The 144,179-nt window shown below is 37.9% G+C and overlaps 2 long non-coding RNA genes across 2 annotated transcripts; one reads left to right on the forward strand and one right to left on the reverse strand.

Annotated features, from left to right (window-relative positions):
• Positions 1 to 40,028: 40,028 nt before the first annotated feature.
• LOC137044931 (uncharacterized) lies at positions 40,029 to 48,151 on the reverse strand. The gene is made up of 3 exons (XR_010898655.1): positions 48,090 to 48,151; positions 43,238 to 43,264; positions 40,029 to 40,636 (listed from the first exon to the last, which is right to left on the reverse strand). It is a non-coding gene; the product is annotated as an uncharacterized lncRNA (long non-coding RNA).
• A 29,368-nt stretch (positions 48,152 to 77,519) lies between these two features.
• Positions 77,520 to 117,357, forward strand: LOC137045633 (uncharacterized). Its single transcript, XR_010898819.1, has 4 exons — positions 77,520 to 77,572; positions 77,659 to 77,766; positions 82,635 to 82,765; positions 117,220 to 117,357. It is a non-coding gene; the product is annotated as an uncharacterized lncRNA (long non-coding RNA).
• Positions 117,358 to 144,179: the final 26,822 nt, after the last annotated feature.

Consider the following 144,179-nt stretch of genomic DNA (forward strand, 5'->3'; position numbering starts at 1 on the left):
GAGATCGGACTATAGGTGGCGCTATAACTGTTAAAAAGCTATAAAAACCATGCATTTTTTATGGTAATATGCCTATATTGGCTGTTTAAAATGTTTAAAATCTTGCTAAATAAAACTTAATGTCTTTAATTAGGGGTTCAAGCACGAAGTGCTTAAAAACCTATTGTTATTGTAAGGATTTTTATTATTATTATTTTTCTTCTCCCCTAAAACGCATCGTGCAGCCCAAACCGTAAGTGCTAGAGACTTGAAACTTTGCCAAAAGGTAGTCCAAAAATCGAGGAGAGGTTATCAAAGTATGAGCCCGTTTGGCCAATAGGTGGCGCTATAGCGCAAAAAACAAAAAAAAATTACTATTTTGCTTATATCTCAAAAACCCATTGTCGCACATTCAAGTGTCTTACATCATTGGAATCCTTGGCTCAAGCCGAACAAAACGTATATCTCCGATTTCATTTCCGTCATGAAAACTTTTCCGCCATTTTGAATTTTGTTGAAAACCTACTTTTGCAAACTAGTCCCTGGTTTTTTGACCGATTGGAACCAAACCAGTGCCAAAATGTTCACTGTAGTCTTAATATCAATAATTATCGAAAAAAAGTTGAAATTTCGATTCACAGACGATAAGGGGCGTGAAAATGTACATTGAAGGCGGAGCCTATTTTACTAAAGAGGCTATAACTCAAGAACGAAATGAGATATCTTCACCAAACTTGGTACACATATGTAGGGACTCAATTTGAGGTCACGATAAAAAAATCGCGACGATTGGCCACTGGGTGGCGCTATAATAGGAAAAAAACATGAAAATAGCTATAACCACAAGACCGCTAGTCCGATTGACCTGAAAATTGGTATGCAGTGTCTTCGCCCAAGGTACCATGTATGTCTATGAGGACATTGGCGTATCTCAAAAAACATGGCCGCCATCGGCCAATTACGTTTGAGCACCTATTAGATGGGGTTAACGAAGGCCGATCGGAACGAAACTTGATGGGCATGTTTGACTCACGGTCCTAGAGGTCTGTAAGAATTTTGAAAGAAATCGTCCACTAGTTGGCGCTAACGAGTTTTATGGCTCTGTATTCACGTGGTGTTGCACACATCCGCAAAATATGCATATCATATGATAGATCTCCTCATGTTGAACAACTATGCCTCTAGGGCCATTGCTGTCAATCAAATCGTTAATTAAATATTCATAATTATGTTAAAAACCTACTTTTGTGAACTTGACCCTGGTTTTTTGCCCGATCAGAACCAAACAAGTCTAGGACAGTTGTCTGGACTCTCTTAAACAATAACTATCAAAAAAAAGTTGAACTTTTGCATTTGGATGGCTATAACAGGGCCATTTTAAAAAGAGGCGTGGCAAAATACACTCAAATGCCTATAAATCCTAAGGGGAAACTCAAAACTTCACGAAAATCGTTGGGTACATGTGGCATAACATGCTGATGAAGCATGCAATGTTTTAAAGAGATCGGACTATAGGTGGCGCTATAACTGTGAAAAAGCTATAAAAACCATGCATTTCCTATGGTAAATTGCCTATATTGGCTGTAAATGGACTTTTCCATCTATTATTTTAGTGTTTAAAACCTTGCTAAATAAAACTTAGTGTCTTTAATGCCTATGTGCTTAAAAGGCCTTAAAGGCTTGAACCCCGCTAAATGCTGCTTGCAGCTTTAATTATTATTATTATTATTATTATTATTCTCCGCTAAAACGCATCGTGCAGACCAAACCGTAAGAGCTGGAAATTTGAAACTTTGTCAGATGGTAGTACTCATGTTGGGGAGACCCTGAGAAGCTATGACCCCAATTGGCCCATAGGTGGCGCTATAGCAATCAATTGCGAGAAAAGGCTCATAACTCCTAAACCGTTTGGTCCACACTCAAGTGTCATATATCATTGGAAAGCTGAGTCCTTGGCGAACAAAATGTATATCTCAGGTTTTATTTCCAGTATGCAAATTTTTCCGCCATTTTGAATTTTATTGAAAACCTACTTTTGCAAACTAGTCCCTGGTTTTTTGACCGATCGGAACCAAACCAGTGTCAAAATGTTCTCTGGTCTCTGTTTATCAATAGTTATCAAAAAAAAGTTGAAATTTCGATTCATTTATGCTAATTGGCTTCAAAATGGACGTTCAGGGCGGAGCCTATTTTACTAAAAAGGCTATAACTCAAGAAGGAAATGAGATATCGTCACCAAACTTGGTACACATGTATATCGGCTCAATTTGAGGTCACGATAAAAAAATCGCGATGATTGGCCACTTGGTGGCGCTATAATGCGAAAAAAACATGAAAAGGGCTGTAACCACGCGACCGCTAGTCCGATTGACCTGAAAATTGGTATGCAGTGTCTTGGTCCAAGGCCCCATGTACGTCTATGAGGACATTGGCGTATCTAAAAAAACATGGCCGCCATCGGCCAATGAAATTTGAGCACCTATTAGATGGGGTTAACAGAGGCCGATCGGAACGAAACTTGATGGGCATGTTTGACTCATGGTCCTAGAGGTCTGTAAGAATTTTGAAAGAAATCGGCCACTAGTTGGCGCTAACGAGTTTTATGGCTCTGAAATCACGTGTTTTTTCACGCATCCACAAAATATGCATATCATATGATAGATCTCCTCATGCTGAACAAATTTGCCTCTAAAACCATTGCTGTCAATCAAATCATTAATTAAATATTCACAATTATGTTAAAAACCTACTTTTGCAAACTAGTCCCTGGTTTTTTGACCGATCGGAACCAAACCAGTGTCAAAATGTTCTCTGGTCTCTGTTTATCAATAGTTATCGAAAAAAAGTTGAAATTTCAATTCATTTTTGCTAATTGGCTTCAAAATGGACATTCAGGGTGGAGCCTATTTTACTAAAAAGGCTATAACTCAAGAAGGAAATGAGATACCGTCACCAAACTTGGTACACATGTATATCGGCTCAATTTGAGGTCACGATAAAAATATTGCGACGATTGGCCACTTGGTGGCGCTATAATGTGAAAAAAAACATGAAAAGGGCTATAACCACGCGATCGCTAGTCCAATTAACCTGAAAATTGGTATGCAGACATTGGCGTATCTCAAAAAACATGGCCGCCATCGGCCAATGAAATTTGAGCACCTATTAGACAAGGTTAACAGAGGCCGATCGGAACGAAACTTGGTGGGCATGTTTGACTCATGGTCCTAGAGGTCTGTAAGATTTTTTAAAAGAAATCGGCCACTAGTTGGCGCTAACTCAAAAGGGAAGCTCAAAAATTCACGAAAATTGTTGGGTATATGTAGCATGACATGCTGATGAAGCATGAAAAGTTTTAAAGAGATCGGACTATAGGTGGCGCTATAACTGTTAAAAAGCTATAAAAACCATGCATTTTTTATGGTAATATGCCTATATTGGCTGTTTAAAATGTTTAAAATCTTGCTAAATAAAACTTAATGTCTTTAATGCCTATGTGCTTAAAAGGCCTTAAACGCTTGAACCCCGCTAAATGCTGCTTGTTATTATTATTATTAGGGGTTCAAGCACGAAGTGCTGAAACCCTATTGTAATTGTAAAGATTTTTATTATTATTATTATTATTTTTCTTCTCCCCTAAAACTGAACGTGCAGACAAAACCGTAAATGCTAGAGACTTCAAACTTGGCCAATAGGTAGTCCTCAATTTGGGGAGAACCTGAGAAGCTATGACCCCGATTGGCCTATAGGTGGCGCTACAGCGACCAAAAGCGCAAAAGGGCTCATAACTCCTAAACCGTGTACTCCACACTCAAGTGTCTTATATCATTGGAAAGCTGAGACCATGACGAACAAAACGTATATCTCCGATTTCATTTCCGTCATGAAAATTTTTCCGCCATTTTGAATTTTGTCGAAAACCTACTTTTGCGAACTAGTCCCTGGTTTTTTGACCGATCGGAACCAAACCAGTGCCAAAATGTTCTCTGTAGGCTGAATATCAATAATTATCGAAAAAATGTTGATATTTCGATTCACGGTTGCTAAGGGGATTCAAAATGGACGTTCAGGGCGGAGCCTATTTTACTAAAAAGGCTATAACTCCAGAAAGAAATGAGCTATCTTCACCAAACTTGGTACACATGTGTATGGGCTCATTTTTTGGTCACGATAAAAAAATCGCGACGATTGGCCACTTGGTGGCGCTATAACATGAAAAAAATACTAAAACGGCTATAACCACGCGACCGCTAGTCCGATTGACTTGAAAATTGGTATGCGGTGTCTTGGCCCAAGGCCCCATGTATGTCTATGAGGACATTGGCGTATCTAAAAAAACATGGCCGCCATCGGCCAATGAAATTTGAGCACCTATTAGACAGGGTTAACGGAGGCCGATCGGAACGAAACTTGGTGGGCCTGTTTGACTCATGGTCCTAGAGGACTGTAAGAATTTTGAAAGAAATCGGCCACTAGTTGGCGCTAACAAGCTTTATGGCTCTGCAATCACGTGGTGTTGCAAACATCCCCAAAATATGCATATCATATGATAGATCTCCTCCTGCTGAACAACTTTGCCTCTGGAACCATTGCTGTCAATCAAATCGTTAGTTAAATATTCGCAATTATGTTAAAAACCTACTTTTGCGAACTAGTCCCTGATTTTTTGCACGACCGAAACCAAACCAGTCTAGGACAATTCTCTGGACTCTCTAGATCAATAATTATTAAAAAAAAGTTGAACTTTTGCATTTGGATGGCTATAACAGGGCCAATTAGAAAAGAGGCGTGGCAAAATACTCTCAAAAGCCTATAAATCCTAAGCGAAAACTCAAAACTTCACGAAAATTGATGGGTATATGTGGCATAACAATGTGAAGAAGGATGCAACATTTCATGGAGATCGGAGTATAGGTGGCGCTATAAGTGTTAAAAAGCTTTGAAAACCATGTATTCCTATGGTGAATTGCCTGTATTGGCTGTAAATGGTATTTTCCATCGATTATTTCAGCATGCTAATTGTGTTACCAGTATGTTAAAAACATGCTAATCGTGTTAGCATTTTGCTAAAAACATGTCAGCAGTGTAGGGTAGCAACAGGGCCACAAGTTTTGCCATTGCAAGCACAACTCAAATTCAGTCTTTATAAAGTCACTATTTTAACATTTGCAATCGAATTTTGTCAATGTATCACTTCATTTCACCTGAGCTCCCAGATTTAATTATTTTACTGCTTTAGAGCCTTAAATGCAATACGCCTTAAATGCTTAAATGCCTTAAGTCGCTTGAACCCCGCTAATTGCTGCTCGCAGCTATATTTATTATTATTATTATTATTATTATTCTCCGCTAAAACGCATCGTGCAGACCAAACCGTAAGAGCTGGAAATTTGAAACTTTGTCAGATGGTAGTACTCATGTTGGGGAGACCCTGAGAAGCTATGACCCCAATTGGCCCATAGGTGGCGCTATAGCAATCAATTGCGAGAAAAGGCTCATAACTCCTAAACCGTTTGGTCCACACTCAAGTGTCATATATCATTGGAAAGCTGAGTCCTTGGCGAACAAAATGTATATCTCAGATTTTATTTCCAGTATGCAAATTTTTCCGCCATTTTGAATTTTATTGAAAACCTACTTTTGCAAACTAGTCCCTGGTTTTTTGACCGATCGGAACCAAACCAGTGTCAAAATGTTCTCTGGTCTCTGTTTATCAATAGTTATCAAAAAAAAGTTGAAATTTCGATTCATTTATGCTAATTGGCTTCAAAATGGACGTTCAGGGCGGAGCCTATTTTACTAAAAAGGCTATAACTCAAGAAGGAAATGAGATATCGTCACCAAACTTGGTACACATGTATATCGGCTTAATTTGAGGTCACGATAAAAAAATCGCGATGATTGGCCACTTGGTGGCGCTATAATACGAAAAAAACATGAAAAGGGCTGTAACCACGCGACCGCTAGTCCGATTGACCTGAAAATTGGTATGCAGTGTCTTGGTCCAAGGCCCCATGTACGTCTATGAGGACATTGGCGTATCTCAAAAAACATGGCCGCCATCGGCCAATGAAATTTGAGCACCTATTAGATGGGGTTAACAGAGGCCGATCGGAACGAAACTTGATGGGCATGTTTGACTCATGGTCCTAGAGGTCTGTAAGAATTTTGAAAGAAATCGGCCACTAGTTGGCGCTAACGAGTTTTATGGCTCTGAATTCACGTGTTTTTTCACGCATCCACAAAATATGCATATCATATGATAGATCTCCTCATTCTGAACAAATTTGCCTCTAGAACCATTGCTGTCAATCAAATCATTAATTAAATATTCACAATTATGTTAAAAACCTACTTTTGCAAACTAGTCCCTGGTTTTTTGACCGATCGGAACCAAACCAGTGTCAAAATGTTCTCTGGTCTCTGTTTATCAATAGTTATCGAAAAAAAGTTGAAATTTCAATTCATTTTTGCTAATTGGCTTCAAAATGGACGTTCAGGGCGGAGCCTATTTTACTAAAAAGGCTATAACTCAAGAAGGAAATGAGATATCGTCACCAAACTTGGTACACATGTATATCGGCTCAATTTGAGGTCACGATAAAAATATTGCGACGATTGGCCACTTGGTGGCGCTATAATGTGAAAAAAAACATGAAAAGGGCTATAACCACGCGATCGCTAGTCCAATTAACCTGAAAATTGGTATGCAGACATTGGCGTATCTCAAAAAACATGGCCGCCATCGGCCAATGAAATTTGAGCACCTATTAGACAAGGTTAACAGAGGCCGATCGGAACGAAACTTGGTGGGCATGTTTGACTCATGGTCCTAGAGGTCTGTAAGATTTTTGAAAGAAATCGGCCACTAGTTGGCGCTAACTCAAAAGGGAAGCTCAAAAATTCACGAAAATTGTTGGGTATATGTAGCATGACATGCTGATGAAGCATGAAAAGTTTTAAAGAGATCGGACTATAGGTGGCGCTATAACTGTTAAAAAGCTATAAAAACCATGCATTTTTTATGGTAATATGCCTATATTGGCTGTTTAAAATGTTTAAAATCTTGCTAAATAAAACTTAATGTCTTTAATGCCTATGTGCTTAAAAGGCCTTAAACGCTTGAACCCCGCTAAATGCTGCTTGTTATTATTATTAGGGGTTCAAGCACGAAGTGCTGAACACCTATTGTATTTGTGCTGATTTTTATTATTATTAGGGGTTCAAGCATGAAATGCTGAAACCCTATTGTAATTGTACTGATTTTTATTATTATTATTATTCTGCCGTAAAACTCATCGTGCAGACCAAACCGTAAATGCTAGAGACTTCAAACTTTGTCAATAGGTAGTCCAAAAATCGAGGAGAGGTTATCAAATTATGAGCCAGATTGGCCAATAGGTGGCGCTACAGCAACCAAAAACGCGAAATGGCTCATAACTCTTATACCGTTCGTCCTAAGGGTCAAGTGTCTTATATCATTGGAAAGCTGAGACCATGACGAACAAAACGTATATCTCCGATTTCATTTCCGGTATGCAAATTTTTCCGCCATTTTGAATTTTGTCAAAAACCTACTTTTGCAAACTAGTCCCTGGTTTTTTGACATATCAGAACCAAACCAGTGCCAAAATGTTCTCTCTAGTCTGAATATCAATAATTATCAAAAAAAAGTTGAAATTTTGACTCATGAACGAAAAGGGGCGTGGAAATGTACATTTAAGGCGGAGCCTATTTTACTAAAGAGGCTATAACTCCAGCAAGAAATGAGATATCTTCACCAAACTTGGTAAACTTGTGTATGGGCTCAGTCTTTGGTCACGATAAAAAAACCGCGACGATTGGCCACTTGGTGGCGCTATAACATGGAAAAAACACAAAAAGGGCTATAACCACGCGACCGCTAGTCCGATTGACTGGAAAATTGGTATGCAGTGTCTTGGCCCAAGGCCCCATGTCAGTCTATGAGAACATTGGCGTATCTCAAAAAACATGGCCGCCATCGGCCAATGAAATTTAAGCACCTTATAGACAGGGTTAACGGAGGTCGATCGGAACGAAACTCAGTGGGCATGTTTAACTCATGGTCCTAGAGGTCAGTAAGAATTTTGAAAGAAATCGGCCACTAGTTGGCGCTAACGAGTTTTATGGCTCTGCAATCACGTGGTGTTGCACACATCGGCAAAATATGCATATCATATGATAGATCTCCTCATGTTGAACAACTTTGCCTCTAGAACTATTGCTGTCAATCAAATCGTTAAATAAACATTTGCAATTATGTTAAAAACCTACTTTCGCGAACTAGTCCCTGTTTTTTTGCCCAATCAGAACCAAACCAGTCTAGGACAATTCTCTGGACTCTGTAGATCAATAATTATCAAAAAAAAGTTGAATTTTTGCATTTGGATGGCTATGACAGGGCCATTTAGAAAAGAGGCGTGGCAAAATACACTCAAAAGCCTATAAATCCTAAGGGGAAACTCAAAACTTCACGAAAATTGTTGGGTATATGTGGCATAAAATGTTGAAGACACATGCAAAGTTTTATGGAGATCGGAGTATAGGGGGCGCTATAAGTGTTAAAAAGCTTTGAAAACCATGTATTCCCTATGGTGAATCTCTGTAATCAGGTGGGGTTAAAACAGCCACATAATATGCATATATTATGATAGATCTTCTCATACTGAACAACTTTGCCTCTATAACCAATACTGTCAATCAAATCTTTATTTAAATATTCACAATTATGTTAAAAACCTCGTTTTGCAAACTAGTCCTAGGTTTTTTGCCTGATCGGAACCAAACCACAGCAGTATGATTCTCTGCACTCTCCTGATCAATTCATATTTAGACTTTATAAAGTCACTACTATAATATTTAAAATCACATTTTGTCAGTTAATCATTTCAGTTCACCTGATATCTCTCAAATTCATTCAGTGCTTAAAAGCCTTTCATGCAAAAGGTGTCAAATGCTTAAAAACCTTAAATGGCTTGAACCCCGCTAAATGCTGCTCGCAGCTTTAATTATTATTATTATTATTATTATTCTCCGCTAAAACGCATTGTGCAGACCAAACCGTAAGAGCTGGAAATTTGAAACTTTGTCAGATGGTAGTACTCATGTTGGGGAGACCCTGAGAAGCTATGACCCCAATTGGCCCATAGGTGGCGCTATAGCAATCAATTGCGAGAAAAGGCTCATAACTCCTAAACCGTTTGGTCCACACTCAAGTGTCATATATCATTGGAAAGCTGAGTCCTTGGCGAACAAAATGTATATCTCAGATTTTATTTCCAGTATGCAAATTTTTCCGCCATTTTGAATTTTATTGAAAACCTACTTTTGCAAACTAGTCCCTGGTTTTTTGACCGATCGGAACCAAACCAGTGTCAAAATGTTCTCTGGTCTCTGTTTATCAATAGTTATCAAAAAAAAGTTAAAATTTCGATTCATTTGTGCTAATTGGCTTCAAAATGGACGTTCAGGGCGGAGCCTATTTTACTAAAAAGGCTATAACTCAAGAAGGAAATGAGATATCGTCACCAAACTTGGTACACATGTATATCGGCTCAATTTGAGGTCACGATAAAAAAATCGCGATGATTGGCCACTTGGTGGCGCTATAATGCGAAAAAAACATGAAAAGGGCTGTAACCACGCGACCGCTAGTCCGATTGACCTGAAAATTGGTATGCAGTGTCTTGGTCCAAGGCCCCATGTACGTCTATGAGGACATTGGCGTATCTCAAAAAACATGGCTGCCATCGGCCAATGAAATTTGAGCACCTATTAGATGGGGTTAACAGAGGCCGATCGGAACGAAACTTGATGGGCATGTTTGACTCATGGTCCTAGAGGTCTGTAAGAATTTTGAAAGAAATCGGCCACTAGTTGGCGCTAACGAGTTTTATGGCTCTGAAATCACGTGTTTTTTCACGCATCCACAAAATATGCATATCATATGATAGATCTCCTCATGCTGAACAAATTTGCCTCTAGAACCATTGCTGTCAATCAAATCATTAATTAAATATTCACAATTATGTTAAAAACCTACTTTTGCAAACTAGTCCCTGGTTTTTTGACCGATCGGAACCAAACCAGTGTCAAAATGTTCTCTGGTCTCTGATTATCAATAGTTATCGAAAAAAAGTTGAAATTTCAATTCATTTTTGCTAATTGGCTTCAAAATGGACGTTCAGGGCGGAGCCTATTTTACTAAAAAGGCTATAACTCAAGAAGGAAATGAGATATCGTCACCAAACTTGGTACACATGTATATCGGCTCAATTTGAGGTCACGATAAAAATATTGTGACGATTGGCCACTTGGTGGCGCTATAATGTAAAAAAAAAACATGAAAAGGGCTATAACCACGCGATCGCTAGTCCAATTAACCTGAAAATTGGTATGCAGACATTGGCGTATCTCAAAAAACATGGCCGCCATCGGCCAATGAAATTTGAGCACCTATTAGACAAGGTTAACAGAGGCCGATCGGAACGAAACTTGGTGGGCATGTTTGACTCATGGTCCTAGAGGTCTGTAAGATTTTTGAAAGAAATCGGCCACTAGTTGGCGCTAACTCAAAAGGGAAGCTCAAAAATTCACGAAAATTGTTGGGTATATGTAGCATGACATGCTGATGAAGCATGAAAAGTTTTAAAGAGATCGGACTATAGGTGGCGCTATAACTGTTAAAAAGCTATAAAAACCATGCATTTTTTATGGTAAATTGCCTATATTGGCTGTAAATGGACTTTTCCATCTATTATTTTAGTGTTTAAAACCTTGCTAAATAAAACTTAGTGTCTTTAATGCCTATGTGCTTAAAAGGCCTTAAAGGCTTGAACCCCGCTAAATGCTGCTTGCAGCTTTAATTATTAGGGGTTCAAGCACGAAGTGCTGAAACCCTATTGTAATTGTACTGATTTTTATTATTATTATTATTATTATTATTATTATTATTATTATTCTCCGCTAAAACGCATCGTGCAGACCAAACCGTAAGAGCTGGAAATTTGAAACTTTGTCAGATGGTAGTACTCATGTTGGGGAGACCCTGAAAAGCTATGACCCCAATTGGCCCATAGGTGGCGCTATAGCAATCAATTGCGAGAAAAGGCTCATAACTCCTAAACCGTTTGGTCCACACTCAAGTGTCATATATCATTGGAAAGATGAGTCCTTGGCGAACAAAATGTATATCTCAGATTTTATTTCCAGTATGCAAATTTTTCCGCCATTTTGAATTTTATTGAAAACCTACTTTTGCAAACTAGTCCCTGGTTTTTTGACCGATCGGAACCAAACCAGTGTCAAAATGTTCTCTGGTCTCTGATTATCAATAGTTATCAAAAAAAAGTTGAAATTTTCTATTCATTTATGCTAATTGGCTTCAAAATGGACGTTCAGGGCGGAGCCTATTTTACTAAAAAGGCTATAACTCAAGAAGGAAATGAGATATCGTCACCAAACTTGGTACACATGTATATCGGCTCAATTTGAGGTCACGATAAAAAAATCGCGATGATTGGCCACTTGGTGGCGCTATAATGCGAAAAAAACATGAAAAGGGCTGTAACCACGCGACCGCTAGTCCAATTGACCTGAAAATTGGTATGCAGTGTCTTGGTCCAAGGCCCCATGTACTTCTATGAGGACATTGGCGTACCTCAAAAAACATGGCCGCCATCGGCCAATGAAATTTGAGCACCTATTAGATGGGGCTAACAGAGGCCGATCGGAACGAAACTTGATGGGCATGTTTGACTCATGGTCCTAGAGGTCTGTAAGAATTTTGAAAGAAATCGGCCACTAGTTGGCGCTAACGAGTTTTATGGCTCTGAAATCACGTGTTTTTTCACGCATCCACAAAATATGCATATCATATGATAGATCTCCTCATGCTGAACAAATTTGCCTCTAGAACCATTGCTGTCAATCAAATCATTAATTAAATATTCACAATTATGTTAAAAACCTACTTTTGCAAACTAGTCCCTGGTTTTTTGACCGATCGGAAACAAACCAGTGTCAAAATGTTCTCTGGTCTCTGTTTATCAATAGTTATCAAAAAAGTTGAAATTTCAATTCATTTTTGCTAATTGGCTTCAAAATGGACGTTCAGGGCGGAGCCTATTTTACTAAAAAGGCTATAACTCAAGAAGGAAATGAGATATCGTCACCAAACTTGGTACACATGTATATCGGCTCAATTTGAGGTCACGATAAAAATATTGCGACGATTGGCCACTTGGTGGCGCTATAATGTGAAAAAAAACATGAAAAGGGCTATAACCACGCGATCGCTAGTCCAATTAACCTGAAAATTGGTATGCAGACATTGGCGTATCTCAAAAAACATGGCCGCCATCGGCCAATGAAATTTGAGCACCTATTAGACAAGGTTAACAGAGGCCGATCGGAACGAAACTTGGTGGGCATGTTTGACTCATGGTCCTAGAGATCTGTAAGATTTTTGAAAGAAATCGGCCACTAGTTGGCGCTAACTCAAAAGGGAAGCTCAAAAATTCACGAAAATTGTTGGGTATATGTAGCATGACATGTTGATGAAGCATGAAAAGTTTTAAAGAGATCGGACTATAGGTGGCGCTATAACTGTTAAAAAGCTATAAAAACCATGTATTTTTTATGGTAAATTGCCTATATTGGCTGTAAATGGACTTTTCCATCTATTATTTCAGTGTTTATAATCTTGCTAAATAAAACTTAATGTCTTTAATGCCTATGTGCTTAAAAGGCCTTAAATGCTTGAACCCCGCTAAATGCTGCTTGCAGCTTTAATTATTATTATTATTATTATTATTCTCCGCTAAAACGCATCGTGCAGACCAAACCGTAAGAGCTGGAAATTTGAAACTTTGTCAGATGGTAGTACTCATGTTGGGGAGACTCTGAGAAGCTATGACCCCAATTGGCCCATAGGTGGCGCTATAGCAATCAATTGCGAGAAAAGGCTCATAACTCCTAAACCGTTTGGTCCACACTCAAGTGTCATATATCATTGGAAAGCTGAGTCCTTGGCGAACAAAATGTATATCTCAGATTTTATTTCCAGTATGCAAATTTTTCCGCCATTTTGAATTTTATTGAAAACCTACTTTTGCAAACTAGTCCCTGGTTTTTTGACCGATCGGAACCAAACCAGTGTCAAAATGTTCTCTGGTCTCTGTTTATCAATAGTTATCAAAAAAAAGTTGAAATTTCGATTCATTTATGCTAATTGGCTTCAAAATGGACGTTCAGGGCGGAGCCTATTTTACTAAAAAGGCTATAACTCAAGAAGGAAATGAGATATCGTCACCAAACTTGGTACACATGTATATCGGCTCAATTTCAGGTCACGATAAAAAAATCGCGATGATTGGCCACTTGGTGGCGCTATAATGCGAAAAAAACATGAAAAGGGCTGTAACCACGCGACCGCTAGTCCGATTGACCTGAAAATTGGTATGCAGTGTCTTGGTCCAAGGCCCCATGTACGTCTTTGAGGACATTGGCGTATCTCAAAAAACATGGCCGCCATCGGCCAATGAAATTTGAGCACCTATTAGATGGGGTTAACAGAGGCCGATCGGAACGAAACTTGATCGGCATGTTTGACTCATGGTCCTAGAGGTCTGTAAGAATTTTGAAAGAAATCGGCCACTAGTTGGCGCTAACGAGTTTTATGGCTCTGAATTCACGTGTTTTTTCACGCATCCACAAAATATGCATATCATATGATAGATCTCCTCATTCTGAACAAATTTGCCTCTAGAACTATTGCTGTCAATCAAATCATTAATTAAATATTCACAATTATGTTAAAAACCTACTTTTGCAAACTAGTCCCTGGTTTTTTGACCGATCGGAACCAAACCAGTGTCAAAATGTTCTCTGGTCTCTGTTTATCAATAGTTATCGAAAAAAAGTTGAAATTTCGATTCATTTTTGCAAATTGGCTTCAAAATGGACGTTCAGGGCGGAGCCTATTTTACTAAAAAGGCTATAACTCAAGAAGGAAATGAGATATCGTCACCAAACTTGGTACACATGTATATCGGCTCAATTTGAGGTCACGATAAAAATATTGCGACGATTGGCCACTTGGTGGCGCTATAATGTGAAAAAAAACATGAAAAGGGCTATAACCACGCGATCGCTAGTCCAATTAACCTGAAAATTGGTATGCAGACATTGGCGTATCTCAAAAAACATGGCCGCCATCGGCCAATGAAATTTGAGCACCTATTAGACAAGGTTAACAGAGGCCGATCGGAACGAAACTTGGTGGGCATGTTTGACTCATGGTCCTAGAGGTCTGTAAGATTTTTGAAAGAAATCGGCCACTAGTTGGCGCTAACTCAAAAGGGAAGCTCAAAAATTCACGAAAATTGTTGGGTATATGTAGCATGACATGCTGATGAAGCATGAAAAGTTTTAAAGAGATCGGACTATAGGTGGCGCTATAACTGTTAAAAAGCTATAAAAAACATGCATTTTTTATGGTAATATGCCTATATTGGCTGTTTAAAATGTTTAAAATCTTGCTAAATAAAACTTAATGTCTTTAATGCCTATGTGCTTAAAAGGCCTTAAACGCTTGAACCCCGCTAAATGCTGCTTGTTATTATTATTATTATTATTCTGCCGTAAAACTCATCGTGCAGACCAAACCGTAAATGCTAGAGACTTCAAACTTTGTCAATAGGTAGTCCAAAAATCGAGGAGAGGTTATCAAATTATGAGCCAGATTGGCCAATAGGTGGCGCTACAGCAACCAAAAACGCGAAATGGCTCATAACTCCTAAACCGTTGCTCCTAAGGGTCAAGTGTCTTATATCATTGGAAAGCTGAGACCTTGGCGAACAAAACGTATATCTCCGATTTCATTTCCGGTATGCAAATTTTCCCGCCATTTTGAATTTTGTCAAAAACCTACTTTTGCGAACTAGTCCCTGGTTTTTTGACATATCAGATTCAAACCAGTGCCAAAATGTTCTCTCTAGTCTGACTATCAATAATTATCAAAAAAAAGTTGAAATTTTGACTCATGAACGAAAAGGGGCGTGGAAATGTACATTTAAGGCGGAGCCTATTTTACTAAAGAGGCTATAACTCCAGCAAGAAATGAGATATCTTCACCAAACTTGGTACACATGTGTATGGGCTCAGTCTTTGGTCGCGATAAAAAAATCGCGACGATTGGCCACTTGGTGGCGCTATAACATGGAAAAAACACAAAAAGGGCTATAACCACGCGACCGCTAGTCCGATTGACTTGAAAATTGGTAAGCAGTGTCTTGGCCCAAGGCCCCATGTCTGTCTATTAGAACATTGGCGTATCTCAAAAAACATGGCCGCCATCGGCCAATGAAATTTGAGCACCTATTAGACAGGGTTAACGGAGGTCGATCGGAACGAAACTCAGTAGGCATGTTTGACTCATGGTCCTAGAGGTCTGTAAGAATTTTGAAAGAAATCGGCCACTAGTTGGCGCTAACGAGTTTTATGGCTCTGCAATCACGTGGTGTTGCACACATCGGCAAAATATGCATATCATATGATAGATCTCCTCATGTTGAACAACTGTGCCTCTAGAACTATTTCTGTCAATCAAATCGTTAAATAAATATTTGCAATAATGTTAAAAACCTACTTTTGCGAACTAGTCCCTGGTTTTTTGCCCAATCAGAACCAAACCAGTCTAGGACAATTCTCTGGACTCTCTAGATCAATAATTATCAAAAAAAAGTTGATTTCTTGCATTTGGATGGCTATAACAGGGCCATTTAGAAAAGAGGCGTGGCAAAATACACTCAAAAGCCTATAAATCCTAAGGGAAAACTCAAAACTTCACGAAAATTGTTGGGTATATGTGGCATAACATGTTGAAGACACATGCAAAGTTTTATGGAGATCGGAGTGTAGGGGGCGCTATAAGTGTTAAAAAGCTTTGAAAACCATGTATTCCCTATGGTGAATTGCCTGTAAATTGTATTTTCCATCTCTGTAATCAGGTGGGGTTAAAACAGCCACATAATATGCATATATTTTGATAGATCTTCTCATACTGAACAACTTTGCCTCTATAACCAATACTGTCAATCAAATCTTTATTTAAATATTCACAATTATGTTAAAAACCTCGTTTTGCAAACTAGTCCTAGGTTTTTTGCCTGATCGGAACCAAACCACAGCAGTATGATTCTCTGCACTCTCCTGATCAATTCATATTTAGACTTTATAAAGTCACTATTATAATATTTCAAATCACATTTTGTCAGTTTTTCACTTCATTTCACCTGATATCTCTCAAATTCATTCAGTGCTTAAAAACCTTTCATGCAAAAGGCGTCAAATGCTTAAAGACCTTAAATTGCTTGAACCCCGCTAAATGCTGCTCGCAGCTTTAATTAGGGGTTCAAGCACGAAGTGCTGAAACCCTATTGTAATTGTACTGATTTTTATTATTATTATTATTATTATTATTATTCTCCGCTAAAACGCATCGTGCAGACCAAACCGTAAGAGCTGGAAATTTGAAACTTTGTCAGATGGTAGTACCCATGTTGGGGAGACCCTGAGAAGCTATGACCCCAATTGGCCCATAGGTGGCGCTATAGCAATCAATTGCGAGAAAAGGCTCATAACTCCTAAACCATTTGGTCCACACTCAAGTGTCATATATCATTGGAAAGCTGAGTCCTTGGCGAAAAAAATGTATATCTCAGATTTTATTTCCAGTATGCAAATTTTTCCGCCATTTTGAATTTTATTGAAAACCTACTTTTGCAAACTAGTCCCTGGTTTTTTGACCGATCGGAACCAAACCAGTGTCAAAATGTTCTCTGGTCTCTGTTTATCAATAGTTATCAAAAAAAAGTTAAAATTTCGATTCATTTATGCTAATTGGCTTCAAAATGGACGTTCAGGGCGGAGCCTATTTTACTAAAAAGGCTATAACTCAAGAAGGAAATGAGATATCGTCACCAAACTTGGTACACATGTATATCGGCTCAATTTGAGGTCACGATAAAAAAATCGCGATGATTGGCCACTTGGTGGCGCTATAATGCGAAAAAAACATGAAAAGGGCTGTAACCACGCGACCGCTAGTCCGATTGACCTGAAAATTGGTATGCAGTGTCTTGGTCCAAGGCCCCATGTACGTCTATGAGGACATTGGCGTATCTCAAAAAACATGGCCGCCATCGGCCAATGAAATTTGAGCACCTATTAGATGGGGTTAACAGAGGCCGATCGGAACGAAACTTGATGGGCATGTTTGACTCATGGTCCTAGAGGTCTGTAAGAATTTTGAAAGAAATCGGCCACTAGTTGGCGCTAACGAGTTTTATGGCTCTGAAATCATGTGTTTTTTCACGCATCCACAAAATATGCATATCATATGATAGATCTCGTCATGCTGAACAAATTTGCCTCTAGAACCATTGCTGTCAATCAAATCATTAAATAAATATTCACAATTGTGTTAAAAACCTACTTTTGCAAACTAGTCCCTGTTTTTTTGACCGATCGGAACCAAACCAGTGTCAAAATGTTCTCTGGTCTCTGTTTATCAATAGTTATCGAAAAAAAGTTGAAATTTCAATTCATTTTTGCTAATTGCCTTCAAAATGGACGTTCAGGGCGGAGCCTATTTTACTAAAAAGGCTATAACTCAAGAAGGAAATGAGATATCGTCACCAAACTTGGTACACATGTATATCGGCTCAATTTGAGGTCACGATAAAAATATTGTGACGATTGGCCACTTGGTGGCGCTATAATGTGAAAAAAAACATGAAAAGGGCTATAACCACGCAATCGCTAGTCCAATTAACCTGAAAATTGGTATGCAGACATTGGCGTATCTCAAAAAACATGGCCGCCATCGGCCAATGAAATTTGAGCACCTATTAGACAAGGTTAACAGAGGCCGATCGGAACGAAACTTGGTGGGCATGTTTGACTCATGGTCCTAGAGGTCTGTAAGATTTTTGAAAGAAATCGGCCACTAGTTGGCGCTAACTCAAAAGGGAAGCTCAAAAATTCACGAAAATTGTTGGGTATATGTAGCATGACATGCTGATGAAGCATGAAAAGTTTTAAAGAGATCGGACTATAGGTGGCGCTATAACTGTTAAAAAGCTATAAAAACCATGCATTTTTTATGGTAAATTGCCTATATTGGCTGTAAATGGACTTTTCCATCTATTATTTCAGTGTTTAAAATCTTGCTAAATAAAACTTAATGTCTTTAATGCCTATGTGCTTAAAAGGCCTTAAACGCTTGAACCCCGCTAAATGCTGCTTGTTATTATTATTATTCTGCCGTAAAACTCATCGTGCAGACCAAACCGTAAGAGCTAGAGACTTCAAACTTTGTCAATAGGTAGTCCAAAAATCGAGGAGAGGTTATCAAATTATGAGCCAGATTGGCCAATAGGTGGCGCTACAGCAACCAAAACCGCAAAAGGGCTCATAACTCCTAAACCGTTTGGTCCACACTCAAGTGTCTTATATCATTGGAAAACTGAGACCTTGTCGAACAAAACGTATATCTCCGATTTCATTTCCGGTATGCAAATTTTTCCGCCATTTTGAATTTTGTCAAAAACCTACTTTTGCGAACTAGTCCCTGGTTTTTTGACATATCGGAACCAAACTAGTGCCAAAATGTTCTGTCTAGTCTGAATATCAATAATTATCAAAAAAAAGTTGAAATTTTGTCTCATGGACGAAAAGGGGCGTGGAAATGTACATTTAAGGCGGAGCCTTTTTTACTAAAGAGGCTATAACTCAAGAAGGAAATGAGATATCTTCACCAAACTTGGTACACATGTGTAGGGGCTCATTCTGAGGTCAGGATAAAAAAAATGTGAAGATTGACCACTTGGTGGCGCTAAAATGTGGAAAAAACATGAAAATAGCTATAACCACGCGACCGCTAGTCCGATTGACCTGAAAATTGGTATGCAGTGTCTTGGCCCAAGGTACCATGTATGTGTATGAGGACATTGGTGTATCTCAAAAAACATGGCCGCCATAGACCAATGAATTTTGAGCACCTTCTAGACAAGGTTAATGGAGGCTGATCGGAACGAAACTCAGTGGGCATGTTTGACACATGGTCTTAGAGGTTTGTAAGAATTTTGAAAGAAATCGGCCACTAGTTGGCGCTAACAAGTTTTATGGCTCTGCAATCACGTGGTGTTGCACACATCGGCAAAATATGCATATCATATGATAGATATCCTCATGTTGAACAACTTTGCCTCTGGAACCATTGCTGTCAATCAAATCATTAATTAAATTTTCGTAATTATGTTAAAAACCTACTTTTGCAAACTAGTCCCTGGTTTTTTACCCAATCAGAACCAAACCAGTCTAGGACAATTCTATAGACTCTCTAGGTCAATAATTATTGAAAAAAAGTTGAACTTTTGCATTTGGATGGCTATAACAGGGCCATTTAGAAAAGAGGCGTGGCAAAATACACTCAAAAGCCTATAAATCCTAAAGGGAAACTCAAAACTTCACGAAAATTGTTGGGTATATGTGGCATAACATGTTGAAGACACATGCAAAGTTTTATGGAGATCGGAATATAGGGGGCGCTATAAGTGTTAAAAAGCTTGGGAAAGCATGTATTCCCTAGTGTGAATTGCCTGTATTGGCTGTAAATGGTTTTCCATCTTGTTAATCAGGTGGCGTTAAAACAGCCACATAATATGCATATATTATGATAGATCTTCTCATAGTGAACAACTTTGCCTCTATAACCAATACTGTCAATCAAATCTTTATTTAAATATTCACAATTATGTTAAAAACCTCTAGTCCTAGGTTTTTTGCCTGATCGGACCCAAACCACAGCAGTATGATTCTCTGGACTCTCCTGATCAATAGTTATCAAAAACATGTTGAACTTTACACTTTGGGGAGCTATAACAGGGTCATTTGGAGAATAGATGTGGTAAAACATGCTCAAAAGCATATTAATACTGAACGAAAACTCAAAACTTCACAAAAATAGGTGGTGTGTGTGTGTGTGTGTGTGTGTGTGTGTGTGTGTGTGTGTGTGTGTGTGTGTGTGTGTGTGTGTGTGTGTGTGTGTCTCTGTCTGTCTGTCTGTCTGTCTGTCATGCTAGCAAACAGCACTTCCAACATGCTACACATGCTAGCAGTGATTAGCTAAGTGTTAAATCAGGCAAATAACATAGAACTCTATAAACATTATAGTAACCATCTGTGACAACTAACAACTGCCTAGCAACACCATAACAACCATCAAGAACAACCTAGCAACCACCTAGCAACATGTTTATCATGTTAGCAAAGTAAAATAGTAATATTGTCATACAATTGATTAATATTGTTCTATAATTCATATTTAGACTTTATAAAGTCACTACTATAATATTTATAATCATATTTTGTCAGTTAATCATTTCATTTCACCTGATATCTCACAAATTCATTCAATGGTTAAAAACCTTCCATGCAAAAGGCGTCAAATGCTTAAAGACCTTAAATTGCTTGAACCCCGCTAAATGCTGCTCGCAGCTTTAATTAGGGGTTCAAGCACGAAGTGCTGAAACCCTATTGTAATTGTACTGATTTTTATTATTATTATTATTATTATTATTATTCTCCGCTAAAACGCATCGTGCAGACCAAACCGTAAGAGCTGGAAATTTGAAACTTTGTCAGATGGTAGTACTCATGTTGGGGAGACCCTGAGAAGCTATGACCCCAATTGGCCCATAGGTGGCGCTATAGCAATCAATTGCGAGAAAAGGCTCATAACTCCTAAACCGTTTGGTCCACACTCAAGTGTCATATATCATTGGAAAGCTGAGTCCTTGGCGAACAAAATGTATATCTCAGATTTTATTTCCAGTATGCAAATTTTTCCGCCATTTTGAATTTTATTGAAAACCTACTTTTGCAAACTAGTCCCTGGTTTTTTGACCGATCGGAACCAAACCAGTGTCAAAATGTTCTCTGGTCTCTGTTTATCAATAGTTATCAAAAAAAAGTTGAAATTTCGATTCATTTATGCTAATTGGCTTCAAAATGGACGTTCAGGGCGGAGCCTATTTTACTAAAAAGGCTATAACTCAAGAAGGAAATGAGATATCGTCACCAAACTTGGTACACATGTATATCGGCTCAATTTGAGGTCACGATAAAAAAATCGCGATGATTGGCCACTTGGTGGCGCTATAATGCGAAAAAAACATGAAAAGGGCTATAACCACGCGACCGCTAGTCCGATTGACCTGAAAATTGGTATGCAGTGTCTTGGTCAAAGGCCCCATGTACGTCTACGAGGACATTGGCCTCTCTCAAAAAACATGGCCGCCATCGGCCAATGAAATTTGAGCACCTATTAGATGGGGTTAACAGAGGCCGATCGGAACGAAACTTGATGGGCATGTTTGACTCATGGTCCTAGAGGTCTGTAAGAATTTTGAAAGAAATCGGCCACTAGTTGGCGCTAACGAGTTTTATGGCTCTGAAATCACGTGTTTTTTCACGCATCCACAAAATATGCATATCATATGATAGATCTCCTCATGCTGAACAAATTTGCCTCTGGAACCATTGCTGTCAATCAAATCATTAATTAAATATTCACAATTATGTTAAAAACCTACTTTTGCAAACTAGTCCCTGGTTTTTTGACCGATCGGAACCAAACCAGTGTCAAAATGTTCTCTGGTCTCTGTTTATCAATAGTTATCGAAAAAAAGTTGAAATTTCAATTCATTTTTGCTAATTGGCTTCAAAATGGACGTTCAGGGCGGAGCCTATTTTACTAAAAAGGCTATAACTCAAGAAGGAAATGAGATATCGTCACCAAACTTGGTACACATGTATATCGGCTCAATTTGAGGTCAGGAAAAAAATATTGCGACGATTGGCCACTTGGTGGCGCTATAATGTGAAAAAAAAACATGAAAAGGGCTATAACCACGCGATCACTAGTCCAATTAACCTGAAAATTGGTATGCAGACATTGGCGTATCTCAAAAAACATGGCCGCCATCGGCCAATGAAATTTGAGCACCTATTAGACAAGGTTAACAGAGGCCGATCGGAACGAAACTTGGTGGGCATGTTTGACTCATGGTCCTAGAGGTCTGTAAGATTTTTGAAAGAAATCGGCCACTAGTTGGCGCTAACTCAAAAGGGAAGCTCAAAAATTCACGAAAATTGTTGGGTACATGTGGCATAACATGCTGATGAAGCATGCAAAGTTTTAAAGAGATTGGACTATAGGTGGCGCTATAACTGTTAAAAAGCTATAAGAACCATGCATTTCCTATGTTAAATTGCCTATATTGACTGTAAATGGACTTTTCCATCTATTATTTTAGTGTTTAAAATCTTGCTAAATAAAACTTAATGTCTTTAATGCCTATGTGCTTTAAAGGCCTTAAAGGCTTGAACCCCGCTAAATGCTGCTTGCAGCTTTAATTATTATTATTATTATTATTATTATTCTCCGATAAAACGCATCGTGCAGACCAAACCGTAAGGGCTAGAGACTTCAAACTTTACCCGAAGGTAGTCCAAAAATCGAGGAGAGGTTATCAAATTATGAGCCAGATTGGCCTATAGGTGGCGCTATAGCAATCAATTGCGAGAAAGGGCTCATAACTCCTAAACCGTTTGGTCCACACTCAAGTGTCTTATATCATTGGAAAGCTGAGTCCTTGGCGAACAAAACGTATATCTCCGATTTCATTTCCGTCATGAAAATTTTTCCGCCATTTTGAATTTTGTCAAAAACCTACTTTTGCAAACTAGTCCCTGGTTTTTTGACATACCGGAACCAAACCAGTGTCAAAATGTTCTGTCTAGTCTGAATATCAATAATTATCAAAAAAAAGTTGAAATTTTGATTCATTTTTGCTAAGGGGCTTCAAAATGGACGTTCAGGGCGGAGCCTATTTTACTAAAAAGGCTATAACTCAAGAAGGAAATTAGATATCTTCACCAAACCTGGTACACATGTGTATGGGCCCAATATTTGGTCACGATAAAAATATCGCGACAGTTGGCCACTTGGTGGCGCTATAACATGAAAAAAACACAAAAACGGCTATAACCACACGACCGCTAGTCCGATTGACTTGAAAATTGGTATGCGGTGTCGTGGCCCAAGGTACCATGTATGTCTTTGAGGACATTGGCGTATCTCAAAAAACATGGCCGCCATAGGCCAATGAAATTTGAGCACCTATTATGTTTATGGCTCTGTAATCACGTGGTGTTGCATACATCCGCAAAATATGCATATCATACGATAGATCTCCTCATGTTGAACAACTTTGCCTCTAGGGCCATTGCTGTCAATCAAATCGTTAATTAAATATTCGTAATTATGTTAAAAACCTACTTTTGTGAACTTGACCCTGGTTTTTTGCCCGATCAGAACCAAACAAGTCTAGGACAGTTGTCTGGACTCTTTAGATCAATACCTATCAAAAAAAAGTTGAACTTTTGCATTTGGATGGCTATAACAGGGCCAGTTAGAAAAGAGGCGTGGCAAAATACACTCAAAAGCCTATAAATCCTAAGGGAAAACTCAAAACTTCACGAAAATTGTTGGGTATATGTGGCATACCATGCTGATGAAGCATGCAAAGTTTTACAAAGATCGGACTATATGTGGCGCTATAACTGTTAAAAAGCTTTAAAAACCATGCATTTCCTATGGTAAATTGCCTATTTTGGCTGTAAATGGACTTTTCCATCTATTATTTTAGTGTTTAAAATCTTGCTAAATAAAACTTAATGTCTTTAATGCCTATGTGCTTAAAAGGCCTTAAAGGCTTGAACCCCGCTAAATGCTGCTTGCAGCTTTAATTATTATTATTATTATTATTCTGCCGTAAAACTCATCGTGCAGACCAAACCGTAAATGCTAGAGACTTAAAACTTTGTCAATAGGTAGTCCAAAAATCGAGGAAAGGTTATCAAATTATGAGCCAGATTGGCCAATAGGTGGCGCTATAGCAATCAATTGCGCAAAAGGGCTCATAACTCCTAAACCGTTTGGTCCACACTCAAGTGTCTTATATCATTGGAAAGCTGAGACCTTGGCGAACAAAACGTATATCTCCGATTTCATTTCCGTCATGAAAATTTTTCCGCCATTTTGAATTTGGTCAAAAACCTACTTTTGCGAACTAGTCCCTGGTTTTTTGACATATCGGAACCAAACCAGTGCCAAAATGTTCTGTCTAGTCTGAATATCAATAATTATCAAAAAAAAGTTGAAATTTTGACTCATGAACGAAAAGGGGCGTGGAAATGTACATTTAAGGCGGAGCCTATTTTACTAAAGAGGCTATAACTCCAGCAAGAAATTAGATATATTCACCAAACTTGGTACACATGTGTATGGGCTCAGTCTTTGGTCACGATAAAAAAATCACGACGATTGGCCACTTGGTGGCGCTATAACATGGAAAAAACACAAAAAGGGCTATAACCACGCGACCGCTAGTCCGATTGACTTGAAAATTGGTAAGCAGTGTCTTGGCCCAAGGCCCCATGTCTGTCTATGAGAACATTGGCGTATCTCAAAAAACATGGCCGCCATCGGCCAATGAAATTTGAGCACTTATTAGACAGGGTTAACGGAGGTCGATTGGAACGAAACTCAGTAGGCATGTTTGACTCATGGTCCTAGAGGTCTGTAAGAATTTTGAAAGAAATCGGCCACTAGTTGGCGCTAACGAGTTTTATGGCTCTGCAATCACGTGGTGTTGCACACATCGGCAAAATATGCATATCATATGATAGATCTCCTCATGTTGAACAACTTTGCCTCTAGAACTATTTCTGTCAATCAAATCGTTAAATAAATATTTGCAATAATGTTAAAAACCTACTTTTGCGAACTAGTCCCTGGTTTTTTGCCCAATCAGAACCAAACCAGTCTAGGACAATTCTCTGGACTCTCTAGATCAATAATTATCAAAAAAAAGTTGATTTCTTGCATTTGGATGGCTATAACAGGGCCATTTAGAAAAGAGGCGTGGCAAAATACACTCAAAAGCCTATAAATCCTAAGGGGAAACTCAAAACTTCACGAAAATTGTTGGGTATATGTGGCATAACATGTTGAAGACACATGCAAAGTTTTATGGAGATCGGAGTATAGGGGGCGCTATAAGTGTTAAAAAGCTTTGAAAACCATGTATTCCCTATGGTGAATTGCCTGTAAATTGTATTTTCCATCTCTGTAATCAGGTGGGGTTAAAACAGCCACATAATATGCATATATTATGATAGATCTTCTCATACTGAACAACTTTGCCTCTATAACCAATACTGTCAATCAAATCTTTATTTAAATATTCACAATTATGTTAAAAACCTCGTTTTGCAAACTAGTCCTAGGTTTTTTGCCTGATCGGAACCAAACCACAGCAGTATGATTCTCTGCACTCTCCTGATCAATTCATATTTAGACTATATAAAGTCACTATTATAATATTTAAAATCACATTTTGTCAGTTTATCACTTCATTTCACTTGATATCTCTCAAATTCATTCAGTGCTTAAAAGCCTTTCATGTAAAAGGTGTCAAATGCTTAAAGACCTTAAATGGCTTGAACCCCGCTAAATGCTGCTCGCAGCTTTAATTATTATTATTATTATTATTCTGCCGTAAAACTCATCGTGCAGACCAAACCGTAAATGCTAGAGACTTCAAACTTTGTCAATAGGTAGTCCAAAAATCGAGGAGAGGTTATCAAATTATGAGCCAGATTGGCCAATAGGTGGCGCTACAGCAACCAAAAACGTGAAATGGCTCATAACTCCTAAACCATTCATCCTAAGGGTCAAGTGTCTTATATCATTGGAAAGCTGAGACCATGACGAACAAAACGTATATCTCCGATTTCATTTCCGGTATGCAAATTTTTCCGCCATTTTGAATTTTGTCAAAAACCTACTTTTGCGAACTAGTCCCTGGTTTTTTGACATATCAGAACCAAACCAGTGCCAAAATGTTCTCTCTAGTCTGAATATCAATAATTATCAAAAAAAAGTTGAAATTTTGACTCATGAACGAAAAGGGGCGTGGAAATGTACATTTAAGGCGGAGCCTATTTTACTAAAGAGGCTATAACTACAGCAAGAAATGAGATATCTTCACCAAACTTGGTACACATGTGTATGGGCTCAGTCTTTGGTCACGAAAAAAAAATCGCGACGATTGGCCACTTGGTGGCGCTATAACATGGAAAAAACACAAAAAGGGCTATAACCACGCGACCGCTAGTCCGATTGACTGGAAAATTGGTATGCAATGTCTTGGCCCAAGGTACCATGTCTGTCTATGAGAACATTGGCGTATCTCAAAAAACATGGCCGCCATCGGCCAATGAAATTTGAGCACCTATTAGACAGGGTTAACGGAGGTCGATCGGAACAAAACTCAGTGGGCATGTTTAACTCATGGTCCTAGAGGTCTGTAAGAATTTTGAAAGAAATCGGCCACTAGCTGGCGCTAACGAGTTTTATGGCTCTGCAATCACGTCGCCTTGCACACATCGGCAAAATATGCATATCATATGATAGATCTCCTCATGTTGAACAACTTTGCCTCCAGAACCATTGCTGTCAATCAAATCATTAAATAAATATTTGCAATTATGTTAAAAACCTACTTTTGCGAACTAGTCCCTGGTTTTTTGCCCAATCAGAACCAAACCAGTCTAGGACAATTCTCTGGACTCTCTAGATCAATAATTATCAAAAAAAAGTAGATTTTTTGCATTTGGATGGCTATAACAGGGCCATTTAGAAAAGAGGCGTGGCAAAATACACTCAAAAGCCTATAAATCCTAAGGGAAAACTCAAAACTTCACGGAAATTGTTGGGTATATGTGGCATAACATGTTGAAGACACATGCAAAGTTTTATGGAGATCGGAGTATAGGGGGCGCTATAAGTGTTAAAAAGCTTTGAAAACCATGTATTCCCTATGGTGAATCTCTGTAATCAGGTGGGGTTAAAACAGCCACATAATATGCATATATTATGATAGATCTTCTCATACTGAACAACTTTGCCTCTATAACCAATACTGTCAATCAAATCTTTATTTAAATATTCACAATTATGTTAAAAACCTCGTTTTGCAAACTAGTCCTAGGTTTTTTGCCTGATCGGAACCAAACCACAGCAGTATGATTCTCTGCACTCTCCTGATCAATTCATATTTAGACTTTATAAAGTCATTATTATAATATTTAAAATCACATTTTGTCAGTTTATCACTTCATTTCACCTGATATCTCTCAAATTCATTCAGTGCTTAAAAGCCTTTCATGCAAAAGGTGTCAAATGCTTAAAAACCTTAAATGGCTTGAACCCCGCTAAATGCTGCTCGCAGCTTTAATTATTATTATTATTATTCAGCCGAAAAACGCATCGTGCAGACCAAACCGTAAGAGCTGGAAACTTGAAACTTTGTCAATAGGTAGTACAAAAATCGAGGAAAGGTTATCAAATTATGAGCCAGATTGGCCCATAGGTGGCGCTATAGCAATCAATTGCGCAAAAAGGCTCATAACTCCTAAACCGTTTGGTCCACACTCAAGTGTCTTATATCATTGGAAAGCTGAGACCTTGGCGAACAAAACGCAAATATCCGATTTCATTTCCGTCATTAAAAATTTTCTGCCATTTTGAATTTTGTTGAAAATCTTCTTTTACGAACTAGTCCCTGGTTTTTTGACCGATCGGAACCAAACCAGTGCCAAAATGTTGTCTGTAGTCTGAATATGAACATTCATTGAGAAAAAGTTGAAATTTCGATTCACGGAAGATAAGGGGATCAAAATGGACGCTCAGGGCGGAGCCTATTTTACTAAAAAGACTATAACTCCAAAATGAAATGAGATATCTTCACCAAACTTGGTAAATGTGTGTATGGGCTAATTCTCTGGTCTCGATAAAAAAATCGCGACGATTGACCACTTGGTGGCGCTATAATGGGAAAAAAACATGAAAATAGCTATAACCACACGACCGCTAGTCCGATTGACCTGAAAATTGGTATGCAGTGTCTTGGCCCAAGGTACTATATAGGTCTATGAGGACATTGGTGTATCTCAAAAAACATGGCCGCCATCGGCCAATGAATTCAAGCACCTATTAGACGGGGTTAACAGAGGCCAATCCGAATGAAACTCGGTGGGCATGTTTGACTCATGGTCCTAGAGGTCTGTATGAATTTTCAAAGAAATCGGCCACTAGTTGGCGCTAACGAGTTTTATGGCTCTGTAATCACGTGGTGTTTTACGCATCCACAAAATATGCATATCATATTATAGATCTCCTCATGTTAAACAACTTTGCCTCTAGAACTATTGCTGTCAATCAAATCAAATCATCACTAAACCAGGGCCATTTAAAAAAGAGGCTTGGCAAAATACACTCAAAAGCCTATAAAACTCAATACGTGGTCTTGTACTGCCCTCTGCTGGCCATTCTATTTAAGTCTTTCACGTGTGGTTTTGCATTCATATATTTAGACATTAAAAGATCGCTTATATAATAATTACTATTATAAGACAATCAAATTTTGTCAGAGTTTATCACTTCATTTGTACTGACACTTCATATGTTAGCAATGTGGTAAATCATGGTAAATCTTGCTAGAACATGGTAAATAATAATAATAGAACATGATGTATCTTGGTAAATCATGCTAGCAATTTCATAAACCATGCTAAATCATGCTAGAATTGGGGTAATTCATGCTAGCAATGTTGTAAACCAAGTTAAGTCATACTACCAATGTGGTAAACCATTGTAAATAATGCTAGAACAATGTAAATTATGCTAGATTGTGATAAATCATACAAGAAACATGGTATAACATAGTAGAATGTGGTATATCATAGTAAATCATACTAGACTATGGTAAATCATGTTATAATCGTCAGGGGCGTGGGACTGGGGGGATAAAGGGTACTGAGTAACCAGGGCCCGAGGCAGGGGGGGGGCCTTAGAAGTCAGTTTTCTATACATACACATACATGTTACGGGGGCCCAGCAAGATGGTTTGTACCCAGGGCCCAAAATTTGGTGCTACGCCCCTGATAATCGTGGTACATCATACTAAAATGTGGTATATCATGGTAAATAATGCTACAGGAAAAATCATGATATACTCTTGTAAATCATGCTATCACGGTAAATTATGGTAAATCATTCTACAATTTGGAACTTTTATGTTTAGTTCATGATGTCTTGCTCATGTACACCTCAACACTTGGTCAACACCTTAAACCTTCCCGTTTGTAGGCAACCTACATGAACCACTGAGCCACTGCCGCCCCGCTGTGTCCCACTAAAATTCTCACTAAAAGGCCGTAGAGGATCACTTATTTTTTAATTGCGCTCATTAATATTGTAACTAAATTTTTTCATTTCAAATAATATTTAAACTTTATAAAATCATTAAATAACATTAAAAAACAATTTTTTCAAGGCAATGGAAAAAAAAGTACTTTATTGTTCATTTGAGGCATGTTTTTCAATAATATTACATGATTACAATGAAAACTGAAGATTGTTTTAAACGGGAAACCTTTTTTATCGTTTATTTCAAATATCTATATGTACAACAAAATGTATGAAAGCACGTTTATTATGTTAATATTTTATGAGTTAATATGAAAAATGTGCCTTATAAAAACAAGTACATGGAGTCAAAGAAAACAAAAAATTATTTAAAATTTTGAAGACAGAATAACAAAATGCATAAGAAAATAAGAATATGAAATAGTAAGAAATAATTCATTCATTCATTTAATAATTTTTTTATTCATATTAAAGTAAGTTTGTGTTAATTTATTTTGTAATAATCACATATTAAATGAAAATCCATAATTGTGAAGTATTAAGATTTGAAACGAGAGCATCTAGAAATGAAATGTAGGATAGTACATATCAAAATTTTAAAAATGTCAAATAGTAACCAAAAAAAGCAAAGATTTATGAATAATATATTTTTAAACAAATGTAAGAAAATATTTGAAAAATATTCATTCATTCATTCATTCATTCATTCATTCATTTATTCATTCATTTCACTGCATTGAAAAAAAATCACATTTAAAAAGCAAAATTAACATTAAATTAAAAAGCATATTTGTTAAATAGTACAATAAAGAGGAAATAAAGAGTAAAAGAGATTGCCACATAAAATGTGCAATTACAAAATATACAAATTAATAAAAAATAAACCATTTATTCATTCCATTTATATGAATTGGGGGGGGGAATTACATTTTAAAAACAAAAATAACATATTCGATAAAGTATAGTTAAGTAGTACATTAAAGAAGCGATAAAGATTAAAAGAGAAGTCCACATTCTTCAAGAGAACCTTGAACACTCATGTCTGAACAGTTAATCAAGGTGTTTAGGCAAATACGCATTATACAGCACAGTTGGAAGTAAGGCAGTGTGGTATGGTAGGCCTACATTAAAACAAAAACAAAACAAAAATTACAAAATAAAATGAAAATGAAAAAAAAACCTAACAACTAACAAGAATTCGGGCAAGTGGTGACAGAGAAAGTGAGACTAAATATGATAATGAAAGTAAACAAAATGCTATTGTGATATAACCTTAAATCTCACACTACCAAAAATGTTGTGCTAATGCTGCAAAATTTTCAAAAGAAGTAACAGAGGTTCGCAATGAGGAGACAAAGAACAATGAGACCCAGGATCTGGCAAAATAAAACATCACAGTGGAGATGATGGAGGAAGAAGTCAGGCAGGATGCAATGGAGGGAGGAGACAAAGGGTGACTTAGAGGAGAAGATGGAGCACAACAGAACTGATGGATGTAAGAGGCAGGGGGAACCAGCAGCCATACTGACATAGGTGTAGTTGTGAACAGTGTAGATCCAGGCTGAGATGATGACAAAGGAGACTTGGAGCTGACTGTGATCCACTTCAGCAAAACACACTTGGAGCTGGGAAGGCCCAGTGGTGATGAAGATGACTTGGGAGTGGACTGAAGCAGTGGCAACAAAGACATCTGACTGGGCTGAACCAGCAGAGATGAAGATATGCTGTAACTTGGAGAGTGGAAGTTGGAACCAGTGGAAACTGAAGATCTTTTAATGTGGCGTAATCCAGCAGCTCATCCCACGGCAATAATTTAGTGACCGTTCAACTCATAGACAATTGTCAGTGATGACATGTGGTTGGGGCTTCAGTCCATGCAGGACAACACCACTAAAATACCCTCAATGACAGACAACACTGGCCTCTGTCAAACACAAAAACTCTGTCAGATACAACTGAGATAAACATTTCAGAATGGTCAGCATTTCAGAATGTTCAATACATGTTAATGTAAAATTATTAGACTGTGTTGATCATTTGTTGAGAGACAAGAACAGAAATTAATAATTTACCTTGAACTCTGATGAATCTGAATTGCTGCTGAACTGAGCCTTACAGATGTAGGGTCCATATTTGATACAGACAGCAGTAATCCATGACTTGCGTTGAGTAAACAGTCCACAGTGGTGGTGGTGGTGTAATGATCTGGACATTGTTGTCTGCTGTCAAACTGTTTCCTTGATTTGCATAAAATGCAATCTTCAGCTGGTTCTAGTGGAATAAAGCAAACATTTATTTAATAGAATATCCTTATAACACAAACATATAAACAGAGACATATTATGTTAATGTAATATAAGTTATAACCAATTTAAAAGATAAACACTGTCTTACCTGTTTATCAATATTTGAAGTATTGGAATATGTGGAGAATGAAACATCAAAGATAGTCTCTTCATCATTCGCCTCTTGTCCCATTTGGGACATAGGTTGTCAACAACAGCTCTCCAACAGTTCTGGTCCTGATCCAGTTTCTCCACTTGTCCCCATGACAGTCCCATTTCCTTGGACTTCAAGTCTTGTCGCCAGGTGTTTTAGGGACGGCCACTTTTTCTCTTGGCTTGAGGGTTCCAAAGAATGGCCAATCCAGCCCCATCTTCTTTGGAGGATTTATTTCTATACAGGCTGCTGTCTGGTTCTCTCCCACAATTCCCTGTTACTAATGTTTACTGGCCGGTAGTATTCGCCTGAGGTGGGTATTGATGAATGTCTAGATTTTCTTCATAGTTGAGGCTGATAGTCAAAGATAGTCTAACATTTCTTAAAGATCATCTTTCTTTTTTCTTTCTTTTTTATCTTCCCATTCATTGTTTTGCTGTAAAGAATTGGTAAAAAATTTTACACCACCTTTTAAAGTATTCTATTATAAATTTGATAAGTGCCAACTGTATGCTCCATACAAATTAAGGACATTATAAAGACATTTTGAATAATAAAACCCAAAAGAAATAAATAAAGAGGATTAATAAATGAATGAATGAATTAATCAATTAATGAAAAAGAAAACCAATAGAATGTGTCTGTGGGTGTTAAGGCCAATGAATAAATGCTATTTTTTGTATTATATATATGTATTAAGTTATATTTTTAAATAATAAAATATTAACAGTTCATTATGAAAATTCAACAGGAATATAGAAATGTACAGTACGTGGCCTTAACACCCACTAACAACCCCTACGACTAATGCTGCTTTCACGTGCTATCGGAAATGTCCTATTTCTGACTCCTTAATGTGTTTTGTTGTCTAGAAAAATAGGATTTTATATAGAAATCAGGGTGATTTTTGCCTATTTAGTTTGATTATCTTGTTGATCAACATTTTATTGTTGAAGATTTTTAGTATATTTTGTTCGTGTGAAATTTCCAACTAAGTAAATTGTTTTATACCAATCCCGATAGCACGTGAAAGCAGCATTAATTCCCACAGAGACCGTCCAATATTAAACATCCATCTCTGTATCCCCCCCCCCCCCCCCCCCCCCAATCTGGATGGACGTTTCATTATAATAGCCACTTCAGCACAACACACTCATGATAGCTGAAGTATGTGGGCATTATATCAATCTTTATTTTATTCAAGTCAATATCTTTAATATATACATGATCAATTAATGTGCCATTTTCAGTTGTTGCATTTTCAACTATTTGTGTGAAGCCAAAATGCTGCATAACATCATGAATTGTTGATTTATTGAAAATATTTTCATTGAAGTCTCCTAGAATTATTTTGCCGCCTGATAAGCAGTTTATTTCATTAATTAATTTAATTAAGTTCTTTCTAAATAATGATATGTTATATGATGATGGTCTGTACACGACTGCAACAGTTGTGTTTAAGTCTTGTATATTGCACATTAGACATTCAATGTTAATACATGGTAAATCAACTAAAGCAGCTTTTACGTTCTCTCTGTGATATATGCCAACACCACCATGATTTTCCTCTTTTAGTTTATCAAAAACATCTTCACTTGTGGCATATGCAACTCTTCGCGGTTTGTTATGGAAATGATATCCAGAAAGACTGATATCGTTCTCAAGATAGTTTGGTTTTAGCCACGTCTCTGTTACACAAATCATATCTGCTTTAAAATATCTATTGTCTTGCTGAATATCTAAAATATGTGGAATTAGCCCTTGGACATTGTGTAACATCATTTCAAATTTAACATTTTTTATGGTTTTACATGGATCAATGAATGGAGGCATTCTCTGTAGAACTTCCTCAATGTTCTCTTTTGCATAAATAGCTTTTTCTTTGAAATCTTCTATTATGAGTCCATCAAGAGAGGTAACTCGACTTAATGCTACATATGCTTGTCCTGGAGCAAATATCTTTTTCAATGAAACAACAGCTTTGTTCACTGTCAGACCTTGCACTTTGTGAACTGTGGAAGCCCATGCTAGCTTCAAAGGAAATTGTCTTCTGACACCACCACTGCTTGTCACTTTCTCTTCTTCAGGCTCAATTGGTGTGCTTTTCTCCAGTCCAGGTTTCAAACATGGATTTTTAACTCTAGCTTCTTTACCAGCTCGTTCATCATCAAATTCAATGTATATTTTTGATGGAAATATTTCATCATTTTCATAACAGAACTCTTTAAGTGTTCCAAAAATGCCATTCACCAAACCATCTGATACATTGATATTTTTCAGTAGCATTACTCGAGCATCGATTGCTAATTCAAGGGATTTTTCCAAAGAACTGTTGTGAACTCTGAGATGAAACCCATCCTTTTTTTCCATTCGGCCAGTTTTAGCATTTCTCTCAAAATCTTGGGCATTAACAGTAACCGTGTCAGAGCATATTTTGTGCACCATTTTTAGGTTATGTTCATCAACCTCACTATTAGTTGCATAAATATGGATATCTGTACTCTCATCACCATCACCTGTTTCACAATTTTTAAGCATAGCAACATCTTCTTCAAGCATTGCTTCATCTTTCTTACGTTGCCTTAAACGATTTAATAATTCAGCAAAATGTTTGTCCTTCTGGCGCATAATTTCTGTAAGTTCAATAAAACTGAAGTTAGTTTCCCAAAGATTCACACTGTTCACTGGTTCACTGTAAAGTGGTTTTCCTTTCACAGGAGACAGCTGATAAAAATCTCCAACTGCTATCACACAGACTTTTCCAAATGCAGAGTAATCACCTGTTTGTTTGATTTGTCTCAATCTTCCATGAATATATGCTAGAAGTTTGTGATCAACCATTGAAATTTCATCAATTATTAATATTTGTAGTTTTCCAAATTTGGCTCGCAAGGAATTTATTTTTTCATCTCCAAGTGGCTGATATGGCAGTGAAGCATTTATTCCGATGCAGAGACTGGAATGTACAGTAGACCCGTTAATCTGGTACGCGGACACACCGGTAGGAGCAGTTAGTAGCACATGTGTCTCATCTGGGTTGTCTGTTAACTTTGAAAGTAGGCGAGAGGTTTCATAATAGATGGCTTTAATCAGTACTGACTTTCCAACACCTCCTGGACCAGATATGAACACATGAAATGGATCTGGGTTTTCACCTTGTACTTTTGCTAAACACCATTGCCGCACTTTGTAAAAGATTTGTGATTGCTTCTCATTCAAAGAACGCAGTAAACCCATTGCATCTTGCTTTGTCATCGCTGATGGATTATTTTCTATCTTTGAAATACCTACATTTGGTAATAGATCAGGTATGATATCATCACCTTCTTCTGTTTCTATTTGCTCTTTTTTAGTCTCCAGACATTCTAGACGTTCAAGTTCTGCTTCTGGACAGATTTGGGCCCAAGCATCTTCCATTGGTCCATGTTGATCTAAATCTTCTTGAGCTCTTTGTATCGTGTCTGCTTCTTTTTCAAATTTTCCCATGTTAGTGTCCACTATAATTTTCACTGACTCAAGCTCATCATTTAAAATTGCTACAAACCCAGTCTCATAAAAATCCTTATGTGTTGGGAAATGTGTTGGTTTCAATTGATCTCGCACATAATGAGGCAAAAATAATTCTAAAATACTTTGGTGATAATTTTCTGAATTTTTAGTGGGTGAAAATCGAGCATATCGCACAATGGCAGAGTCTGTACGAGTTCTTTTTCTCACAAATCCCATGTCATTTTCGAGTCTTACTTTGTTTGAACATTTTTCAGAAGCAGTCAAAACTCTGTAGTCTGATGCAAAGGTTGCTAAACACATTCCACCAAATTCTTCTGTATGTGGACGAGCTCTGTATCTGTCTGAGATGCTTTTCATCCATATGCCATCACCGTCATCTTCTCCACATTCAGCCTTTTTATTTATGGTGTTTAAGGGTAAACTCATTCTTACTTGATTAGTACCAGTTGGAATAAACACCACTTTCCTTGATCCTTCTTTTAGATTCATGTTAGTCAGTCGATACACACTCTCTTGAGCTGAGACCTCTCGATTATGTAAAAACACACTTCCTAGTTTTCTTAAAGCCTGTTTTGCATCCATATTACCTTGATTGTGTGCTTCTTTTTGAGCATTAGCTAGCAGTAATCCCATCTCTCTCTCTGCTTTAGAAATATAGGAAATTATATAGACTATACAAGAGTAAGCATCAACAACAAATTGTATGTCCATGTTTGCATTCCAGCATCGTAAAAGATCTGGGTTATATTGATTCACCCATACATCATTTGGCTTTCTCTTCAACACAACACTTGTTTTCTTCGTCATTTTATTGTAAGCCATTTCAAATGTTTTTTGATTTATACCAATAGATGCAAACATAGCATCAACTGAGTCAAAGACAGCATCACTATTCAACAAACATTCTCTCACTCTTTTCATTATAGTTTCAGCTAACTCTTTTGATATTTCTTGGCAGTTGTTTGTCTTTTTGCATTTACTTTCATTTTTTTCATCATCTGTTTCTTTTTCATCTTTATCACTCTTGCTGCTTCTTGTAATGAAAGTATTTTTGCTTGGTGGACGTGGAAAGTTAAATCTACAGATAGTTCCTTTCTTTTTACATGTTTTTGAATGTCTTTTGCTGTGTTGTTGGACAGTGCTCACAATTTCATGCATTTCTTCCTCTTGTTCAGGTGGCATTTCACAAGTCACATACTGATCAACAAATGCTACAACTTCATCATCATCATCTCTGTCCACTTGAGGTGCATTTTCAACCCAAAAGAGACAATGTGTATGAGGTGATCCACGTTGCTGAAATTCAATGCGATAGAAATAATCTATTATTTTTCCGATTGGCTGAGCTGGTGACATGATCACATCTTTTAGAAAGCAATGAAATCGATGATCAAACATTCTTGCAGCAGTTACAGGATTGCGTTTAAGCATCCCACATCTATCAGACCAGTCCAATTCATCAATAGGAGTTTCACAGCCCTCTTGTTTAATAATAGATTGCATTAACTCTGTCCATCGCAAGTCTGCAGATGAAAATGAACAAAACCATGTTGGGATACCTAATTGTCTTACCATTGCAAACAAATCTTTTTGAACACTTTGCCAAAATACAGGACTTCCTCTCACTGGCTTCAAGAATTTATAACCCTGATCAAAATTTAAAATCCTTTGCAAAGACTCTTTATTTGTCAACATTTCTGCAGTAATTTTTGTTTTGTTGTTTGTGTTATGGCCTTTTCGCAAAGCAATAGATACATTTGAGATAACTTGATTAAGCTCAGACAAATATTGTCCATAAAAGATGTAATCTAGGTTTTGAGCAAACCGTCCATCTGCATTTAGGATTCTATTATTTAAGTATCTTGACAGTGTTAATTTTTCAGGTCGTTGATCATGAAATGTTCCTGTTCCATTTGGGAAGAGAGCTGGAAAACATTTTGCTTCATTGCTTTCATCCATTAAGATTCTCACTGGATTATTGCCCTCTGCAGGTGCAAGTGACATAATGCCATCAAAGTGTTGATCTAAAACCTCTTGTGCAATGTCCACTGGCTGTAAACATGAATCCATAAACAAACCATGTTGCTGTCGATCATGAAGTGTTTCATCAGTGATTTCTTCATCCTCATTCTCAATATTGTTTTCTTTATTGACACACATGTCCTGACATCCATCCAAATCAGGTTCACTTGTATCATTAACCTGTTCTTCAGTTTTACTCAGAGGATTAAACCATGTTTCATTAAACTCTACATCTCTGTACCATTTGTTATTTTCTTTTAAGTATTCCAAAGCAGTTTTGACATGATCAGTGTGCACAAATTTAAATTCATAATGTCCTTTATATGTTAATTTCCTCTTAAGTTTTACTCGTATCATCAAATCATAATTTTCTGATCTTGGTAACACATTTACCACATCTGTCACATTAGATGGAACACATGTTATGGGGCCATGTACGCCATTTTGTCCTCCCCGTGGCAATGCCAACATTTTCATGAATGGGATATGCTTCGCTATTAAATGTTGCTCAAGAGAGTTTAAACAGCTCAATTCAACAGGAATTGGATCCAGGGTAAGATTATTTGCTACACTTTCAGCAGGCATTTTACCTTCACTAATCTTTCTATCACATGTGTAACAAATCCACAGAGATTCAGCTGGGGTATTTTTATTAATACATACTTCACTGCAGCCTTTATTACAGTTATGCAAATAATTAAACGTTATACATTTTTTTGCAATATAGCCAGCATGGACCGATTTTTGTATATATTTATTTATTTTACAGTGTTTCACCTGCATTTTAAAGCAGCAACGATGACAAACTGAACACACATACTCAGGACCTGTAGATATTTTTCCTTTAAATTGTTCAATTACACAATCAATCTCTTTCCTTTTGATCTCTGCCTCAATCCGACTTTCAGCATTTCTCATTTTAATACTATTGGCAAATCTTATATCATGTTTATATTTCTGTTTATTGTAATCTATCAATGTATTTTTGTGTATTTCATTGTTGCTGTATTTGTCAACACTGTACTTTTTGACTGACTCCCTATGGGAGGTATTATCTCTGTATTTGTCAACACTGTACTTCTTGACTGACTCCCTATGGGAAGTATTGTCGCTGTATTTGTCAACACTGTACTTTTTGACTGACTCTCTGTGTGAGGCATTGTCTCTGTATTTTTCTGTGCTATATTTTTTAACTTTTTCTTGATGCTGTTCATTTTTATTGTACTTTTCAGTGCTGCATGTCATTAGTTTCTTTTTGTAAGTTTCATCGTCATGATATCTTTTGTTTACATTCATTTTTATTCTCTGTTTTAAGTCCTGATTATTGTTGTATTGGACTTTCCATCTATAAAGCTTACGTGGGTCTGAGTTACCATTTAATGATTCATGAAACATTGACGCTTCAAAAGATGATTTACAAACGGAAGCACAGCTACCATCTGTTTTTTTTACACATACAACAACTTCATAGTGACAGCTATTTACATGTTTCAAATAAATCCCCTTGTGTTGACACCTGTGCCTATTTAACACATTTGAGGCTGAATATTTAAGCCATTTCTCTGCACTGAATGTATATATGTCTACACCAATTAAATCACTGGCTGCTTGTATTTCCAGCTCTGTTGCCCAAGTTCCAATATATTTCATTCTTGAAGTGGTAATGTAGTTTGCAACAGAACTGTGTCCTTGTCTCAAATACTGACTGTACCTTCCTTCATTCTGTAGAATGTGTGTTACAACAGCACGTCTCAGCTTTCTGTGTTCTCGTTCACTTCCACTTACAGCACAAGCTACCGATCTGAAAAAGCAGTTACCATCACCCACAATAACTTTAGTTTCACAAGGTTCAGCCATTACAACAATCTCATTCGGATGATTTTGTTCTTTTACAACATGTACAATGTTCAGCTTCAAGCAAATACTTTTTTGTTGCTGTACTGTTAATGGATTAAATTCAAAAGAAACACTTCCAGTTTGAGAAATAAATTCAACCTCAACTGCATTTTCATTGCTTAAGCAGGTTGAAAACATTTCAAATTTCTTTATTTCATCTGTACTTTTGAAATCAGTCAAAGAAACACTGCCACTGTGAGAAATAAATTCATCAGCTGCATTTTCATTGATTGGACATTCAGAAGACTTTCCTGTGTTCTCTTTTGTTTCATTCGTAAGTATTTGATCTGTACTGATAAAATCAGTCAAAGAGTGACTGCAACTTGCCATTTCTGATTTTATACCTTTAATCGCTCCTTCTGCTTCAGTATTTTCCTCCACCACTGGATGGCACACCATTCGAACATGCTGACTGTGTTTCTCAATCACATTTGCCTCAACCCCAGTTACTTCAAATGGATGATTATGTGCGTTCAAGGATGCACCAAGTCTCATGAAATGAATGACCAAAGAGTCTATGGTGGGATGGAAAACCACTATACTCTTACCACGTGATGAAACTGTTCCATCACAGAGTCGTGAATGTGAATCAATCACTGCATACGATGAACCTTGTCTGACAGCTGCACATATGTTTTGCCTAATGTTTACCAAACATGCATCAAACCTCTGGAATGCTTGATTTAATGCTTCATCAAGAGACATGGCAACACCTTGCAGACCTTCTTCATATTGATTAATACCAAACAAGCCAGTATATGCAAAAGAAGAATAGTTTATTGAGAAACTACAATTATTCAGTGTGTGTGTGTCAGGCAGCTCAGAAACTGCGATAAAGCCGTTCACAGGATCTTTGATTTTGGCAGCGTCTCTCATGGCACTGTACAGGTCATCTCCAAGCATCAGAATATCATTCAGATCACTCGAGGTCCATCGCAAAACATTTTTCACCTTACACATCAAGATTGCAGTTAAACTGTTTGAAGCACATTGCTTGCCACTATTGTAGCCAAAACATTTAGCTGCCTGGTGGAAAGAGCCTCTGATATAAGATTTCTGTGGACACAAATCAGAAACAGCATTCATTGTCATATTACCATGTTGCTTATAGTTTGGTTCAGAGTTTGGTTCAGAGTTTGGTTCAGAGTTTGGTTCAGAGTTTGGATCAGAGTTTGGTTCAGAGTTTGGATCAGAGTTTGGATCAGAGTTTGGATCAGAGTTTGGCCCGTTGTGATGCACACAACGTTCAGTTATTTCTGCCATTTTTTTAAGAGGTGGCAGAGCCTCTTCAGGATCAGCAGCCAGCCGGTCCGCCATCCTCTTCCTCGCCAACTGGGAGCGCCGGGCTTGCTTTGTGCGAGGCATCTGTACACACACAAAAACACAATAATATCAATTAACTTACACATTTCTGCATTTTAGTTAATAAACAACATATTAAAAAAACATAAATTAGTGTTAAACCACATTAAAACAAAGTAATGATAATATACAGTCCACTCTGTTTACTTTGTTTTTTGCAGATACAATGATTAAATGCAAAGATTAAATAAATATACTAATTTGATTGTAAAATGTTTCAATGTTAAAACTATATGATAACTGTATAATTGTTAACTATTTAGGTTGACGAATCATTATACCAAACAGAACAGAATTACTTCTGTACTCAAAGACACTAACATTAAAATACATGGTATTTATGCTTTAAAATAAACATTGTATTATAGAGAACATAATGGAAGTGCACTTTAAAACCAAAGATAGACAGCAATGCATCCTGTTTCAAATAACCCAAAATAACTGTTTGCCTGTAAATACTTCTCAAACCAATTCAATTGCACAACCCTTTTTTATGTGGTTATACTGACATCTAGATATAAACTATGATATTTTCTTTTATAATATTATAAATATAAGTGCAAAATGGCATTGCAAACAAACGTGCCAATTGAATGCTAAGAAAACATAACTATAGTGAATATATCTATGATATATATTACAAAGTATAAGTTACAAAGCAAAAAGAGTTTTAATCTGATGTATATAAAGATAATAAAGAAAACCTAAAGTCTTGATAGATAAGAGGAAAAGTTCTGCAGGAACACATTCAGTTTTACTGTCATTTCTTTATCCTGTAAAAACATGTCTTACATTTATATGCAATTACACACTATTATTTTTTACTATTCTCATCATACAAGGATTACATGTTGACTGTTAAACCTATATTTAACTAGTGCCAGTTCAGTGATTATTTAAAGTTTAAAGCAGACAACCATTCATGCAAAATAAAAAAAAACGAGTGAATTTGTAACATTTACATCAGTGATATAACATATAAAATAAATATTTTGTGCTGAGGAACCCATATCACATTAAACAGAACACGGAAAACGCCTGTGCACTTACAAGGCAAGCCATGTAAAAGGTGTAGCAGATGCATTAGCAATAAGCTAGAAATAATTTTTCATGTTGAGAGCCAGTAGGAGTTTTAACATTAAATAACATAGTATCTTACGCACAGAAGCTAATGTCACGTCACTATGCTTATTGGCACATCTAGTCTTCATTGGCATGTGTCAAAGACATTATTATGAATCATTGACTACATCTGACTGACCCTGGGTCACAAAACATATCACTATATGTTGTGACACCTCCAATAGTGACTAACAGATGAATTGAGCAGCTATACCAATGTAAGTGTTACACACAATCCTAAATAGATTGCCTAATTATATGTAAATATAATAAAGTTTTGTAATAACATGCATTAAAATCAATATTTTTCAAACATGTTATTTATGTCCATGTATTTGATTGGCACTGGATCTTTCGTAAAATAAATGCTACTTTATGTTGTTCCTCACAAAGTCACAAACTGCCCATTTTAAGAAAAACAAAATAAATCTATAATGAGTCACTATGAATAACACATTAACAGTAAACACATCCATAACAATAAATCTTTATTTTGATGCTGACCGGACACATGCCAAAAGGTGCCAGTATAAATAACTTCTGGTATAAAACTGACCAGCACAAGACTAATATGTCAAAACATTTGATCAAATTCTATATAATAATATTATTGTACACATTAAATCAGTGTTCTAATAAATCATGAGCTTGACCACATAAAGCTAATTGTTATGCAAATAGTACATGACAATCCATTGGCACATCAAATTTTTTAATGACGCATAGCACTATCCACTGGGACATGCCAGATATCCTGTGTCACTAAAACTGACATGTCTCTATGTTGTGGCACCTCCAGTAGTAGCACCTGCAGTTCTCAGCCTGAGTATAATGTATATTAGGTAATATTTGCACATAGTTCATTTATTGAAAGGCATTAAACTATTAAAGCCAGAGATGAGAATATTGTGCTGGCCAGTTTTAAACTTACTCAAACCTACACCAATGACATGTGTCCATGCAGTATTATGCAAAAAAGGCTAAAGGTTTACAATTAACAGACGCAAATGTTAAAGCATTAGCCTATACCTAGCCTTTACCCAGCACCCTTGGTTCATACATGGAGCACTCAAAGAACAGCCATAACATGTGACACTCCAGGAAGTCCCTGACATAAACAATGCTAACAGAGATTGCTGTACTATGCAGATAAAGACGTTTTGGAGACAATAAACATGATTACAATGATATATCAATTACCTGATTTCTTCCAGCCATTTCAAGTATTTACATAATATTAGATTACATAATAACCTCCTACTATCATGCCTTCCATCTATCAGCCTATGATATTTTAATCTTTATCTATTGGCCCCACACAATGAGTAACATCTCAACACTAAATTAAATGCCTATCTCAAATACAAGCTGGTGCAGTTCAGCAATTTGGGAAAATAAAAGCTCAGGCTATTATTTGAAGTTTTACAATATACACAATTGACTATATTATCACTATATATGATGAAAAAAGTAACACTTTACCTCAAATCAGGTTTCAGTCTTCAAAATCTGTAAAATAACAATAACATTTCTTAAATATAAAACCTAAAAGCAATTACATTACAACAATATTAAGTAGGGCTCGACATTAACGCTTGTCCGGGACAAGTGGATTTTTTGAAGTGACAAGTGAAAGAGAATTTTACTTGCCCGACAGACAATGGACAAGAGCCTGACTAAAACAAAAATATAACTAGCGAATAACCAAAGTGCAAGAATGATTGTACATTAATTTAGTATAAGTGACGATCGATAGTGAATAATATAAAATGAACTGACGATAACAAGGTCACGCTGTGGACAAGCGTGCAGCCTCTCGAGGAGAAATCACAACACTTAAGCGTTTGAGCCATTTTCCTGAATACCATCACGACTGAAATTGATACTGATTTCATATGACAGTTCCATAAACAATTAACATTCACTTATATTGACATTCACTTACATTTTAGATGCAATTTGAGTGTTTTTGTTTTATTTCAGCAGCGAAAATTGTTCACAGCAGAACCGTCTCACAGCAAGAAGTGTGTTACTGAACGAATCGGCGTTTGAATGAATCGTTTGAATGAACGACTCATTGACTACTAGAGCTGCAACTAACGATTATTTTTTCTGTCGACTAATCTAACGATTATTTTTTCGATTAGTCGACTAATCTAACGATTAATTTTTTTAGCCTTTGAAATTTTTCAAAATTCTGTGGCACCCCCTCGCATAAGTTACGCTAGAGGTGTAACAGTACAGACTGCTCACAGTTCGCTTTGTATCACGGTTTTAGGTTCACGTTTCAGTACAGTTCGGTATTTGCTATGTTCAGGGGAAAAAGGACTACTGTCAAATGAAAATAAAGAAAATAAGAACAGATAACTTAAATAGAAGCAGCAGCACAAATAAATACTATTGAGCAAAGATGAGAACAAAATAAACAATGCTTTTCAGGATTTTCAGGTAGGTCTAACATTAGTTTTTAGGTAGAGAAATGGAATTAAGTAATCAAAAGTAAAATAACCACACATTTAACGGTTTAAAATTAAAAAATAATCCTTATTAAACTTACAAAAGCTATTCAGTCAGGAGCAGTGAGTGATGTCTTTATCTTTTGTTTGACATTAAACAGACAGCAGTGAAGGCTACTGCCCCTTTAAGACCCACGGATAGTCGTCGTATTTTCTGTATAAAGTTCACTTAAGGCATAGAGTAGGCTATGACATTTTGACATACTTCTTGTGAGTTTGTCCGTTTAAGCACAGGATTTGAAAGATAACTCAATATTTGCGCGCTTTGGGGCGAGTGCACAGAGACAGATCTTCTCATTCGAGTCTCCTGGCTACACGGGGGTGATGACGGTGAAAATGACTGCTCATATGCTGTACGTGTACAGCAGCACTCGCATGCGTTTTATAAAGTTTACAAAGAGAGACCGTTTTGCCCACGTTTTTCTTTTATTATCGCTGTTGTTGTAGTGTACCTGAGGAGTCAGCACGTGTATCCATCGACAGAAACATACATACAGCATTATTTTCAAGTTACAACCCATATTAAAGATGCGTCATCAGATGCGAGATGAACCGAAGTGTAAGTGCGTCCCCGCACCTTTTGCTCGGGATCCCGGTTGGGAAACACTGGTCTGTACTGATTGACACCGCGCTGGTTTGTTTAGAATTATATGAGCGCCGTGACCGCGCGCTGCCGCGTGATGAAGGCGTGTCGCAACTCTGTTATTCAACTGCTCTGGTTTTAAAGGCTATGTCATACTAAATGCGCTAAAATGCAATAAAACTTGTTTTACGGTCGAATGCAACGCGTGTGTGTGTGAGTGAGTAAGAGACGCGCAAAAGGGCGGAGAGAGAATTTAAGGAAATGCAGCTAAACGAATATGCGTGCGTCTTTTAAATAGCGTAAAAATGAATGAATGACGAATGTGGCGGCGGTTATTGATTATGTGGCAGTCCGCCACAAATTAGTCTATGTGTGGGAAACACTGTTTGGCCTCTGTTTAAAGTATTCCCATACTTTTGATATTCGCGGTCTAGGTTTTTGTGATAGAGCCAACATTACGCGAGATGAACGTCTGACACGACGCGTCGACGCATTTCACGAACGTCGACGTATTTCCGTAGTCGACGTCATCGATGACGTCGACGCGTCGTTGCAGCACTATTGACTACGTTTTGACTACATTGACTATTGTTGTTACATGGACAACAATACTCCGATATTAATCTGATTAAGACAATACTCTGATTAAGAGGCTACCATGTAGACAGCGATTTCTAATGACCTTAATCTGATTAAAGTCATAATCTAACTACACATAAATCGGATTAAGACCTGTGGAGTATGCCTATTTTAATCGCATTATCGGAGACACGTACACACCTTAATCTAATTATTAATGTTGTGTCGGAGATTTCGCCGCATTTTGTGACAGGGCACATAACGTTACACACACCAGGAAAGTGCAGAGGGGAGGCTTTGTGGGTTGGAGCATCTGCCTTTTTGAAAATTAATCAAAAGTGCCCCGCTCAACAATCATCGATAATATTGTGGCCAATAAAACAGAATTGGAATTATAATTAATATACAACGTGTACAAAACAGTAACAAATGGCGGAAAAGTCTCGTTTATCTTTTACGTATCTGTCAGTCTGAAAAGTCGTTGCCATAACGCGTTGCTATGGGCGGTGTGTGTTTTACTTGACTGTTCATTGTAAACACTGCGTCCTCTCTCTCTATTTTTATTTTTGTTGTAATTATTATGCTCATTGTAAAAGTAAAATACAATAAGTTTGAATCTGTAATCGCAAACCAGATGGGTCATTCAGTGAACGCCTGTGGCTCGACGGCAGGAAAAACAATCCAGAGTCATGATTTTTAAACCTTTTCCATCATTAATCAAAGCTATTATTCTAAATGTAGGCTGTCAATAAGGAGGAAAGAGGGGCAGTGTCTCTTCAAAAAAACAGAAAGAGGCAATACATAATATTACAAAAATAAATCAACGTAAATGTAGATATAAAACATTGTAAAAACGCATGTTTTTTTTACTTCTTAATGTAAAGTAACACTGTCCAATAGCGACACCCGCAGGTGAAGTTAGCGGGTTTCCTGAGCCCATAAAATTAACAGACCTGCCAAAGTCACGCTATGATTGGATGTTGGAGAACATAGCGTGGCATAGGGACGTAATGACGTGCCATAATCGATCTATGTTCTATCACATGTAAAACGGGAACATGAACGGAGTACTCTAAAAGCAACTCATGTAAACACCATAATCAGAATATTGTCTTATTTATAATAAGCTCAATAATTAGATTACTGCTGTCCATGTAAACGTAGTCATTGGCTCACTCATTAAGGCTACCACCTACTGGAGGTTTAGTTTCATGTTTAAACCGGTTTAAACATACTTTCCAACTCTCTCCAGCAGCTGAAATGTGTTACCTGTAGCCATAACAACTCTTAAAGGCCATCAGGACTAATACAGTATTATATAAGTTATTTATTTGTTGTAAAGTCTAATAATCATGTCAGAAAAAAATTATTCTTCTGCAGGCGCAGTTGAAGTAAAAACTGCATTGGACAATTATACGCTGTAAAGATGAGAGGGTGTAGTCAGGCTGTCATTACTCCAACATTATCTTCAAAACTTCTTACAAAATAAAAAGTTCACCCCTCAGAAAAATTAACTTTCCTCTCTTGTCAACATTAAGGTGAGCACGCCGCGCTGTCACATCATGCAAGGATGCACACTCAAAAGTAATTGGGTCAGGTCGTTTACATGGTGAAATTAATAACACGTATGGAAAAGATTCAAGCTGTGCTGCTTTTGCTGGTTATGTATTGCTTTACTAAAAAGGTAATTAAAATGGCTTAAAAACACTAGCATATTCTGAAAGCAATTACATTTAAAATGACAATGAATGTTATTATCAGCTATTACGGAAATTTACTGTGAGATAGCGGAGACAAACGCACACCATCAGACAGAAAGAGCAAGACTGATATTTAATGAACACAGAATAAACGTCGCAAAAGACTTAAAAATGCCGGTTGAAATAAAAGGCTGAGTGAGCTTGCAGCATGCTCAGCATGCACAAGTCCCGCCCTCGAAAGTTCCTGAAATCTCAAAAAGTACTACCTCGTGAGCAGGGCCATTTGGAGGGGTAAATATTCGGAACTTCATTTAGATCCTGGTTCTTGCGTTAGAAACACACCGAGAACCAGCCCAAAGTCCCTGGGTAAAGTTCCTGCGTGGAAACGCGGCTATTGAGACAGCCGCTCCTGTCACTTTAAGAGTTTACCATGCCTGCAGCACTGAACACAGCGCGCGAGCTGTCTGGCGCTTTAACGTGTTGAGATCACGTTACAAAAACATTTTCCGTGACCGCTCTTTAATCTGTAACATCATACAAGACAACACGATCTTCTCACAATTAAAAGGCTTAAAATAACTTATCTGAGCGCGGTTTGGATGTGTCCACAAAAACAGTTCGCGAGCAATCTAGTACTTGGATTGTTTAACTTACTCTGTCTCACATTTGGAATCGATTTTCGTCTCCCAACCCTACTATTAAACTAATAAGAACAACCACAACAACGTTCTACAATAGTAAATAATTTATTAATTGTTCTAATCAAAATGCTGGCCAGGTGAAAAAGATTAATTTAGCACTGTAACAAAACGGTGCCTTTAAACAATTCATAACAAAGTACAACCACAAAACAAACAAAAACGAACTTACACTAACCTTTTTCTTTTTTAACTTGATATAGATTAATACACAGATGATTAAGAGTAAACTCGCAGCAAACACACCGTATGTCTTACCTTTTCAAGATGCAGACTAAAAAGACTTCCTTTCCGGTCAAACCGGAAACACAATACAACACGCACCCTCTAGTGGATGTAATTATAAAAATAAAAAAACGTTATAAAACCTCAAATATTGGAATAAATTTTGTTGTCAGTAATTCATTTCAAACATGTCTATTAATTAATTAATATGACCAGTCTTTATCCTTTTCATAAGACCTTTTAATTTAAAATCCTTATTAATAATTAAAAAAAATTGCCATATAATTTAATATGACGACATGTGGCCAAAAAAAAGATATTATCTTAATATTACACTTATACAATTTCTTGTGTCCGTGCGTGTCTGCCTATGCAATATGAAACTAAAATTGCGTCAACAGATGCACCTGTGACTCGTTGTGGGAAAAGGAAGAATGCCATCACGCTATAAACACAATAAACTCCCAAAGTTATCCTTCCCAGCCAGATCCAATTATATCTTTAAATAAATTACTATTTATATTGGCTGTGCTTGTGACGACGGCAGTTTTTTTTTAACCATCACAGTGGTCGACTACCAGCTGTGGCGCGGTGAATGGAGTGTTTTTGGGAAAAAAAATAAATAATAAATGCCTCAGACATCAATTTCATAGCAAATAGGCCTATGCTATTTATTTGACAAATTTTAGGCAAAAATAATATCCGAAGATCACTGGGTAGCCCAGAAAAAAAAACACACAAACACAAACATTGTAAAGGAACTTTTACTAAAATTGTTATAAAATGCAGGACAAAACAACAAAGCCTACAATTTAATAATAAACACCTCGAAATAAAATGTTAAACTCTATGAGCTATAAATAATATATCTTCAAACGTTTGTCATACAAACTGTGCTTCTTAACACTTTTCCCCAAAAAAATATCTGGACACATTGGCCCTCATTTATCAAAAGTGCGTACACCAAATTTCCAGCGTACACCTTGCGTACACCCAAACCCATGGTGACTTTGAGATTTATCAATATGGACGTTGGCGTACGGCACGCTCAAATCCTACGGCAGCTCAGGAGGTGTATGAGGGGTGGTTTATATATTTACTTTGCTAACTAAGCAATCAATCGTGTCGATCGTCGCGTACCTTGACGTGAGCAAAGCCGTGAACAAAGACGTGTGATAAGAAGCGTTAGACTTTCGTCGCCCACATACTCGCCTGAGAAGCTACGTGACGTCTGCGCGTGTCGTCTGAAGTTTTGCCAGTTACCGGAAAAAACCTTTCACACTGTAAACTCTGTGCATTAACAATTCGTCCAGTGAGGAGGACCGATGGATAGCCTATGTGTTTTAATTAATCCCTGTACATTCTTAAAACTCAGAACATTCTAAAGCAAATCGCCTATATTACTTAATTCGCCAGTAAAAAAAAAAAAAAGGTAAATAAATGTATTAAATCGTGCATTTTACAGATTTTACATCAATGTGTTAAAACTATACAGTTAGTAGTTAAAATAAATGCCCATTTATAAAGCTGTGTTTAAAATAGGCCAGAAGCTAACCCAGTTAAACACGTATTTATTAGGAGAAAATACAAAATATACATTTATCCACATTAGATAATTTATATAGGGGAGAGCAGGGCACAACTTATAACGATTTTTACTGTCTCAGTTTGTGTAAATCCACTTGGGGTTCAGAGTATTTTTTGCCTACATTAATTTCACACGTCTAATACAATTATGTGGTTTTGTTTCAATAAGTGTAAGCTTTTTTCTTGATTTACCCTGAAACAATGGACGTGAAATGTGACAACATGCCCCATAGGTGGGGTAGTATGTCCAAATAACTGCTTAAAATGTTATCATTCAATCAAAAAATATACAAGACAAACAAAAATATTTTGTTAATAAAATACAATTATTAACTTTTAAAATAAAATAAAATAAAGGCATTTTTTCATCATTAAAAATATTTAAACAATTGAGTTTGACAACAAACGCATCGCTTAATACAGCACAGGATAGTTAAAAACATAATAATGAACATTGACTCCCAGTCTTTATTAACCCTTTTTTCATGGTTTTCTCAAACGAATTACAAAAAAAAGAAAAAAGAACTAAGATTATTATATCATATTTCTAATAGGGGCTCATTGTAATGCAGTGTTACAACCACGCACCCCACCTGCTCCACTGGGATTTAAACCACAATTTCTGTCTTCTGCTGTTTAGATCATCATTAAAGAACAATATAAACTGTTAAATAACAGATAGGCCTAGAAGATTATAATAATATTAGATTTGTCTTATTTTAAATGAACACTAAAAACAGATGAAAAATAAATGTAAGAGATATTTACTTTTGCTACACTCTAAAAGGAGATGTGTTAAAATTGACACAACATGTGTAACACAAGAGTGTGCTCAATAAATGTAGCATTTACACAGAAATTGTGTCATTGTGTCAGCGGTTCGTAGTCGAGTACAGAACGCATGTGCACAAAATACATTGTTTCAAACTCTATTACTTTATCCACTCAATTGTTCACAGTTTAACACCTCACCGATAATACTCCTTTTGAGAGAAGTTCATGAAGAGAAAACAGTTAACAGAGTTTGCATTTTAAATTAAAATGTAGCAACTGATAAAAAAAGTTTATATTAATAACTTTTATTTGTATAGGCCTGTTTGTTTGAAAACATAAACAATGCATACACTCCACAATGATGGTGTTTGTCGAGCACTTTATAACATGCTGTGTTGAAAACAACACAACGAAATGAGTTTAAAATTGACACACGTTGTGTAGATTTTAACACATGTAGTGTGTGTGCTCAGGGACGACACATTTAGTGTTGATTTTAACACATTTAATGTATGTGCTAGGACAACACGTTGTGTTTCTTTAACACATATTTGTGTTACCTGTAACTCAACTAATGTGTTATTCCTCCTACACAGAAGTGTGTTGCACAAATGTGTTATAATTACACCACGTGTGTCAGATGTGTTACATGTGACTGTATTTGCCATCTGAGTTATTTCCTGTAATTGGGTGAACATATATTGTTAATTTGTGTTTAGTCCAGTGACGTTTAATAAAGAGTTTAATAGAGTTTGTTTGTTTAAACATTTTATAACTTGGATGTTTTAGACATCATGAATCTACACACACACACAAGCTCTTTTTGAGATTATCAGAGGTTTAGATGCTGATGATTTATTGAATGTTGATTTGAAGTCTCCAGAATCACGATTAGTGGCTCCTTTATTTGATCTCTTGACCCTTTACTCTTTTAATTCTTCTCTGGTTGCTGTAACTGTATTGTACATTTGTTATGGCAAAAGAAAATATGATCAGATGTTTCTTGATGATGTCAAGATCTGGTCAAGTTTTTGAGAATATGGATGGTGTTTATTGATTTCATTTATATGCTGTTAGTTATAATGGTCTTGTCAAACTTCATCATGATATCCAAGATCCATCTTGATATATACAATGTTTTGCATAGACCAGGGTTTTCAAACTTTATGATGCCAAGGACCCCCAAATATGATGAACCTTTATGAGGGACCCCCTTAAATCCATCTATATATTCTTTATGTATGAAAAAACATTGAAACTGTTAGATAAATAGAAAGTGTGACATTTTAAATAGAACATTGTTTCCTAAATTAAATCGCCTATACTTTACGTTGGACGTATAAACCTGAAGAACATGTTCAATAAAAAATTATAGGCAACTTTCACAATAAGCAGCTATGTATCGCATTAAGAATACTGCTCTACAAACTCAGTGAGCGAGATAAAGGGGACTATAGTGAGAAAAACTCACTAGAAAAATACAAAGCAAACATATGCAATTCTGAAAAGTATGTATATGGCAAACAATGAAAGAAACGTTTAGAAATAAAACAGTTAGACTGTTCGGTAGACTTTATTCATTTTTGCTTTGTCTTTTAAATGGGGACCCCAGTTTGAAAACCCCTGCCATAGACTGTAACATCCTGTACACACATTTTGAATATCTGAAAACAAATGTGCAAATAATGACAACATTATTATAGAAATATTATATATGGTAACTTCTCAGATATCTAACAAATTCATGTGATGTGATGACAACATTATCATCTGATCAAAAAAGCTGGTGCTTTCGTCGGGCAGAGGGTTAAAGATAGCCTAGGCCTACATTTATAATGCAAAAGCTTTATACTTAAGATAAATAAAAATATAAGCTTTTGCAGCATTATAAATGTGTATACTTTAACTTCATCCATCCTTGCTGAATAAGCTTCCCCAAAAAAATTCTATTATTTTTTTTACTTTCTATTCATAATAATCCTGACAATAAATTATACACAACTGTTTTAATCATTGATAATAATAAATGTTTGAGCTCAAATCCTCACATGAGAATGATGAGTGAAGGATCATGTGACACTGAGACTGGAGTAACGGTGATACATTCAGCTTTGATCACAGAAATGGTTTAAAATGTATTCAAATAGAAAAAAAGGTTATTTTATAATATAAAAATATTCCAAAATATTGTTTTTGCTGTATTTTGGATCAAATAAATGCAGCGCCTTAGTAAGCAGAAGAGACTTCTCACAAAAACTATCAAAATAGTAGGATACAGTTTCCAAATTTTGATGAATATATCCAGGCGTTTATCCACGCGTACGTTATCCAGGCGTTTATCCACGCGTACGTTATCCAGGCGTTTATCCACGCGTACGTTATCCAGGCGTTTATCCACGCGTACGTTATTCAGACGCAAAGTAAAAAAATATAATTTCTCACATACGTCGCCGCCACGCCGCCGCGCACTTTGAGCGCAGCTCCGACACGTGACCGTGACGTCTAACGTCTCGAATCCTACGTCTGACGCCTGAATCCTATGGGATTTTGGCCAGACGGCTGGCGAGCGTATACACGTTAGTTCTCCTCTCAGTTTGCTTAGCAATCTACTTATTTTGTATAAACCACCCCTCATAGAGGTGGTGTATGCACACACACACACACACACACGCTCCAATCCTACGCCAGCTCAGGAGGTGGTGTACGCACGTTTGAGTTAGTGGGAAAATGCGCAGAAAAACAATTCCTAACACCACAAAACGCACTGACAAGATATGCTATATGACCCACTGTTAAAAACCACAACAACAACATTCAGTGTTTATTTTTGTGCAACATGAACGTCAATGTTTAATTTGTGTGACTTTACCAAAGCGTTTGATTTGTAGGCATATGTAATCCTCCAGTCGCGAGCCTGTGCGCTTTATCTGACGTTTCAGGCCCGTCTGGCCCGGCAGCTGCGCACGGACTGGGACTAAAATAATTCAGACTGACAAAATAATAAAAATGACCTTCTTCTTTTAAATAATAATAAAATCAATAAAAACGACATTCTTCTTCTGAATAACAAGCGTCATTAAGAATAATAATAATCATAATAATAATAAGAAGAAAAAGGATCTTACAAATCGTCATGTAATTATTAATGTGAATGAATCTTACTCCACATCACATCATCATCACTGTCGTACACCCCAATACATGCCGTGATACGAAATTAAATGCTAATTGTTTCAAAACGTGCTGTAAAATAATGCATTGTGATGGTAATTTATCATCCAAACAGCTTTAAACTGCTGGAGTGCGCTTCTCAACCTCCTAAGAGTACTCGTAATTTGGGTCCATATTTTGTTTTTGTAGGTGCATTTAATCCCACTCTTTAAACTCCCAAATAAAACAATTTCGGTTTTTTTTTTCCACTCCCTGGTGATGGTCTCGATGGGCGCGTCTCAATCATCTCACTAGTTTAGTAGTCAGAGCACTTATCAGGGAGTCAGCCCATTGATTTATGTCCTAATCAGTGCCCTGACTAGTGGACTAGTGAGATGATTGAGCGCGCCCGATCTCCACGTCGGAGAACTTTCGCTTCTTTGCCGTCTTCTGTGTGTCCATGGCGTAAAATGAGGGCGTGCGGGAGGCGGAGACTTGACTATATAGGGGCGTGTTATTCTAATGACGATCGTTTTCAGCCGCCGCATTTATCAAGGGCAGGTATTGCGTACACCTGGATTGCAGAGGTACGCACAGCTTCATAAATCAGGCGGTGAGAGGAGAGTAAGCATAATCTTACGCAGTGTTGTGCAAGTTACTTCCAAACTGTAATATATTATAGATTACTTATTACTGCTATTTAAAAGTAATTCATTACATTACAATATTACTGTCTCAGAATTGTAATGCGTTACATTACTCCTGTATTACTTTTGAGTTACTTTCACCAAAATAACTTCAGAAGTAGCTCTTAACATTCTCAAATGTAGGCAGAGAGCATTTTACATCCAGTAGAAGGCGGTATGATTAAGAATAATGACATGGGCCATCCAGGCTAACAATAGAGAATTGGCAAAAAAGTGAATGCTCAAGACAATGCAAGAAATCATGACGATCCAACTCTGTTATAAGTATTATTTTAGAGGTAAAGTGATTATCTGGCATATCTGGGAATAGCTTCTGTTCATAGACACAACAGAACTGTGTAAACTCTTAAGTTATGACAATATGCGCATTCGTTCTTTTCTTATTGTTGCAACATTTGCGAGATAGTTATTTCGGTTTTAGAAAAAGGTTGTATTTGACTGCATTTGCAACCCGTTCTCACTCCCAAGGCGTCAAAATCCGAAGCATGGTCAAGTGCCTTCCGCGTCACAATTAAGACGCTAAAGGTGCCCCTGGGCGTCATTTTGCGACGCGCTGGGTGCTCCATTCATTACAATGATAAACCTTTGGCGTCATAAACAGACGCATTTAATTATTTGCGTTTATAAAAGCAGACATGATTTTATTAATATTTAAAGGCTACTTTAATATTTTGGAGCAACTAACTCCACTCCTACCCTAAACCTACCCATATCTAAACAATATAAAACACATACCAGGCAAATAAATGTACAGTCACAGGTATTTATTGCAAAAACCAAAGCAGTATAAAAGTATTAACTCATGTTGCATTCCAAGTCTTCTGAAGTCATACGATGCCTTCATGTGAAGAACAGAGTCGATCTTGATGTTTTAATCGCTGAAATGGTGATCCCGCTGCCCCGTGAACGAACTCATTCATTTCTCATTCAAATAATTCAAAAGACTCCTGAGCATGACGCAATCATTCACAAGACACACGAGAGCCAATGACATTTTACAATCAATGCTGACGTAATGACGCAATTGGTCACAAGACATACGAGAGCCAATGCAATTTCACTATGAAATCTCACGTAACCGGCGCCAATATTTGAAATTTGATTGTGTTTGTTGATGATCTTCTGCGGATGGAGATGCTGATCGCTTTTGGGGATTTTCTTCATACAAATCAATCGTTTGGCCTCGGAAAACTTGGATTATTTAACTTTTTTGAATAACTTGTGTATGCAGTCGTATATGTCAGGCTATATCCTGTGTTTTATATCATGTTCAGACAAATGGGTAGGTTTAGGGGTGGGATGGTGTTGGGTTACATGTTAAGCATGTCTAAATAGCGTAAATAAAATAAATAAATAAAATTATGCTTGCTGATTAAATTGAAAAACACACTCCAACATGTCATAATGGCAAAATTATAAACTAATACAATTTCACCATGGCGATAACATTACTAATACCCAGCGCGTCTGTGTATGACGCCAAAGGGTTCTCACTGAAATAAATGGAACACCCAGCGCGTCGAAACATGACGCCTTGGGGCACCTTTAGCGTCTTTATTGTGACGCGGAAGGCACTTGACCATGCTTCGGTTTTTGACGCCTTGGGAGTGAGAATGGGTTGGCATTTGCATTTGACTAGACTACGTTCTTGTCCTTATCTCTGATAAACTAAGCAATGCGCATCCATCTCGCGAATGTACAGTAGGGATGAGACGGTGGGGACATTTTCCTACCGGTTAATCAAAGTGTGATGACATCACCGGTAGCCTATCTGAGCTTTTAAATCACTATTCTATTTAACCGAAAGGAACATGCGCACTGCCGCTTGGTCATTAATAACGGGAGCGGATGCAAAGCGAGTGCTTTCAAAGAATTCTTATAAAAGTTAAGCTTCCATATGAACTGAAAACGCGCCAGTGTGCGCACACCATGAATGACAGCTCGTTAGTAAACGCGCGCTCTGTGCGGCCAAGCAGTTTTTAGTTTCGGTTTAAAATTAGCCTATTATTCTTAATGAAATACACAACACAATGACAAGCCCCCTTTAATAGGCGCTTTTACATTTCACTTTGAAACCAAATCTTCCGCGATCATCTGTCAGCTAAAGATCACATGTTCGGCTCATGCTCTTCCGTTTTTATTTGAACGGCCTGTTCTCTAACTGAACTAAATTACTTTATTACTATAAAAAATCTAAACGACGGTGTCACGGTGTGCAGTAGTCTTATTCTGTCATCTTCACCCAAGTGTTGTTTATAGGCATTATATATAGTTTGTCTCTGCAGCGCGCGCCTTGTCTCTCGTCCGTTCTTCGACGCGCTTGTCGTTGTGCTATTCTTTAAAACGACAGAGCCTTTAAACCTTCTTTAGCCACTTTTCCACTGGCCAGCGCGAGCACAGAGGCTGAAATCATGCCTGCGGCACTTCTGTAAAATCCGCAATAAACACTTACGCCTTCACTGGACTATATCACACAATATCCAAATGTACACCAGCAAGAGGGAGATGAATTGAAGTACTGAATTTAAGGAAAATGAAGTAAATCGCTATACAAAAATATATCAGAAGCTGTCATTTAGTATTTAATTACTAACCTGGACACCACACGCGGCTATTGAATGACCACGAATAGGTAATAACTTGCATTTTTCATGCGTTAATGTATCGCGCCTTTTTTTCCTTTTCCTTTTTCGTTTTATTGTATTGGGGGGGGGGGGGGGGGTAAAGGGCTCATAACTCCTAAACCGTTGCTCCTAAGGGTCAAGTGTCTTATATCATTGGAAAGCTGAGACCATGACGAACAAAACTTATATCTCCGATTTCATTTCCGTCATGAAAATTTGTCCGCCATTTTGAATTTTGTCGAAAATCTACTTTTGCGAACTAGTCCCTGGTTTTTTGACCAATCGGAACCAAACCAGTGCAGAAATGTTCTCTGGAGACTGAATATCAATATTCATTGAAAAAAAGTTGAAATTGCGATTCATGTTTGCTAAAGGGCGTCAAAATGGACGTTCAGGGCGGAGCCTATTTTACTAATAAGGCTATAACTCAAGAAGGAAATGAGATATCGTCACCAAACTTGGTACACATATTTATGGGCTCAGTCCTTGGTCACGATAAAAAGATCGCGACGATTGGCCACATGGTGGCGCTATAACATGAAAAAAACATAAAAAGGGGTATAATCACCTGACCGTTAGTCTTATTGACTTGAAAATGGGAAAGCAGTGTCTTGGTCCAAGGCCCCATGTATGTCTATGAGAAATATCGGCGTATCTCAAAAAACATGGCCGCTATCGGCCAATGAAATTTGAGCACCTATTAGACAAGGTTAACGGAGGCTGATCGGAACAAAACTTGATGGGCATGTTTGACTCATGGCCCTAGAGGTCTGTAAGAATTTTTAAAGAAATCGGCCACTAGTTGGCGCTAAAGATTTGTATGGCTCCGTAATCACATGGTGTGGCACCCATCCACAAAATATGCATATCATGTGATAGATTTTTTCATACTGAACAACTTTGCCTCTAGAACCATTGCTGTCAGTCAAATTATTAATTCAATATTTGCAATTATGTTAAAAACCTACTTTCGCGAACTAGTCTCTGTTTTTTTGCCCAATGTGAACCAAACCAGTGCCAAAATGTTCTCTGTAGTCTGAATATCAATATTCATTGAGAAAAAGTTGAAATTTCGATTTAGGGTTGCTAAGAAGTGGAAAAAGAATGTTGTGGGCGGAGCCTATTTTACTAAAAAGCCTATAACTCAAGAAGGAAATGAGATATCTTCACCAAACTTGGAACACATGTGTATGGGCTCATTTTTTGGTCTCGATTAAAAAAATTGCGATGTTTGACAAGTTGGTGGCGCTATAATGTGAAAAAAACAACGACCGCTAGTCCGAAAATTGGTATGCAGTGTCTTGGCCCAAGGTACTTTATAAGTCTATGAGGACATTGGTGTATCTCAAAAAACATGGCCGCCATCAGCCAATGAATTTTGAGCACCTATTAGATGGGGTTAACGGAGGTCGATCGGAACGAAACTCAGTGGACATGTTTGACTCATGGTCCTAGAGGTCTGTAAGAATTTTGAAAGAAATCGGCCACTAGTTGGCGCTAACCCAAAAGGGAAGCTCAAAAATTCACGAAAATTGTTGGGTATATGTGGCATGACATGCTGATGAAGCATGCAAAGTTTTAAAGTGATCGGACTATAGGTGGCGCTATAACTGTTAAAAAGCTTTAAAAACCATGCATTTCATATGGTAAATTGCCTATATTGCTGTGAATGGACTTTTCCATCTATTATTTCAGTGTTTAAAATCTTGCTAAATAAAACTTAATGTCTTTAATGCCTCAGTGCTTAAACGCCCTTAAATGCTTGAACCCCGCTCAAATGCTGCTTGTTAGGGGTTCAAGCACGAAGTGCTGAACACCTATTGTATTTGTACTGATTTTTATTAGGGGTTCAAGCACGAAGTGCTGAAACCCTATTGTAATTGTACTGATTTTTATTATTATTAGGGGTTCAAGCACGAAGTGCTTGAAAACCTATTGTTATTGTAAGGATTTTTATTAGGGGTTCAAGCACGAAGTGCTGAACACCTATTGTATTTGTGCTGATTTTTATTATTAGGGGTTCAAGCACGAAGTGCTGAACACCTATTGTATTTGTGCTGATTTTTATTATTATTATTATTATTATTATTATTATTATTATTCTGCCGTAAAACTCATTGTGCAGACCAAACCGTAAGGGCTAGAGACTTGAAACTTTGTCAATAGGTAGTCCAAAAATCGAGGAAAGGTTATCAAATTATGAGCCAGATTGGCCAATAGGTGGCGCTATAGCAATCAATTGCGCAAAAGGGCTCATAACTCCTAAACCGTTTGGTCCACACTCAAGTGTCTTATATCATTGGAAAGCTGAGACATTGGCGAACAAAACGTATATCTCCGATTTCATTTCCGTCATGAAAATTTTTCCGCCATTTTGAATTTTGTCAAAAACCTACTTTTGCGAACTAGTCCCTGGTTTTTTGACATATCGGAACCAAACCAGTGCCAAAATGTTCTGTCTAGTCTGACTATCAATAATTATCAAAAAAAAGTTGAAATTTTGAATCATGAACGAAAAGGGGTGTGGAAATGTACATTTAAGGCGGAGCCTATTTTACTAAAGAGGCTATAACTCCAGCAAGAAATGAGATATATTCACCAAACTTGGTACACATGTTTATGGGCTCAGTCTTTGGTCACGATAAAAAAATCGCGACGATTGGCCACTTGGTGGCGCTATAACATGGAAAAAACACAAAAAGGGCTATAACCACGCGACCGCTAGTCCGATTGACTTGAAAATTGGTAAGCAGTGTCTTGGCCCAAGGTACCATGTCTGTCTATGAGAACATTGGCGTATCTCAAAAAACATGGCCGCCATCGGCCAATGAAATTTGAGCACCTATTAGACAGGGTTAACGGAGGTCGATCGGAACAAAACTCAGTGGGCATGTTTGACTCATGGTCCTAGAGGTCTGTAAGAATTTTGAAAGAAATCGGCCACTAGTTGGCGCTAACGAGTTTTATGGCTCTGCCATCACGTGGTGTTGCACACATCGGCAAAATATGCATATCATATGATAGATCTCCTCATGCTGAACAACTTTGCCTCTAGAACCATTTTTGGCAATTAAATCGTTAAATAAATATTTGCAATAATGTTAAAAACTTACTTTTGCGAACTAGTCCCTGGTTTTTTGCCCAATCAGAACCAAACCAGTCTAGGACAATTCTCTGGACTCTCTAGATCAATAATTATCAAAAAAAAGTTGATTTCTTGCATTTGGATGGCTATAACAGAGCCATTTAGAAAAGAGGTGTGGCAAAATACACTCAAAAGCCTATAAATCCTAAGGGGAAACTCAAAACTTCACGAAAATTGTTGGGTATATGTGGCATAACATGTTGAAGACACATGCAAAGTTTTATGGAGATCGGAGTATAGGGGGCGCTATAAGTGTTAAAAAGCTTTGAAAACCATGTATTCCCTCTGGTGAATTACTTGTAAATTGTATTTTCCATCTCTGTAATCGCATATATTATGATAGATCTTCTCATACTGAACAACTTTGCCTCTATAACCAATACTGTCAATCAAATCTTTATTTAAATATTCACAATTATGTTAAAAACCTCGTTTTGCAAACTAGTCCTAGGTTTTTTGCCTGATCGGAACCAAACCACAGCAGTATGATTCTCTGCACTCTCCTAATCAATTCATATTTAGACTTTATAAAGTCACTATTATAATATTTAAAATCACATTTTGTCAGTTTATCACTTCATTTCACCTGATATCTCTCAAATTCATTCAGTGTTTAAAAGCCTTTCATGCAAAAGGTGTCAAATGCTTAAAGACCTTAAATGGCTTGAACCCCGCTAAATGCTGCTCGCAGCTTTAATTATTATTATTATTATTATTATTATTATTATTCTGCCGTAAAACTCATCGTGCAGACCAAACCGTAAGGGCTAGAGACTTCAAACTTTGTCAATAGGTAGTCCAAAAATCGAGGAGAGGTTATCAAATTATGAGCCAGATTGGCCCATAGGTGGCGCTATAGCAATCAATTGCGCGAAAGGGCTCATAACTCCTAAACCGTTTGGTCCACACTCAAGTGTCTTATATCATTGGAAAGCTGAGACCTTGGCGAACAAAACGTATATCTCCGATTTCATTTCCGTCATGAAAATTTTTCCGCCATTTTGAATTTTGTCAAAAACCTACTTTTGCGAACTAGTCCCTGGTTTTTTGACATATCGGAACCAAACCAGTGCCAAAATGTTCTGTCTAGTCTGAATATCAATAATTATCAAAAAAAAGTTGAAATTTGGACTCATGGACGAAAAGGGGCGTGGAAATGTACATTTAAGGCGGAGCCTTTTTTACTAAAGAGGCTATAACTCAAGAAGGAAATGAGATATCTTCACCAAACTTGGTACACATGTGTATGGGCTTATTCTGAGGTCAGGATAAAAAAAATGTGAAGATTGACCACTTGGTGGCGCTATAATGTGGAAAAAACACAAAAAGGGCTATAACCACGCGACCGCTAGTCCGATTGACCTGAAAATTGGTATGCAGTGTCTTGGCCCAAGGTACCATGTCTGTCTATGAGAACATTGGCATATCTCAAAAAACATGGCCGCCATGGGCCAGTGAAATTTGAGCACCTATTAGACAGGGTTAACGGAGGTCGATCGGACGAAACTCAGTAGGCATGTTTGACTCATGGTCCTAGAGGTCTGTAAGAATTTAAAAAAAAATCGGCCGCTAGTTGGCGCTAACGAGTTTTATGGCTCTGCAATCACGTGGTGTTGCACACATCGGCAAAATATGCATATCATATGATAGATCTCCTCATGTTGAACAACTTTGCCTCTGGAACCATTTCTGTCAATTAAATCGTTAAATAAATATTTGCAATAATTTTAAAAACCTACTTTTGCGAACTAGTCCCTGGTTTTTTGCGCAATCAGAATCAAACCAGTCTAGGACAATTCTCTGGACTCTCTAGATCAATAATTATCAAAAAAAAGTTGATTTTTTGCATTTGGGTGGCTATAACAAGGCCATTTAGAAAAGAGGCGTGGCAAAATACACTCAAAAGCCTATAAATCCTAAGAGGAAACTCAAAACTTCACGAAAATTGTTGGGTATATGTGGCATAACATGTTGAAGACACACGCAAAGTTTTATGGAGATCAGAGTATAGGGGGCGCTATAAGTGTTAAAAAGCTTTGAAAACCATGTATTCCCTCTGGTGAATTGCTTGTAAATTGTATTTTCCATCTCTGTAATCGCATATATTGTGATAGATCTTCTCATACTGAACAACTTTGCCTCTATAACCAATACTGTCAATCAAATCTTTATTTAAATATTTACAATTATGTTAAAAACCTCGTTTTGCAAACTAGTCCTAGGTTTTTTGCCTGATCGGAACCAAACCACAGCAGTATGATTCTCTGCACTCTCCTAATCAATTCATATTTAGACTTTATAAAGTCACTATTATAATATTTAAAATCACATTTTGTCAGTTTATCACTTCATTTCACCTGATATCTCTCAAATTCATTCAGTGCTTAAAAGCCTTTCATGCAAAAGGTGTCAAATGCTTAAAAACCTTAAATGGCTTGTTAGGGGTTCAAGCACGAAGTGCTGAACACCTATTGTATTTGTACTGATTTTTAGGGGTTCAAGCACGAAGTGCTGAAACCCTATTGTAATTGTACTGATTAGGGGTTCAAGCACGAAGTGCTGAAACCCTATTGTAATTGTACTGATTTTTATTATTATTATTATTATTATTATTATTCTCCGCTAAAACGCATCGTGCAGACCAAACCGTAAGAGCTGGAAATTTGAAACTTTGTCAGATGGTAGTACTCATGTTGGGGAGACCCTGAGAAGCTATGACCCCAATTGGCCCATAGGTGGCGCTATAGCAATCAATTGCGAGAAAAGGCTCATAACTCCTAAACCGTTTGGTCCACACTCAAGTGTCATATATCATTGGAAAGCTGAGTCCTTGGCGAACAAAATGTATATCTCAGATTTTATTTCCAGTATGCAAATTTTTCCGCCATTTTGAATTTTATTGAAAACCTACTTTTGCAAACTAGTCCCTGGTTTTTTGACCGATCGGAACCAAACCAGTGTCAAAATGTTCTCTGGTCTCTGTTTATCAATAGTTATCAAAAAAAAGTTGAAATTTCGATTCATTTATGCTAATTGGCTTCAAAATGGACGTTCAGGGCGGAGCCTATTTTACTAAAAAGGCTATAACTCAAGAAGGAAATGAGATATCGTCACCAAACTTGGTACACATGTATATCGGCTCAATTTGAGGTCACGATAAAAAAATCGCGATGATTGGCCACTTGGTGGCGCTATAATTCGAAAAAAACATGAAAAGGGCTGTAACCACGCGACCGCTAGTCCGATTGACCTGAAAATTGGAATGCAGTGTCTTGGTCCAAGGCCCCATGTACGTCTATGAGGACATTGGCGTATCTCAAAAAACATGGCCGCCATCGGCCAATGAAATTTGAGCACCTATTAGATGGGGTTAACAGAGGCCGATCGGAACGAAACTTGATGGGCATGTTTGACTCATGGTCCTAGAGGTCTGTAAGAATTTTGAAAGAAATCGGCCACTAGTTGGCGCTAACGAGTTTTATGGCTCTGAATTCACGTGTTTTTTCACGCATCCACAAAATATGCATATCATATGATAGATCTCCTCATTCTGAACAAATTTGCCTCTAGAACCATTGCTGTCAATCAAATCATTAATTAAATATTCACAATTATGTTAAAAACCTACTTTTGCAAACTAGTCCCTGGTTTTTTGACCGATCGGAACCAAACCAGTGTCAAAATGTTCTCTGGTCTCTGTTTATCAATAGTTATCGAAAAAAGGTTGAAATTTCAATTCATTTTTGCTAATTGGCTTCAAAATGGACGTTCAGGGCGGAGCCTATTTTACTAAAAAGGCTATAACTCAAGAAGGAAATGAGATATCGTCACCAAACTTGGTACACATGTATATCGGCTCAATTTGAGGTCACGATAAAAATATTGCGACGATTGGCCACTTGGTGGCGCTATAATGTGAAAAAAAACATGAAAAGGGCTATAACCACGCGATCGCTAGTCCAATTAACCTGAAAATTGGTATGCAGACATTGGCGTATCTCAAAAAACATGGCCGCCATCGGCCAATGAAATTTGAGCACCTATTAGACAAGGTTAACAGAGGCCGATCGGAACGAAACTTGGTGGGCATGTTTGACTCATGGTCCTAGAGGTCTGTAAGATTTTTGAAAGAAATCGGCCACTAGTTGGCGCTAACTCAAAAGGGAAGCTCAAAAATTCACGAAAATTGTTGGGTATATGTAGCATGACATGCTGATGAAGCATGAAAAGTTTTAAAGAGATCGGACTATAGGTGGCGCTATAACTGTTAAAAAGCTATAAAAACCATGCATTTTTTATGGTAATATGCCTATATTGGCTGTTTAAAATGTTTAAAATCTTGCTAAATAAAACTTAATGTCTTTAATGCCTATGTGCTTAAAAGGCCTTAAACGCTTGAACCCCGCTAAATGCTGCTTGCAGCTTTAATTTTTATTATTATTATTATTCTCCGCTAAAACGCATTGTGCAGCCCAAACCGTAAAGCGTGGAACTTTGAAACTTTGTCAGATGGTAGTCCTCAATTTGGGGAGAACCTCAGAAAGTATGACCCCGATTGGCCAATAGGTGGCGCTACAGCAACCAAATGCGCAAAAAGGGTCATAACTCCTAAACCCTTTGGTCCACAATCAAGTGTCTTATATCATTGGAAAGCTGAGTCCTTGGCGAACAAAACGTATATCTCCGATTTCATTTCCGTCATGAAAATTTTTCCGCCATTTTGAATTTTGTCGAAAAACTACTTTTGCGAACTAGTCCCTGGTTTTTTGACCGATCGAAACCAAACCAGTTGCAAAATGTTCTCTGTAGTCTGAATATCAATATTCATTGAGAAAAAGTTGAAATTTCGATTCACGGTTGCTAAGGGGTGGAAAAAGAATGTTGTGGGCGGAGCCTATTTTACTAAAAAGGCTATAACTCAAGAAGGAAATGAGATATCTTCACCAAACTTGGTAGACATGTGTATGGGCTCATTCTTTGGTCTCGATAAAAAAAATCGCGACGATTGACCACTTGGTGGCGCTATAATGTTAAAAAAACATGAAAAGGGCTATAACCACGTGACCACTAGTCCGATTGACTTGAAAATTGGTAGGCAGTGTCTTGGTCCAAGGCACCATGTATGTCTATGAGGACATTGGTGTATCTAAAAAAACATGGCCGCCATCGGCCAATGAAGTTTGAGCACCTATTAGATGGGGTTAACAGAGGTCGATCGGAACGAAACTCGGTGGGCATGTTTGACTCATGGTCCTAGAGGTCTGTAAGAATTTTGAAAGAAATCGGCCACTAGTTGGCGCTAACTCAAAAGGGAAGCTCAAAAATTCACAAAAATTGTTAGGTATATGTAGCATGACATGCTGATGAAGCATGCAAAGTTTTAAAGAGATCGGACTATAGGTGGCGCTATAACTGTTAAAAAGCTATAAAAACCATGCATTTCCTATGGTAAATTGCCTATATTGGCTGTGAATGGACTTTTCCATCTATTATTTTAGTGTTTAAAATCTTGCTAAATAAAACTTAATGTCTTTAATGCCTATGTACTTTAAAGGCCTTAAAGGCTTGAACCCCGCTAAATGCTGCTTGCAGCTTTAATTATTATTATTTTTCTTCTCCCCTAAAACGCATCGTGCAGCCCAAACCGTAAGTGCTAGAGACTTGAAACTTTGCCAAAAGGTAGTCCAAAAATCGAGGAGAGGTTATCAAAGTATGAGCCCGATTGGCCAATAGGTGGCGCTATAGCGCAAAAAACAAAAAAAAAATACTATTTTGCTTATATCTCGAAAACCCATTGTCGCACATTCAAGTGTCTTACATCATTGGAATCCTTGGCTCAAGCCGAACAAAACGTTTATCTCTGATTTCATTTCCGTCATTAAAAATTTTCCGCCATTTTGAATTTTGTCGAAAACCTACTTTTGCGAACTAGTCCCTGGTTTTTTGACCGATCGGAACCAAACCAGTGCCAAAATGTTCACTGTAGTCTTACTATCAATAATTATCGAAAAAAAGTTGAAATTTCGATTCACAGACGATAAGGGGCGTGAAAATGTACATTGAAGGCGGAGCCTATTTTACTAAAGAGGCTATAACTCAAGAAAGAAATGAGATATCTTCACCAAACTTGGTACACATATATAGGGCCTCAATTTGAGGTCACGATAAAAAAATCGCGACGATTGGCCACTGGGTGGCGCTATAATGTGAAAAAAACATGAAAATAGCTATAACCACAAGACCGCTAGTCCGATTGACCTGAAAATTGGTATGCAGTGTCTTCACCCAAGGTACCATGTATGTCTATGAGGACATTGGCGTATCTCAAAAAACATGGCCGCCATCGGCCAATTACGTTTGAGCACCTATTAGATGGGGTTAACGAAGGCCGATCGGAACGAAACTTAATGGGCATGTTTGACTCATGGTCCTAGAGGACTGTAAGAATTTTGAAAGAAATCGGCCACTAGTTGGCGCTAACGAGTTTTATGGCTCTGTTATCACGTGGTGTTGCACACATCTGCAAAATATGCATATCATTTGATAGAACTCCTCATGCTGAACAACTTTGCCTCTAGAACCATTGCTGTCAATCAAATCGTTAATTAAATATTTGCAATTATGTTAAAAACCTACTTTTGCGAACTAGTCCCTGGTTTTTTGCCCGATCGGAACCAAACTAGTCTAGGATAATTCTCTGGACTCTCGAGATCAATAATTATTGAAAAAAAATTGAACTTTTACATTTGCATGGCTATACTAGGGCCGTTTTAAAAAGAGACGTGGCAAAATACACTCAAAAACCTATAAATCCTAAGGTAAAACTCAAAACATCACAAAAATTGTTGGGTACATGTGGCATAACATGCTGATGAAGCATGCAAAGTTTTAAAGAGATCGGACTATAGGTGGCGCTATAACTGTGAAAAAGCTTTAAAAACCATGCATTTCCTATGGTAAATTGCCTATATTGGCTGTAAATGGACTTTTCCATCTATTATTTCAGTGTTTAAAACCTTGCTAAATAAAACTTAATGTCTTTAATGCCTATGTGCTTAAAAGGCCTTAAAAGCTTGAACCCCGCTAAATGCTGCTTGCAGCTTTAATTAGGGGTTCAAGCACGAAGTGCTGAACACCTATTGTATTTGTGCTGATTTTTATTATTATTATTATTATTATTATTATTATTATTCTGCCGTAAAACTCATCGTGCAGACCAAACCGTAAGGGCTAGAGACTTGAAACTTTGTCAATAGGTAGTCCAAAAATCGAGGAAAGGTTATCAAATTATGAGCCAGATTGGCCAATAGGTGGCGCTATAGCAATCAATTGCGCAAAAGGGCTCATAACTCCTAAACCGTTTGGTCCACACTCAAGTGTCTTATATCATTGGAAAGCTGAGACCTTGGCGAACAAAACGTATATCTCCGATTTCATTTCCGTCATGAAAATTTTTCCGCCATTTTGAATTTTGTCAAAAACCTACTTTTGCGAACTAGTCCCTGGTTTTTTGACATATCGAAACCAAACCAGTGCCAAAATGTTCTGTCTAGTCTGAATATCAATAATTATCAAAAAAAAGTTGAAATTTTGAATCATGAACGAAAAGGGGCGTGGAAATGTACATTTAAGGCGGAGCCTATTTTACTAAAGAGGCTATAACTCCAGCAAGAAATGAGATATATTCACCAAACTTGGTACACATGTTTATGGGCTCAGTCTTTGGTCACGATAAAAAAATCGCGACGATTGGCCACTTGGTGGCGCTATAACATGGAAAAAACACAAAAAGGGCTATAACCACGCGACCGCTAGTCCGATTGACTTGAAAATTGGTAAGCAGTGTCTTGGCCCAAAGTACCATGTCTGTCTATGAGAACATTGGCGTATCTCAAAAAACATGGCCGCCATCGGCCAATGAAATTTGAGCACCTATTAGACAGGGTTAACGGAGGTCGATCGGAACAAAACTCAGTGGGCATGTTTGACTCATGGTCCTAGAGGTCTGTAAGAATTTTGAAAGAAATCGGCCACTAGTTGGCGCTAACGAGTTTTATGGCTCTGCAATCACGTGGTGTTGCACACATCGGCAAAATATGCATATCATATGATAGATCTCCTCATGTTGAACAACTTTGCCTCTAGAACCATTGCTGTCAATCAAATCATTAAATAAATATTTGCAATTATGTTAAAAATCTACTTTTGCGAACTAGTCCCTGGTTTTTTACCCAATTGGAACCAAACCAGTCTAGGACAATTCTATAGACTCTCTAGGTCAATAATTATTGAAAAAAAGTTGAACTTTTGCATTCAGATGGCTATCACAGGGCCATTTAGAAAAGAGGCGTGGCAAAATACACTCAAAAGCCTATAAATCCTAAGGGGAAACTCAAAACTTCACGAAAATTATTGGGTATATGTGGCATAACATTTTGAAGACACATGCAAAGTTTTATGGAGATCGGAGTATAGGGGGCGCTATAAGTGTTAAAAAGCTTGGGAAACCATGTATTCCCTATGGTGAATTGCCTGTATTGGCTGTAAATGGTTTTCCATCTTGTTAATCGGGTGGCATTAAAACAGCCACATAATATGCATATATTATGATAGATCTTCTCATACTGAACAACTTTGCCTCTATAACCAATACTGTCAATCAAATCTTTATTTAAATATTCACAATTATGTTAAAAACCTCGTTTTGCAAACTAGTCCTAGGTTTTTTGCCTGATCGGAACCAAACCACAGCAGTATGATTCTCTGCACTCTCCTGATCAATTCATATTTAGACTTTATAACGTCATTATTATAATATTTAAAATCACATTTTGTCAGTTTATCACTTCATTTCACCTGATATCTCTCAAATTCATTCAGTGCTTAAAAGCCTTTCATGCAAAAGGTGTCAAATGCTTAAAAACCTTAAATGGCTTGAACCCCGCTAAATGCTGCTCGCAGCTTTAATTATTATTATTATTATTCAGCCGAAAAACGCATCGTGCAGACCAAACCGTAAGGGCTGGAAACTTGAAACTTTGTCAATAGGTAGTACAAAAATCGAGGAAAGGTTATCAAATTATAAGCCAGATTGGCCCATAGGTGGCGCTATAGCAATCAATTGCGCAAAATGGCTCATAACTCCTAAACCGTTTGGTCCACACTCAAGTGTCTTATATCATTGGAAAGCTGAGACCTTGGCAAACAAAACGTATATCTCCGATTTCATTTCCGTCATTAAAAATTTTCCGCCATTTTGAATTTTGTTGAAAACCTACTTTTACAAACTAGTCCCTGGTTTTTTGACCGATCAGAACCAAACCAGTGCCAAAATGTTGTCTGTAGTCTGAATATGAACATTCATTGAGAAAAAGTTGAAATTTCGATTCACGGAAGATAAGGGGATCAAAATGGACGCTGAGGGCGGAGCCTATTTTACTAAAAAGACTATAACTCCAAAATGAAATGAGATATCTTCACCAAACTTGGTACACATGTGTATGGGCTCATTCTCTGGTCTCGATAAAAAAATCGCGACGATTGACCACTTGGTGGCGCTATAATGTGGAAAAAAACATGAAAATAGCTATAACCACACGACCACTAGTCCGATTGACCTGAAAATTGGTATGCAGTGTCTTGGCCCAAGGTACTATATAAGTCTATGAGGACATTGGTGTATCTCAAAAAACATGGCCGCCATCGGCCAATGAATTCGAGCACCTATTAGACGGGGTTAACGGAGGCCGATCGGAATGAAACTCAGTGGACATGTTTGACTCATGGTCCTAGAGGTCTGTAAGAATTTTGAAAGAAATCGGCCACTAGTTGGTGCTAACGAGTTTTATGGCTCTGTTATCACGTGGTGTGGCACCCATCCACAAAATATGCATATCATATGATAGATCTCCTCATACTGAACAACTTTGCCTCTAGAACTGTTGCTGTCAATCAAATCATTAATTAAATTTTTGTAATTATGTTAAAAACCTACTTTTGCGAACTAGTCCCTGGTTTTTTGCCCGATCGAAACCAAACTAGTCTAGGATAATTCTCTGGACTCTCTAGATCAATAATCATTGAAAACAAATTGAACTTTTACATTTGGATGGCTATACTAGGGCAGTTTAAAAAAGAGGCGTGGCAAAATACACTCGAAAACCTATAAATCCTAAGGGGAAACTCAAAACTTCACGAAAATTGTTGGGTACATGTGGCATACCATGCTGATAAAGCATGCAAAGTTTTAAAGAGATCGGACTATAGGTGGCGCTATAACTGTCAAAAAGCTTTAAAAACCATGCATTTCCTATGGTAAATTGCCTATATTGGCTGTAAATGGACTTTTCCATCTATTATTTCAGTGTTTAAAAACTTGCTAAATAAAACTTAATGTCTTTAATGCCTATGTGCTTAAAAGGCCTTAAAAGCTTGAACCCCGCTAAATGCTGCTTGCAGCTTTAATTATTATTATTATTATTCTGCCGTAAAACTCATCGTGCAGACCAAACCGTAAATGCTAGAGACTTCAAACTTTGTCAATAGGTAGTCCAAAAATCGAGGAGAGGTTATCAAATTATGAGCCAGATTGGCCAATAGGTGGCGCTACAGCAACCAAAAACGCGAAATGGCTCATAATTCCTAAACCGTTGCTTCTAAGGGTCAAGTGTCTTATATCATTGGAAAGCTGAGACCATGACGAACAAAACGTATATCTCCGATTTCATTTCCGGTATGCAAATTTTTCCGCCATTTTGAATTTTGTCAAAAACCTACTTTTGCGAACTAGTCCCTGGTTTTTTAACATATCGGAACCAAACCAGTGCCAAAATGTTCTCTCTAGTCTGAATATCAATAATTATCAAAAAAAAGTAGAAATTTTGACTCATGAACGAAAAGGGGCGTGGAAATGTACATTTAAGGCGGAGCCTATTTTACTAAAGAGGCTATAACTCCAGCAAGAAATGAGATATCTTCACCAAACTTGGTACACATGTGTATGGGCTCAGTCTTTGGTCACGATAAAAAAATCGCGACGATTGGCCACTTGGTGGCGCTATAACATGGAAAAAACACAAAAAGGGCTATAACCACGCGACCGCTAGTCCGATTGACTTGAAAATTGGTATGCAGTGTCTTGGCCCAAGGTACCATGTCTGTCTATGAGAACATTGGCGTATCTCAAAAAACATGGCCGTCATCGGCCAATGAAATTTGAGCACCTATTAGACAGGGTTAACGGAGGTCGATCAGAACGAAACTCAGTAGGCATGTTTGACTCATGGTCCTAGAGGTCTGTAAGAATTTTGAAAGAAATCGGCCACTAGTTGGCGCTAACGAGTTTTATGGCTCTGCAATCACGTGGTGTTGCACACATCGGCAAAATATGCATATCATATGATAGATCTCCTCATGTTGAACAACTTTGCCTCTAGAACCATTTCTGTCAATCAAATCGTTAAATAAATATTTGCAATAATGTTAAAAACCTACTTTTGCGAACTAGTCCCTGGTTTTTTGCCTAATCAGAACCAAACTAGTCTAGGACAATTTTCTGGACTCACTAGATCAATAATTATCAAAAAAAAGTTGATTTCTTGCATTTGGATGGCTATAACAGGGCCATTTAGAAAAGAGGTGTGGCAAAATACACTCAAAAGCCTATAAATCCTAAGCGGAAACTCAAAACTTCACGAAAATTGTTGGGTATATGTGGCATAACATGTTGAAGACACATGCAAAGTTTTATGGAGATCAGAGTATAGGGGGCGCTATAAGTGTTAAAAAGCTTGGAAAACCATGTATTCCTATGGTGAATTGCCTGTAAATGGTATTTTCCATCTCTGTAATCAGGTGGGGTTAAAACAGCCACATAATATGCATATATTATGATAGATCTTCTCATACTGAACAACTTTGCCTCTATAACCAATACTGTCAATCAAATCTTTATTTAAATATTCACAATTATGTTAAAAACCTCGTTTTGCAAACTAGTCCTTGGTTTTTTTGCCTGATCGGAACCAAACCACAGCAGTATGATTCTCTGGACTCTCCTGATCAATAGTTATCAAAAACATGTTGAACTTTACACTTTGGGGAGCTATAACAGGATCATTTGGAGAATAGGTGTGGTAAAACATGCTCAAAAGCCTATTAATCCTGAACAAAAACTCAAAACTTCACAAAAATAGGTGGTGTGTGTGTGTGTGTGTGTGTGTGTGTGTGTGTGTGTGTGTGTGTGTGTGTGTGTGTGTGTGTGTCTCTGTCTGTCTGTCTGTCTGTCTGTCATGCTAGCAAACAGCACTTCCAACATGCTACACATGCTAGCAGTGATTAGCTAAGTGTTAAATCAGGAAAAGAACATTGTAAGAACTCTATAAACATTATAGTAACCATCTGTGACAACTAACAACTGCCTAGCAACACCATAACAACCATCAAGAACAACCTAGCAACCACCTAGCAACATGTTTGTCATGTTAGCAAAGTAAAATAGTAATTTTGTCATACTATTGATTAATATTGTTCTATAATTCATATTTAGACTTTATAAAGTCACTAATATAATATTTAAAATCACATTTTGTCAGTTTTTCACTTCATTTCACCTGATATCTCTCAAATTCATTCAGTGCTTAAAAACCTTTCATGCAAAAGGCGTCAAATGCTTAAAGACCTTAAATGGCTTGAACCCCGCTAAATGCTGCTCGCAGCTTTAATTATTATTATTATTATTATTATTATTATTATTATTTTTTTTTATGAGGGCAGGTAATAAACTAAAAAAATATAAATGCACATCTGAATTAAAGGACAGCAAAAAAGAAAAAAGAAAAAAAGAATACAATAAGTAATGTAGAAAATATTCAAAGACTGGGAAAAATAGAGATAAACTCAAAAAATTCTGTCAATGACTTGCTAACGTGCACGAAAACCAGCCATGTATTGGACATTCCTCTGCAGTGCCCTCTTCCTTTTTGTCAGGCTTGCAAAATCCTGCCATGGTCAGTAAACCATTTACCAGTGGTTTTGGCACTGTGAGCAGGTGCCAGGTCGTGCTGAAAAACCAAATCTTCATCTCCATAAAGCTTTTTAGCAGATGGAAGCATGAAGTGCTCCAAAATCTCCTGATAGCTAGCTGCATTGACCCTGCCCTTGATAAAACACAGTGGACCAACACCAGCAGCTGACATGGCACCGCAGACCATCACTGACTGTGGGTACTTGACACTGGACTTCAGGCATTTTGGCATTTCCTTCTCCCCAGTCTCCAGACTCTGGCACCTTGATTTCCGAATGACATGCAAAATTTGCTTTCATCCGAAAAAAATACTTTGGACCACTGAGCAACAGTCCAGTGCTGCTTCTCTGTAGCCCAAAAGTGTACTGCACACGCCTGTGCACGGTGGCTCTGGATGTTTCTACTCCAGACTCAGTCCACTGCTTCCGCAGGTCCCCAAGGTCTGGAATCGGTCCTTCTCCACAATCTTCCTCAGAAGTGTCGTTTTTTGCCACACTTTTTCCTTCCCACAGACTTCCCACTGAGGTGCCTTGATACAGCACTCTGGGAACAGCCTATTCGTTCAGAAATGTCTTTCTGTGTCTTACCCTCGCTTGAGGGTGTCAATGATGGCCTTCTGGACAGCAGTCAGGTCGGCAGTCTTACCCATGATTGCGGTTTTGAGTAATGAACCCGGCTGGGAGTTTTTTAAAGCCTCAGGAATCTTTTGCAGGTGTTTAGAGTTAATTAGCTGATTCAGATGATTAGGTTAATAGCTCATTTAGAGAACCTTTTCATGATATGCTAATTTTTTTCATGAGCTGTATGCCAAAATGATCAGTATTAAAACAATAAAAGACCTGACATATTTCAGTTGGTGTGCAATGAATCTAAAAAATATGAAAGTTTATTTTTTATCATTACATTATAGAAAATAATAAACTTTATCACAATATGCTAATTTTTTGAGAAGGACCTGTAGACGTGTTTTGATTGCTAATCCACATCAGATGACAATTATTAGGTGAACCGTACAGAGGAAACGATTCCATATAAGGTTATATTTCAGCACTTCGCAAATGGAGAGCAACTCTTAAGTAGCACTTAGAACGCTTTCTCCTGCGTTCATTTTAAGTGCATTTTTGGGAAACGCAAATGGAATTGCTGCGAGGCATTTTGTACCCACCACTTTTTTTTTTAAACCTGGAGTTCAATTTAGCAGTCTACCCTACTAGGTCTAAATCTATTCACACTGGGAGTAGGAGCAGCGCGTGAGCGTCAAGCAGGAGAAAGAAAGAAAGAAAGAAATTTGAAGGATTTGTTGTGGAGTGAGGGGAACTAAAATAACCTATAGCTATGTTCGTTTATAATGTTTGTAGTGTAGCTACATTATTTCGCTTTATTCAGCCCACTGGTATTATTTCTGAATGCAATCAAATGCGACTTTACCGTTACCGTTACCGCTCTCTCTCTCTCTCTCTCTCTCTCTCTCTCTCTCTCTCTCTCTCTCTCTCTCTCTCTCTCTCTCTCTCTCTCTCTCTCTCTCTCTCTCTCCAGAAACTGAGACTGTTTTTCATTTATTTTCGGAGTGTAACAGAGCCGGATTTTTTCAAATGTCAAATGAATGGTGTGATATGTTGGGTCATGTTTTTAGTCAAGAACTTTTTATTTATGGTCCTAAGTATCGGTATAAAACAAGGAATGTTGATTTATTTTTTAATTATTTGTTTGGACAAGCAAAATTAAGTAGCCTATATGGTTGACACGAAAGGCCAAGATTTTGGAAAAAGGTTCCACTAATGTTGTTTTAACATGTAAAGGATTGATTTCTGCTCGTTTAATGGTTGAATTTGCCTATTATAAATTTGTTGGAGAATTTTGAGGAAGTTAAAGCGGGATTTTATGCAAAATAAGTGACAGAGTTTAGAAATTAAGCTGTAAATTACATTATTTATTTTATTTTTAATTGTGTGTGTGTGTGTGTGTGTGTGTGTGTGTGTGTGTGTGTGTGTGTGTGTGTGTGTGTGTGTGTGTAATGATGTAATTATGTTTTAAATTGTAATTAAAGGTTTTTTTTAAAAGTCAAAGTAAAAAGTCTCAAAAAAGTAAAAAGAAAATCAGAGTCGAACTGCATCATTACGCTGGCTCATCATTACGCTATCCCATAAGAGAAAGTGTCGGTGTAGGCTACAACAAAATATACAGCAACGATATACAATTTAAATCGTCTAGCAAACGTTCAAACTGACTCATTAAGCTAAACATTATCTTTCATTTTGGTTGTATTTTCTATTTGATGCATTAGAAAGGGTAATAAAAAAAATAAAAAAAACATGTTAAACATGAAAAACGACATGAGGTTATGTTTAGGACAATGGTAGGCTAAAATGAAAAAATAAAAATTAATGTCTTGTTCATTTTTCCTTTAACTCTCCGAAGGACCCAGTGGCCAATAAAAATAAACAGGATTAAACTACTTTTTTTAAGAATTAACAGAAAAGGAAAAATCAATCCATATAGGCTATCTTTTTATATATGTTTCATTAACTGAATACATCGATAAAGGATCCGTTTCTCTGCGTGACGGTCTTTCCTCCATTTTTGGTACTTCCTCCATTTTTGGAGAGGAATATTAAATCTCATTAATATTCATGAACTCATTACCATAGCTATTCTTACATGTTAAAATGGCATTTCTGGATATCTGTAATAGTATTTTTACTAGTTAAAATTAATTTTAAGATATCAGTAATTCTATTTCCACTAGTTGCAAGGGCAATTTCAGATATCAACTGCCTTTGTTGATATCAATAATTAAACTGTTACTAGTAAAAATGTGAATTTCTGATATCAAGAATTCAATTATCACTAGCTGAAATGTCTATTCTTGATATCAACAATTGAATTGTCACTAGTAAAAATGTTAATTTTTGATATCTGAAAATGTATTTGTGATATCAATATAATTTCAGATATCTATAATGGCTTTCTTACTAGTAACAATCACATTCATGATATCAGAAATTAAAATGGTTACTAGTGACAATCGAATTATTGATATAAAAAATAAACACTGTTACTAGTAGATATTCAATTGCTGATATCAAGAATAAATACTTGCACTAGTAGCAATATAATTATTGATATCAGAAATTCACATTTTTCTAGTAAGAATTGTATTTCTGATATCTGAAATTTGAATTTCAACTAGTAAGAAATCAATTCTTGATATCAACAATTGAATTTGAATGGCCGCCTATGGGGACATTTTACTAGTGAAAATACAATTACTGATATCAAGAATTAACGTTGTTACTAGTGGAAATTAAATTGTTGATATCAAAAATTAGCATTTTAACTAGTGAAAAATGAATTGTTGATATCAAGAATTAACGTTGTTACTAGTGGAAATGTAATTTCTGATATCAAAAATTGCCATTGTTACTAGTGGAAATCTAATTCCTGATATCAAGAATTAACATTTTAACTAGTGAAAATTTAATTGATGATATCAAGAATACATATCCTGCGAATGAATAAAAGTCAAAACGGCTTGCCTATTGCCATTCCCATAGTATTAATTGTTGATATCAAGAATAATATTTTTTACTAGTTGAAATTTAATTCTTGATATCAACAATTAGATTTCTCCGAGTGATGATGTCATTGTTGATATCAAGAATTAACATTTTTACTAGTGGAAATGTCATTTCTGATATCAAAAATTGCCATTGTTACTAGTCGAAATCTAATTTCTGATATCAAGAATTAACTTTGTTGATATCAAGAATACATATCCTGCGAATGAATAAAAGTCAAAACGGCTTGCCATAGAGCTCTCTAATTGAATTGTTACTAGTAATAATACAATTAGAGAGCTCTCTAATCGTAATTGTTACTAGTAACAATTCAATTAGAGAGCTCTACAATTGTAATTGTTACTAGTAACAATTGAATTACAGAGCTCTATAATTAAAAATGAATGGAAGTCAATGGAGACATATGACTAGTAATAAATGAATTGTAGAGCTCTCTAATTGGAATTGTTACCAGTAATAATACAATTAGAGAGCTCTACAATCATAATTGTTACTAGTAAAAATTGAATTATAGAGCTTTATAATTGTAATTGTTACTAGTACAAATTAAATTATAGAGCTCTTTAATTGAATTGTTACTAGTAAAAATATAATTACGACGAGTAACGCTGGAACGTTTTTATGCTGAAACGGCCTCCCATACTTCTCAAACTTGTTGTCTTCGTTCCAAAATAATATTACTTTTTAAACTCTAAATAATTTGTGATGGTCAATTATCCATTTATAATTACAGTAAAATGTTATAATTTGAAATGGTATTTAAAGATACATTATTATTATTATTATTATTATTATTATTTATTTTTTTATTTTTTTATTTATTTATTTTTTAAATACTTTAAGGAGAATTCCCTGTGGCCGGATTGGACTGAGAGGAAATCCCTTTTCATATTGTGATGTGATTCTAAAGCGCCTAATAGTCCCAAGGTAGCGGTCTGGTAATTGATAATCCCTGTAATGTTTTTTTCCAGTTGCAGCACTCAAGCTAAATGGATTATCTTTGTCTGTTGAAGTGTCTGTCATTGAGTTCAGTAGCTCTGGCCTATTTCTGCTGGACATTTTGAAGCGTTTGAGCTGTCTATTCAAGCTGCAGTCTCCTGGGCCTTGGCTTTATGATACAGGTACTCTATCAGGCTCTCTTTTCTGAAACACAAAGCATCCTATGCAGGTTTAAACACTGCTTCAGCAAAAATCCTTGTTCCATTCCAGCAGTAAAGTGTGTGTGACTGCAGAGGAGCTAAATCTAGTAGGCTATTTAATGTGGTCCTTTGTTTGAATGTAATATTTAAAATATGACATGTCTGAGCTGTGGTGCTGCAGAGGATGATCATGCTCTCAGTTTCTACATATAAAAGTGGTTGTGGGAAGCAGGATTGCATCTGTTCTTCATGTCCCAGTCACTTTCCCCTCTGCATTCCTGTAATTATAAACTCAAAAAATAAAACATTATAAAATAAAAATTATTATTATGTATGATAAAAAAGGTGTTTTATCGTAATACAAAATACAAAACTAGAACTTGATTTACTGCACTGCAAAAAAAAAAAAGCCTATTCTTAATGAGCATTTTGTCTGAGTTTATTTTATCTGACTGCAGAGGAAGATTTTTTAAAATAAAAAATATATTCAATATAAACAAGTTGAGACAAATCTGTCAGTGCAGTACAGGAAAATATTCTTATTCAAGATGCAAGCTGTCAAAACAAGTCTAAATATATTATGCTGTGTGTAAAGTTAAAGGCTCGGGGAAGGAGGAGGCAGGAACCGGCGAACGTTAAACTTTTAATGACAAAATAAACAAACAACAAAAACAAAGAAAAGTGCCAGCCCCTTATGGACACCTGGTCCTCTCTCGACTTCACTCCTCACTCCTCCTTTTATCCCGGAGCTCCTCCGTGGGACTCGAGACTGCTCCGTTCCCACAGCTCTTACCCCGCCCTGCTTGCCACACAGTGTTGCTTCTAAAGTAGGTTAACTTGTTTTTTTTATTTAGATTTGTTGTTGTAGATATTTTGCTACAAAACAAGTCATGAAAGACTAATTGAAAACTCATTAAGACATTAATGATTTGTATTAGATTTAGTTGCACTAGATTTGGAGTGAAATTTAGATTTACCAGTATCTGTATATTTAAACTAAATACACTTTATTGCCAAAAGGGATGTTTTGGGACGTCTCCCTTTAAATGCGCATGAACTTTAATGGCATCCCATTCTTAATCCGTACGGTTTAATATGGAGTTGACCCACCCTTTGCAGCTATAACAGCTTAAACTCTTCTGAGAAGGCTTTTCACAAGGTTTAGGAGTGTGTTTATTGGAATTGTTGACCATTCTTGTAGAAGCACATTTATGAGGTCGGGCACTTATGTTGGACAAGAAGCCCTGGCTCACAGTCTCTGCTCTAATTCATCCCAAAGGTGTTCTATCAGGATGAGGTCAGGACTGTGTTCTATCAGGACTGAGGTCAGGACAAGTCAAGTTCTTACACACCAAACTCATTCATTCATGTCTTTATGGACCTGTGGTCATGTTAGAATGGGAAGGGGTTATCCCCAAACTGTTCCCACAAAGTTGGGAGCATGACATTTTTGAAAAATATTTTGGTATGCTGAAGCATTAATAATTCCTTTCACTGGAACAAATGGGCCATGCCCAACCCCTGAAAAAAATACATACTATATCCCCCCCCATCCACCAAACTTTACACTTGGCACAATGCAGTCAGCCAAGTACCGTTCTGCTTGCAACTGCCAAACCCAGACTCATCCGTCGGCTTGCCAGACAGAGAATCGTGATTCACCACACCAGAAAACACCTCTCCACTGCTTCTAGAGTCCAGAGGTGGTGTGCCATTCACACCACTGCATCTGATGCTTTGCACTGCACTAGGTGAAGTAAGGCTTGGATGAAACTGCTTGGCAATGGAAACCCATTCCATAAAGCTCTGTATGCACTGTTCTTGAGATAATCTAAAGGTCAAATTAAGTTTGGAGGTCTGTAGCTAATCAAAATAGGCAACTTCTGCGCACTGTGCTCCTCAGCATGTGCTGACCCCGCTCTGTGATATTAATTGGCCTACCACTTCGTGGCTGAGTTGCTGTTGTTCCCAATTGCTTTCATTTTGTTATAATACCACTAACAGTTGACTGCGGCATATTTAGGAGTGAGGAAATTTCACAAATGGACTTATTGCACAGGTGGCAACCTATCACCCCACCACGCTTGAATTCACTGAGCTCCTGAGAACGACCCATTCTTTCAAAAATGTTTGTAGAAGCAGTCTGCATGCCTAGGGGCTTGTTTTTATATACCTGTGGCTTTGGATGTGATTGAAACTTCTGAATTCAATGATTTGAAGGGGTATCCCAATACTTTTGGCAATATATTGGATTTATTCTAAAGAAAATATGAGCAGTGGTTGCTCATGCAAAACCTGCTGCCACAATAGGGTGTTGTGGGTGGTTGCCAAGGCGTTTTTGATAGTTAATATAGGCATTTCTAGTTAAATTGTCTTTTTTTCACATTTATCAATCATATGTCCGATCACTTATAGTAATAGCACACTCTCATTAACATACCACATAATGTAAAGTATTATAGCTAGTGTTTGGTCGAGTTCATTCTGTCATATTTGTTGTCTTGAATATATATTTTGCATGTGTGTCTTTGAAAGTATTCACGCAAAGGCATGTATCTGTGAGTGTATGGGTTTGTAGTGTGGCAAGGATAATTGGATCGTTCAGGGGAAAGGACAAGTTGATGGACGGCAGTTTAACAAGACTAAGATTGCACAAAATAGGATTTCAAAGAGCAGAGAATCTATAGCCGCAGGAGTTAAGACAGAGCTGGTCACGGGCTGCCAGCAAGCGCTTGGCACTCAGCCCATCTCCTCTATTAGAGGAAGAGTGGCTTACAGCTACAAAACTAAGAATGTGCTATTTCTCACTTCAACAGAAAGAGCACACAGAGCGCTGAGATAAGCCACAATCAGATGCAGCACAGACAAGAGGAGACATTTCAAAGTGTCTTCCTAAGGAATTCATCAAGTTCTTCACGTTTATGTTCTTACCTGATGACCACCATTTAGGATAATTAGGAACGAGGATTTGTGATGCATTTTTTAAGCATCTTAGAAAGTGTTAACTAATGGACTGGAAGCAATTAGCAGAGCTTGTGTTGCTGTCAGAAGAGTATGCTGAATCATTTGCTGCTTATAGGAAGTTAAAAGTTATAGGAAGTTAGAAAGTAACAAGAAATAGCTGATAAAATAGTTATATGCACTGCTGCTTTTAAACCCCACACTGTTAACATTTGGATTAACATGACTAGATTACTATCTGAAATGTGAAATAATTCCAGAAAAAATCTATATTGTATTTTAATTTGATTGGTCATTCCTACTATGTAGTACATACTATTCTATGTAGTCATACTAGTCATTCTAGTAGTACGTACTAGTCGTAGTGGTTTTTCTTTTTTTCTTTTTTCTTTTTTTTCTTCTTTTTTTTTGAGTACATTTGCATCAATGTATTGATCCGTGTTAATAATTTAGGTAAAGAAAATGATCAGATAAAAATTATATTAGTTAGTCATTTAAGTATTTCATTTTGAGAAGATTGTATACCATACACTTGGTCTATTTTTAAATGAAAGCAAAGTAAAAAAAATATTTTGGAGTATTGTTTTTATTTATAATCCATGTAATACTTAAAAAATATAACTCTTTGTTTTATGGATAACTTTGTCTCCATCTTGAAATCCTGGTAATTGATATCCAACTAATTAAATGTAAATAATTAAGTCATATTAACTTATCATTTTTAATATAAATTGTTTATATTTTGAAATACATCCAAATACAATTGTTTACAGTTGTTTTGTTGCAATAAAATTGTTTACATTTTGAAATACATACATACATAAATTAAAACAAAAGCATATTCATTCACATTTTAAATGTTAATGCATTTGCTAGATTTCAAAAGATAATGAAAAAAAATTAACATTGTTTTTATATATTTATTATGATTATTAACACTTGGGTTTATTATTATGGCGTGTGTGTGGTTTAACAAAAAGAACAGTAGATGGCAGCATGGCTTACCTTTAGGAAAGCTGTAAATTCCTCATCCATGATCTTCATTCCTCTGTCAAATGGTAAGATTCCCCAGGGTTACATGGGAATCGCAAAGTATGATGTCATCCGAATGGCGAATGAAAAAAAGCTGGATTCCTATTCCTATTCCACCACAATTCTGCATTTAATCAATGAGAAAGATCCATACAAATGTAATAACATTATGGAGCATGAGCATGAATTTTATGGTTTTATTGTGTTATTCTCTCTTTTCTTGCAGAAATGTATGAAAAAAAATGGGTTAAAGAAGCAATAAGTAATTGAATCAGAAAGACATAATTGATATGTGGGATGATGGAATGATTCAGTAATGTTGGCTGCAGGGTCGGCTAACCAATTTCATATCCTGCCAGAAGAGTTACTGTAGACTTCTATGGCAGTGCTCGGCTTTAAGCCATCATAAATAAGCAGTTTCGTTCCCTTTAAGCGTTCAATGTGATTGATTACACACAGTGCTTCATTTGTCATTTTAAATGGGAACACAGGGTACAATTCAGGGAACAGTTGCATTATTACCGTTTAGATATTAATTACAAAAACAAACATCAGAAAATATTAGTCTTAATTTGATGTAACCTATGTACGAGCACTTCAGTGCTGATGAATTGAAGTCCAAGATTTAGTGACTGGATAATTTTTTCTTCCATAAATAAGGAAAATATTTTGTATATACAAATATCAAGACAAATTACAAAGTGCAAATCTGATTTCCCATTTTCTGTCTAACCACAGACAGCGATGGGAATATAAGGTTGAATGTCAACAACGTGCTTGTTTCAGGACAGACAGGGAGTTAGAGACATAGCCACGGGCAATATTTAATACATCTCAAAACTCTTTTTTTTTTTCAGGTCAAGAGCAACAAATCCCAGACCTGTTCTTGAAATGTTTCTATCATCTGTGGAGTGATGGACCATTATCCCAGATCAAACAGGGCTCAGCAGGAACGCCACTAGAAAACACACTAAGCCTGCTATATTAGGTAAATATGTGCTTGACATTAAACACATGGCTTATGGAAAATAGAAATGCCCACGTAGTGATAAGAGGCCGTAATGCCTTACTCATGGTAAAATCAGTGACAAATGTCTATAATGTTATAAAACAGCATCAACGGCACTATAAAAAATACAAGTGACACAAATAACGCGGTTTCTGCAGGTTAGGTGCTAGTAGGTGGCAATATGATTGAATCATTAACTCAATCGATTCATTTAAAACACTGATTCATTAAGTTATGCTATTGTGTTGTATTGCTCAGGGAGACAACTTATAGTTAAAGAGATAGTTCACCCAAAAATTAAAATGATCCATAATTCACCCTAAGCCATGAGAATCTTCTTTCAGAAGAATACAAAAATGTGCAAAGCCCAAAAAATACATCCATCCAATATAAAAGTAATCCATATGACTCCAAGAGGTTAATAAAGGCTTTCTGAAGTGAGTCGATGAGTTTATGTAAGAAAAATATCCATATTTAAAGGAATGTCATTAATGACTTACCCTCCACACCCGTTCCACATGTCGTTCCACACACAGTTTAAGATATTTTATATTTAGTCAGAGAGCATATCCAAGTGTATGCAAACTTTACTGTCCATGTAGGGAATAAAAACATCATCAAAGTAGTCCATCTGTGACATCAGTACTTTAATTAGAATCTCTTGAAGCATTAAAAATACGTTTTGGTCCAAAAATATAAAAAAAATACGACTTTATTCAGCTTCTCTTGCTTGTTTGTGTTCTATCCTCAAATGAAGATTCAAACGGTTATGAATCAGTGAATCGATCAATGATTTGCCAATGTCAAGTGATTTCAGCACTTTGGCATGCGATCCGAATCATTGATCGATTCACTGATTCACAACAGTTTGAATCTTTATTTGAGGTTTGAACACAGACAAGCAAGAGAAGACAATGCTGAACCAAATTCAGTTATTTTTGGACCAAAATGTATTTTCAATGCTTCAAAAGATTCTAATTAACCAATTGATTTCACATATGGACTACTTTGATGATGTTTTAATTCCCTTTCTGGACATGGACAGTATAGTGTGAATACACTTGGATACACTCTCGGACTAAATATAAAAAATCTTAAACTGTGTTCCCAAGATGAACGGAGGTCTCACGGATGTGGTACGACATAAGGGTGAGTCATTAAAGGACAACTCCGGTGAGAAATGAACCTAGGGGTAATTAACAGATGGTTACCGAGTAGATCGTTCGCTGGGATGCGTTTTCTTGAAAATCGAATGTAAAGAGTTTTATCTCTAAAAACAGATTAGCTTATAATGCTTGTCTATGGGGCACAGGGTAGACACAGGGTGGTAAAATTAAATCGCTAGTTAATACCACTAACAAGGCTCAAAATAGCCTCACACTAACACGGTAGCATAATGAGGGTCCCTACATGCAAACCGAAGCATTGAGAACTTTGTAAGAGTACAAACAGTTTAATAAGAAGATACGTTGTAAACATAGTGCATTACGCGTTCACGGACAGGCACCATCTCGAAAAACAGTCTCGATGAATCGATCTACGAGCGCTGTTCTAAGTGAGCTGGTCGATAGGAATTAAGTTTGTGAAATGTAATAACATGGACATTTTATATTTATTTATTTATTTTCTCTGTTGTGTTCAGTGTTTTCTTCCGGAAACAACGGACCATATGAGATTCCAAGTCACAGTTCATCACTTAGCAGAGCTCTCGTCGCTCGATGAGTCGAGACTGAACGCATAATGTACTATGTCTATAAAGGTTCTTCTTATTAAACTGTTTGTACTCTTACAAAGTTCTCAATGCTTCGGTTTGCATGTAGGGACCCTCATTATGCTACCGTGTTAGTGTGAGGCTATTTTGAGCCTTGTTAGTGGTATTAACTAGCGATTTAATTTTACCACCCTGTGTCTACCCTGTGCCCCATAGACAAGCATTATAAGCTAATCTGTTTTTAGAGATAAAACTCTTTACATTCGATTTTCATGAAAACGCATCCCAGCGAACAATCTACTCGGTAACCATCTGTTAATTACCCCTAGGTTCATTTCTCACCGGAGTTGTCCTTTAATGACATACATTTCATTTTTGGGTGAACTAACCCTTTAAAACCATATTTAATTTAAAACTATAAAGTAGCTTCCACCAGACCACCTTCCATATGCAACTTACAGAGAAAGTGTAACGCCTCTAGCTGTTCAAAACGCTTACTTTACTTCTGATGTCATACTTCATGCCATTTTCACCTTTTCAACCATTAATACAAAAGGGGTCTGGCAGAATCTAGATATTTTACTTTATAACATGTTAGATATGGATATTTTTCTTACACAAACCCATCAGTTCGCTTCAGAAGGCCTTTATTAATACCTCTGAGCCGTGTGGATTACTTTTATAATGGATGGATGCTATTTTTGGGGCTTCGGATTTTGGGCTGTCATCTAATGCTTGGATTAGCCAGGACATTTTTTAATATAACTAAGATTGTGTTTGTCTAAAAGAAAAATGTCATTTACACCTAGGATGGCCTGAGCGTGAGTAAATCATGGGATAACTTTCATTTTTTTGTGTGAACTATCCTTATAGAGTGGAACAATCAGGTTTTGGAAGTAAAAACTCCACTCATTTTCTCCATAGGGAAATAGAGTTTTAACAATAACTTCTAAACTTTTAAAGACAGACCGTGTATTTGCTTTCATTGTTCACATTATGTCTTATTTATTTCTTATTCTTTTTTTTCTTCTTTTTTTTTTATAATCATGTTTATCAGGGGAATTTGTGTTTGGTAAACAAGCCAGACCTGCAACTCAGTCTGGAAACCTGTACATTTATTTTTTACTGATCTGTTACTTTTGCGGGAACTAATCACAGACTGGCTACCTGGCACGCTATTGGCGGGTTTAACATGATGACGGATAGAGAAGGATGGATCAATGCCCGTAGATCACGCCTCTTGTGGTCTGATTGGTTGATGGACTATCAAAATGTCATTTGAATTATGCTCGTTGATCACGCCTCTTGTGCAATAGAAATTACAGAGCAGACTCCCCAGACCAGTGTTCAATCCTAATTGAGCTTGGTTTGGTGATAGCCAGACAAGCTTTACCAATGATGCTATAAAGAATATAATTCCACCAATCACAGAAGCGTGACAAGCAAATCACAGTGAAAGAGCTGTACGGGGAACACCCAGTGCCATGAAGCAATGCAAATCGGTTTCATACTTGTAGTTTTTCACCTGGAATTATGTTACACATTAGCCATGATTCTGGAAAGAGATCTCTATCAATCAGAAAACCAACACAAGCATATCATGACAAAAGAACCATTATGAAAAGAGCACTATAGCGCCCATGCGCCCACTTCCTAGTCTGAAAAGCCAGACCCACATCAAGATGTTTGGTCTGGAAACTCACCATTGACAGGGCTCAATCCGAGGGGCGGGATAAACGGTTATCTTTCAAACTCCCTCTGCACGCGATAGGATAGCGCTCTAACCAACCAGAGCAACGTGAAGCGGAGCTATTTGATAGATTAAACTTTCGCCTTATCCGGTCGGCGAAACACTGAACACATCATGCCTTCTTAAGAATGACTTCAGTGTCGTTCTTTGTTCTTTTCTCAGAGAAGTTCTTAACTCCAAGTCTTCCAGAGTCGTAGTCAAAGCTGATTCGAAAGACCGCTGTTTGCTTCTGTGTTTACTAGAAGCACGTAAGTGCAACTCTGCCATCATTATGTTAAGCCCCGCCCACCGACTCTATACACGATGTGATTGGGCTGACCAGAGTGTGGGTTTTGCAGCTCAGAAGTGTATTGAGAGTTGCTAGACGACACTCGCGGGCAGATTAGATTTGCTGCCGCTAGGGTGCTTCTAGATTTCTAGGCTACCCTCTTCCATGTCTCCCTACTCTCTCAAATGTAAAATATTTTCTACACAATCAACATCTTTAAAACAGTAATTATATATATATATATATATATATATATATATATATATATATAATTTTTTATTTTATTTTTTTTAGTTATATATGATTTTCAAATATGTTTTCTTTTTAATCAAAGATTGTAAGGTTGTAATTCATATAGGTTTATCATGGATAGGTTCAAGGCTTCTAACTCTTTAATGAATCCTTTTTTAAATCCCCGTGGGAGAAATGAATACAAAAGAAAACCTATCAGAAACCAAGGCTGCTGAATTGGTTAGGCATTGTTGCATTCTATTCTGATGTGACTTTGTTTGGAATAATTTTCATTGCCAGAGGAAAACAGTATAAACTTTATTTGAACTGCAATATCACTCTCGCGATTTTTATTTTTATTTCTAAATGATAGACAGGCATAAATTCAATGACCTCGAAGACTTTGATGGATGGAAGCCTTTTCTGATGTGGCAGCCCTAAGAAACAAGAAGTCCACTTCACATAGAATTAGAGGAAAGGGGCTTCAGGACTGTTAACCCCCTGTTGCTAAATCCTTTACGTGGTACTCCTCGGTGGAGCTGGAAGACATAACCTTGACATGATACCGTCAGCAGCTCAGCATGTTCACACAAAGTAACAGGCAGAGAGTTAGTGAAGCAATGACTGCAAGGCACTAGAACAGCTGAGGTTGAATAGCATAAAATGATTTGATGTGCCTCCCTCATGCCTACAGTGCCCTGTTTTCATTCTGTCACTCACGTATGAATCTACAAGGCAGGGGCTGAGAGTAGGGTAAGCTCGCCTCTGTCATTTTCCAAGTGTCTCTTGCCCTTGTACTCTATTAGTTTATCAACGAGTCTCTTATGGAGTGGTAATCGTTACCAGCATATTGAAGTGATTTCTTTTAGACTCAGTGAGAGAGATCGATTCTGTTTGTCATTCCTCCCTGCCTACTCCTCCATCTTAGAGGGTGTGTGTGTATATGTGTGTGTGTGTGTGTGTGTGTGCGCGCGTGCGTGTGTGGTATAGCCCTACATTATGTGAACAAATTGGCCTCACAAAGATTGCAATATCTAAAATCCTTGAACTTGTTGATGCCCATGAGGAAATCAGCTTATAAATCATACTAAGTGATGTGTTTTGAAACTATAAAAAAATGAAGAAAGTTTTTGAAGAAATGAAGGCAAGTTTTTACAGTTTAAAAATCATTATGGCTATGGAATATTCTAATAAAACGTGTGCGTCTGTGTGCACGAGTGACCTTCTGGCAAACAGTGAGCCTCATTCACTGAACGTGCTCACTAAAATGTATGTGAGCAAATAATGAATCACCAATAACTTTCATAACAATACAATTTAAAAATGTACATACACTGTAAAAAAATATTGTTGGTTTAACTTAAAAAAGTAAGTAACTTGGTTGCCTTAAAATTATGAGTTTATTGAAATTAAAAAAATTTAGTTGGTACAATGAAGGAAATTGGTTTAATAAATATAAATTCAAAATATTATTGTATCTAAAAATTAGATAAATCATGAAATGTGGCATGTTTCACTGTGTCATCACAAATAAAATACACACAATAACCCAATAAGCTTCTTTAAAAAAAGAAAATATTTGAATAATATTTGAATAAAGTTTGTCGATTCTCAAAAATGTTCATTGTATTAACTCAAATTGTTAATTTCAATGAACTCAAAATTTTAAGGCATCCAGGTAACTTATTTTTTAAATATATTTTTTTACAGTGTACACAAAAAAATCTAACACTCTAGGTACCCATATAAAAGTGTTAAGGTGACATTTTATGTTAAATAGATTTCATCATATGTAGTAAAATAGTAGAAAAGTGTGTAATAACGCAAGCTGTGATTTTTTTTTTTGCAATAAATACTGCTGGTTATTAATTAGGTCTGTAATCTGGGTGGTTTATGTGTGTGTGTTTCAACTGGTTTTGAGAATAGCAAACTTTCCATTGCTTGAGGATCTTGAGGTCTACATAGAGTGGCATATGTTTGCTGAAAGTGACAAAAAGGTTCAGTGGAAACAGAAAAATATGGTTACATGGTATAGAGATGGTTTGGATGTTTTATGCAAATTACTAACGTCAGGAACATGGTTGCATATTTTGGTGTATTTCGTCAACATTCATTAACATTAGAACAACGTTAAGAACAAATTCATGTGCGTACATAAATTATACACATTTTTCATGAGACGATCTCCTGTGCGTATAAATAGTAAGAATCCATATAATTATTATTGAATGAAACCCAGAAAAAACAAGCAAATTATACGAGCATCTTGAGCCAATGTTTGCGCTGTTTGTCACTCTCTTACTTTCTTATTTCCTCTGTCCTTCACGCTTGTGGCGCTTTGGGTTGTAATTGGTGAGATTGTGACGTGACCTCTAGTCTCCGTGGAGACGTGTCCTTCGAGACCTCTGCGTGTTCATGCTGTGCAGAGGAACTCGGCTGATAAGTCATACTACTGTGTTAGTCACTGAGGCAGTAGTCTTAATGTCTTCAGGGCCACTCTAAGGGTGTCAACTAGAAATGTAGATGTGTTTGTGTTATTGTATTATTCATTTCATCATTTTTTGTTTGGTGATACTAATTTGGTAGTTCTCCACATGCTGTATTATCCTGTAGGCTTAGTTGTCTTGTTTTGCACTACTGTATGAAAAATGTGGGTTTAAAAGAGAGGGAGGGCAAAATGAAATAGTCCCATGAGTTCTCCCTCTGTGCTATAGGGGAGGGAGAAGATGAACACAGTGGATGGTTGCAGCATTCATTTTATCTCCATGGGACTCAGAAACCACTTTGCATGCAAAATAAAAAATCCTTATCTTTGTCTTTAAAACTGTCTTCAGTTTTTATTTGCTCTTACAGAGTGTATCTATATTATAGTTAAACATTTAACTTCATAAACTTCTTATTGACTGTAGATGAATAGTCGCATCTTTTTGCTCTTGCATTCACACTAAAGCAGCTGATTGTGGCAACACAACCCAGCACTGAAATTGTTTATTGTAAAAATAGATTTATTTACATTAATGCATTTAGTCGACAGATTTATTCAGTAGTTGAACAATGCACATTTCATTGATGAACATTTCATCACAGTACTACCAATATTCATAGTGTAAACTTAATATTGGCTTTTACTTATTATGCCAGTAAAATGCTCAATTATTGAGTGTTTGGTTTTTAGATGTCTCTTGAATTTTACTGGTCTCATGGTCATTACAGCCAACACAAACAACTAACCTAAAAACAATGTGGCAAAAAGAGATGCATGGCACTTAGGGTCCTATTTTAACAAGCTGAGTGCATTGCACAGGTGCACTTAGGGTGTGTACAAATCCACTTTTGCTAGTTTAATGACTAAAAAACCACCCGTCAGTCCAAAAGGTTAATAAGTCGCACAGCCCACCTATAGGCAATATGCGCTTTTTAAATAACACAAAAAATAATATGCTTGACTTTAGACCAAGTTTTTTGTTGGTCAATGGTGAAGTCAATTTCAGCTGCCTCAAAATAGCAACAAACCAACAATGCGCCTGAACACACTTCGTTTTCAGACCAGAATGCCCATGGGCGAACGGATGGGTGCGAGTGCATTTGTTATTTAAACAACTTAGCGCTAAACGTGAAAATGATAACTGCGTTGGGCTGAAACTAGTAAAAAAACTCTTTGCACTGGGTGTATGATAGGGCCCATTGTGTTCAGATATTTACTGTGAAAGTTTTGATATAGCTTCAGCAGCTTATTTCTGCCTTTTTCACCTTATTTACAATAAAGGACTAATGGATATGAAAAACACTCCATATTCCACACTAAAAAAAAAAAAAAAAAGGCAATAGCTATAACTTTCTCAATCTGGCTGTCTTAGAGGGTATTAACCAGTGTTTTAATAGCAAATGACTGTATTGCTGATAGCTTGCTGCCTTGAAGATGTTTGGCTGTATTATAATTGAGGGATATATGTGAATAATGAGGCCTGAGATATGCTTATGGATACTGTTGTTTGTTCATATTTATATATTCATATTTAAAAAAATGACAGTGGCAGACAAATGCTGACATTGCTAACCACGCTGCTGTGCAGGCAATGATTTGGACTAGGATATAAAAACAAAACAGTAAGTATGTAAAATTATACATTATGTAAAATGTTTAATAATACAGATTATAATGATAATTTATATATAAATATTTATTAGATTTCTTTATTTAGGCCTTCAATTAAAGAAAAAAGATGTGAGATCTTCAAGATCTTGAACTAGATCTTGAAGATCTAGTTCAAGAATAGTTCAACTGTTTAAAACAGAATAGTATTCTGCTCAGTGGTATTGCTAATACTGCTTTCAGTGATATGTTTTCTTATTTACCACATAGTGAAACTGAAATTCTTGTTGGCGTATTGGCCAATGTTATCAAGCTGTTCATGCATCTCCATCTTTTCACAAAATAAAGCAGAGAAACTCTGGGGGTTCCATAAGTCTCTCTGTAGGTCTGAAGCACATCCCCAGTGTAATTAAAAGCTTTGATTAAAAATCTATCATTCTGTCAAGCAGCTTCTGCCATACAAAATTAATGAGCAAAGCGCCATCATCAAAACATCACAAACAGCTCTAAAGCACTACTGAAGGCGATTAAAGTCAAATTGCAGAAAAATTACTTTTTTTCTCCCCAGAACACAGATGTACTCCTCTGTTGATGTAAATGCAGTTAGTGTGGCATAATTTATCTGCACAACCTTTATGATTGCTGCAGAATTTGAGTTTATATGTTCATTTATGTCTACAAATAATCTGGACTGGTAGTGTGTGAATGGAGTATTAAGAACCATTCTCTAAAGGTCTCACCTCCTTCTGTCTCTCTGTAGCTCACTGTTTTAGTCTCTGGTCACACATGTTCAATCCCTCATTCTTTTTCTCCTCCGCTCTCTGACTTACAAACACACTTGCATTTTAAAATGCCAAATAATGGATGGAAACAAGGGAATTCCTCCAGAAGCTGGTCAGGAGGCTTGAGTATTGATCCGTGGGCTCATGAATATGAAAAGGCCAGGCAGGGTGATCAGATAAGTGGGCCGGTTGCCCTCAATGTCACTGGTTATTTTTCCACTGCTTTTCATTCTGAGCAGTTACTGAGCAATAAATATACAAGCTCAGGGTGAAAAACCTGATGCTGTCATGATAAATAATGCAGGAACTAGTGTTGAGGTATGAATGCATTGTGTTACTCCCTAATTAACTTTTTAAGAAATATTAGAAATCCTTCTTAAGCACCAAATCAGCATATTAGAATGATTTATGGAGGATCATGTGACACTAAAGACTGGAGGCTGCTGAAAATTCAGCTTTGCCATCAAAGGAATAATTATGTTTTAAATATATATTTCTGTCATGACAACTCTTGGAGTGTTTGGCACTGTATGACAATGTTGATATGTTTGGTCCTGAATAAATCTGCTACTCTCCTGCTGCAGAGAAAGTAAAGGATTTGCTACTGCCAATACATACACGACACACTGCTGTGAGCAAGTAAGACATGTTACTGCTGTACAATATGTGAATTACCGGTAGCAGATCTATACAGGTGGAGCTGGGGAAGGAGGAGGGTTTTTGAAAGCTCATTGCAACTGCTATAGCAAACGCTGACCAAGTACTTGAAGGCTGAGCAGTGAGCTCATTGGCTACTGACATAGCAGGAACTGATCAGCTGTCACCTATAGAGAATTATGCGATTGATATCAGCCTGCGCCATCTAGAGTTTCATTACAGAACGTTGTAAAAGAAAACAGTTTTTGAAATTGTAATGAAACAAATGCAGCCTTTTTAAAAACAACCCCAAGCATTTGAATAGTAGTGTACTGTAGTAATTAGAGAACATAATGCACATAACTTGTTACATCACTGTCTCGCACAATCAAGATGTGAATAAAAAAGGGAGGTCCAAATCTATATAAACATACTATTCCCCTTGTATCTTTTTTGTTATCCTTTGCAATGGCTTTTTCATGTTTCTGATTGCATCACCGGACATTTTCCTAATTTGCGCAGTTGGTGTACATTTGTTTTGTATAACACACACATGCTCTTCCATGTGCTGCATCTGTTCCCACAGCATCAAATCAGCTTGGTGAGATTAGATTTTGGAGGCAGCTGCACAAAGTTTGTTTAAAATCAGAGGCTAAACCACTGATCTATATAGAGAACTGGATTGCTCATGACATCATTAAAAGTGAAGCAGCCGCACCGCCATATTAATATTCCCTAGTAAGCTCACGCGTCTCCCGGGACATTCTTACAACACAAATGCCCTAAGCATGTAAATGGTTATTCATTTAACGTCCGAAATTTCCCTTGCTTATTGAAATCGCATTGCACTGTGCTTCAGAATTGTTTTATTCATACAGTAGGCTAACTGCAAATGATTCAGCAATGATTTTGTTAGCATGTATTTTAAAGCAGTTTTAGGTCAATGTTTTGGCTGTACATCAATGATGCCCTCTGTTGGTAGTAAGATGGCCGCCTGAACACTTCCGGTGGCTTCACTGCCTGATTACAGTTTAGAACGTGATGAGCAATCCAGTCAATTATATATAGATTACTGGGCTAAACGCATCATTAACTGCATTTACTTGCGCTAGAATATTCTGATTCCAATTTGAATTTGGTTATATTCCAGTTACTGCATAGGCTCATGTAATACATTAGCCTTATTGCTATAGTCACATTAGGCCAATCTAAATAAAACAGCTAAATATACTGGTATTATTCATAATTCTTATTCAGAATAGTGATATTAGATCTATTTTGTTATTCATCACTGTTGTGTTTATGATAAGGACATAAATAAGAATGAATAAATTGATTAAATAACGGTGCAAACGACTAAAGTGCAGCATAATATATATATGTCCAGCAGGTTACTCTCTGTGCTGTTTACCTGCTACTTTGTGTAACTTTCTAGGGTATAATGACATCATCCAGTGAGGTGACTCACACTGACCTCTGAGACACATTGTCATTGGATGCTTCCAGGCCCAGCAGCAGGTCAGACAATTCAGAGCAGACATATGGCAACGCTGTGCCCTACCAAATGCTCAGAGAGAGGTTTAGGCCCTGCTCCAGGACCCCAAGCCAGCTACTCTGGGCATCTGACCCCTATCTCAGCTCAACAGATTACGCTGATTGGTTCGGGAGAACAGAAGGGTCACCGGAATGGCCACAGGGCCCAGAGCTCCGGCCTGTTAACTGTGATTCACTCATTACAGAAGCACTGTTTAGACTCGCAGAGGGAGGGAGGGATAACCTAGAGCAAACCACAGAGAAAGGGAGAGATAAACAGAGCGAGTGGACAGAAGAACAGACAGATGGGTCACCGGAAGGGCTACAAAATGCACAGCTTTGACCTGTTTACAGTAATTTACGTATTACGGTAACACTGTTCAGACAGTGGTAGGTAGGATTCAACCTTGTTTTATTCTCTTAGAAGAAAAGGTTCTATATAGAACTATAAAGGGTTCTGTCAGGCATTTCATAGAACATTTTAGGGGTTCCCATCATGGAATAATATTATGGATTTAGTTTATTTCATTCATGTTTAATTTTGATTACATTTAAATTAAGCAGCTCATCAACATAGTTTATCTTTAGGAAAAATGTAAAGGACCCATTAAAGGGGTACTTCAGCACTGGGAAGATGAATTTTTATTTAAATTAAGTCATTAATATAGTAGAAATGTGAAATTATTTTTGAATTTGGTGCCTTCTAATCTGAGAAAAGACAGAAAATGTATTTTTGTCTCAAGGGGATGAAAGACAACAATTCCCAGAATGCATTGCTTCGCTGCCCTTTGAGGCCACTGAATCTAGAATCTATCAGCCTGCACCATCTAGAGTTTCATGATAGAACTTTGTATTAGTGTGTTAGAATGTTATTCTTGTAGCAGGAGTCAGATTACATTCATCGTGAATTGTGATGAATGAGCTATTCACAGCGCGTGTTCAGTCTGGCGGGTTTTCAGTTCATTGCTTTGGAAGCTTAACTTTCATAGGAATTAATTAGAGAAGTTGAAACACTCACTTTGCTCTGCCGGCCGCTCCGTTTACATGAATGTCTGCAGCTACGAGCTGAGCTACGAGCTGAGCATTTTTGCCCACAGGACTGCCGCATACTGGATGTTTTTCCCTTTTCACTCCATTCTTTGTAAACCCTAGAAATGGTTGTGTGTGAAAACCCCAGTAACTGAGCAGATTGTGAAATACTCAGACCAGCCCATCATGCACCAACAACCATGCCACACTCAAAATTGCTTAAATCACCTTTCTTTCCCATTCTGACTTTCAGTTTGGAGTTCAGGAGATTGTCTTGACCAGGACCACACCCCTAAATGCATTGAAGCAACTGCCATGTGATTGATTGATTGATTAGATAATTGGATTAATGAGAAATTGAACAGGTGTTCCTAATAATGCTTTAGGTTAGTGTGTGTGTATTCAAATTTGTCTGTATGCATAGAGTATATGTATATGACCTAGCCTAGAAATCTAGACGCACTCTAGCGGCAGCAAATCTAATCTGCCCGCGGGTGTCGTCTAGCAACTCTCAATACAATTCTGAGCTGTAAACGGCAAACTCTGGTCGGGCCAATCACGAGTCGGTGGGCGGGACTTAACATAATGACAGCAGAGTTGCACTTGTGTGCTTTTAGTAAACACAGAAACTGTCAAACGGCGGTCTTTCGAATCAGCTTTGACCACGACTCTGGAAGACTTGGATTTAAGCTTTTCTCTGAGAAAAGAACAAAGAATGGCACTGAAGTCATTCTTAAGAAGGGAAGATGTGTTCGGAGTTTTGCCGACCGGATGCGGCGAAAGTTTAATCTTTCAACTAGCTCTGGTTAGTTGTAGCCCTATCCAATTGCGTGCAATCTGTGCAGAGGGAGTTTGAAAGACAACCGTTTATCCCGCCCCTCGGATTGAGCACTGTCAATGGTGAGTTTCCAGACCAAACATCTTGATGTGGGTCTGGCTTGTCAGGCTATATGACCTGCTGTTTGCCAAAATGTGTGCCAAAATTATATAGCAGAGCACAATACAATGTACTTGACTTAACCTACCATTTCTACTGTCATGAATTAACCTGAAAGAAACTAAAGTAATTGATTTTTTTTTTTTTTTTTGGGATACAAAACATTAAGAAATCTTTACATAAAACAACTATTAAAATGGAAAACAATCATTTTTATTGCCAAGAATAACACAATAAAAACTAGATACAAACTGAAGTAGTTGTTCATCGCAGGCAAATCTCTGTTGTGACTTTCATCATTCTGCTGTGGTCTAGTGTTTTACAGCAGAGACAGTAAGAGTTATTTTCCATTGCAATGTTTCAAGGATACAGGATAAATAAGCATAATGACTCTCTAACTTACTTAGTTGCAAGTCAGAGGACTAATAATTATAAAATATTAATGTGTTGTTTTTTTTTCCACATATCCTAATATTACTTTTCTGTTTTAATAACAACAAAAAGATCAGTAAAGACCCCCCCCCCACCCCCCCATGTGACACTGAAGACTGGAGTAAGGATGCTGAAAATTTAGCTTTGCCTTCACATGAATAAATTACATTTCAAAATTAATTGTTATTTTAAATTGTAATAATATTTCACAGTATTACTATTTGTTCCTGTTCATAGGGAACTCCTGCTGTGTCACCGCTCTGGGAATGCCTCTGTGTGATTGCGTCGTGAAGCACGTATGTCATCAGTCCAATAGAGAGACGGAACATATTCTTCTTTATAGTTTCCAGGTCAGTGACGTCACCTGCCTATGACGTTCCATCTCTCTATTGGACTGATGACATACGTGCTTCACGACGCAATCACGCAGAGGCGTTCCCAGAGCGGTGACGCAGCGTCTCGTTCCCAATTCAGGGAACTAATATTACAGATGGAACCGAGATGTTTTTGATTAAATAAATACACTGATTGTCAGCATAAGAGACAAAAACTAAATTGGCTGATTTTATTTATGTCCCCTTCGGCATTTAAAATACATTTTTTGCAGAAACCTTTGCAGAGTTGAAGGCATGATGAGTCGTCATTTAAGTGTGATGGACAAAAAATAGCTATTTTGCTGTAAAACTATAATGTATTGTATATTAATCAGACAGCCTTGGCAGTGGTTACACAAAAACTTCCAGGGCTAGGATGTCTGTTTATTTTTTTATTTATTTTTGGCTGAAATTAAAATGTACAGTTTGTACTTTCATTTAAGCTGGCCAATATATTCTGTTATCACTGCAAACAAAGCTGCGGGAAAGTTAATTGTCTTATGAAGCCTGTGCACAGTGTGAAACATTTGGCTTGAGATTCACATTCTCATAGCAAAAAAAAAAAAAATGCTTGGAAGTAATGCAGATTCATCAGCTCATTGTTTCAACTAACTTAAAGGGTTAGATGAAAATTCTGTCATTAATTACTCACCCTCATGTCGTTCCAAACCGTAAGACCTTTGTTCATCTTCGGAACACAAATGAAGATATTTTTAATGAAATCCGAGATGTTTCAGGCCCTTCCATAGACAGCTATTGAATTAACACTTTCCAGGTCCAGAAAGGTAGTAAAGATATCATTAAAATAGTCCATGTGACTACAGTGGTACAGCTGCTGTCCGTAACATTTTTGGGTTAAAAATGATCCAAAATAAATTTTTGAACAAGTACATAACTGGCCAGTGTTCAAAACTATCTGCTTGATTTACAAAGTTAAGCTTGTAATAATGTTTTTAAATCCAATGGTGGATTTCTGCGAGAAATTCAAGCATAATTTTGTGTCATTGCTTCACATCTGTAATTAAAAAGAAAGAACCCCCCCCCCCTTTTTTTCTACCGATATTGCGCTCTTCTCGTTCTACACTTCAGCTACCACTAATAACTAATAGGCACAATGGCAGTTCAAAGTGCTTTACATAGAAATGAATTAAAATAGGGATAACAAATGCATAAGAAAAAGAATACAATGTGTAAAATTAACAATTTCTTTACACTTCTTTACACTCTCTGTTACCACAAGCAGAAAGAAGTGAAGCACACTGCTCTCCTTTTCCAATCTCTTCCAGTCAGACAGCCCTACCCAAAAGTAAGAATCAACAGATGTATAAGAAATATACAGTTGTAAAGAGAAGTAAAAATAATACAATTATGATAACCAAAGATAAGAACAAAGGTAAACTAAAACAGTTATAAAAAGAATAAAAAGATGATGCACAGATAAGGTTTAATCAGTCGGACGTACAGTGGCTCAGAGCTCATTCAGTAAATGCACAGCTGAACAGATGTGTTTTGAGTCTGGATTTGAATGTGGCTACTGTTGGAGTACATCTGATCTGTTCAGGAAGCTGGTTCCAACTGCGGCTGGCATAATAGCTAAAAGCAGACTCTACTTGCTTTGAGTGAACTCTTGGTATGTCTAACTGACTTGATCCTGCTGATCTGAGTGATCTGTTGGGTTTGTATTTAATCAGCATATCTACAATGTATTTAGGTCCTAGCTCATTGAGTGATTTATAAGCAAGTAATAGTTCTTTAAAATCAATCCTAAATGTAACTGGAAGCCAGAGTAAAGACCTGAGGACTGGTGTGATATGGTCATATTTTCTGGTTCTGCTCAGAATCCTGGCAGCAGCGTTCTGTATGAGCTGCAGCTGTCTAATGGTCTTTTTGGGAAGGCTGGTGAGAAGGCCATTACAATAGTCCACCCTATGAAAGCATGAACCAATTTCCCTAAGTCTTGCCTGGAAACAAAGCATCTAATTCTTGCAATATTTTTTCAGATGATAGTATGCCGATTTAGTTATTTCTTTGACATGACTACTGAAACTCAGGTCTGACTCCAAAATCACGTACCAAGATACCTGATTTTTTGTTATTAGACCTTTAGCCTCAAGATATGCGTTCACTTTGAGAGTTTCATCTTTGTTTCCAAATGTAGTGATTTCAGTTTTGGCACATCCAGTTGTTCATTTCATCAATGCATTTGCACAGGGAGTCAATGGGGCTTTAGTCATTAGGTGATAGTGCTAGAGTAGATCTGGGTGTCGTAAGCATGGCTGTGGTAAGCAATTGTGTTCTTTTTCATTATTTGGCTCAGTGGCAGCATATACAGGTTGAATAGGAGGGGTGCAAGATTTGACCCTTGTGGGACTCCGCATGTCATGGATGTCCATTCAGACTTATGGTCTCCTATACTTACATAATAACCTCTCCCTTCTAAAGCCCCGTTTCCACCACAGGAACTTTACCCAGGAACTAGGAACTTTGGGTGGTACTTTGTGTGTTTAGACCGCAGGAACCAGGGTATAAATGAAGTTCCGGGTAAATATTTCCCCCTCCAAACGGCCCTGCTCGCGAGGTAGTACTTTTTCAAAGTTCAGGAACTTTCGAGGGCGGGACTTGGGCGCTGAACATGCTGATTGGTTGAGCTCACGCAGCATTTTTAAGTTCAACAGGCATTTTTAAAAGTCTTTTGCGAGGTTCGTTCTGCGTTCAATAAATATCAGTCTTGCTCTCTGTCTGGTGGCGCGCGGTCGTCTCAGCCATCTCACGTTCAATGTCCGTAATAGCTGATAATAATATATTGTCATTTTAAATCTAGCTTTACAAGCTTTCTGAATATGCTGCATGCTGCTGAATCTGCATATTAGTGCTCTTTTCTGTCGTTGTTAATTACCTCGTAAACCTATACATAACCAGCAAAAGCAGCAAAGCTTGAATCTCTTCCATACTCGTTATTAATTTTTTTTCACCATGTAAACGACCTGACCGATTACTTTTAAGTGTGTGTCCTTACATGACGTGACGGCGTCACGGCGCGCGCCGCGCTCATGTTGACAAGAGAGGAAAGTAAATTTTTCTGATGGGTAAACTTTTTATTTCGTGAGTTATGAAGATAATGTTGGAGTAATGACACAACGTATATTGCCCCGGGCAGTTTTTACTTTAACTGCGCCTGACAGAAGATTTTTTTCTCTGGGATGATTATTACACTTTACAACAAATAGCTATAAATAATACTGTATTAGTCCTGGTGGCCGTTAAGAGTTGCTATGGCTACAGTAAACACATTCAGCTGCTGGAGAAAACAGCGGCGACATTTTTGATGCGGCAGACAAACTGCATGTGACAAAATGATTGCGATTGAAAGTCATCACATGTAAACATCAGATCGGTTTAGATAACGTCTCATGTAAACAGTCCTTTCAATCGGTACACTTAAAAATGATTACATGTCCTTCACTGATTTGGAGGAGCAGTCGCGTGCAGTCCTAACGTTACATCACCGGACTAATTTTCCTAATCTTCTCGGAACTTTATCGCGGTTGAAACGCAGACAGCTGCAGGTCTGGGGGGGAGAAAAGTTCCTGTAAAAAAGTTCCTGGTACAAATTGTTCCGGGTAATTTTGGTGGAAACGGGGCTTAAGTATGACCTAAACCATTTGAGGACCATCCCAGAAAGCCCGACCCAGTTTTCCAGCCTGTCAAGAAGTACGATGTGGTCAACAGTATCAAATGCAGCACTGAGGTCCAGTTGTACCAGAATTTATGTTTTACCTGTATCAGTATTTAAGCGAATATCATTTATAATCTTTATGAGCGCAGTCTCTGTGCTGTGATGCGGTCGGAAACCAGATTAAAAATTGTTAAAGTATCTGTTTGAGTTTAAGGGTGCGTTCACACTTTTAAAAGGCCATATGTGAAAAAAAAATGCCATATGTACACACATAAAATGCCCGCGCGTGTAATCCGCACACAGCATTGTTTTGAATGTTCAGTAAGCAAGCTCCTACGTCATATAAGCTGACCAATCAGGTTGTTACCATCTCCCTGTGCCTTTGGTTCGGTAACTTTAGGTTCGCTGTTAAAAATGCCCGTGTGAACGCCAAGCGGACCAGGACTATTATGTTTTGTTTTTGTTTTTTGTTTTGGACCAAACAAACCAAACTAACCGAACTACAAGTGTGAACGCAGCCTAAGAATTTGTTTAGTTGATTGAAAACAACTTTTTTAATGATCTTGCCAATGAAGGGGAGATTTAATATTGGTCTGTAGTTGCTCAGTATGGAGTTATCCAGATTTCTCTTTTTTAGAAGAGGCTTAACTAATGCAGTTTTAAGGGCGTTTGGTAAAGTCCCATAGAGAAGTGAGGAGTTTACCACGTACCACTAATATAGAAACAAGCTGAACTAATCAGTAAGTAATATTGAATTCAGGACTAAGACAGTTGCTTATTAGGTAATGAATAGTTACTGAATGAGATTGGCATCACTAATAACTAATAGGTAACAAGGAAAAATTATAAAGAATTACTATTTAATTACGAATCACAACATTTGCATGTCTGAGATGTGAGAAATTGTCTTTTTTTTACTCTCAACGTGGTCATAAAATGCATCACTAATTACTTAAGTGTTACCTAGTCATTATGCAGGAACTTCTAGTGACCTGGACCATTATTTTAAAGTGGAAAACATTGTTAGTTCACTAGTTCTTTAAAATTGTCCTTTGTTACTCTGAATAAAGTAATAAAATGCATCACTAATTACTCAAGTACCCAATCACTCTTCAAAGACTACTGGTGATTTGGAACATTATTTTAAAGTGAAAAAACATATTTTCCACTTTAATATAATGGTCCAGATCATTAGTAGCTCCTGCGTAATGACTAGGTAACACTTAAGTAATTAGTGATGCATTTCATGACTTTATTCAGAGTAAAGAATATGATTAATTACATCTCAGACAGACAATAATGTAATAATTAGTCAGTTAGTTAATAGTTATTAATGAGGCTAATCTCAGTCATTAATTATTGATTACTTAATAAGGAACTATCTCCTAAATTCAATGTTGCTTACTGATTAGTTCAGCTTGATTCTATATTAATAGTAGTAGCTGTAGTGTTAATGTAGTGCTACTTATTAGTCCTGCATTACTTCCTACATAGTTATCTATTAATAACGGACCATTACTCTAAAGTGTTACCGATTTTTGTAATAAAATAGAATATAAAATAAAAACCTATCCTTGGTTTCTGCATACAGTTATATGCACTTTGTTTCAGTAATTCTTTTTATCAAGTCTGGTGACCAAGTCTATGACAGCGAAATTAAATATAGTATGTGTACAGTAGGCTTCGCCTGTGTTATTGTTGTGACCTCTGGCGGCTTGAAACGTACATGTTGTGCCTTTAAATTTTGACTAGATTATTCAAAATAAATTGAGTTAAATACAATTTTTTTTTTTGTCATTTTTTTTTTTTATACTCTGCAGCTGATGCCTCACCGCTGTGTCTGACAGTTTTTCCTATCATTTATTTTTATTTTTATATTATTCCTGTGAAACTGAAATGTTCTTAAGAGGAAAATTGAGTAATATAATTGTAACAGAAAATGTGTGGCTCATTTCTCGCTCTCAGTCAGACATGCTCATAATCATTTATAGACAGCATGTGCTGAAATTGCTTGTAAAATGCATAATCAGTAACACAAAAGAGACCCAGTCAAGTTCACACACACATAAACAAGACCCATACGTTCATTCGCACCACCCTCTCTTTTTCGCTATTGGGAAATTGTGCTGTAAAATTTGTGTTAAACAAGAATGTCATGCTATTTGGTTCATTGGTTTTCTCAGACAAGTGTGAGAGGTTCATGATGTTCCCCTGGAGCTCTTCTCAGCCGCTCAACTGACATTATCCCACATATTTTTCTTCATTTTATATAAATCTCACAAACGCTCTGAGCTCTCATAGAGGAATGTATTACATGAAGTATACAAATCGATATATATATATATATATATATATATATATATATATATATATATATATATATATATATATATATATATATATATATATATATATATATATATATATATATATATATATATGTGTTTTGCTGCAAATTATTTAATGTATATGTGGTGTATATGTGGAACTAATCAAACATTCATTGTGGGTCAGTGGAAGAACATATATAGCCTATATCTCATGGGGAATGGATGGGGAGCAGGCATGATGCATTCTGGGAACAGGTTGAGAGTTGGCAGGGGACAGTGTGCCCCAGATCCATCAGTGCTCTTGTGGAGAGCGGGGTTAAGGGCCAAAGAACATGCTGCACTACTATTCCCAGACTTGCAATCTATAGGTCACTGCTTTTAAACACAATAACAAATGTATGGTTTGTAAAGACCAGTCATGGTGAGAGAATATTGTACAGAAAAAAAAGATATGTTTATATTATATGATAATTCTAAATTATGTTGTTGATATATTTGTGAAGGCTCTGTGCATGTTTAAACTTTTAATCAATGTCATAAATCGATCTTCCTGTGACAGTCAGACTCTATTGACGTAATATGCCTGATTTTGCCAATAATTTAGTTTGCGCCCCTTTTGATTGCAAGTTCTCATTCAGATCAGCTTTCATCCAATCAGCAACCAATGGATAGATCAAAGTGTCTTCCCTAAAAAACAAAATATTTTTTTAATAGTTTTACTCGGCTATACGTCACAACTTACTCACTCACAACTCATAGGGCCCTGTCTTGCACCCAGCGCAATTGATTTTGTACACCGACGCATGTGTCATTTCTATTTTGCACCCGCGCAAAGCGCGCTTTTCCTTCCACAGAAGCACGTCGCTAAACTAGTGAATGAACTTGCACTCCCTGGGCGGTTCAGCGCAACAAAAGGAGGCGTGTTCCGGCGCAAACAATCCTTGGTGCTATTTTGCTGTTCCATTAAACAGTTGCGCCACTGACCAGAAAAAACCTAGTCTAAAGTCAGTGGCGCGTTGTTCATCATGCTATTTTAAGGGCGCATGCTTGACCATAATGTATAGCGTGCACAACGCGCATACACTTTGCTCATGTAATCTACACAGATGCAACAGTTATTTTTGCAAATCATAAATTGTTACACTAAAAAAATATTAACACATGAGATGATGGAAATCATTGTGGTGTGCCACGAAGATGTGAAAAAATAGGCATAAATCTAGCTTACAAATTATTCAGGCTAATTGTAGTAATTAAGGATCAGACCCGTTTGCCCAATAGTGGCAAGACATATATGTATATAAGGACATCTGTCTTTCACTGCTTTTACAAGAACATCAGTCTCCCCGGCTGTGAACCGCTCCTGGCGTGCGCCTGGTAAAGATTGGTCTGGGGAGTCTGCTTTGTAATTTCTACTGCACAAGAAGTGGGATAAGCGAGCATGCAACTGGATAATCCTTTAACCAATCAGACCACGAGAGGCGTGATCAACAGGCAACAACCCATTGCTTTTCTATCTGTCATCATGTTAAACCCGCCAAAAGCGCATCAGGTGGATAAGCCATTCTGTGATTTTTTCCTGAAAAAGTGTAACAGCAGTAGAAACAAATGCACAGGTTGCCAGACTGAGTTGCAGGGTGAAATTAAATTGCTGGCATGATAAACTTAAAGGCACAATATATAAGATTTTTGTAATAAAATATCTAAAAACCTCTTGCACAGTGTGATATGCAGTATTTCATAAAGTTGTGTACATTATCCCAAAAATGTGTAAATCCAGAGAAATTCAAATGTTAACTAATGGCTCGTCCCTTGTCATTGCAGCCTATCAATGGTGTAATATCTGCGCTATCCTAGGTTCCGCTTGTAGAAACCATGGCAACATACATGGACAAATGTGAAAGTGGTGGTTTGCAATCGTTCAAGTTTACTTTTTATACGTTTGAACATTTAAACATGTAAAACTGCACGGCATTAACCCACCAAATCATTTGACATCCTATAGCCTATAGCATACATTTCATGTTCCTTGCAGCTAATTCATTACGATGACATAAAATAGTGTGATGAAATGTACAGGTAATACAAAAACTAATTAATTACCTCATCCGCCTAGGAATCTAGACGCACCCTAGTGGCAGCAAATCTAATGTGCAGTTGTCGTCTAGCAACTCTCCATAGACTTGCAAGCTGGAAAAACCAAACTCTGGTCAGGCCAATCACATTGTGTATAGAGTCGGTGGGCAGGCTTAAGCAGAGTTAGCGTGGGTTCTGCGTGCTACTTGTAAACAAAGGAACTGGCGAACAGCGGTCTTTTGAATCGGCTTTGGCTGCGACTCTAAAAGACTTGGAGTTAAGGTTTTCTTTGAGAAAAGAACAAAGAATGGCACTGAAGTCATTCTTAAGAAGGGAAGATGTGTTCGGAGTTTTGCCGAACGGATACGGCGAAAGTTTAATCTTTCAACGTGCTCCTCTTCACCTTCGTTGCTCTGGTTGGTTGTAGAGCTATCCAATTGCATGCAGAGGGAATTTTAAAGACAACAGTTTATCCCGCCCCTCGGATTGAGCCCTGTCAATGGTGAGTTCCCAGACCCAACATTCTGATGTGGGTCTGGCAGGGTTGGGCATCGTTTTGATTTGAATGATTCTGATTCCGATTCTTACTTTCGATTCCGGTTCTTTTCGCTTCTCGATTCCGATTCTTTGAGGGGTGGAGTCAAAACATGTCACATCGATATTCAATGCTATTTTCGATTCCACGGGGAGGAAAACGCTGCATATACTGTCAGTTAGATATTTTTTATATATAAAAACAATTGTGTCCGTCATCAAAAATTTATTCTGAAGAGATCACTTTATATGATAAAGCTTTTAAGCTTTTTCTCATATATAAACATTGATCTATTACTATAAAAATTCTCACAAATGTATTTGCTAACTCAATGCATTTTTTACAACGGGGTAATTGTGTTGCAATAGCTTACACACAGCACAAGGAAGCTTGATTTCGAATGGTAAATTGAATTTAAAAAGACAAATAAACAGTAATAAAATAAGAACAAATAAACATATTACAAACAATAGCACAAATAAATGCAATAGAATAAAAGATACAAATGAAATAGACTGCTTTATTTTTTCAGGTAGGTCTAACATTCAGGTAAGATACTGAATAAAAAACGCAAAGTAGGCTAATTAAATTTAAAATAACATTGGATAATGTAGGAGAGGGGAGCGCAGCTGGAATCGATACTGTAGAAACTGAGTAGGCTATCATATCTTTTCAGATATTTCAGTCCCGGTGCCCCAAAAGAACAAGCGGGCACGCGTGCATCGGAAATCAGGTGGCCATGGAAACCAAAACTTGCGAGCTTGGAACCGATGATCGGAACCGAAAACAAATTTTCGAAACGATTTCAATGGCATCGTTATTTTTAAAACGGTTCCAAGTTAGAACTGGTTCTCGATGCCCAACCCTAGGGTCTGGCTTGTCAGGCTATCATCCGTGCCCATGATTTGTGAATTCCATCTCTGGATGGTGAAAACTTCATCTCCTATCGTTCCACTCTACTTCATTTTTCAAACGTATCTGATTTCTTTTTATCTGAGGCAGAAATGGTGCTCCATTGATATGTACCCTGTATGATGCTTAAAATATATATATTTTAAATATTTCTGTGAGTAGCTAAAATATCCAAATGTTCCTAATTAAAAAATACCCCGCAACATGCATCAGCCCTCATTACCCACACTGTCTATCACAGGGTCAAAGCCTAGGGCTCTTACTCTCTCACTCTCTCTCTCTCTCTCTCTGTACACACACACACACACACACACACACATACATACTCTCACTTTCAGACATAAACACGCACACACACTCGTGGGAAATATTGTTGTGAAATGGCCCCAGGAAGTGTTTGGAAGTCAACAGTAGTGCATAAATAATGAATTTATCTCTTGCACACACCCTGTTGTGACAGTTTGTCTTGTACATTGCTCTCTGATTTAGAGAGGTGAACAGGGATTGTAGGAAAATGTCGGATGAGAGAATAAGGCCATTGGGAATGAAAGATGAAAGAATGTGTTTGAGAGCTAAATGCAGTTATCACCCAGGATAGTGGAGGGCGGCTGCTGCTTGCACAGCTGTTTCATAAAGGGATAATTCACTGATAATGTGATTGGCTTTTGGCCACACTGTCAACATGCCAGCTAGGTGGCTCAGATACAAACTTGTGGGGAATTGTGTGTGTGTGTGTGTGTGTGTGTGTGTGTGTGTGTGTGTGTGTGTGTGTGTGTGTGTGTGTGTGTGTGTGTGTGTGTGTGTGTGTGTGTGTGTGTGTGTGTGAGCCTGTTTATGTGGTTTATGAGGACACAAATTTGTATAACTACATGGGTATGGTATTACACTATAAAGGTGGTTTATGAGGACATATCAAATGTCCTCATAATTCAAACGCCTTAAAAACATACTAAATGATGATTTTCTGAGAAAGTAAAAATGCAGAATGTTTCCTGTGATGGGTAGGTTTAGGGGCAGGGGCAGTGTAAGGGGATAGAAAATACGGTTTGTACAGTATAAAAACCATTACGCCTATGGAGAGTCCCTGTAAACCACATAGACCAACGTGTGTGTGTGTGTGTGTGTGTGTGTGTGTGTGTGTGTGTGTGTGTGTGTGTGTGTGTGTGTGTGTGTGTGTGTGTGTGTGTGTGTGTGCACAAACCATCATGCCTCTCTCTGCATGCTCTGTAATTGCTGTCTCATGCTCACTGTGCTTTCCAGCATTTGAGTTGATTTATACAGCAACAGACACACACGCACCGAAGCACCAGGTGTTCCATCATCACTGTGTCTTTACATAAAGTTTGCTAACTTTTATTGCCTATTATTTTCTGAGCCATAATACGTTTCTTTACTGTAGTTGTAAATCCATGTTGAGATGCAGGATGTTGAAATGTTTGGAAAGTGTGTGTGTGTGTGTGTGTGTGTGTGTGTGTGTGTGTGTGTGTGTGTGTGTGTGTGTGTGTGTGTGTGTGTGTGTGTGTGTGTGTGTGTGTGTGTGTGTGTGTGTGTGTGTGTGTGTGTGTGTGTGTGTGTGTGTGATGCCTTGCTAATTACAGATGGGATAGGAGAAAGTTTAACTGAATGCACGGATGTACAAATTTGTGCTTATACTGATAAGCCAGAATATAGCCAATAACCAAATAGTCGAGATATTTAAGTTTTATACTCAGTTATACTATTACAATATTAATTAATATTAATAATGTAATAATTTGAAATGCCTTTTATATTTTAATTTGATGTTAGTGTTTGTAATTTTGTTATTAGTTTTATTTATTTATTTATTTATTAAGTGTTTTTTTCTCGTTTTTTTACTAATTTTAGTACTTTTTTTTCCTATACCAAGGAAACCTTTCAAATTTTCATTTAAGGCTTATTTATCTTCCATTTATATTATATTTTAGCTTACCATTTTTTTTAAATGTCAATAACAAAACAAAAAATATCCAAAAATCCACAAAAATATTTTTTTTGTCTGAATAATTACAAAATACATTTAATTACATTTTAAACGTGAATTTAGTATGGAAAATTGATATTATTGACAAGTAATATATATTACTTTTGAGATTACATTTAACAATTTTAAATTAGTATTGTTTTAAAGATGACAAAGGTATTTAAATAGAAAATGAACATGTACAAGAAGGTGTGAGGTCGAAGTGTGTATGGGCAGTTTTGCTGATGTCTGACCTGTACAGATTGATCTGTGTGTTTACGGAAAGCCTTGAAACACACTGAAGCACAGAGTCTTTGCCTTGAGTTGAGAGTAATGATGACTGATGATGTGATGAGATTATAGAGACCTCACAAGGCTGATATGTTGAAGAGCAGATAGCCTATATGAGGAAACATGTCTCAGTTGTGTGCTTTACTTTACTTTACTTTATTGTTTATTTTTACAGGGACAATGCACTGCACCAGAGTTAGCTAACAGATCATTTACATCTGCTGTCCCATTGCATACACCACATACAACATCACAATACATATATCCAAAAATGTAATGTAAAAACAAGGAATTTACAACATAGTTATTAGTGGCTGCAAATGTATTCTAATAGTAGCCAGTGCTTAAGCTTGATTTTAAAAACTGTGAAGTTGTCAATGCTTTGGATGTTTGCCGGTAAGGAATTCCATATCCCCACTACTCTAACCGAAAAAGCTGTTTGACTAAAGGCTGTTTTTCTATACTGCGGTACCAAATCTCGCCTAGCAGATGCTCTAGTCATACCGGCACTGTCGTTATAGGCCAGGCGTCCCCTAAGAGGAGGGGGGAGCAAGATTTTGGATAATTTTGTACATCATAATTAGTACATTTTTAAAAATATAACTTTTACAAAATGGTACAATGATGGTATTTCCTTTTTTTTTTTTTGTCTAGCAAAAAACTTTTATGGAGAGAGTACATAGTGGTAAATGTAGCCTTAATTATTAATATTGCCATAACGAAAGAGAATAATCCATCTTTGATTAAATTGTTGGCTGTCTATTGACCCAAAATAAGAGGCAGCTTTTCAAATATAATTTAGAGTGATGATTATAGTTTTACATTCATATAGGATAAAAAGACAAAATTATTTTACATGATTAGAGCTGGACATGAATTATATTCTTTACACACATATGCATTATAAGATTATATCTTATAATACATATGTGTGTAAAGAATATAATTCATGTCCAGCTCTAATCATGTTAAATAGTTTTGTCCTTTTCTTGTCATATTTCATTACCATTTTCTAAATCATAGCAAATAAACTGTGATAATGTGAGAAATATTTGAATGTGTCTGAATACATATTGTTTTGACTGTATATATATATATATATATATATATATATATATATATATATATATATATATATATATATATATATATACAATTTAGAAAATGGTAATGAAATATGACAAGAACTTGGAGTTAAACTGTGTCAAACTAATTAATCGAAATAGATTAATTAATTAATAGAAAGGTATGTTATGGATTTCAAACAACCAATCAGCTGTCAGCTGTTAAATTTAAGTACACAATTAGATGATACCAATTTAGGTCAACCGATTACCAAGCAATGCTTCAATGTGTACAGTCTGTGGTGTAAAAGGTCACATTAGCAATTAAAGAAAAAACACTTTGCATGGTCAGGTCAAAGTGTCTGAATAATTTTGGTCCCAATTGTACTGGTAGTTAGTTCACTGTAGGAAGAATTTTTGGTTATAATATGTCACAATTATCTTTATTTTGCTATCTTCACTTACATAAACTATAGTGTCCTGCACCCACTCATATTTACAAATATGGATAATTAGGCAAGACAAGTTTATTTATATTGCACATTTCGTACACAATAGCAATTCAAAGTGCTTTACATAGAAATTAATTAAAATAGTCATAACATATGCATAATAAATAAGAATACCGTGTGTAAGAACTAAAATAAAAACAAGGCCAATTAAAACAGTTGTAAAGAGAAATAAAAAAATAAAAAATTTAAAATAAAATGGTGAGAAATAAATCCCTATTTTCCTGATTCTAAATTCGGGTACCCCTATCTTAGTTGAAGAGATAGAGCAGGTTTGGAATGTCTCCTGGACCTTACAAGTCGGATTAAAACAATTAACAAAAAAATCAACAGTGTGACAGGGTAAAGAGTAAACTTCTTGTTATATAATTAAAAGACACAAGTTCGATACCAGTATCATTACAAGTCACTTTTAAGTAAGCCAGCTAGTAGCCAGGGTGCATATACAATCTTTTTTTGTTTGTTTTCTTCTAAATAACCCTATTGTAAAGACTAAAGAGCCTCATCAGTATGCAGGTATAGAAAAAATGCAGTTGGGTTGCTGGCATCGGGACGGACGTATAGTATCTTGAGAGCAACTTGAAAACAATTCCCTTTTAGGACAGAAATCATTTTCAATTAAATGAGCGGGTGGAACATTTATGAGTGGGTGCAATCCAGTAAAATGCCAGTACAGATGAGTGTAAATAGATAAGTGGAGAGCACTCTTAAGAGCTGTGCCCTGTGCTACTCCATAGAACATTACCTATATCTTCGTCACTACTGGGATGTGATTGGTGATTCCTATGAATAGTGTCGTTCTGTTTAATAGCATGTCATTGACTCTTCCATGTGTGTTTTCTTAGTGTCTAACCTTGAAGAGTGTGCTAAAAATCTCCCAGTATGACCGTGTGTAGTCACCCTCATATCTTGATTCAAGAACCACATTTTTTGCCTTGACTGATCGCTGACATTTCACTCACTCCTGGTTTAATATGTTAATTTCTAGCCTGACCTGCTATTCAATTCCATGTGACCTTTCACAAGCCAGAGTCTTAACTGAGAGGTTTATAAGTGCCATTTATCAGACAGCACGATGGAAGCCACAGTGTAGAAAAAAACCCAGAGAGCTCCTCGCATTGGAAACTGATGAATATACTATCATGCATGGGCAGACATTTTTAAAAACCATTGACATTTTAATTAGCACTGAACTGATGTGAAAATACAGCTCTAATAAGTGTATTTTTAATATGCTCTGTGTGGTAGTTATGAATGCTGTATAAGTTGAAATATGGACAAAATAGAAGGACAGAGTCATACAGCTCAATAAAACCAGTACAGAGCGTAAATAACACATAGAAATGGCACTCCGAAGAGCTATATCTTCTTGCAAAATTACCCATGACACCCCATTTATAGGAACCGAGTTCTAGCCTTTCAACTGCTTTAGAATAAAAAAATGTTTGTCTGTGACCTTTTTTTGTATAACCTACTTTGTTCTTTGTGGATAACAGTTGGTTTTGCTGTGAAAGAGTGCAGTACTGAAAGGCTCTGTTTCAAAACATTTTACATAAGTATTTATGTTTAGACTTATCAGTTCATCAGGCCTTTAGCTTAGCAACATGCTAACGGCAAACTATTGATTTTCTCTATTGACATTTGGTGTTGCTGCCTATGTTACAACCAAATCGGTCACGTGTGTGTGTGTGTGTGTGTGGGGGGGGGGGTCAATCTTGTCAATCATGTCAATCTTGAGTACCTATAGAGCAGTATTGCATCTTTCATCTCTCCGAAAAGTGTTTCGTTTTATTATATTTATAAAAGAAAGATATGCTGTACACAGTCTTTCCGAATAAAACTGAGCAGATTGAGGTGTATCGTGCGGGCAGAGCTAAAGAATGATGACCGTACGCAGCTGTTGCATTGAAAATGTCTGAAAGCTGGGACATCCTTAAACGTCCCCTGGGTTTAATATGAAATAACTAATTTAGTTCAACATATTTTCCCACTGTTTGTGTATGGCAGTTTGAAGTGGTTTTACAATAAACAAATTTAGTTTAGTTTAGAAAGTGGCCAACTAAACAAATGTATTTGAACACACCATACATCGCATGCTCCATTGATAAATTAACTATACGTGATCATGTTGTTTACTTGATGTGCACTTAACCTTTAAGGTTGGGACCGCTCCATCTTTCAGCATTAGAATTAGAAGCAAATCCGGCATAGAACTGGGCCTTGTTTATTAAACAATCGTTGCCGAAATGCAGGGAACTCGCGCAATTCTGTTGCTGCTACGGAAAAACAAACTCTATCCATTGGTCCCTTAATGCTGGGTTTTTTGGGAAGCTGTACAAGGTTGTCTAGCAACCAAAAATACACTTTGGTGACATTGTTGATTTCGTGAAGTCCTGTGACTTACAGACAAGCATTTTGATGGGTGTACTGCTTTCGCTCTCTTGCTCTGGTCGTCTCTCTCGCTCTGGTCGACGGGTGTGCGCACGCCCTTCCGGGAGAATTGGCCTTACGAACCGTACAAGTAAAAATTTGCCTTTGTTGACGTCACGCAGACCCATACTTGGAAAAAAAACTTTCTGAAACTTGTGAGAAACTGGAAGGAGCATTTGGCACAGGAATTATCCATCAAACACAACTTAATTTTTTGAAACTCCGATGTTTCTTATGAATGAGAGAAAGTGCAACGCCCAATATGGCGATGAAGCCCTGCTTTCTAAATTAAATAGCCAATCGCTGATAAGTTAAATCTTCTGTATTTCTGCTTTTCTATATGCGCCATCTACTGTCAGAGAGTGAAATAGTTTTTTCATTCAGCCTCAGCCGAATAGACAAGTCGCTTGCGACAATTGGATCAAATTTTTTTATTTCGAACATTCATGTTGGTGTGAACAGGTATTTATGATTCTTATCGGTTTAGCAACATGCTAAAGTCAAACTCTGTTGGAATGAATTGTTTTCTGTGTGGATTGCTATTTAGGTGGTGGATGAAGTTGCTGCCTACAGTTATGTAGAATCCTCTCTAGTGCTGTTTCATTGTGTTCTCAACTTGTCACTCATTCTAAAGAAAAGTCCAGACAGTTGTGGCACTTCCTGTTCTGTGCCTGAGGAAGAGGAGAATGGTAAGGAGGAAGAGGTGATTAGGAGGCTTGTCTGAAGTGGCAGCAGGTAGTTGGGGAGGTGAGGCACAATTACCCACAGAGACCGAACATGACAACTCCTGTCATGTCTGTAGAAGCTTTCCCCTGAGCTATTTCAGGAGAGAACCACCATAAAATGTCACGTCGTCTCCTTTTCCTGTCTTCCCTCCAACACTTCGCCATGCTGTCCTGTGGCTGAAAGCCCAGACATAGGAAGATGGAGGAACCCAAACGGCCTTGAGGGTTCAAACCATTTAGGATAAAAACAAAACTCTAGGTGAATAGTCTAAGCCATTCACCTTCAAAACTGTGGAAATACTCACATCTCAAGGACACAATATGAATAAGAATTAGTCAGAATTCCATCTACTATTAATTTCTAGGCATAATGAAGCAGTTGATCAGTGTGTACACTTGCGCAGTCATCATTGATTAATTCTTGGCACATTGTCCTCTCTCTGTTTTGTACTGTAGCACTAGCATAGCTGTGACTCAAAAGGAAGAATGACTCCCTCTGAACCCTAAATGGTTGGCCAGGACTGCGGAAAAGATCAAAGTATAGCTGGATCTTTTAGAGGCAGAGTCCCTGGGACTTTGCCCAAATGAGATTCTTGAAGGTTGAGGTCAGTTTTTATTATTCTTATGTCTTTAGACTTTTGTTCAAAGACTTGAGTTGTTGTTAGTAATTTTAATATAGCCTGCCTCTTATATGAGTTAGTCAAATATGAGTATATATTTTAAAGGTTGTGTAACTTTTTAAGTTTATTCTTAGCAAAAAACACTTAGTTCTTTCAAAAAGATATGTGCTCATTAATGTATATTTACTTCTTTCAAGTAATAAAGTATTCTAGTAAGTTTATAATATGCCATTGAAAATACATACGGGTGAGGGGTTTGAATGCCGGTCGCCATGTTGCCCCTCCATCTTGAAAGTACATTAGCCAAAGAGGGACATACCCGTAAATTCAAGCTTCGCCTTTCACGTTTTAACACTCGATGGCACTCGTGGACGAGGTCGAACTGGAAGCCATGTTAATCTTGGACTAAATCGGCCACCTTAGGAGTTAAAACGAAATCGGAATTAAGAGGAACAGAAACTAATATTGACTGGATGGTCATATACCTTTTCACCGCTACATGGGGGAAAATATCACACAGTGTAGCTTTAAAGTTAAATTGAAATTTAATTATTATTTTTATCATTATTGTTATTTACTAAAAAATATTAAGAAACATTTAGGGCCTTATTTGAACAATCTGAGTGCAGGACGCAGGTGCACTTAGGTTGTGTCCGAATTTTTACCAGTTGTACCTGGTTTCTTGATGAGTCACAAGTGTATCTTGGGCATAACATGCTATAAACCAAATTAGACTATCATCTCCCATTCCCTTTAAAAGCCAGTTGTGCTTGCATCATAGTGGAATTTGCAAACCAAAAGGTTGAACCCTCCTCCAGAGAGGAAGTGTACACATGTTGTGCACCTGCCTATATTTGTATATTACTATTAATTAAATACAAAAAAATACTTTAGACCAGGTTTTTGTTGGTCAGTAGTGCAGTCATTTTCTTGTCACAAAATAGCAATTCACCAACAATGATCCTGTACATGTTTTTCAGACCAGCACGCCGAGTCTATTTGCTATTTAAACAATGTTGCACTGTACGTGAAAATGATAACTGCATCAGGCTGAAACTAACAAAAAGCACATCGCGCCTACATCAAATATGAGATCTCCGCACAGTATACGTTTATTAAATACTTTAATTTCAAATCCTCTAAATCCCAGCATCAGCCCATTCAGAAATACCAATTTGTTGGCAGAAACCTCTAAACAGCACTTCCCTTTGTCAGCAAAATCCTCTAAGTGCACAGAAACCATGAATTGAATCATATGATTTTTAAGATGAATGATGCTGTGCGAAAAGAGACGCCTTTTATTTGCCAAGCTTCCATCGGTAATTCTGCTTTCATCATTATTAATAAATACTAGGGCTGTCAAAATTTATAAGGCGTTAATAACACGTTAACGCAAATTAATTTTAACGGCTCTACTTTTATTTATGCATGATTAACGCAGCACACTTTTTCTGTTTGATCTGTGGCCCATAGTTAGAGAAACTGAGATCTGCCAGATGTAAAGGCTGCAGCAGCAACATTAATAGGGAAAGAAAAGGGTTAACAATAACATTACTCTAAAACAAGTGCAGTTATAGCCTACATAAGCTACCATATTTTCTGCTTAACTTTTATTAGACTCCAGGTTGAAAGAAAAGTATGTTTTTTCCCTGAGCACATTCTCTGCAGTCCGAGCGCGATGCACTGCAAGCTCCCTCTCGCTCAGGTAAATCATTAACACCATCATTGCTTACAGTACATGTGTTTTATTGAACTAAATACATTACGATCGGCTAAAACGAATACGCAGGATACTTTTCTGAAGTCGAGTCCGTGTTCTTCAAACTGTTCACGTGAATCAGAGTACTGCACGGGTCGACCCTCAAATTTAGCTGAAATGGGTGCAAAACATCCAACTTTGTCAGATACGGTTGCGGGTCGGGTCGGACAAGAGGGAAACACTGGTCTAACACGGGTTTGAAACAGTCACGTGCAAACGTAAAAATAATGCATGTTTTTAGGAACACATCTACAAAAATATATCTTGTCAGTATTTCAAGTTAATAAAATAATTTAAAAAGAATATAATAGGTTATTTGTGCTCGCGCCGCCGCGCATCCTCCCAGGATTCTCTCACTTTCAAAAAATCACACAAGGCTTCAAGGGGGTCGCACTCCGGACGCGAAGCTCAGCGCCGGACGCACACATTAAATAGCCTGTATAGGCCTACTCGCAAGCTCAGTTTTGAATCCACTTCTGACAGAAGAGCTGCACGATGTGTGCATCTTGTCGCACATGGTGAAATCATTACATTGGCGCTCTGTGGCGCGGCAGGATTTAGAAAAACTTCCTGAGAACTTCCTCTGAGTGTTGTTTCACTAATAATGAACTTACATTTGCATAAAGCATGCATATTTGTCCATACCCATGTTATAGATGTAATAGAGTATAAAAACCTTAAAAACATATTATTTAAGGTACATTTAGAACTGATAAAAATGTGTTGATTAAATCGCAATTAATCACGAGTTAACTCATGACAATATGCGATTAATCACGAATAAATATTTTAATTGATTGACAGCCCTAATACATACCTATGAATTGACTAATGTGACATTTTTGAAAATAAGGCATTTCAATATTTCAAAGTGAAATTACTGAAGCTAAACATAAAGGAGCTTGGTAAAAATGGCGTTTGAAAAACGTTTTTGCATCTGAACTCTTCATACTACAATGAATGTTAATATATGTATAGTTATTTATAGAATTAGTTACATATTTAATTATTGTTCTAAAATATAATTTATATCTGTTTTATTTAATTATATATATACACATTCAGCATTACTGGTACAGGCATCATGTCTAATTAAAGTGTTAAGATCTGGTGATACAAAAGTGCTATATTTAGCCGTAATTTCCTTGGTTTCTGTATTCAGTGCAAATGAAATCCATGTGTGAAGTGGAGGTGTAAAGAGAACACAGGAGAAAACGAGAGAAACGTGTGACTGCAGGTGTTAAGGATCAGTGAAACTCCACGCTTTAAATGGGAGACCTGACTCTCCCTGTACTTTTAGGAAACACCTTCAATTTAACTCTACCGCTCCAAGACATGCTGACAGATGTGGCATCTCTGCTGGGTATCTTGTTGACACTCTACTGGAACAGAGACAGCTCTTCCTCATGTCTGAATGATTCACTGTTGTTTGGATTTGGAGCTTTACCACATAAATCTGAACCACATAGCTTGGTTAATCATTTCTGGACTTAACCTGTGGATCCCAGTTAAATATACTTGTATTTTTATTTTATAATTGACACAAAGCTTAAGGATGTGTGCTCCTTTTACAACTGGCAGATGTAAAAAAAAAAAAAAAAAAAAAAAACTAAAAAAAAACACACAAAAACACTGTAGCAGAATACAATAGCTAAAATGCAATTTGCTGGACAACATGCTATACTATTGATTTCCTACTGAATCCAATACTGGATTGTTTTTTTCCCTTCGTATCTTCATCTCTCACAGGTCTCTGGCAGTGTATAATGAGCCTGACGCAAGGGCACTGAGGTCAGGGCTGTACGGTTCAGCTTCCATGATTGTGTAATGTACCATCAGGACCAGACTTCCTGGAGCAGAAGACAAATAGTCACATCAGCATGAGATCAGAGCACAACATATATGTGTTATTATGTAATTAAGGGAAGTATTTCCCTTTCAGAAATATGTGCTGGTAAAGCTCAGACACTAAGAATGAATTTCGCAAATAGTGCTGTTTATTTTATTTTCACATGATGTCAGCGTTGTTTAAGCACTCGTTAAAATATCAGGAATGGATCATACTGATTCTTGTGTTGTTTTTTTACAAACAAACAAAATGTGTCATGATATTGATGAAACTAGAAAAGCCTGCTTACTTATTTAAAAAATGTTTTGTGTTAATCATTTCAATTTTAACAAAGAACATAAAAATAAATAAACGGCAAGAATAATTGTCAATTAAAAATCAGTTTTTCATTAAAGCTACACTGTGTAACTTTATTAGTTTATTCTTAGCTAAAAACACTTAGCTCTTTCAAAAATAGATGTGCTCATTAATGTGTATTTACTTCTTTCAAATAATAAAGTATTTTCATACGTTTATAATATGCCATTGAAAATACATACGGGTGAGGGATTCGAATGCCGGTCGCCATGTTGCCCCTCCATCTTGGAAGTACATTAGCCAAAGAGGGACATACCCGTAAATTCAAGCTTCGCCTTTCGCGTTTTAACACTCGATGGCACCGTGTTGAATGTGAAGAGGGGGATTGCCATGTTAATCTTGGACTAAATCGGCCACCGTAGGAGTTAAAACGAAATCAGAATTGAGAGGAACAGAAACTATTATTCACTGGATGGTCATATACCTTTTCACCGCTAGATGGGGGAAAATAACACACAGTGTAGCTTCAAGAATTCATTTTTAATCAGAATATTAATAATTATAATAAAATATTAGATCAGGATCATTTGATGAATAGAAAGTGAAAAAGAACAGAATTTATTTAAAATTGAAGTCTTTTATAACATTATAAATGTTTTTGCTCTCACTTTTGACACAAAACACTTGATATGACTGAGATGGGAAAAAGTGAACAACTTAATCCGCATTGGCTCGTGGGCGGGGAGTTTGACGGAAGTGGGCGCGTCTCTACTTATAATTACTTTTGTTTTATACAAACTATTCAATCAACTATCACAAACTATGCATCACTTGAAAGCTAAAACACTCAAGATTCATGTAATGAACTGCAATAAATACACCAGGGGGAAAGGGTTAAATGAAGTGCTGAAGAACTAGCTATTTAAACATTAGCATAATAAATAAATAAATCCTCCATTGTTTGCATGAGCGTTTTGAGTTTGAGTAATCAATCCTGTCCATTTTCAATGGAATATCAATTCTAATAATGTTTCTGACAATCTTACCTGTACGTTGGACTGTTCCTGTCATATTAAACCCTGCCAGGTCTCTCTCCTTCAATCCCAGGCTCTCTGATGACACATGATATAAACGGAGCATGTTACTGGCTGCGAAAGCTGTCAGTCAAATGCACCCATGGCTTGATTTCGTTGGTGGAAACGTAACAGATTGAGGGGTGGCAATATTATAATAGATCTCCTTCCTACATCACTAAGGGAGAGAAATCTGAGCTACAATTTTTTTCACATGCTTGCAGAAAAAGGATTGCCAAAACAAAGTTACTAGGTTGTCCTTTTTCATGTTTTATGGGTTGTTAGATGCACTGTGGACCCAATCATAGCACTTAAACACGTAATTTAATTTTTGACCTGGTATAAATGGCTTTTGGTCCTCACCTCAGTATTAAAGGTGCCCTAGAATGAGTTGAAACAATATGTTAAATTGTTCTCTGATATCTAGAGGGTATTTGGATTATTTAAGGGCAAACATTTTCCAGATACAGTTTTACAGGTCCATTTACAACCCTATAAATTGTCCCTAGGATGTAATGCTCTGTTTTTGCCTTTTTTGGAAGAGTCATAATATTAAAATTAGAGCTCTGCTCTGATTGGCTTATTTCAGCAGCTCACTGTAGTTCAGTTGTTCAGCAAGGTGGCTCATAAGTCCTGACAGAACACAGACCGACTAAAGTACACTTTAAGCAGAACACCTCAAATGGAGATTGCTAAAATGCAGCCTACTTGTTTATTGGTGTTTTCAGATCATCCCCGCGCGAGAGAGAGCTTGCGTGCATATGGTTGCCAGATTGTACATGTTTAGGTAAAACACCGGATAGTATACGTTGTTTTCACAGAAAAGCTCTATTTAGGGGATTTAAATTACTGAAATCTGGCAACCGCTTGAACGCTCAGACAAAACCAGTGATTTTAGTCTTTTTTGTCAATGATATCGGATGTTAATATAAAGTTAGTCACAATGTAGGCTATGCAGTGACTGTGACTTACTCTGAAATACAAGCATGCAAAAACATAATACTTCAGTTATCAAAAATATAAATACATATATATATTTACAAAATGAATAGCCTTGTCAAATGACTATCGTTTTAACTTATATGGTGGAAAAGGTGACGTTTGCTAGAAGGATCGAGTGAACGATCTGTAAGCAACGTATCTACGGTTGTATTTTGTAATACAAAATAATATTACCCTTTGTCCTTAGACACACTATTTATTTTTGTATGGTACTTGGTGTTTCCTGTTGTTACTCTACTAGCATCTTGCATTATCTAGACAATGCTGTCTCTCTAAGAAACTGTCAATTTAATCAGAAATTGTTTAAACAGTCAAAAAGTGGATAAAATTGCTACTTACTGCTTGCAGGAATACAGTTGTAATTGCCACTTTCTTCAGTTTAAGATGCTGAGCGAAGCTTGCTTGAAATGGGCCGAACAAACGAACAATCTTGAATTAAATTATTGTGGTATCCGATTATAAACATCAACCATGACTGTTGACATTTGTGGGAAGGGTAGAAAAGTCCTCACATCCCCTGCACAGCCTGGAACATGACGTGTGTCCATGAGAGCTGCCGTTTTTGCTATCCTAGTGTCTTGTTTACCTGCAGTTCCAATGATTCGGCTCTGTCAGTTCCGCCTGACAATGCACATGTTTGGACGGATGCAAATGTTGGGGGTGTACATATTAATGATCCCCAATGATTGCATCACAGTTGGCGTTATGTTGAGAATCACTTATTTTTCTGTGGTGTTTTTCATGCCCGAGATTTACATATGAAGTAGGAGGCAATGGTTTTTGAGACTCACAGTATGTGATGTCCATGTACTGAACTCTTATTATTTCACTATGGCAAGGTTAATTCAAATTTTTTATTCTAGGGCACCTTTAATATATTCTTCACCGCTGTAATATGTTTTCACCGCTCTCATTAGAAGTTCCGGACCTTGTGCATCTGACTCCTAATGAATCAACTTACATTAATCTACCGATGTTATAGAAACAAATTAAACACAGGTAACGAAGCACAGGTTGGCTCTCCATCTGCTTGAGTAATGTCGGTAATATTCCACATGATTTTGTTTAATGAGAAAAAGCAGAGAATGGAGAGAGAGTGAGAGAAGAGAAAGCATGAAGAGAAGTTGCCTGGGGAAGACATAGCCTGCTGTTAAAGGGCATCGAGGTCTGTTATATTCACGTAGGCTTTGCACACGATTCTGCCCTCCCTTCTATCACATCCATAATGCTCTGAAAGATTTATTTTACAGTTGTAAGATAGATTAATAAAGATGTATAAAAAAAAAAAAAATCCCCATTTTTTTGGTTTTTGTCTAAATCGTGTGGTAAAATTCTGTCATTAATTACTCACTCTCTTATCTATCCAAATTCCCACATTCGTTCATCTTTTGAACACAAATTAAGATATTTTAATAATCTTTAATGTTACAAAGCAACAACAATACGTTTACCCCCCAAAATAACTTCATTCAACAATTTCTTCTTTGTGAAAGCCAAGACAATGTTGATTCTTGTTTTATTACAAGCTATATCCCATTTTCTTTCTGCGAGCATAGGCTCATCTTTTCTGTGTTTGTTTTTTTAAAGTTACATTTAAAATGCGCACCTCTAATATTATTGCTTTTATCTTATCTTATATCTCACTTGTAGGAGATTAAGCTCAAATTTTATTTTTTATTGTGAATTTAACAACTTAGCATAGTTAGCCATAACCACAGCTGCATATATGTTTGTGTTTTAGTTTTTATATTGATTTTATATTGCTGTGTGGCACAATTAGGTGCCACACAGCCCATCTTGTTGTATACTTCATTTACAATTCTGATGTAGCTGTCTTTCAGTCTCATTCGGGTGATGGAGAAAAATAGATTCTACAGAAATTTGTAAACCTTTGTATTTTACACAGGAATGCCAGAGTATTAAGTGTGTGATCCTCTTTACTGGAGATCTACATCTTTATCATCCAAAAAGTATGACCATATTATGCATGCATGCCGCAGCCCATATCTTTTTATGTTCTACATTATTTCTGCATCTGCTGCATGCAGTAAAATGCGCCTTTAAATCCTCCACTGAAACCTGCGTCCCCATCCCTCACTCACACCATTACCATGGCAACCAGAGTGGCTTTACACCCAGTGACACAGAGAAAGCTGGAATCTGAGCTTCTGTTTGTAAAGTTCACAGTCTGAACACAGTCTCCATTTAATTGGATTTTAGACAGAAAACATATTTCAAGTGCATTTTTCACCTGATTCAGACTGAGGTGTAATATTTTTCTATATAGAAAATGGAAAATTAAAAGAATACTGCTGTTAAACATTATTGCACGCCTTTGCAGGTGGTGCAGTAAAAAAAAGGGTTTCTGTAAAAAGTCGTGTTTCTTTAGCATTTGTTTATATGAGAGTTTTGAACCATAAAGATGAAGCTGTGACTGCCTCTCCACAAACACTTATTTGTTCAGTCCCTTGTAATATAAAACTGGACCTCAGATGTTGCACCTTTTTTTTAAATTACTTGCCTTTTGAATCTTAAATTGTATTTATAACTACTTTAATTATAAAATAAACTTGAAAAGTGACTGACAATGTATTGTGTTAATATGATAAAATGAACTGTTAAAAAAATATGCAATTTCATTTATTGTTAACATTAATTCAGTTGTTAACATTATTTAATGCATCACTAACTATGAGTAATTTGTTTTTTATTTGTTAATCTTTGTTAACGTTAGTTAATAAATACAGCCGTTCAGTTAGTTTACAGTACATTTATGTAGTTACCAAATACAACTTTTGATTTTAATAATGTATTAGTAAATTATAAAACTAACATTGCTGTATAAGTGCAGGCCATGCACTGTAAAAAAAAAAAAAAAAAAAAAACTAGTTGAGAACTTATACATTTAGGGCAACCAGCTGCAGAACATTTTTGAGTTTTCTCACCTTTGGGTCAATAGTTGTACAAACTTTGTTTTCGTTATCTCAACTTTTTTCATGTTAAATAGTTGAATAAACTTTAAAAGCTGAATTTTTCATACAAAACATAAGTTGGATTTTTTACAGTGTGTTAACTAATAACTAATTAATGACTGAAACCATACATTAAATGTAATGTAAAAATTATTAATATATATATTTTTTAATGTCTATTCAATGATTGATTTGTTTTTCACAAAAGTCTCTTATAATGATCTTTGTCAGGGGACTTTTCCCAGCAAATATTGATATATGTTACAATTAATCTGTTTAGTCTAATGCACATTACCAAATCTATTGATAGGCCAAATCGTTTTTTTCTTGTTTTTCAAATTGTCTTGAAAAATCTTTTATTCAATCTGCAGCTCTTGTAGGGTGTTCCCCGTTTGCAGTGTTCAGTATGGTCCACGGAAGGAACACTTGTCAACCGGCAAAAGGGTTCATAGATGCACGTGAGGAGCGAAGGCCGGCCCCCTGTGGTCCGATCAAACAGGTGAGCTACTGTAGCTCAGACTGTTCAAGAAGTTAATGCTGGTTCTGATAGACAGGTTTCAGAATATAGAGTTCATTATAGTTTGTTGTGAAGGTAACTGCATAAGAGCAGACCAGTCAGGGTGCCATTGCTGACCCCTGTTCATCGCCAAAAGCACCAACAATGGGCACGTGAGCATCAGAGCTGAACCACGGAGCAATAGAAGAAGGTGGCCTGGTCTGGTCTTACATCTCGTGGATAGCCGGGTGCATGTGCGTTACCTGGGGAACACATGGGACCAGGATGCACTATGGGAAGAAGGCAAGCCGGCGGAGGCAGTGTGATACTTTGGGCAGTTTTCTGCTGGAAAACGTCTCGGGTTATGTATATAACCCTTGTTCCCTGAGAGGGAACGAGCACTGCGTCGAAACGACGAATTGGGGATGCTCCCTAAGCATAACCGCATCTGAAGTATGAATGAAACCTGTCCAATCCTGATTGGTGCAACGTCATGACGTAGATGTGACGGCATCACCGGAAACTATAAAGGGATGTCCGGCGCATAGTAGCGTCAATTATCGCGATGAAGCAGAACGCTCTCAGGCGATACGCGGTGTGGCGACGAGACGCAGTGCTCGTTCCCTCTCAGGGAACAAGGGTTATATACATAACCCGAGACGTTCCCTATATCGAGGGAACTTCGCACTGCGTCGAAACGACGAATTGGGGAACGATTACCCACTATGCCACACCAAGGGTACGCCTGCCCTAATGTGAAGCTGGAACCCAGGCACAATTAGGACTGGAGCACCCTGGCGCCGGGAGTCGCAGGGAGGTGAAGACTGTAAAATCGAATAAAAGTATGTTGAGTGGCCCAACCGGCCGCCTCACAGATATCCTGCATTGGAACGCCCGAAAGAAGAGCCACCGAGGAGCCCATGCCCCTGGTGGAATGTGCCCTTACGGCTATAGGTGAAGGCAGACCGCGCACCTGATATGCCGAGGCAATCGCCTGCACTATCCAGTTACTTATAGTGGGAGTAGCTGCAGGCAACCCCTTCTTAGGCGGACCAAAACATACTAAAAGTTGTTCAGATTTCCTCCACTGTGCTGACCTCTCAATATATATTCTAAGAGCCCTGACGGGGCACAATAGAAAAAGTCTCCCTTCTTCCGCCGTCACATGAGGCGGAGGATGGAAAGCCTGTAGAACTAAAGATCTGACCACACTAGAAGGCACCTTAGGCACGTAGCCCGGTCTAGGGTGCAGGATAGCTTTTACTCCCCCGGGGGCAAACTCCAGGCAAGTCGGCGTAATAGCCAAGGCCTGAAGATCCCCCACTCTCCTCAGAGATGTAATAGCCAAAAGGAAAGCTACCTTAAGGGTCAGAAACTTAGGTTCAACTGTTTCTAGTGGCTCAAAGGGAGCCTCAGCCAGTCCTTCGAGAACCACCGCCAGATCCCAGGAAGGAACCCTGGTCCTGACTACAGGCCTCATCCTCCTAGCCCCGCGGAGGAATCGTACAACCAATTGGTGCCTACCCAACTGCCCATCACCCAGAGGAGTGTGGAAAGCCCCAATGGCAGCCACGTACACCTTGAGTGTAGACGGGGTAAGCCCTGCAGAGAAACGATCTTGGAGGAACTCCAGCACTGAAGCCACCGGGCAGTTAACTGGATCCACCTCACGTTCTCTACACCAAGTGACGAAGACATTCCACTTGAGGCTGTACAATCTCCTAGTTGATGGAGCCCTAGAGCTGAGTAAGGTCTCTATAACGTCTGCTGGTAGTCCCGCCTCCTGGTACCTGGCCCCCTCAGGGGCCAGACCCACAGGCTCCATATTTCTGGCCGGGGGTGAAATATTGTGCCCCCCGCCTGTGACAGAAGGTCCCTCCTCAGAGGGACCTGCCACGGGTGACCCACCAGCAGAGCTATGATGTCTGAGAACCATACTCGAGTCGGCCAACGAGGAGCCACCAAAAGAAGACTGACTCCCTGCTGCCGAACTCTCTCCAGGACCCCGGGGAGCAGAGCGATCGGGGGAAATGCATACAGACGCAGCCTCGGCCACGTCTGTACCATGGCGTCCAGCCCCAATGGGGCTGGATGAGTGAGGGAGAACCACAGCGGACAGTGGGACGTCTCTCGAGACGCGAAGAGATCCACTTCCACTGGGCCGAACCTTTCGCATATCTGCTCCACCACCTCTGGGTGGAGCCACCACTCCCCGGGCCTCAGCCCCTGCCTCGACAGTATGTCTGCCCCCTGATTTTGTATCCCTGGGATGTACATAGCCCTGAGTGATAACAATTTCTCCTGTGACCAGAGGAGGATGAGATGCGCCAGTCTGCACAGAGGGCGCGACCTCAACCCCCCCTGGCGGTTCAAATACGCCACGACTGCCATATTGTCTGAGCGGACCAGAACGTGGTGTCCGCGGAGATCCGGGAAAAAACTCCTCAGAGCTTTGTAGACCGCCATCATCTCCAGACAGTTTATGTGCCAGGAGGAATGACGGTCCTCCCACGGACCTCTCGCAAAGCGGCCTTCCATGACCGCGCCCCAACCAGTGAGGGATGCATCTGTTGAAACGGTCTTCCGGCAACACGATGCTCCCAGCACTGGTCCCTGGGACAGAAACCAGACTTTCTTCCATATGACTAGAGCCCGAAGGCATTTGCGCGTAACTCTGATCATACGAAAAGGGTTCCCCCTGGGGGAGAACCCCCTGGTCTTTAGCCACCACTGTAAAGCCCTCATGTGTAACAGGCCGAAGGGAATGACATTGGATGCTGCCGCTAGGTACCCTAATACTCTTTGAAAGTGCTTTACAGTGATATTCTGGCCTAGCTTTATTTTTGAGACTATCGCTAGAGTGGTCTCGATTCGTGCGGGAGATAGATGTGCCCGCATCGAAACCGAGTCCCATATTACCCCCAGAAAACTCGTTTTCTGGGCCGGCTGTAACACACTCTTCTTCGAATTGAGTCTCAACCCCAAGCACTGGATGTGTGACAGAACTACATCTCGATGTTGAACTGCCATCTCGTACGACTGCGCCAGGATTAGCCAGTCGTCGATATAATTCAGCATACGGATGCCCTGCAGTCTCAATGGAGCCAGAGCTGCATCCATGCACTTCGTGAACGTGCGAGGGGAAAGAGCTAGACCGAACGGAAGTACACGATATTGGTATGCTTCGCCCCCAAAAGCGAACCTCAGAAACTTCCTGTGGCATGGAAGGATGGATATATGGAAATAGGCGTCTTTTAAATCTATCGTGACGAACCAGTCCTTGGGCTGGATCTGACTCACGATGGCAGAGATAGTCAACATTTTGAACCTGAATCTCCTCAGAGACCGGTTCAGATACCTCAGATCTAAAATCGGCTGTAGCCCTCCATCCTTTTTTGGAACTATAAAGTACCGGCTGTAGAACCCGGCATCCCTCTCCGACATCGGAACCTTTTCTATGGCTCCTCTCGCCAGCAAGGATTTTACTTCTAGTTCCATTACCCGAACCCGCTGTGGCACCACTGCAGTCCATGTCACCCCATTGAACTTTGGAGGGGGGTGATCGAACTGCAGTCTGTACCCTGTCTCTACAGTACGCAGGACCCATTTTGATATATTCGGAAGGCATTTCCATGCGCCGAGATAATCTACTAAGGGAATCAGCCTCTCGAGGCTGACCTCGGGTGTTATTTGAATCTCGTCCCCAGCCCCCTGAAGCGGAGCCCCGGCAGGGAGCAGCTGGAGTCGATATTCGGTGTGTGGGGACAAGCGCTGTTCCGTCGCAGGTCTTTTTTGAGGCGACTGGGACAGCAGCTGTCCCAGGGAAAACGATGTGGCCCGAAGCGTCAGTGACGGCGGGATTACCACATCGTTTTCCCCCGAGCGCCGCGCGGAGAACAACCTCGGTTGCGTCCGCGCGGGGGGGACCGCTCTTAAAGGTCCAGCCGATGCTAGGACCTTTTTGCAGCAGCCTTCTTAGCCAGAATGACGTTCCTCAGATCGCCCTTCGGCCTCGAAGGCTGCTGCTGCTGTTGTTGAGAGCGCCGCCTTTGTTGCCAAGCTCCCGGAGGAGGGGCTCGAAAAGCGACGCTCTCCTTCTGCACCTGCCTGTGCGAGGAGCTAGTGGACGGCTGAGGCTGCCCGCTTTGGGCAGCCTTCCCCTTAGAGCGACGAGGGAGAAACTGCCGAAAAGCTGCTGACTGTTTTTTCGCCTCCTGAAATCTGTCGACGACGTTATTAACGGCGTCGCCGAACAGACCAGAAGGCGAAATCGGGGCATCAAGGAGAAAGGTTTTATCCCTCTCCTTCATCCCCGATAAATTCAACCATAAGTGTCTCTCCACAGTCACCATAGATGCCATGGAGCGGCCGATGGCACGGGCCGTCTCCTTGGTGATGCGGAGAGACAGGTCAGCAGCTTTACGGAGCTCTAAAATGTCTTCAGGGGAGGGACCCTCTCCCTCATCTAGCTCTTTGAGGAGGTCGGCCTGGTATGCCTGCAAAATAGATAATGTATGCAGGGAACTACCAGCCCGCCCAGCCGCCATATATGCCCTGCCCACCAACGCAGATGTATCACGGCATGGCTTGGTGGGCAGTGCCGGGGCTTTAAGGGACGATGCCGATTCGGGCGAAAGATAGCTCGCGAGAGCATCTTCCACCCGCGGCATCGTCCCATAACCAGCCTCGCGCGCCCCCAGTACGTTAGAATAATCCAGTACCGGGGGGTTGGAAACACGCGCTGAATAAGGCTTATTCCAGGACCTGCTCAACTCGTTGTGCAGGTCCGGGAAAAATGGTAAGCCCCGGCGAGGTGTTGGAGCCCGGCGAGAGAGAAAGCGGTCATCCAGCCTGCTGGGTGGCTGGATCTCCTGCCTCTCTTGTGGCCATTCAATATTTAATTTGGCCACAGCACGGGTCAACACCTCCACTAACTCCTCATTGACGGGTGGATGAAGTGGCGACAATATATCTTCATCCCCCGCCTCGATGTCGAACTCATCTGGCTCCTCAGAACCAGAGAGCACGAGCATCGGACCGCCCACCCCGGGGGAAGAAGCCGCAGCGCGGGCTTCCACACGGGGAGGACGGTCATCTGGACTGTCAGCGGATGATTGAGAAAGTGCCTCGGCAGTCTCAATCTCCGCTGACAAATCCAGTTGTGAACCCCATGATCTGAGACGCCGAGCCGCCTCAGCGACTGCGGGTCCCGAACCACGGGGTTCACGGGGCTGACCGCCGTCATTAAAAACGGCCAGCCGCGAGCGAAGCACCTTGAGTGTGAGCTTCTCACAATGCTCACAAGCGGCTCCCTCGAGAGCCGCTGTGGCATGCTGCACACCCAAACATAGAACACAAAGCGAGTGTGTGTCCGTGCCTGACATAAATCGAGGACACGGAGGCACACACCGCCTGAACTCAGTGCTCTTAGTCGCCATTTGTACTCTATATATATTTAATTTACTTTGCTAGAAAGACGTACAACAGTAAATAGACAGGACAATATACACAGAGCGTTATGCTGAAGAGCGATAACTGACGCTACTATGCGCCGGACATCCCTTTATAGCTTCCGGTGATGCCGTCACATCTACGTCATGACGTTGCACCAATCAGGATTGGACAGGTTTCATTCATACTTCAGATGCGGTTATGCTTAGGGAGCATCCCCAATTCGTCGTTTCGACGCAGTGCGAAGTTCCCTCGATATAGGGAACCTTGGGTTCTGCCATCCATGTGGATGTTACTTTGACACCAACTACCTAAGCATTGTTGCAGACCGTGTACATCCTTTCATGGAAATGGCACTTGCTGGTGGCTGTGGTCTTTTTCAGCAGGTTAATGAACAATGCCACAAAGCAAAAATGGCTCCTGAATAATTTGAGGAACACAACAATGAGTTTAAGGTGTTGTCTTGGCCTTCAAATTCCCCAGATCTCAATCCAATTGAGCATCTGTGGGATGTGCTGAACAAACAAGTCCGTTCCAACTTACAGGACTTAAAGGATCTGCTGCTAGCATATTGGTGCCAGACAAGCCTGCAGCACCCCTCTCAAAAACTGAAGAATCCAGGCCTCGATCACCCCCCAGGGGCGATCATTGTAGGCAGTTATCATCACAATGATTTAATTTAAAGTGTTTGTTTTTTAAATAAGTTTAGTTTTAGATGCTATAAAAACGAGGGGTGTGACGTCATGATTGACAGCTGAGATCTACGTCTCTGAGTGAAGTCACTGAGGCACTAACAGACTTTTTTCAGGATTTTTGGGAGCAGATTGGAGCTTAAGCTTTAATTTCTAGTTTCCTACAAACTGTTTATTTCACACCAACATAATTAAGTGTTCTGCATCTGTGAGAGTGTGGGCGTGCTTTTGATATCACGGCTGGACTTCCTGCTCTCTACTGAGATGCCGTGCAGGGCATCTGGAAGCTTAAACTCTGGTCAGCGGAAACAGATGAAGTTGCGTCATCCATATTTTTTTACGGTCTATGGTGCCAGATACCACAGCACACCTTCAGGGATCTAATGGGGTCCATGCCTCGACGGGTCAAGGCTGTTTTGGAAGCAAAAGGGGGACCAGCACAATATTAGGTCATAATTTTATGCCTGATTGTATATGTGTGGGTAAAACGAGATAAAGAGCAGGGTCATGAGTGCACAGGTTCATAATTATTACTGTAGTGACATGAACCCAAGGACCCTCATCTACCCAATGTCTTCAAAAACTTCCTTTTACAGAATCATCTGTCACTCTTCTGGAAAGGCTGCGATATTTATTATATTTAGTAAGCTCTATATGAATACTTGATGGGTTGATTGAATGTATGAGCCTTTGTCTTCGTAGCCATTTGTGTTTTGCGTGTTATGCTAAGGAATTAACACGTCAGCTCAGAAAACAGAGGGAACATTTTTCTCATTGACATGTTGACAAACCGTCTCTCATATATGCTTGTACAGCTGTTCGATTTTCCCCGAAGAATCTAAAGTAGGACATCACACATAAACGCCACATTTCCAGACAGCCTTCTGGTGTTCACACATCCTCAGCCATTTTTCCAGTATGTTGGCTTTCTTTTCTTTTTAGTTTCACAAACTGTAGAAGTATCTGAGAGGCTTTTCTCCAAGCGTTCTGCCAAAAGGAACTGATAGATCCTGTTCCAGATCACTGTGTTCCCCTGAACGACCTTTTCTTTTGAAGGCCGCTCACGTCAAGCAGACATATGCTGTCCATGAGCAGATACAATGAGGTTGTAATTGTGAATCCCCCTCATTAAAATGCATCTTATTCTGTTTTATCCGTGTTTATGGCGTTATATGTGGTTCGAACAGGTGTTTGGATTTCAACAAGGTGTTTGGAATGGTGCAAGGTCAGTACGGCATGCATGAGTCAAGCTGTACAGGAAATGATGGCTGCTTATTGTCGCTTTCACACCAGCAGAGTCATTAAACAGTGATTTATAGCCACTCTCTAATGATATGGATTGAAAGAGAAACATAGCACTATAAAGGTAGAAGAAATTAGGAAAATGAATGTAGAACAGACAACTTTGTTGATTTTGTTCATAAGGAATCAGGTGTGTTTCCTGTGCAAATCACATTCCCGCAAATGTTGTGTGAATTTGCAGGGCCCTGAAGTAATTCATCTAAATATAGGCAGATGACAGCAGTGGTACTGGAATATGAGCTACTTTGTTTGTTTTTCTTCTTTTTTTTTTGCTTTGATGTAGAAAGAAATGCCTTCTTTTTATGGGGTGTAAGCTAAATATGCCATGGTTTACATAAAAATGAGAGGTTATCCCCATGTAGCTTTCACAATGAATCACATTACCGCTTTCAAACAAATCGTTTGTACGGCCACAGCTTGCCTTGTGGGTAGTGTTATTGGTGGAGGTATAATTCATCATAACTTATGATGGGGAATCCGAAGCTGGGCTGCCGGAAAGAGCTGATTGGACGGTTGATGTGAGGCGTTGTCTCAGATATGGATGGCTTCCAGTAAGATCACACTCAGGGCCACTAAGCCCACTGCTCAGCCGTTCCAGTTACAAATGGAAACGTAATAACAACAATATATCAGGAGTGGGATATCGCAAGCCACTGAACACATTAACATCATAAAAATCTCCCTAAGGATAGCTGGAGCAATAAAGCTTTTATATGTGGTTCTGCATTGTTTTTTGCACCAAAAAAAGGATTCTGGTCAGTGTAGTGCTCATACAAAGAAAGTGGCATTACACAATGTTAATCAAGGTTCCTTGCTTCAGTCTGTAAAGCTGTTTTATGTTTTACACAATATGTGATAGGCAGCAAGCTTTGTTTGCAGTCTTGCCTGCCTGTCTTGTGTACAGTTGTTTTTCAATCACACAAGAAGTGGTGTGGAACGCGCCAGTGCAAGCATACTAATGCATGCTACTGTGACGAAAACATGCTGCTTCTTTGCATGAGACTGTAAACTTGCTGCATTCTGTGCTTCATGTAAGTGAGCAATATAATGACATTTATTTGTCTTGACCAGACGGCAGTAGATCACATGCTGATCCTCTCCCATTGCCGTTTTTATTTATTTATTGTGCTCTCACGCTAATTTGCCTGGTTTAGCAAATCTGGTCCCAAGTGTATTAGTTACATATATTCCTAGTTTTCCATGGTCAAATCAACTATTTTATGTACAGTATAATAAATGTGGTTGGTGTCAGGCTTTTTTAAGATTAACCCAATTTATTGCAAAATTCCATCAAATTGGACTGAACAATCCTTATGTGATTTAATTAAGTAATTCACCAATCCTTCATCAATTATTTAATTAAAATAGGTAAGGATTATTCAAATCCTTTTGATGGAATTTTACTAATTAAATTGTCTAAATATTTTTAAAAAGTCTTAATTTTCTGTAGGCCTAATTAGTAGTTGTGTACTAATATGTATCTTAAAGGGTTAGTTCACCCAAAAATTCTGTCATTAATTATTCACCCCAGATCCGTAAGACTTTTGTTAAACTTTGGAACACAAATTAAGATATTTTTGTTGGAATCTAATGGCTTAAAAAGGCCACCATTTGCAGCGATGATATTTCTCTCTCAAGACCCATAAAAGGCACTAAAGACGTCGTTACAAAGCCCATCTCATTACAGTGGCTCTACAATCATTATGAAGTGAGGAGAATAGTTTTTGTGCACAAAAAAACCTAAATAACTAGTTTAAATAACCACATTATATAGTGATGGCTGATTTCAAAACACTGCTTCCTGAAGCTTTGAAGCATTATTAATCAGTGTATCAAATCAGCGGAATCATGATTCGATACGCTGATTCATAATGCATCGAAGCTTTCTGAGCCATCAGATTTTAACCAAAATATCTTCATTTGTGTTCTGAAGATGAACGGAGGTCTTACGAGTCTGGAACAGCATGAGGGTGAGTAAGTCATGACAGAATTTTCATTTTTGGGTGAACTAACCCTTCAATGTCATTTGCACGCTTTAGAAACAAGATGCCAACTTTTGCACTTTTTCTTTTGTCAGTGCAACATAAAAGCTAAATGCCATTTGTTTGTACATAAAATAACATTGTCAATGACATATGTTATGGATATATTATATATATATTCACACATTATGTACATAGTGAGCCAAACACTGTTTTGAATTTAAAAGGCTGTACCTTTAAAACATATGCAAAAGAATTGTATGATAACTGACCTCCACATTATTGCATAGTTGTTCATCACAGCAGGCTGGCTGAATAATGAATTGGCGATATATTCATATGTGGAGATATGTTAATGGTCATAACCATGCTGCTGGTTTATGAATGAGCCATTTGTTTAGCCTAGTTTTCATAAATGGTCTTGTGGGATTAGGTTGGGAGTTTATCAATCTCTTTTATTTAAAAAAAATAATTAATTAAATCCTGTGTTCCATGATATATTCTCTTGAACTATGTGCAAATTTATGATTGTTTTTATTCGTGTGAATTCACATGAAAAAGACAGCCATTGTGTGCCTGTCGCTGACTGATCAGCTTGATAAATGCTCTTCCCTCTATGCAGCCTGTGTAAATAGGACCTAACCAATAACCAAAGTCAATTTCTCAAGGGTGGTCACGCATTCGGATCAGATCTCATTCCATATAATTCCCTCTCTCCGGAGTGAGCATTTTCACCGTGCCCAGGCTTTAGTTTATTAACCTTCAGATTTGCTGCATAAGCCGTTTCCTGGGCAACCACTCCTCTACCCTTTTCCAGAGCCCATAATGCTTGCTCATTCTTAATATGCCTTGAGCATTGTCCTGTCAACCTAGAGCTGTTAGAAGACAATTTGATGTGGTATAATTAAAGTATACATTTGCTTTGTGTGTTTTTGCTGTTGAATGCTAATTGACTTTAAAGATTGGTTCCAAAATCATTGCTCCATTATCACTTGTGCTTCATTAGGACATGACGACTAAGAATTGCTTCGTTATGCCTTTATGGTATTATGTTTATTAAACAGTATTCTCTATGTGATTATACTCCCATGGTAATTTTATTTCTCCTCTTTATGAGTTTCTCCTGTAAAGTTCTGTCACACCAGTAGAAAAACCCTTCATACGGTTTATTGGATTTTGTGGGACCTCCAGAGACTTAGCAAGCTGTGATAGATGGTGAAGTTAAAAGATGTAACTTCATTCTAAAAAAATCAATTTCTATAACTCATGTGGTTATATTGGATCTCTACTATCAGTTGCACTAACCGTGAAATGGGAGAAATATGTTTGATCCAAGTCTAATATAAAGTTTTTTAAGGATTTTTAACCACAGTGGAATTGAAGAACCAATGCATGGGATCCTATAATTCTAATTTATTTTAGGAACATATTTTAAAAATAGCTTTAAAATGTTATTGTTATTATGAGTAATAATAAGAGTAATAATGTAATTCTTTTTAAAGGTGCAGTGTGTAGTATTTATGAGGATCTATTGACAGAAATGAAATATGTTTTGAGTGGTGTATAAAGACCTTACGTATTGATTCACAATTCGGATCGCGTGTCAAACTGACAGACTGCTGAAATCACGTGACATTGGCGATCATTGATTGGTGTCAATGAAGGCCTTTCTGAGCCATCGGATTTTAACAGAAATATCTTAATTTGTGTTACGGAGATGAACTGAGGTCTTAAAGGTGTTGAACAACATTAGTGTAAGTAATTAATGAGATCATTTTTATTTTTGGGTGAATTTAACCCTTTAAGTGTATATACTGACTGCTTAGATGTCAAAGGCTGAAGCATTGTCATAGATATGCCAGTAAAATGGTGACACATGTTGGGCACAAGGACACATGGGGGTTTATGTCCCTGTGGATTTGTGACATACATGAGACAAAGGCACACAATGGCTGTCTTTTTCATGTGAATTCACATGAATAAAGACAATCATAAATTTGTACATACTTCAAGGGAATATATCATGGAACATAGGATTTATTTATTTATTTATTTTTTAAATAAAAGAAATTGATAACGACCATACATGAACCGTCATATCTACTGGATGGAGGAGATCCCAAATCAAAACATTCATTTTTGTATATGTTTGGTAGTGGTGTCGAAATTGTTTCTTCGATGCATCGCGATGGTTCAGTAATAGACCACAAGCGATTATAATGTTACTGACGTCACATAGTGAGGCGAGACATGTTAGTACCACTGTTAGGAGCAAATGTCGCTTGCCATCCATTTACATTTACATTTAATCATTTAGCAGACAATTTTATCCAAAGCGACTTACAAAAAAGGGGAGAGCAATAGAAGCAACGAAACAAACAGGGCCAACAACCTGTAAGAGCTGTAAGAAATCTCAATTAATTAGCACAGTACACAATTTTTTTTTTTTTTTTATAGCCATCTACTCACGTACGCAAATACAGAACACTAGATTTTGATTGCGAAGATAAGATAACAACCCATTAGGACTAAGGCTGTTGCCCCAACAGTTGTCGTTAATGCAGATTCAGTGGCCCAATGGGTTGGTTTTGTATGGCATTCTAGCCAAACGCGCAGCAATAGCCATCTACCATAAAAACTCACGTACGCAAAATACAGAACACTGGATTTTGATAGCAATGATAACTATGTAACACACCCGCCTGAAGGCACAAATCCGGATGAGAGACGTAGATATGATCCAGGAGTGTGCGCTTTTTGGTCGTTGCTGTGGTGATCAGTAAGTGCTATTCTGTATTGGTCAGGTGCAATTGGAAAAATTGTATCTTAAGATGTTTTTTAAAAATGGCTACAGAGTCGGAAGCACGAATTGAGATCGGCAGGTCATTCCACCAGGTGGGAACGGTCCAGGAAAATGTCCGTAAAAAAGCGATTTCATGCCTCTTTGGGATGGAACCACGAGGCGCCGCTCACTCGCAGAACACAAGCTTCTGGAGGGTGTGTAAGTCTGAACAAGTGAGTTTAGGTATATCCAGGATGGATATATCCATCCAGGGGCCAATCAGGATCTGGAGAGAGTGTTGCAATGTTTTTGTATCCAAGAATCCTTCATCCTGGAGCCAAAAATTCTCTATGGTGGAGTACGCACACAACACGTTACCAGTGTCATCCACAGGCCTTTCACCTTTTGAGTGTAGTCTATGTTACCAGCCACCTATTTTTCCAAGTCTGGACTCCGAAGTCGCGGTCCGCTCCGCTCACGCCTTAGTCCGGAGGTGTCATTGCACATGGACCAGAGCCCGTGAGACTCTGCTAAAGGTGCGAGCAGGCACCAAGGCTAAAGCCGATCGCCAACGGTATAAACCTCCCGTATACGTCGTGGGTCAAAAAGTGTGGCTGAACATTCCTCTCCGATCCGTTTCTAATAAACTTGCTCCCAAATTTATCGGCCCATTCACTGTCACCAAGATCATTAGTCTGGTGACAGTCCGCCTCAAACTTCCTCCGGTGTACAGGAGAATTCACCCCACCTTTCATGTATCCAAATTAAAGCCTGTTTTTCCTTCTCATTTAAATCAGCCTGTACCGGTTCCCCCACCGCCGCGACTCGTAGATGGGGAACCAATGTAATGAGTTAATCACCTGCTGGACTGGGAAGGTTACGGTCTGGAGGAGAGAAGTTGGGTTCCGGCAAGGGACTTTCTGGACCACTCACTTATTGGTGATTACACTCAACAGGTAAGTTCAGGAGACGCTCCCTGCTCCCTGTTCCCTGTTCCTGTATGTTCCTGTGTCACCTGTTCCTGTGGATTATTTCATCACGGAGTTTCACCACCACCACGCTAGATTACTTGTATTCAGATTAGACATCACTGGGTATGGCCATACACCAATTAGGGTGTATTAACTGTCAAAAAAATAACACACAAAAACACACAAAAAAGACAGATAGAAGAGAATTATAGTAATGAAAACATGCTTGTTGAACGAGCTTGTTCTGTGTTGATTTTTGTGCTCATTTGAAGTTGAAATGAGAATTCTTATGACAAAAAAAGATATTTATAAATGAGACACCTCATTTACATACAGCATTGCTATAAAAATTGCATATTCTATATTTAAATGGTGTTACCACTAACATGTTAAGACTTCCCAGCAGAGCAGACCTCCCTTTTTCTCATATTCTGCCTGAAAGCGAGTAGTCTCGATTTCACACCTTGTGGAGCGGTTCATATCCTGCACATTGAATTGCTGAGATATATGTTTTAAGATGAGTGTTGCGATTAGTGTCTTTCTTTAGCTTTTCACTAGCTAATACATTGGCACAACTGAGAAACGATGTGAATCTTCTCAAAGCACTGCAATGCAAGGCTGAATTTTACCTTAGAAAGTGAAGTTTTAAAGCCGTGGATGAAACAGAGAAAGCTTAGGTAATAAATCCTGTCTTAATATTGACATTTATTCTCCCAGCAAAGACCTGTATATTCACTTTTACTTTCTAGAGAAAAGCCATTTGAAATAGACATTTATGAAAAATCACCTTTTGATTTTTGCCGTGCATTCTCTAGTTGTGTTTCTTTCCTTCTCCCTATCAATTTATCAAATGGATGTATAAATCTAGGCCTGTTATTTTAAATTTATGTTTGCCACTGAGACCATTTTCTTGACAATTTGGATTGAAACAAGAAACTGTAAATAAACTGTAAAATATTTAGTATAACATCATAGTTACTTATTTGAAATGTTTATCCTCTTTCACTGTATGTCAGATGTATTACAATTTGTGTTAAACCTAAACAGTAGAACAAGGAGACTGAAAGCATACAGATCAGAATAGACTTCTTTCCTGTTTCTTTGCACATTCTTGTCCATTAGAGCATCATAAAAAGACACTGTATAATCTTCCATAATACATGTTGGGAACTATGAAGCTTATTATGACGCTCTACCATCAATCAACTTTATTTATATAGCGCTTTTACAATCACGATTGTGTCAAAGCAGCTTCACAGTGTCAAACAGGGTAATATTGCGACAAAATTAGATTTGGCTGTACAGCCGTACTGGAGAAAACAGTGATGTTATCAGCTTATTTTAATTTATCATATAGCGACAATGTTGGCAGATCAGTATTATAGTTTATAGAATTAAATAAGACCTAATTCATATATTTTATTTGTATAATAAGTTGAATAACTTTAATCATATTTTTAGTGTCCCCAACTGAGCAAGCCAAGCCAAAGGCGACAGTGGCAAGGAACCAAAACTCCATCAGGGCATGATGGAGAAAAATAAACCTTGGGAGAAACCAGACTCAGTCGGGGTGCCAGTTCTCCTCTGGCCTATTAACACACCGTGTAAGATTATTATTCTGGCAACCTTACAGGTCGGAAATCATATTAGATCGGATTATTCAAAATTTTCAGGGTATCACGGAAGAGACAGATTTATTTAGGATGGGGCGTCAATTACACAAGAGTATGAATACATGAAAGATCGGAATTATTGCGCCGAAGACGGGTTTTGAGCATGTCGTGCCAGTGAGGCAAATTCGGAGGAGACACCATTTGACACGGCTCAGCAGACACTCCAGGATGCGTTGGTCATGTCCAGGCAGGTCCACCATCCGATCCGGACAGGGCCCAGATCCGGGATAAACCTGGGGATAAACAGAGAGACTAACATTAGCGTAGATGTCACTCTTTTTATGATGTAACGAGTACATCAGGTGTTATGGGAAGTGTTCCCGGTTCCGGCTGACCTAGTTAATGCAGCCTAACAATCAGTCAATTGAATTGAATAATGAAAGTTAAAAATGTTCTATGTGTATGCCATGGTAAAGAGATGTGTTTTTAGTCTAGATTTAAACTGACAGAGTGTGTCTGCTTCCCGAACAATGCTAGGAAGACTATTCCACAATTTAGGAGCTAAATAGGAAAATGATCGACCGCCTGCAGTTGATTTAGATATTCTAGGTATCATCAACTGGCCAGAGTTTTGAGACCGCAATCGACGTGATGGGGTATAATGCGTTAAGAGCTCGCTTAAGTACCGGGGAGCTAAACTATTTAGTGCTTTGTAAGTAATAAGCAAGATTTTAAAATGTATGCGATGTTTAATAGGGAGCCAGTGCAGTGTTGACAGAACTGGACTAATATGATCATACTTCCTGGTTCTAGTAAGAACTCTAGCTGCTGCATTTTGGACTAGCTGGAGTTTGTTTATTAAGCGAGCAGGGCAACCACCCAGTAGAGCATTACAATAATCTAGCCTTGAGCTCATGAACGCATGTACTAACTGTTCAGCATTTTGCATTGAAAGCATGTGCCGTAATTTAGATATATTTTTAAGATGATAGAATGCGGTTTTACAGATGCTAGAAACGTGGCTTTCAAATGAAAGATTGGTATCAAAGAGCACACCCAGGTTCCTCACTGACGACGAGGGCTTGACAGAGCACTCATCAAGTGTTAGACAGTATTCTCGGTTACTACTTGTGGAGCTTTTCTGTCCAATAATTAAAAATTCAGTTTTATCTGAATTAAGTTGCAGAAAATTACTATTCATCCAATTTTTTATATCAGCTATGCATTCTGTTAATCTTGTGAATTGGTAGGTTTCATCCGGGCGTGAGGAAATATAGAGCTGAGTATCGTCAGCATAACAATGAAAACTAACGCCATGTTTCCTAATGATATCTCCCAGTGGTAGCATATACAGGGTGAAAAGCAACGGTCCTAACACTGAGCCTTGCGGTACCCCATACTGAACTTGTGATCGGTGTGACATCTCTTCATTTACTGCTACAAACTGATAACGGTCAGATAAGTACGATTTAAACCATGCCAAAGCAGTTCCACTAACGCCAACATAATTTTCGATTCTATTCAGAAGAATATTGTGATCGATAGTATCAAATGCAGCGCTAAGATCGAGTAACACTAATAGAGAGATACAACCACGATCAGATGATAAGAGTAAATCATTTGTAACTCTAATTAGAGCAGTCTCAGTGCTATGATACGGTCTAAATCCTGACTGGAAATCCTCACATATACCATTTCTTTCTAAAAAAGAACATAATTGTGAAGACACGGCCTTTTCTAGTATTTTTGATAGAAACGGTAGATTCGAGATTGGCCTGTAATTGACTAATTCTTTAGGATCAAGTTGTGTTTTTTTAATAAGTGGTTTAATTATAGCCAACTTAAAAGTTTTCGGTACATATCCTAATGTCAAAGATGAATTAATGATATTAAGCAGAGGATCTATGACCTCTGGAAGTATCTCTTTTAATAGCCTAGTCGGTATAGGGTCAAGCATACATGTTGTTGATTTTGATGATTTTACAAGTTTAGCCAGTTCTTCTCCTCCTATAGCAGTGAATGAGTGTAATTTTTCCTCAGTGACCCTACAATGCTCTGTCTGAAGTGATACTGTAATAGACGGCTGCATGGTTATAATTTTATTCCTAATATTATCAATCTTACTAGTAAAGAAGTTCATAAAGTCATTACTGCTGTGTTGTTTACAAACATCAGAAGCTGAAGCTTTATTTTTTGATAATTTAGCCACTGTATCGAATAAATACTTAGGGTTGTGTTTGTTTTCTTCTAAAAGAGATGAGAAATAAGCAGATCTAGCAGTTTTTATGGCCTTTCTGTATGCAATCATGCTCTCTTTCCACAAATTGCGAAAAACCTCTAGTTTTGTTTTCTTCCAGCTGCGCTCCATTTTTCTGGCTGCTGTTTTAAGGGCCCGAGTGTGCTCGTTGTACCACGGCGTTGGATTATTTGCTTTAATCTTCTTTAAGCGCCGGGGAGCAACTATGTCTAAAGTGCTAGTAAGGATAGAGTCCATAGTTTCGGTTGCAGCATCAAGTTCATCTTGGCTATCTGTAATGCTGAGGAGATGGAACTGATGAGGAAGATTATGTACAAAGCAATCTTTAGTCGCAGCGGTTATCGTCCTGCCATATTTGAAGCGAGGGGATGGCTTTGCAGCCTTAGGTAAATTAAGTATACATGATATTAGGTAATGATCTGAGATGTCATCGCTCTGCTGCAGAATTTTAACAGTATCAACATTTATTCCATGTGACATTATTAGATCTAAAGTATGATTAAGGCGATGAGTGGGTCCTGATACGTGTTGTCTAACTCCAATAGAGTTTAGAATGTCTCTAAATGCCAATCCCAATGCGTCTTTTTCATTGTCTACGTGGATATTAAAATCCCCAACAATTAGTACTTTATCTACAGCTAATACTAACTCCGATACAAAACCAGCAAATTCTTTGATAAAGTCTGTATTGTGCCCTGGTGGCCTGTATGCAGTAGCCAACACAAATGTCAGAAGGGATTTATCATTTACACTACACAGTGTTACATAAAGCACCAAAACTTCAAAGGAATTATATTTGAAACTAGACTTCTGAGTAATACTGAAAATATTATTATAAATTACAGCCACACCTCCCCCTTTACCTTTCAGACGTGGCTCATGTTTGTAACAATAATCTCGGGGGGTGCACTCATTTAAAGTAATGTAATCATCAGGTTTTAGCCAGGTTTCTGTCAAACACAGCACATCTAAGTTATGATCTATAATCATATCATTGACAACAAGCGTTTTTGGCGAAAGGGATCGAATATTCAGCAACCCAAGCTTTATCAATTGGTCATCCGTATTATATCTGTTGTTTATTTGTTGGACATCAATAAAATTTTTACTGTTGAATGGTTTTGATGGTTTTTTGTATTTACTAATTCGGGGAACAGACACAGTCTCTATGTGATAATATCTAGGTGAAAGAGTCTCTATGTGCTGGGATTTAGCTGACTTTGGTGACGTGAGACAGCTAGCAGACGGTTGGTTTAGCCAGTTTGTCTGCTTCCTGACCTGGGCCCCAGTGAGTCAAGGTTTAGCTCTAAGACTATGTGCCAAATTACTAGAGAGAAGAGCAGCACCAGCCCAGGAGGGATGAATGCCGTCCATCTTCAACAGGTCAGGTCTGCCCCAAAAACTTTTCCAATTGTCTATGAACCCTATGTTATTTTGCAGACACCACTTAGACAACCAGCCATTGAGTGATGATAATCTGCTAACTATTTCATCACTCCTTTTCGCGGGGAGAGGTCCAGAGAAATATACGGCTTTTGACATCGTACTTGCGAGATTACACACCTCTTTAATGTTAATTTTGGTGATCTCCGACTGGCGAAGTCGAACATCATTAGTGCCAACGTGAATAATAATCTTAGAGAATTTACGATTAGCTTTAGCCAGCACTTTTAAATTTGCTTTGATGTCAGGCGCTCTGGCTCCCGGTAAACATGTGACTATGGTGGCTGGTGTCTCTATTTTCACATTCCGTGTAATAGAATCGCCAATAACTAGGGCACTTTCAACAGGATCCTCAGTGGGTGCGTCACTGAGTGGGGAGAACCTGTTTGATGTTCTAATCGGAACGGAAGAGTGGTTTTTTGATCCGCGACTATGCTTTCTCATCGTCACCCAGCCCTGCTGCGCGGGCTCAGCCGGAACCAAACAATGAGTGTTCACTAAGCTAGTCGCATCCAAAGCAGTATCTAAAGCTGTTACATTCTCACTACTCTCACATAAAGCTTGGATGCGTGTCTCTAAATCTGAAATCTTCTCCGTCAGCCTGATTAATTCCTTACATTTATCACATGTGAAGCCCTGTTCGCCAACGGAGATAGATATGCTAAACATGTAGCATGCAGTGCAAGTGACAATGACAGGAGAAGAAGACATGGCTTACCGTATTTGTTGATGAATCCAAAACTTACCACAGTTGTCTGATGGAGTCTTTTTAATAATCCAACTCACCACAGTTGTCTATAGAACTCAGAAAACAGGAGACCTGGATGCTGGGATGGAAAGCTACCAGGCTAGCGAAAAGCTAACGTGTGGTAGTGATTTAGATTAAAAGCTAGTAATGTCAAATTTAAATTGATAGGCTATATTAAACACTATATGGTGATGAGTAAGTTATATTTAGCAGTGTAAATTACAAAGAAAATATATCAAATAGAGATTCAAACACAGCTATACAGAGCTACAAACACTGTGGTGGCAGCAGCAGCAGGCAGACAGACAGGAGCAATCGATCAGGAACAATCAATCAGCCAGGAGCAATCAATCAGCCGTAAGCAGAAACAGAAAGAATGTGTTTAATCTCACACACACTTTGGAAAATGTGGCCATAAGGCCATCAGTGTTGTTCAAACCCCGGATGGAACATTGCTGCCCTTCGCCGTCACCATCGGAGTCCATCAATGACCAGCCCAATCGCCACTCTTATTCATCCTCTGCATGGAAAATGGTGAAGACCGCCCACCCGTGGTCGCTCTTCTTCGCTTCACTGACGACTGTCAACAGCTGGAAAACCAAACAAAACAATGGAACAGTGGTGTGGACAAAAAGGGGACTGGGGGGCTTGAGCCCTTTGAAAGTGAAAATGCCCTTTTCAATCGCACTGCAGTGCCCCTGCTAACGTGATTTCTACCGAAGGGGGACACTATTGACCCTGCCCCCCTGGAGGTCTGTGCACAGCACTGCAATGGAAGACCCAATTGGACGTGCATGGAATGAGGGCCTCAGAGTTCTGAAGAAGGCGACCAATTTCAAGTACCTCGGATCCGTTATCGGCAACAATGGCAATAGCCTTCCGGACGCCCGAGCCTGAGTTAATGTCGCCTGGATGAAATGGCATCAAGTCATTTGGCATCCTGTGTGATCAACGAATGTCCCTTTCGAATGAAGGCCAACATTTAGAAAACTGTGGTACGCCCATTACGGTTGTCCTACGGATTGGAGTGCTGGTCGGCAACATCCAAGTACGAGCAGGCCCTCCACGCGATGTGAATGCTGCGACAGTGTCTTGTGTTATCACGGGATGAACAAAGACATTCAAAAAGTGGATAGCGAGAATACCGCTCCGAGTAAGCACGCATGACCAGTGACCACGCAGAACATAAAAAAAATGATTGCTCCACAATTTGAAGGACGATATGTGGCACGTCAACATTGGATACTCAGAGGATGCCCTGGATAGAGCTAAATGAAGACAAGCATGCAAAATAGCTGACCCTGCACCGACGCGTGTCACAAGGAAGATGACTAATTTGATCACAAATTGATTGTGATGTCATCACATTTTCTGATATGTTTAATTGCATGGCTTTCTTTGGTTTAATTCAAAAAAGGGTCATTGGAAAAAAGTGCAACTATACATACAATTCACTGCAGTTTCCATCTGAAATTAACACTAGTGGCAGCAAAACACCAACAAAAGACATATTATCAAATAATAAAGACTTCCTTTTGTGTGGCTCCTTGCACAGTACTACTTTATGACCTCAAAACACCTTTACCATATTCATGATGTGTAAACTAATACATTTTGACATTTGAATCATGTAATAAGCTCCATTTGTATGGCTTCTTCACATATTAAACTTGCTTGGTTGCTTACCCGCGAGTGAGTGAATATTAACATTTATTTTTTGATATATTTACAGTAGGAAATTTACAAAATATCTTCATGGAACATTATCTTTACTTAATA

This window comes from Pseudorasbora parva, chromosome 17 (assembly GCF_024679245.1).
Source record: "Pseudorasbora parva isolate DD20220531a chromosome 17, ASM2467924v1, whole genome shotgun sequence".
NCBI classification, from domain to species: Eukaryota; Metazoa; Chordata; class Actinopteri; order Cypriniformes; family Gobionidae; genus Pseudorasbora; species Pseudorasbora parva.